This window comes from Pseudophryne corroboree, chromosome 6, assembly GCF_028390025.1.
Source record: "Pseudophryne corroboree isolate aPseCor3 chromosome 6, aPseCor3.hap2, whole genome shotgun sequence".
NCBI classification, from domain to species: domain Eukaryota; kingdom Metazoa; phylum Chordata; class Amphibia; order Anura; family Myobatrachidae; genus Pseudophryne; species Pseudophryne corroboree.
In genome coordinates, this window is record NC_086449.1 from 135298220 (window position 1) to 135442398 (window position 144179).

The 144179-nt window shown below is 47.1% G+C and overlaps 1 protein-coding gene and 1 long non-coding RNA gene across 2 annotated transcripts; one reads left to right on the forward strand and one right to left on the reverse strand.

The window, feature by feature from the left end:
- Positions 1-27543: 27543 nt before the first annotated feature.
- On the forward strand, positions 27544-44204 carry LOC134936692 (uncharacterized). Its single transcript, XR_010180537.1, has 3 exons — positions 27544-27634; positions 30213-30320; positions 43874-44204. It is a non-coding gene; the product is annotated as an uncharacterized LOC134936692 (long non-coding RNA).
- A 12888-nt stretch (positions 44205-57092) lies between these two features.
- On the reverse strand, positions 57093-112542 carry LOC134936693 (mitoferrin-1-like). The gene is made up of 4 exons (XM_063931870.1): positions 112148-112542; positions 68809-69037; positions 65902-65958; positions 57093-59185 (listed from the first exon to the last, which is right to left on the reverse strand). Exons 1-4 carry the CDS (start codon positions 112325-112327, stop codon positions 58683-58685), a joined length of 969 nt encoding a protein of 322 aa, XP_063787940.1. The 5' UTR covers positions 112328-112542; the 3' UTR covers positions 57093-58682.
- Between the last annotated feature and the right edge of the window lie 31637 nt (positions 112543-144179).

A 144179-nucleotide genomic window follows, 5' to 3' on the forward strand; every position in this document is an offset into this window, starting at 1 on the left:
TGCTCTTGGAAGACTTGTATAAATAAAGCCTGCTGCAGGCCGGCCAGCCACAAGACTCACAGCGTTATCTATTTGATTACGGAGGACTAGACCAGGAAGCGCACGCGAATATTCTCACGTATGTACATTGACTGTAGCCATTATTCTGTTATATATATATTGTCTTGTATTGTAGTGTATAATTTGTATTGTAAACCCCCTGAGAGTACTTTGTACCATAAGCGCGGCGTGTGTACGCAAAGTCCGTACACTACGGAACCCTTTTACGCTAATAGCGTAAAAGGTGCGTCGTGTGAATTAAGTATAGCGGCCACAGCGGCTAAAGGTTTAAAGTGTATTTAAGGTGTGTTTAAGGTATAGCTTTTATTCCTGTAAAGATAATCAGCTTTATCAATATATATATATATATATATATATATATATATATATACATAGAGGGTAGGTGCGGCACTCCAATAAAACAATCGTATAGCTTAATAAAACTTAAGCTATACGATTGTTTTATTGGAGTGCCGCACCTACCCTCTATGCATACGTTTTTCTGTGAGAGCACCCAGACATACATGTATTTCAAGTGGCTGTGCCGGACCTTCCTGTTGTCTGTCTATATATATATATATATATATATACACACACATCCGCTGCTGCAGTCCGGCACTCCTACACAGAAACCACTGCGCCTGGTGCCCGAACAGTATAAACAGGTACAGTCAATCACAAAATAAATGACACTCATTGGAGACAAACAAAAGTACAACCAGGCAAATATTGCTGAGATATTAACGTTTCAGAGGTTTATTTCTCCTTCGTTATATCCTGAGAAAGGAGGAATAAACCGGTGGTGCAGCGGGTGGGGAGGGGCGGGTGCAGGGGTGCTGGTGCAGAGGGGCGGGTGCAGGGGGGTCAGTGACACTGCACACCACTGTCACCTTTTACATTGATTCAGCGTCCCGACATTACCCTCCGCGATATCACCCACTCTATCCGTTACATTAGCCATCTTGGGGCTTTCAGGCCAGCAGCCCAGGTGCTGTGTTGCAGAGTCAGGGCCTCTGGGGATCTGGGCGCGGCTGTGGCGGGGAGGCACTTCTGTGACATCACGTGCAGAGGAGGCTCCGGGGCTCAGAGAGTATGCAGCGCAGGGAGGGCTATTAAAGGCTTCCGCTGCGTCGCTTTCATACACATCTATGCCGGTGGCCGCAGCAGCTTTTGTTGCACCTGCGCCATGGCTAGGGAGTGGGGATTGTTGATGCCGGAGGGGGCAGGCGGACTGGCAGCATGACATAGGACGGAGCAGTAAAAGCATACCTCCCAACTTTTCATATCTATAAAGAGGGACACACGCGCGGCGCGCTCCCGAATAAGGGGCGTGACCTAAGAAAAGGGGGCATGGCTTGGTGGGACGACCCGCGATCGCGAGCCATGCCCCCGCTTTCGTCACTGAGGGGGCATGCCCAGCGCTCTGTGAGCCGCTGGCATGCCCCCTCTCCCTCTGACTCCAGTGAATAGATGCTGCTAAGCAGGGCAGCGAGTGCATGAGCCTCCCAACTGCCCACCCCCCACCGCGGGACACTGCGGCCCACGGGTGGGACAGTCCCCAAAAAACGGGACAGTTGGGAGGTATGGTAAAAGGATTCCCCCCCCCCCCCCCCCTATTTACAACGCAGAAACTTACTGCAGATGTAGTGGCATACCCTCCAACTGTACCTTTTGGCAGGTACAGTACCTCTTTTTTATGGTCTGTGCCGATTTTTGGCTATCCAAACTTCCATTGAAAGTATAGGAAAAGGGGCAGGGCCACGATCCTTTACCCGTGGCCAAGCCCCTTTTCGAATTTGTAGCGATTTTTATGTGTAAATTGTTAGAGGGTATGTTGCTGCAGATGCAGTGGGCCTATTTTGGGGTGTGGACCTGGAGCTGCAGCTCCATCAGCCCCATTGTTAATCCTGCTCTGGGAACACACAGCAGCCAAAGGGCAGAGCCTCCCATTGGATGTAACCTGTGTGGGAGGGCGTTTCTCGCCCAATCAGCTGTGGACTAGGTGTGATAGACCTGCTGTTAACCCAATGAGAGCTCCTAGCCACGCCCAGCATTAGATACACAGGCACAGAGTCACAGATCTGGGCTATTATATAGGAGATATATATACATACCTCCCAACTGTCCCGATTTCAGCGGGTTGGACACTGTCCCGCTGTCCCTCCGGTGGGTCGCAGTGTCCCGCGAGCGGAGGAAGGGGCAGTTGGGGGAGGTAGTGATCACCGCTGCTCTGCTTTGCAAAGCAGCTGGTGATCACACTGAATAGATGCCATGCGCATCTATCAGCAGAAGGAGGGGAGCTGGGGGCTGCTAGGGTATGTAAACTTATGAGCACAACTGTGTGTGTATATATATATATATATATATCAAAACAATACTCTCCCTCTGCGCTGATAAGTGTAGTATACTTAATGCAAATTACTGCACTGGATGTAGGAATAGCAGCCTTATTCTTCTAAATTCCCTGTTAGAAGGAATTGAAAATAAGAATATATAACACAATAGAAGAATTGGCGCCCACAATACGTATCAATACTTAATTATGTAAATAAACCCTTTGAAAAAAACTTTACTCCTAAAACATAATGGTGACGTTACATCTAAAAACTTTTATTATTGTAAAAACATACAATCAATATTTGTACATAGAAAAAGTGGTAACTCGCTTCACCCTTTTTACAGATCAATGACCACAGTAGCAATTTACAGGTGATATTCTGTAATATCCACTTTTTCTTTTACATGAGCTTCATAAGAAGACAATCCATCTTTTCCCCAACACTTCATCAGGGGTGGATCTCAACTAAATGGTAAGTATGAATAGTATATAGAACCACAATCTCAACGGCTCATTCGTGAATGCTTGATGACAAGACCCTATAGGTCCCTAGGACTTCAAATTGGTCACTCAGTCAAGCCTTGTAGTGAGACAATTTGCACATGGAAAATCAGATGCTCAGGTTCAGAGACAAATCACTTAGTAGGCGAACCCTCAAAAGATCTGCAAAGGTGGCTCAGCATCTGTGTAATCAATGATTACACAGATGCTGAGCCACCTTTGCAGATCTATATTGATTGTATGTTTTTACAATAATGAAAGTTTTTAGATGGAACATGTCACCATTATGTTTTAGGAGTAAAGTTTTTTAAAAGGGTTTGTGTACATTATTAAGAGGTATATGCAATTAGCGGCGAATCGCGGCAATTTTTCGTCAGTTTTTCAATTCGACACAATTCGACAGTCTAATTTCGGCAAGTGGGTGCCGAAATTGACCATATGCAATAAAATACGGATTCGACAGTCCCGCTGACGAAAAATGGCCGATTTGACGGATTTTGTTCCGTTTTTTTAAAAACGGGAAAAAACACTGAAAAAAATGGCGTGGGGTCCCCCCTCCAAAGCATAACCAGCTTCGGGCTCTTCGAGCTGGTCCTGGTTCTAAAAATCCGGGGGGGAAATGGACAGGGGATCCCCCGTATTTTTAAAACCAGCACCGGGCTCTGCGTCTGGTGCTGGTGCAAAAAATACGGGGGACAAAAAGAGTAGGGGTCCCCCGTATTTTTTACACCAGCATCGGGCTCCACTAGCTGGACAGATAATGCCACGGCCGGGGGTCACTTTTATACAGTGCCCTGCGGCCGTGGCATTAAATATCCAACTAGTCACCCCTGGCCGGGGTACCCTGGAGGAGTGGGGACCCCTTCAATCAAGGGGTCCCCCCCCAGCCACCCAAGGGCCCGGGGTGAAGCCCGAGGCTGTCCCCCCCCATCCAAGGGCTGCGGATTGGAGGCTGATAGCTTTGAGAAAATGTAAAGAATATTGTTTTTTCCAGTAGTACCACAAGTCCCAGCAAGCCTCCCCCGCAAGCTGGTACTTGGAGAACCACAAGTACCAGCATGCGGGAGAAAAACGGGCCCGCTGGTACCTGTAGTACTACTGGAAAAAAAATACCCAAATAAAAACAGGAGACACACACCTTGAGAGTAAAACTTTATTGCACACCTGCCGACACACACATACTTACCTATGTTGACCCGCCGACTGCCACGTCTCCTGATCCGACGATCCGGGGTACCTGTGAATCAAATTATACTCACCTCAATCCAGTGTCCAGATATAAATCCTCGTACTTGGCAAAACAAATAAACGCACACCCGGACCTGCGGACTGAAAGGGGTCCCATGTTTTCACATGGGACCCCTTTCCCCGAATGCCGGGACACCACGTGACTCCTGTCACAGAGGTCCCTTCAGCCAATCAGGAAGCGCTACTTCGTTGCACTCACCTGATTGGCTGTATGCGCGTGTGACCTCAGACAGCGCATTGCAAAGCCTCTCCATTACTTTCAATGGTGGGAACTTTGCCGTCAGCGGTGGGGTTACCCGCGGTCAGCCGCTGACCGCGGGTGACCTCACCGCTGATGCAAAGTTCCCACCATTGAGTATAATGGAGAGGCTTTGCGAAGCGCTGTCTGACAGCTCAGACGTGCAGCCAATCAGCAGAGTGCCAGGACGTTGCGCTCGCTGATTGGCTGAAGGGACCTCTGTGACAGGAGTCACGTGGTGTCCCGGCATTCGGGGAAAGGGGTCCCATGTGAAAACATGGGACCCCTTTCAGTCCGCTGGTCCGGGTGTGCGTTTATTTGTTTTGCCAAGTACGAGGATTTATATCTGGACACTGGATTGAGGTGAGTATAATTTGATTCACAGGTACCCCGGATCGTCGGATCTGGAGACGTGGCAGTCGGCAGGTCAACATAGGTAAGTATGTGTGTGTCGGCAGGTGTGCAATAAAGTTTTACTCTCAAGGTGTGTGTCTCCTGTTTTTATTTGGGTATTTTTTTTCCAGTAGTACTACAGGTACCAGCGGGCCCGTTTTTCTCCCGCATGCTGGTACTTGTGGTTCTCCAAGTACCAGCTTGCGGGGGAGGCTTGCTGGGACTTGTAGTACTACTGGAAAAAACAATATTCTTTACATTTTCTCAAGGCTATCAGCCTCCCATCCGCAGCCCTTGGATGGGGGGGACAGCCTCGGGCTTCACCCCTGGCCCTTGGGTGGCTGGGGGGGGGACCCCTTGATTGAAGGGGTCCCCACTCCCCCAGGGTACCCCGGCCAGGGGTGACTAGTTGGATATTTAATGCCACGGCCGCAGGGCACTGTATAAAAGTGACCCCCGGCTGTGGCATTATCTGTCCAGCTAGTGGAGCCCGATGCTGGTGTAAAAAATACGGGGGACCCCTACTCTTTTTGTCCCCCGTATTTTTTGCACCAGCACCAGGCGCAGAGCCCGGTGCTGGTTTTAAAAATACGGGGGATGCCCTGTCCATTTTCCCCCCGGATTTTTAGAACCAGGACTGGCTCGAAGAGCCCGAGGCTGGTTATGCTTTGGAGGGGAGACCCCACGCCATTTTTTTTCGGCATTTTACCATTCCATTTAAAAAAAAATATATATATATATTTTTAAAAATATATAAATACTTGTGCCTCCCAAAAAGACAAACCAAGTACCTAATCCCTTCTAATATAAATAGATATGCTATTACCATTTAAAAAAACACACACAAAAACATGTTTTAAATTTTTTTTATTAGATCCACCCACCAAAGTGTGGCGGATTGAAAATGACGAATTTACTGTCTAAAAGCACTGTTGTCGAATTTCCAAACTTCAATTGAATATACTTTTGTCGAATTGCCGCATTTGTACCATTGCAGAAAAGTCGAATTTGACAAATGTCGAATTTCAAAAAGTCGAATTTTGAAAGTGCGTTTTTTTGACGGAAAGTACTGAATAGCATTGTCGATTTTTTTTTTTTGGCGAAAAAGTCCCGTTTTTCGACAATTTCGGGAATTAGACCGCAATTGCATATACCCCTAAGTATTGATACGTACTGTGGGCGCCAATTCTTCTATTGTGTTTTTTTTTTATATATATATATATATATATATATATATATATATATATATATATAAAAAAAAAAGAAAAACTGGAATTCGGTACTTCAATGATAATATACAATAACAGCGCCCGGTGCCCTCCACAGCATAAAGATGCTCAGCATAGAGGAGAAGTCTGGCGGCACTCTTAGGACTTTAATCCATTAATCACAGGCAGCAAAACCCCTGGAAAATGTGTAGCAGCAGCAACGTTTCTTTTTTTTAAGATCGTCGTCAGGCATTTAGCCCGTTTGAAGCTTTGCAAGGTCGGGGAGAGTCTAACGGAGCGGGGGAGTGCGTTACACTGAAGGGGTGCAGCACGGGCATAGGGATTCCAAGTGGTGTCGGGATTCTGGGATTGGTGTTTATTTAGCCCAATATCCATGTCTAAAGACCCCAGTCCGTTGCTAGGATAACTCCAGGCCGGTGCAGGGATAACTCCAGGCTGGTGCTGGGATAACTCTAGTCTGGTGCTGGGATAACTCCAGGCCGGTGCAGGGATAACTCCAGGCTGGTGCTGGGATAACTCTAGTCTGGTGCTGGGATAACTCCAGGCTGGTGCTGGGATAACTCCAGGCCGGTGCAGGGATAACTCCAGGCTGGTGCTGGGATAACTCTAGTTTGGTGCTGGGATAACTTCAGGCCGGTGCTGGGATAACTCTAGTCTGGTGCTGGGATAACTCCAGGCCGGTGCTGGGATAACTCCAGGCCGGTGCTGGGATAACTCCAGGCTGGTGCTGGGATAACTAGTCTGGTGCTGGGATAACTCCAGGCCAGTGCTGGGATAACTCCAGGCTGGTGCTGGGATAACTCCAGGCTGGTGCTGGGATAACTCTTGTCTGGTGCTGGGATAACTGCAGGCTGGTGCTGGGATAACTCTAGTCTGGTGCTGGGATAACTCCAGGCCAGTGCTGGGATAACTCCAGGCCGGTGCTGGGATAACTCTTGTCTGGTGCTGGGATAACTCCAGGCCGGTGCTGGGATAACTCCAGGCCGGTGATGGGAGAACTCCAGGCCGGTGCAGGGATAACTCCAGGCTGGTGCTGGGATAACTCTAGTCTGGTGCTGGGATAACTCCAGGCCGGTGCTGGGATAACTCCAGGCCGGTGCTGGGATAACTCCAGGCCGGTGCTGGGATAACTCTAGTCTGGTGCTGGGATAACTCCAGGCTGGTGCTGGGATAACTCCAGGCTGGTGCTGGGATAACTCTTGTCTGGTGCTGGGATAACTCCAGGCCGGTGCTGGGATAACTCCAGGCCGGTGCTGGGATAACTCCAGGCCGGTGCAGGGATAACTCCAGGCTGGTGCTGGGATAACTTCAGGCCGGTGCTGGGATAACTCCAGGCTGGTGCTGGGATAACTCTAGTCTGGTGCTGGGATAACTCCAGGCTGGGATAACTCTAGTCTGGTGCTGGGATAACTCTAGTCTGGTGCTGGGATAACTCCAGGCTGGTGCTGGGATAACTCTAGTCTGGTGCTGGGATAACTCCAGACAGGTGCTGGGATGTAAGCTTTGAGGTTTCTTAGTTGTACCCATCCCATGTGTGAGCTGTCAAAAGGAAATATTATGCGAACTTGAATTTCCCTCTTGGAATATAGCGAGCCAATATTTGCCTTTAGGTTAATATTCAAATCCTATTTAATGCACGGTTGTGCTTGGCAGCTTCAGCCAGCTGAGTAATTCAACCCAAGAAAATATGAATGTGCAATTAGCAGCCACATTTACCAGAGAATGACTTGCTAATCCTTGAGACAGGGGGGTCAATATTTATTCCTTGCAGGAGATGTGATGATATTTACACAGGATATGTACTTATACCCTCTAATTAGGCCCTTGTAAGGCTATTACTACAATAGGATGCCATTAAGCTAACAACACTGTATTATAATTGTTACACATGACATCTCCTGTTCTCTCTTTTCTGGGTACAGGACGCTGCACGGAGCTTACAGCCTGGTATCAGTGACATGTGGCACAGTGCTTGGATCTGCACACAGAAACAGCACTCTGGTGTCTGTTCCTGAATACAGTGTTCTACTACAGTACCCGAAAGCTGCGTTCTGCATCCAGTATTCATGTTAAAAGCTCAGATCTTGATGTATGGTAATTTGTACACAGACAAATGTTCTGGGCCTGGCATCTCAGCACGATACCATGTTTTCAATGTCCATGTAAAATTCTATGGGGTATATTCAATTAAAGTCGGATCCATTCCGACATGTATTTGTCGGAATGGATCCGACAACCCCTATTCAATCCCCATCTAAATTCGACTTTTTCAAGTCGAATTTAGATGGGACGCTCTGGATGAGAGGGGGGGTGAGCCACGGGTGGACATCCGGCGGGCACACAGGAGAGATCAGCGCTACAGTAGCGCTGCAGCAGGATGTCACTCAGCCGCCCGACCTCATGGCAGCTTCCACCCAGCTCCAGCAGCGTGCTGGAGCTGGGTGGAAGCTGCCGTGAGGTCGGGCGGCTGAGTGACATCCAGCTGCAGCGCTACTGTAGCGCTGATCTCTCCTGTGTGCCCGCCGGCTGTCCCCCCGTCTCCCTGCGCCCCCCCTCGCCTCCTCCGGGTCCGCATCTCAGTCCGACATCATTTTGATGTCGGACTGAGATGGTTGAAAAGGGGGCCAAAACCTGTCGGATTTGGCCCCGTTTTTGACTTAAACACATGGATCGGCAGCTATTCCGCCGATCCACGTGCTTTTCGACAAGTCGAACTTATCGACTTGTCGAAAAATGTAATAAAATATTGAATATGTCGAATCAGGATTCGACCGAAAAAAAGTCGAAAACTGACGTCTTTTCGACAGACGGCAGTTTTCGACTTCAATTGAATATACCCCTATGGGTACTGTGTGATGTATTCACCATCCGGTATGCAGCAGTCGGGATGCCGGCAGTCATGACACCAATCCCAGAATCCCGACACCACTTGGAATCCCGGCGCCAGAGAGGGGGGTTAGCCTTAGCCACCACCCCTCAAGTTGCAGGCATGGGTATGATTCTGGCAAGTTAACCCCTTATTTTTAAAGCAGCAATAATTTAAAAAGCAAAACCAGGTTGGTTTTGCATTTTAAATTATTGCCACTTTAAAAATATGAGCTAATGCGCAGGATTCGTGCTCCGCGCTTGCACCTTTCAGGTTATTAAATAAGGACCAATAACCCTCATTTAGTAATACGAAATGTAGGTGACGCATTTGCAGTGAACAAATACAACAAATATGTAATGAGCTTTCGTCTGTTTAGTGTAAATTAGAAAGCATCTGATTGGCTACCATGATTTAGTGCAAGTTTTGCACCAAAATGTAATGTTAGTAAATAAGTGATATTAAAGTAGTGGAACAGGTGCCTGCTGCTGTGGTGACAAGCCTATGTGTGCCGCATGGTATTCTAGGGTGTAGTAGTTATTACGTAACCATCAGTACTCAGCCCAAGAAGAGAGGCTGAGATGTCTCATAGCAGGTTATGCTGTTTCGTTCTGCTGTGAAAACTCTAATTCCAGCTAAGCTTTTGAAAGGTCTCAGAGTCTCTACTCTGGGCAGCAAATCATAGGGATGAAATGCTTTTTCTAATTGCAAGGCATTTGAACCTTTTTAAGGACAGGCACTTCTGTGACCTATGCCTGGCTTTACCCACACCCCAAAACTCAAGAGGATTATTTCCCGAAACCTGATGATGAGCTGGGCGGAGGACTACATCGCCTGGACCCGTAGCAAAAAATTGTGTTTGGGAGGTGGCGGTTACCAGCAATGCCTGTTTATTTTACCACAGCTCCCACTCTGCTCGACATCAGTCGGCCCCTGCCACAGTAAGAGTTCCACCACTCATGGGAAGAGATGTATTAAACCTTCAAGACAGATAAAGTGGAGAAGATGCCCATAGCAACCAACCAACTTCTGTCATTTCATAGACAGTGTCAGATAAATGATAGCTAGTAGCCAAATGATTGCTATGGGCAACCTCTCCGCTTTATCTCTGTCAAAGGCTTGAAACATCTCCCCCGGGATGAGGGGGATATGATGAATGGTTACTGCAGAAATAACATAAGAGAAATCTGAAAAATATAAATAGCCAAATGTACACTGCTCAAAAAAATAAAGGGAACACTTAAACAACACAATGTAACTCCAAGTCAATCACACTTCTGTGAAATCAAACTGTCCACTTAGGAAGCAACACTGATTGACAATCAATTTCACATGCTGTTGTGCAAATGGAATAGACAACAGGTGGGAATTATAGGCAATTAGCAAGACACCCCCAATAAAGGAGTTGTTCTGCTGGTGGTGACCACAGATCACTTCTCAGCTCCTATGATTTCTGGCTGATGTTTTGGTCACTTTTGAAAGCTGGCAGTGCTTTCACTCTAGTGGTAGCATGAGACGGAGTCTACAACCCACACAAGTGGCTCAGGTAGTGCAGCTCATCCAGGATGGCACATCAATGCGAGCTGTGGCAAAAAGGTTTGCTGTGTCTGTCAGCATAGTGTCCAGAGCATGGAGGCGCTACCAGGAGACAGGCCAGTATATCAGGAGACGTGGAGGAGGCCGTAGGAGGGCAACAACCCAGCAGCAGGACCGCTACCTCCGCCTTTGTGCAAGAAGGAACAGGAGAAGCACTGCCAGAGCCCTGCAAAATGACCTCCAGCAAGCCACAAATTTGCATGTGTCTACTCAAACGATCAGAAACAGACTCCATGAGGGTGGTATGAGGGCCCGACGTCCACAGGTGGGGGTTGTGCTTACAGCCCAACACCGTGCAGGACATTTGTCATTTGCCAGAGAAGACCAAGATTGGCAAATTCGCCACTGGCGCCCTGTGCTCTACACAGATGAAAGCAGGTTCTCACTGAGCACATGTGACAGACGTGACAGAGTCTGGAGACGCCAAGGAGAACGTTCTGCTGGATGCAACACCCTCCAGCATGACCGGTTTGGCAGTGGGTCAGTAATGGTGTGGGGTGGCATTTCTTTGGAGGGCCGCACAGCCCTCCATGTGCTCGCCAGAGGTAGCCTGACTGCCATTAGGTACCGAGATGAGATCCTCAGACCCCTTGTGAGACCATATGCTGGTGCGGTTGGCCCTGGGTTCCTCCTAATGCAAGACAATGCTAGACCTCATGTGGCTGGAGTGTGTCAGCAGTTCCTGCAAGATGAAGGCATTAATGCTATGGACTGACCCGCCCGTTCCCCAGACCTGAATCCTATTGAGCACATCTGGGACATCATGTCTCGCTCCATCCACCAACGCCACGTTGCACCACAGACTGTCCAGGAGTTGGCGGATGCTTTAGTCCAGGTCTGGGAGGAGATCCCTCAGGAGACCATCCGCCACCTCATCAGGAGCATGCCCAGGCATTGTAGGGAGGTCATACAGGCATGTGGAGGCCACACACACTACTGAGCCTCATTTTGACTTGTTTTAAGGACATTACATCAAAGTTGGATCAGCCTGTAGTGTGTTTTTCCACTTTAATTTTGAGTGTGACTCCAAATCCAGACCTCCATGGGTTAATAAATTTGATTTCCATTGATAATTTTTGTGTGATTTTGTTGTCAGCACATTAAACTATGTAAAGAACAAAGTATTTAATAAGAATATTTCATTCATTCAGGTCTAGGATGTGTTATTTTAGTGTTCCCTTTATTTTTTTTGAGCAGTGTATAGAACTTTTAGGGGTCTATTCATGAAGCAGTGAAAATAGTGGAGAAATGACCCAGTAGAGAAGTTGCCCATGGAAACCAATTAGCTGCTACTTATAATTTTATAGAATGCACTTGATAAATGTTACTTCAGTGCTGAGTGGTTGCCATGGGCAACTTCTTCACTCTTTTTACTGCTTCATGAATAGACCCCTGAATATTGTATCAGCATGGCAGCTGACAGCAAAGAAAATGATAAACCCTTATCGCCAGGGCTGCCATAAGAAATTGGGTCCCAACCTCTTGTTGACCCCAACACTGCTCCTTATTCCCCCACCTCAGTTGACCATTGGCAGCGTCGGGCTTGGGCATAAAGTGCCCACCGGGGGTATGCAGTGGTAGGGACCCATGCTTAGGGGTGTGGCCACCATCCTGTACCAGATTAATAACAGTAATGCACTACAGAAAACACACCATAATCCTGTGCAGTAAAATGTAACATTTTAAAATGTATAATTCAAGTGCACAGTTTGGAATCTGATCCCTAGAGAAAGAAGTGGGCCCTCCAGCAATGGGGCCCACCGGGGGTTTCAGCAGTGCCCCTCTGGGCCAGTCCGATCTTGACCATTGGGAACAAAGGTGTAGTGCAGAGCCCTTCCTACCAGAATGTTGTGATGCACCTCCCCATAGTACTGAAGTGTGACACACCCCTTAGACCTCCGCACATGCTATCAGTATTCCCACATGCCCAGTAACATTAAAAAAAATTGTAAAGATAACAAAAAAATGCTTTATTAAAATAATAATACATTCAAAGAATAATAATTTTTGTGAACTGTGGTGGAACCAGTACTGCCATTAATTAGACATTTCCACGTATAGGTAGTTTGATCACAAAGATAGAAATCTATAGCATGCTATCAATGATTAATTGATATTAATCCTTTGAATTGAGAAAAACAATAATGGATATTTGTACTTACCTGTACAATGTAAACATTGTACTTACCTGCAATTCTGAGGTTCACTATGTGGCATTGAACACAGTTGTGCTTTTGTTTATCTATGCTAATTCTGTTTGGCAGCCACCAGCCATGGATATACTGTATCTACAACATCTAAAGGATGTAAAGGGGAAGTGGAAGATGTGGGGGGGGGGGGAGATTAGATGGGTGGTATTCATGTGACCGGCGGTCGGGAGACCGACGGTCACATGACCTCCACCGACATCCCGCCCCCTCACTATCCCGATGGTCGGCATGCTGACCAACAGGGACTATTTCCACTCGTGGGTGTCCACGACACCCATAGAGTGCAAATAGAACCCGTGGCGACCACAGGTCGCCAACAAGCCAGCAGCGTGGCGAGCGCAGAGTGGCAAGCGCAGCGAGCCCGCAAGGGGCTTGCTGCACTCGCCCCTCCCCGCTGGGATCCCGGCGTCGGTATGCTGCCGGGATCCCGGCGTCGGTATGCTGACCGGCGGTCTCCTGAGCGCCGGTCAGACATACTACACCCAATTTGATGCATGGTGTGTAGAAAATGGCAGAAAAGGGAGGAGGAACAGATGGGATAAGGGGACAAAGAGGGAGAAAGAAAGTGTGCAGAGGTACATAAGGCGGATGGAGGGACGGAAGTATATACTTGGATGTAAAGGACAGCAACACACATGGGGAAGAGGAGACAGAAGCACATATGGGGGGTTGAGTATGGGAGACCAGCACTTAGAATGCCAGCAGTCACATGTCCGATAGCGTCATCTTGATGCTTAGGATCCTGACACCTGGTGGGTAAGTATGCTAACCCTCTCCCAACCCTAACCGTCTCCTCTTTCAGACAAACCATAACCTCCGTTTCCGCAGTCTAACTCTAACCCTCCCTTCCCGGAGCCTAACCCTCCCCCATCCTTCCCCCCCAGCAGCCTAACCCTACCCCTCTCTAGTACACTTACATTCGGGATGTCTTCTGTCGGGATTACAGTGTCAGTCTTCTGACCACTGACATTCTAAACTTTTGCATGCCCACAACATCCCCATACGGGGATGAAGGGACAGAAACACAATGGGGGGGGGCAGGGGTTAAAGTGGGCCGGAACGGGGCGGAACTGCGTTCCGTCACCTCTAATTGCAGGCGGAACCAGTTCCGCCTCCGTCCGGCCACAGCATCAGGTCACGGCTGCATTGTAAAGTTTGCAGCGTCCGCCAGCCAATCCCGGCTCGCGGACCAGCTGCAGATCCAATTAAAAGAAGGGGCGGCTATTTCAAAAGCTGGCGTGAGCCAATCACGGCTCGCGGACCGCCAGCCAATGAGAAGCTGCCTAGTGGCAGTTTCTCATTGGCTAACAGTCCGCGATACGTGATTGCTGCGCAATCGGCGCTAGATTCAAAAGCGCAGCCCCTTCCCCTATACGGATACTGGGACCGGCAAATCTGTCTCCCCGCAGCACAGCGTAATGGGACCGCCGGAGCCCGTGACAGTGGGTCCCCCCGCACACATGCATAGGATCATAGGTGTGCGCACCCCCCACACGTGCCCTACATTTATTGCTGCACATTCCTGTGCCCTTCTCCTGCTGCGCCCGCCGTCAGGTTATGTGAGTGAGTGTGCTTTCATTATTTAGGCATACATGTTTCTCCAGCGGCACACAATAAGGACAAGAGTTGGCTTTAGTCACTAAAGCCGACTCTTGTCCTTATTGAGTTCTGCTGGAGAAACATGAGATATATATATATGTTTACTTATTTAATGGTGAGCACTACTGGGGGCATTCTGTAAGCATGTGGGGCGGGCAATGTGAATAAGATTGTGCTACAGTGAGGCATTACTTTGAATTTGGGGTACTTTTGTGTGGCCACGCCCCTTCCTTATGAAACCACACCCTTTTTTGCGGCACGCGCGCCTACGGCGCGCGCTAAGGGGGAGGGGTTGTGGGGAAGATGAGTTCCCCCACCTCTCCAGGACCACTTTAAGCCCTGGGGGGGGAGAAACAAGACACATATGGGGAGTAGGTAACAGAGGCACATATGGGGAGTAGTGAAACCAACCCAGGCTCATTTTTTCAATCCTGGGATTCAGTATTGAAAAAAATCTCAATCTCAGGATTTCCAGGATACCCGGGATTGAATTACAAATAGGCGGTGTGTAGTTGAGGGAGCGGGCACCCAGGCAACTCCAGATGTCCTGGTCCCAGTGCTCCCCCTTCACCTGGTGGTGTGAGAAGAGGCAATGGGGGTTCTGGCAGGAGTGAGGAGATGACAAAGGCGGGTTTAAGAAGACGGCGACTCCCACTGCAGTGAGGTTGGATCTCTGGCTGAGTAGATTTGCATGTTCAACTTCCGGGGGCATCAGGTGAAAGGAGCGATGGTGTTCTGGTGGGAGTGAGGAGACGATGGAGGCCTCAGTATGTGTAAAATTATGCTGTGGTGAGGTTTTGCGCATGCGCACTTTAATCCTGAAAATCACGGGATTGAAGGCACCAGTCCCAACATTTAAATCCCTGCATTTTTAGTGCAAAATTCCAGAATCCTGCCAATCCCTATTGCCTAGAGAGGAGGGAACAGAGGTACACAATGAGAGGAGGGAACAGAGGCACACATGGGGATAGGAGGACAGAAACACACATGCTTATTGCTCTGGAACCCCCAATCTACTTCAATGAGCAAAAGTAGGTGCCCAGAGCATTCACAGGGCAACCAGCTCTCAATTTGGACATTACTGTCCCAATCTGCATTTCTATTTAAATTAGGGGAGAATGGTTGTGGGTTGTGATTATGTTTTATGACAGATTAAACTACAATAAAATATTTAATCCAATAATTTTATAAATAGTAGTAAATATTAGTAGTATGGACTAGTGCTGCTGCTGTAGTAGTCGTAGTTTGACTAGTTATAGCAGCAGTACTAGTATTATGGATGAGTGCTTCTGTAGTAGTAGTAGTAGTAGTAGTAGTAGTAGTAGAAGTACTAGTAGTAATATGCACCAGTGTAGTAGTAGTAGTAATTTCAGTATGGACCAGCACTGTTGTAGCAGTTTTCGTAGTAGTACTAATCGTGGTAGTATGGGCCACTGCTGTAGTAGTAGTAGTAGTAGTAGTAATAATAATAATAAGAAGAAGAATTTACTTACCGATAATTCTATTTCTCATAGTCCGTAGTGGATGCTGGGGACTCCGAAAGGACCATGGGGAATAGCGGCTCCGCAGGAGACTGGGCACAAAAGTAAAAAGCTTTAGGACTACCTGGTGTGCACTGGCTCCTCCCCCTATGACCCTCCTCCAAGCCTCAGTTAGGATACTGTGCCCGGACGAGCGTACACAATAAGGAAGGATCTTGAATCCCGGGTAAGACTCTTACCAGCCACACCAATCACACCGTACAACCTGTGATCTGAACCCAGTTAACAGCATGATAACAGAAGGAGCCTCTGAAAAGATGGCTCACAACAACAAAAAACCCGATTTTTGTAACAATAACTATGTACAAGTAATGCAGACAATCCGCACTTGGGATGGGCGCCCAGCATCCACTACGGACTATGAGAAATAGAATTATCGGTAAGTAAATTCTTATTTTCTCTAACGTCCTAGTGGATGCTGGGGACTCTGAAAGGACCATGGGGATTATACCAAAGCTCCCAAACGGGCGGGAGAGTGCGGATGACTCTGCAGCACCGAATGAGAGAACTCCAGGTCCTCCTCAGCCAGGGTATCAAATTTGTAGAATTTAGCAAACGTGTTTGCCCCTGACCAAGTAGCAGCTCGGCAAAGTTGTAAAGCCGAGACCCCTCGGGCAGCCGCCCAAGATGAGCCCACTTTCCGTGTGGAATGGGCTTTTACAGATTTTGGCTGTGGCAGGCCTGCCACAGAATGTGCAAGCTGAATTGTACTACAAATCCATCGAGCAATCGTCTGCTTAGAAGCAGGAGCACCCAGCTTGTTGGGTGCATACAGGATAAACAGCGAGTCAGATTTTCTGACTCCAGCCGTCCTGGAAACATATATTTTCAGGGCCCTGACTACGTCCAGCAACTTGGAATCCTCCAAGTCCCTAGTAGCCGCAGGCACCACAATAGGCTGGTTTAAGTGAAATGTTGAAACCACCTTAGGGAGAAATTGAGGACGAGTCCTCAATTCTACCCTGTCCGTATGAAAAATTAGGTAAGGGCTTTTATAGGATAAAGCCGCCAATTCTGAAACACGCCTGGCTGAAGCCAGGGCTAACAGCATTACCACTTTCCATGTGAGATATTTTAAGTCCACAGTGGTGAGTGGTTCAAACCAATGTGATTTTAGGAATCCCAAAACTACATTGAGATCCCAAGGTGCCACTGGAGGCACAAAAGGAGGCTGTATATGCAGTACTCCCTTGACAAACGTCTGAACTTCAGGAACAGAAGCTAGTTCTTTTTGGAAGAATATTGACAGGGCCGAAATTTGAACCTTAATGGACCCCAATTTTAGGCCCATAGACAGTCCTGTTTGCAGGAAATGCAGGAATCGACCCAGTTGAAATTCCTCTGTAGGGGCCTTCCTGGCCTCGCACCACGCAACATATTTTCGCCAAATACGGTGATAATGTTGTACGGTCACATCCTTCCTGGCTTTGATCAGGGTAGGGATGACTTCATCCGGAATGCCTTTTTCCTTCAGGATCCGGCGTTCAACCGCCATGCCGTCAAACGCAGCCGCGGTAAGTCTTGGAACAGACATGGTCCCTGCTGGAGCAGGTCCTTTCTTAGAGGTAGAGGCCACGGGTCTTCCGTGAGCATCTCTTGAATTTCCGGGTACCAAGTCCTTCTTGGCCAATCCGGAGCCACGAGTATAGTCTTTACTCCTCTCCTTCTTATGATTCTCAGTACTTTTGGTATGAGAGGAAGAGGAGGGAACACATACACTGACTGGTACACCCACGGTGTTACCAGAGCGTCCACAGCTATTGCCTGAGGGTCCCTTGACCTGGCGCAATATCTGTCCAGTTTTTTGTTGAGGCGGGACGCCATCATGTCCACCTTTGGTTTTTCCCAACGGTTCACAATCATGTGGAAGACTTCTGGGTGAAGTCCCCACTCCCCCGGGTGAAGATCGTGTCTGCTGAGGAAGTCTGCTTCCCAGTTGTCCACTCCCGGAATAAACACTGCTGACAGTGCTATCACATGATTTTCCGCCCAGCGAAGAATCCTTGCCACTTCCGACATTGCCCTCCTGCTTCTTGTGCCGCCCTGTCTGTTTACGTGGGCGACTGCCGTGATGTTGTCCGACTGGATCAACACCGGCTGACCCTGAAGCAGAGGTCTTGCCTGACTTAGGGCATTGTAAATGGCCCTGAGTTCCAGGATATTTATGTGAAGTGACGTTTCCATGCTTGACCACAAGCCCTGGAAATTTCTTCCCTGTGTGACTGCTCCTCAGCCCCTTAGGCTGGCATCCGTGGTCACCAGGACCCAATCCTGAATGCCGAATCTGCGGCCCTCTAGGAGATGAGCACTCTGTAACCACCACAGGAGAGACACCCTTGTCCTTGGAGACAGGGTTATCCGCTGATGCATTTGAAGATGCGATCCGGACCATTTGTCCAGCAGATCCCACTGAAAAGTTCTTGCGTGGAATCTGCCGAATGGAATCGCTTCGTAAGAAGCCACCATCTTTCCCAGGACCCTTGTGCATTGATGTACTGACACTTGGCCTGGTCTTAGGAGGTTCCTGACTAGGTCGGATAACTCCCTGGCTTTCTCTTCCGGGAGAAACACCTTTTTCTGTACTGTGTCCAGAATCATTCCTAGGAACAGCAGACGTGTCGTCGGAATCAGCTGCGATTTTGGAATATTTAGAATCCATCCGTGCTGTCGTAGTACTACTTGAGATAGTGCTACTCCGACCTCTAACTGTTCCCTGGACCTTGCCCTTATCAGGAGATCGTCCAAGTAAGGGATAATTAAGACGCCTTTTCTTCTAAGAAGAATCATCATTTCGGCCATTACCTTGGTAAAGACCCGGGGTGCCGTGGACAATCCAAACGGCAGCGTCTGAAACTGATAGTGACAGTTCTGTACCACAAACCTGAGGTACCCTTGGTGAGAAGGGCAAATTGGGACATGGAGGTAAGCATCCTTGATGTCCAGAGACACCATATAGTCCCCTTCTTCCAGGTTCGCTATCACTGCTCTGAGTGACTCCATCTTGAACTTGAACCTTTTTATGTAAGTGTTCAAGGATTTCAGATTTAAAATGGGTCTCACCGAGCCGTCCGGCTTCGGTACCACAAACAGCGTGGAATAATACCCCTTTCCCTGTTGTAGGAGGGGTACCTTGATTATCACTTGCTGGGAATACAGCTTGTGAATGGCTTCCAATACCGCCTCCCTGTCGGGGGGAGACGTTGGTAAAGCAGACTTCAGGAACCGGCGAGGGGGAGACATCTCGAATTCCAATTTGTACCCCTGAGATACTACCTGCAGGATCCAGGGGTCCACTTGCGAGTGAGCCCACTGCGCGCTGAAATTCTTGAGACGGGCCCCCACCGTGCCTGAGTCCGCTTGTAAGGCCCCAGCGTCATGCTGAGGACTTGGCAGAAGCGGGGCAGGGCTTCTGTTCGTTGGAAGAGGCTGTCTGCTGCAGTCTTTTTCCCCTTCCTCTGCCCCGGGGCAGATATGAGTGGCCTTTTGCCCGCTTGCCCTTATGGGGACGAAAGGACTGAGCCTGAAAAGACGGTATCTTTTTCTGCTGTGAGGTGACTTGGGGTAAAAAGGTGGATTTCCCAGCCGTTGCCGTGGCCACCAGGTCCGATAGACCGACCCCAAATAACTCCTCCCCTTTATACGGCAATACTTCCATATGCCGTTTGGAATCCGCATCACCTGACCACTGTCGCGTCCATAACCCTCTTCTGGCAGAAATGGACATCGCACTTACTCTTGATGCCATAGTGCAAATATCCCTCTGTGCATCACGCATATATAGAAATGCATCTTTTAAATGCTCTATAGTCAATAATATATTGTCCCTGTCCAGGGTATCAATATTTTCAGTCAGGGAATCCGACCAAGCCACCCCAGCACTGCACATCCAGGCTGAGGCGATTGCTGGTCGCAGTATAATACCAGTATGTGTGTATATACTTTTTAGGATATTTTCCAGCTTCCTATCAGCTGGTTCCTTGAGGGCGGCCGTATCAGGAGACGGTAACGCCACTTGTTTTGATAAGCGTGTGAGCGCCTTATCCACTCTAGGGGGTGTTTCCCAACGCGCCCTAACCTCTGGCGGGAAAGGGTATAATGCCAATAATTTTTTAGAAATTAGCAGTTTTTTATCGGGGGAAACCCACGCTTCATCACACACTTCATTTAATTCATCTGATTCAGGAAAAACTACGGGTAGTTTTTTCACACCCCACATAATACCCTTTTTTGTGGTACTTGTAGTATCAGAAATGTTCAAAACCTCCTTCATTGCCGTGATCATGTAACGTGTGGCCCTACTGGAAAATAAGTTTGTTTCCTCACCGTCGACATTGGAGTCAGTGTACGTGTCAGTGTCTGTATCGACCTGAGGTAACGGGCGTTTTATAGCCCCTGACGGTGTTTGAGACGCCTGTACAGGTATTAACTGATTTGCCGGCTGTCTCATGTCGTCAACAGTCTTTTGTAAAGTGCCGACACTATCACATAATTCTTTCCATAAGACCATCCAGTCAGGTGTCGACTCCCTAGGGGGTGACATCACTAACACAGGCAATTGCTCCGCCTCCACACCATTTTCCTCCTCATACATGTCGACACAGCGTACCGACACACAGCACACACACAGGGAATGCTCTGATAGAGGACAGGACCCCACTAGCCCTTTGGGGAGACAGAGGGAGAGTTTGCCAGCACACACCAGAGCGCTATATATATACAGGGATAACCTTATATAAGTGTTTTTCCCTAATATAGCTGCTGTATATATTAATATGCCAATTTAGTGCCCCCCCTCTCTTGTTTTACCCTGTTTCTGTAGTGCAGGACTGCAGGGGAGAGTCAGGGAGCCTTCCTCCAACGGAGCTGTGAGGAAAAAATGGCGCCAGTGTGCTGAGGAGATAGGCTCCGCCCCCTTCTCGGCGGCCTTTCTCCCGCTTTTTAATGGAAAAATTGGTAGGGGTTAAATGCATCCATATAGCCCAGGAGCTATATGTGATGTATTTTTTTGCCAAAACAAGGTTTTTTATTGCGTCTCAGGGCGCCCCCCCCCAGCGCCCTGCACCCTCAGTGACCGGAGTGTGAAGTGTGCTGAGAGCAATGGCGCACAGCTGCGGTGCTGTGCGCTACCTTATTGAAGACAGGACGTCTTCTGCCGCCGATTTTCCGGACCTCTTCACTCTTCTGGCTCTGTAAGGGGGCCGGCGGCGCGGCTCCGGGACCCATCCATGGCTGGGCCTGTGATCGTCCCTCTGGAGCTAATGTCCAGTAGCCTAAGAAGCCCAATCCACTCTGCACGCAGGTGAGTTCGCTTCTTCTCCCCTTAGTCCCTCGGTGCAGTGAGCCTGTTGCCAGCAGGTCTCACTGAAAATAAAAAACCTACTTTAAACTTTTACACTAAGCAGCTCAGGAGAGCCCCTTAGCCTGCACCCGTCTCGTTCGGGCACAAAAATCTAACTGAGGCTTGGAGGAGGGTCATAGGGGGAGGAGCCAGTGCACACCAGGTAGTCCTAAAGCTTTTTACTTTTGTGCCCAGTCTCCTGCGGAGCCGCTATTCCCCATGGTCCTTTCGGAGTCCCCAGCATCCACTAGGACGTTAGAGAAAATAATAGTAGTAGTTGTATGGACTAGTGCTATAAAATCAGTAGTAGCTATAGTAGTGGTAAGGATCAATTCAGCTAGTGTAGTAGTAGTAGTAATAATAGTAGTTGTAGTGGTAGTAGATGTAGGGACTCATGGCTGCTGTAGTCAGAGCCGGATTAAGGGGGGTGCCAAGGGGGTCAGTACCCTGGGCCCCCCTGGCATAAGGGGCCCCCCAGCCGAAGCTGCTCTGCACCGCTCTGGTGCTGCTGTCCCCTCTGCCCTGTATCTGACACTGACCCGTGAGGAGTGGGGAGCGCGAAATCCACACCTCCCTCTCCAGCAGCCGGGAGTCTTCTCCTCCCTGCTGCAGCGTGGAGCCTTTACACTGACTTCTCCTGTTGCCGTTGTCTCAGCCTGGCTTTGTGCTGTGCTGCGCTTGGGGGGGTGAGGAGAAAATAGGGGGGTGGCGGCGTGGCCCAAATGTTTTTGTTTTCAATGCCCGCTGTCCGGTCCTACGGCAGGCATTCGGAGCCCCGCCCCCTTGTAGCTGTATACGGCGATTCGGGGGTCGGATCAGAGGGGGTGGAGCTAATTAGAGATAATTGTTATAGCAACACAATATATTGGCTCCGCCCCCTCCCGGCGACCCGCAAATCGGCATTTTTTGCCGTGGGGGCGGGGCCTAATGGTGAACTGTGTCCCTGGCTCCCAGCAATATCTCCTGGCTGTGGCATCCATTCCTGACCCCTTTCCTCAGGTTTCAATGTAAGTGTGTGCACAGGTGGTGTTCTATCTGTGTATACTGTATGTATATGTTCTATTAGTGTATATGTATGTGTGTATATTTTCTATGTGTGTGTGTATGTGTTTTATGTGTATGTTATGTATTTGTGAGTATGTGGGTGTATGAGATCTATGTAATGTGTATGTATGTATGTATGTATATATATATATATATATATATATATATATATATATATATATATATATATATATATATACATACATACATACATACATACATACCAATCGATTGGCCCGGCACTCCCTCTCCTTAATCAGCAGCTGTGATGCTCTTTACACTGCTTTCACATAAACCTCCAAAAGTATGTCACTCAGCGGGCTTCTTAATCACAAACGCCAGCTAGTTCAGCAACGTTTCGGGTTTTATTTACCCTTTTGTCGTATATGTGCTGTTTGACAAAGGGTAAATAAAACCCGAAACGTTGCTGAACTAGCTGGCGTTTGTGATATGTGATTAAGAAGCCCGCTGAGTGATATACTTTTGAAGTGTGTAAATATATATATATATATATATATATATATATATATATATATATATACACAGTGGTCGAAGTGGGGCAGTATACGGCGGTATGGTATACCGCCACTTCTTCCACTGACCAGGAAATTAGGAAATTAAAGTGCAGCAGGAGGCGAGGGAAGTGGCCATCCTGCTGCACATGTTGCTCCCCGTCCCTGCGCGGCGGCCGGTGGCTGTGTAGAGCACTGTACTAGCTCACTGCCGCTCACCACCAACAGCCACCCACCGCACGCCGTTCACCGCAGCCAGCCACCAGCCGCTCACTGCCGCCAACCACCCGCCGCTCACCCACAACAAATGAGGTAATGTTCCCCTGCTGTCACCTATCTCCCTGTCGTTACCGTCCCTGTCCCTACTGTCACTCTCTCTCCCTGCTGTCACTGTCGTCACTCTCTCTCTCTGTCGTCACTCTCTCTCGCCCTGCTGTCACTGTCGTCACTCTCTCCCTGTCGTTACTCTCTCTCTCTCCCTATCACCACTCTCTCTCCGTCGTCACTCTCTCTCTCTCTCTCTCTCTCCCCCTGTCGTCACACTCTCTCTCTCTGTCGTCACTCTGGCTGTCCCTGCTGTCACAATTTCAGCTCATTCAGTGTGCTACAATGTGAATTTCGGCTCATTCAGTGTGCTATAATGTGAATTTCGACTCATTCAGTGTGCTAGAATGTGAATTTCAGCTCATTCAGTGTGCTATAATGTGAATTTCAGCTCGTTCAGTGTGCTACAAGGTGAATTTCGGCTCAGTGTGCTACAATGTGAATTTTGGCTCATTCAGTGTGCTATAATGTGAATTTCTGCTCATTCAGTGTGCTATAATGTGAATTTCTGCTCAGTGTGCTATAATGTGAATTTTGGCTCATTCAGTGTGCTACAAGGTGAATTTTGGCTCATTCAGTGTGCTACAAGGTGAATTTCGGCTCATTCAGTGTGCTACAAGGTGAATTTCGGCTCATTCAGTGTGCTACAATGTGAATGTCGGCTCATTCAGTGTGCTACAATGTGACTGTCGGCTAATTCAGTGTGCTACAATGTGAATGTCGGCTAATTCAGTGTGCTACAATGTGAATTTCGGCTCATTCAGTGTGCTACAATGTGAATTTCGGCTCATTCAGTGTGCTACAATGTGAATCTCGGCTCATTCAGTGTGCTACAATGTGAATCTCGGCTCATTCAGTGTGCTACAATGTGAATCTCGGCTCATTCAGTGTGCTACAATGTGAATCTCGGCTCATTCAGTGTGCTACAATGTGAATCTCGGCTCATTCAGTGTGCTATAATGTGAATCTCGGCTCATTCAGTGTGCTATAATGTGAATCTCGGCTCATTCAGTGTGCTACAATGTGAATCTCAGCTTGTACTGTGTGCTATAATGTGAAAGGGGCACCAGTACTAGATAGCATAAGGGGTTCTACTACACTGGACATGCCCCCTTTTGTGTGACCGCATAATTGTGTCCTTGACTTTTGCATACCCCCACTTCAAAATTTCCACTTCGACCACTGTGTGTGTGTGTGTGTGTGTGTGTGTGTGTGTGTGTGTGTATATATATATATATACATATACATATACACACACACACACTTACTTGTGTGTGCATCAAAGGAAACCCCCTTCCGAATCCTGCTTTTGCCCCTGCGGGGGGTTGTTGTTGCTGGTGGGGGGGCCCCCTGTCTTGGGTGCCCTGGGCCCCCCAAGGGCTTAATCCGGCCCTGGCTGTAGTAATACTACTAATAGCATGGATCAGTACTGCAGTTGTAGTATTAGTAATAGTATGTACCAATGCTGCTGTGGGACTAATAATGGAAGTATAGACTAATGGACCAGAGCTGTTGCAGCTGTAGAAGTAGAAAAAAAAAGTATGAACCAGTACCGCTGTAGAAGTAGTAGTAATTATAGCATGGACCAGTGCTGCTGCTGCTGCTGTAGTAGTAGTAGTAGTAGTAGTAGTAGTAGTAGTAGTAGTAATGGAAAAATGGACCTGTGCTATTGTACAGTAGTAGTAGTAGTAGTAGTAGTAGTAGTAGTAGTAGAAGCATGAACCAGTTCTGTTGTAATAGTGGTAGTATGAACCAATAAGGCTGTAGCAGTAATAATAACAATAACAACAATATAAGTATGGACCAATGCTGCTGTAGTATTATTTAAAATAATGGAAGTATGTACCAGTGTTCCTACTATAGTAGTAGTAATAATAATAATAATAATAATAAGAATAAGAATGGAAGAATAGGCCAGTGCTGGTGCAGTAGTAGTAGTAGTAGTGGTAGTAACAGCAGTAGTAGTAGTAGTAGTAGTAGTAGTAGTAGCAGCAGCTGAAGTAACAGCAGTAATAGTAGTAGACATCTAGGCAGGATTCTATTTCTAATAGTTACAACATAGTTGACAAATTTACAGAGCACCCTCTACCCAGATCACCACACTGTGGTGGGCGGGGCACGGTGACATGTCGTCATCATTATGCTGGTTTCTGCACACTGCTTCTTACCTCACCCACAAAATAGCCATCTATAACCTTTTCTAGCCAAAGGGTTCACTTATTTTGTTACAGCTGTTTGACAGGTCCCCCTCAGGTTAATAAGCACAAACATAACATTCTTTGTGCAAAATGACTTGTGACCCAACATTTATAAGACACAGAAATAAAATGTCAATAGACATAGCTCTTAGGGGAACATTTACTATGCAGTGATAAGAGCGGAGAAGTGAGCCAGTGGAGAAGTTGCCCATGGCAACCAATCAGCACTGAAGTAACATCTATCAATTGCATACTATAAAATTATACAGAGCTGCTGATTGGTTGATGGGGCAAATTCTCCACTGGCTCACTTCTCCGCTCTTATGACTGCTTAGTAAATGTCCCCCTTAGTCTTAATAAAACAGTGGAGAGCATTTATGAAACTTGGTGCAAAGAAGAAAAGATTTTGTAACTTAGAGCAACCAAGGAGGTTCTCCCATTTCTAGTGTAGATAAGAGGAGGATACATTTCAGGCAATGTGTAAACTTATGGTTAGCCCTAATTCTCATACCTTGGAGCACATTACCCTCTCGTCTGCTTCTACTAATTGTGATGTCAACTTTTCTTCACATGATAATTGCACTTTTAGCCTAGATACTAATGACAGAATTTCTTCTACCACATACCTCTGAGGGACTGTCATGACCTCATGCCACTGACATGTTAAATGGTTCACTTCAAGAAGCGAGAACTTGTTCCAAATGCTGTAAATTTGTGCAGTTTGGTTATTTCTTATGCTAAGCTGATTAATACTCCATAAACTGCTGTCATTCCATTCCTCCATGACTCGAGAGCAGCTTCATTCAGCAGCTCATTACGTGTCCCGTGAAAAAGGTTAAAAAAAAGTTTAAATTCCCAAAATTTCATATTGTCTCAGAGCAAATGAGGAGATTAGTGAAAACCTGCACACAGCTCAGAATAATAGCATGTAGATGGCAGGAGAGCAGGAGGTTTTAAGTACAGGTATCACAGAAGGGGCGGCCTATTCATTTTAAAGAAACTGCAATCAGAAGTTCGGTCCTGGCAGCTAATGCCATCTGAAGCCACTGTGGCCTATGGGCTAAACTAAGCCAACATCTACCACTTGGCCAGGAAGGCACTTGCCATGTGCGCCCGCTGTACCCCCTTCTCTTTAAATCTTTCATTACCTCTCACTGCTCTCTCTCTTTCTCTCCCCCTTTCCCCGTACTCTTAGAGCAATGCATGGGGGCAGCTAGCTGCGCCAGAGCACTGGAGACACTGGCTACACCGCCAACCAGAAGCACACTGAGAGGCCCCCAGTTGGGGAAGGGGCCACCACTACCATGGACAGAGAGAAACAACCCCTAGCCACAGACTTGGTGGGCAAGATACCCCCCGAGTGAGATAAAGGGGTAATAGTATTAGCCTCGGGGCAGGAGAGGAGGCAGAGGCACTGATCCAGCCGGAAGAGCATTACTCTGAAACTCAAGGTGTGAGCATCACTTTACCCCCAGTCAGAGGGGGTTATTATCCCTGTTCTGGGAGCAGAAGGAAGAGGGGACTAATACAGCCAAGCCCTGCCTAGGGCTGTACTGAAGGGCAAGTAAGTGGTGTGCCAGGCAAGGGGGCAGGCAGGACCAGTAATACTATCAGTATAGATCATTTTACTATGACAGGCAGTGGCACAGCTCTGACAGAAAGCCTGTACTGTAGTGTTTTACAGAGTGTAATTATTCCGAAATTATGTGGGGATGGGGGGCGCATTCCTTACTTTTCCAGGGGAGCTCAGACCCCTAGATACACCCCTGGCTAAACTTCCCAAAAGTTACCAGGTGAGGGTTCCTCCAGACCCCCCCCCCCCCCCAGCACATGCCATACCACATAAGCTGACCGCGCATGTGCTGTAGTGCACCGGGGGTCCAGATATATTAGTAAAGTGACTGCTAATGATGTTGCGTCACCACTAACACATCACAGGACAGGTTTCTGTCCCTGCTTGTGTTTATTTATACATTTAGGGGGTAATTAATGTCTTATTGCCACAAATAGCAGCGATAAGAAATAACAATTATCTGATCTAAAACTCAACAATTGATAAATATGCCCCTAAGAGCGACGTGATAACTATTGTTATCACTTCACTGTATTTCCTGCCAATGTGCATGCACAGAACCATCCTGCAGAAATGGCTGCATTAGTGAACGGATGCTGTTGGAGAGGTATCAGATGCCTCCATATGGACAAAGCAGCTAACACTGGGCCTGATTCACTCACCATGCTTCATGTGGATGGTAAAGTACAAAAAAAATTCTAAAAAAATTAAATAATTTTCTCAGCCAGACAGTATGTTGTTGTCCCACAGGTGCAGAGGGAGGAGGTGGCTTGTGGTACCGGGACTGGCGGTTACTTCATGAGTTGTGGACTGGGAGAACAGTGATTGGAACTCATCAGCGGCTATGGTAAGACATATCATGTGCGGACACACATCCTCACTGAGTTGTGAGTACCTGGAGCATGTGTAGAGTGCACACAGGTTTCTTGGTGCTGGGGGTATCTACATCTGATAAATAGGTGCAACTCAGGGGATAGGGTCTAAACTTCATTTGATTAAACAGATAAAAAGCAGTTACAGCAAGTACTCCTCCCAAAAAGAGATTAGCCTTGGAAAAGAAAACTGGCATGCCTAGTACTTCTGTAACAAGTTGTGGTGCTAAAATCAAAATGTACAGTAAAAGTAAGCTTACATTTAAAGTGAATTCTGTTTATGACCCTATATTCTGCATGAGCCTGATAAATAGCTGTAAGCCTCATTACCTTCTGCTGGACTACTTACATTAGATCACAACTTGCAGCCCTTCATCCTCTTCTGTTCGTAAGATCTTCCCCTGGTGATTCTGTTACTGATCCTTATTTTTTCTTAACTTTTTCTCCCTGCATTTCCCCCTTCACCTGTGGCAGAGTTCCCCTTATGGGCACTAACTATATCCTTCCTAGAGCCACAAGTTTGCCCACCACAAGTTCTATTCCCACTCAGTTGGTGGAGTGGACCCACCAACCGAGTGTGAATTCCAGATGGGTGTCGGGATTCCTGCCGCCGGTAAAATGGCGGCTGTCGGGATTCCAGCATCTGTATCCTGAACGCTGGGATCCCGACAGCCGGCATTTTAACTGCATCCTATCTCTATGTACAGTAGACTGTAGAAAAGGTTGTGAGTGTCAAAACGTCGACATGGAAATGATCAACACAATTAAGGTAGAAACACTAATAAGCCACATTAGTGTACCACTTTGCTTGCCATGCTTCGGGCAAGGTGCCTTGCTCAGCTATCACTGCACTCGGCACAGGTTACTATTCCCAATCGTAGCCCACATGGACGGTAAAGTATGAAAAGGTTGAAAATAAAAATAAAACATGTGTCGGCCATTGCTGTGTCGACCCTTTGATCCTGTCGACCATTAGTGGTTGATATTTTTAGTGTAGATCTAAAGCTTGTATAGCAAGGTCTAGATCATGTCCTAATTATACTGTGTTTCTCCAAACACAAATAAAAAGAAACAGTTTTGTAACATATCATCAAATAAATTCTCAACGCGGTGTGGTGGTAACAATTTCAAGAGGGATAGAATGTCTCAGTTGTTAAGGAAAGAAACCACAGGCTGTATTTATCCAGAGTCCTAATCAACAGGAACAGTTTTGCAACATAACATCAGCAGTTCAATCATATCAGAAGTTCAATCACAAAAAAGACATTGTGTCCCAAAGGGATAGACATACATTTAATTTCTCCAGAGCTCCATAGTATGATGTTCCAGAGCAATAATGGGGATATTGTAACCTGTTATGTTTATGCACACTTTTGGAAAAAGGATGCTGAACATACATTCATGGTTTATGCCACAACTAGCTGTTCTACCCGTTCTGTGCACTGGAGTTTCTGATTTTCACGGTTGTAAATATAAATGAGTGTTACAAATTTGGTAAATCTATAGAGCTGTACATTTGAGATGTCTTAATGTAAATATTAATCCATGGTTCTTGGCATTACCCAAGGAGCACCCGTAGCAGATACGGTAAAAAGTGAAAGGGACATTTCTGTAGTTTATTGCATTCTACACACCGTAGGTGCAATCCAAATTTTGATCTGATTGTCCGTTTGGGCGTTATAATTCATGCAACGCAAACCACGTATCGGTAATGACATCATTACAGTATGTCAACCCACTTTTCATCCCCTATGGGGAGGTTTATTAAAATTCTAATTACGTAGTTTTCCTATTTCCCACCTGAAGAATACCCATGTTAAATTTCAGCTTCCTAACATATCAGGAAGTAAGAGAATATATATGGATAAAAAAAATAATAATAATATCTATGAACAATTCTGTATTTTTTAAGCACAAATAACCAAATAAACTTGAAGAAGAAATTATCAGAAATAAAATTGAGCAAAACCACTACTGCTTTTGTTCATCTGCTAAACATCCAATGAGCAATGACAGTGTGGTATGATCAAATCTCTGATATAGAAGGTAGTATAGGTACACTTCTGCTTTCCAAAAGGGTGAGCTTTACATGAGCATTGCAGGGCATCCTCTATGATATGGATGAGCGTACATGGAAAAAGTGTTTGCCTTCAATGATCAAGCTCTACCACCTAGAAAAGCTGAATATATCAGGTGCACAACAGTTGCAATCATTGTCAAACTTGTACTCCATCCAGTCGCACAGGTCACACACAGTACTTATATGCACTAAAGAACATTTCTAGAGGTTATAATTATGGGAGGGGATATGTATGTTCTTATGTTCTTGGGGGGCAGCTGTAGAAAGCCTGGAGAAGTGATAAAGCAGTGATAAGTGGAAGGTGATAACGCACCAGCCAATCAGCTCCTAACTGTTCATTTACATATTGGATCTGATTGGCTGATGCCGTATCACCTTGCATTTATCACTGCTTTATCACTTCTTCAGGCTTAATACATCTGCCCCTCAGTGTGTTTAATAACTCCCCATAAACAATAAGTGTTTACTTGCAGTCTCTGAGGGCTGATTTCCGAGCAGCTGAGGAATAACCGTTACTTCTGTACTTTACCTGGAATGTGCCAAGATGTAGGTGGGGAAACTGGCGGAGATCAAGGCTTACGGTAACAGAAGTTTTATGTTTGTAGCAATGAGCATTGCAGCGTGAGGAGGTTTTAAATTTCAATACACAGCACTTGCAAATACGCACGTCTACAAGTACATAATCTGCCGTAAGAGGAGACCCAGTTATCGTCGTTTCAGAAACAGCAAAATATTTACCAAGCAAATGTTCTGATTATTTTATTGTGTGTGCCATGCTTCTCATTTGCACACAAGATGCAATCCATCAACCATAATATGGCAGTGGTTATGCTCATACCTAAATGGAATGTTCATTGAGAAGTACTCAGTCACAACAACGGTCATCTGACATCAGGAAACTGAGGGTACAACGCGCACAGGCCTACCCAACATGGAAAAACTTCACCTGGTCGCAATTACTGCATGGATACATCCTGCCTTTTGTCAACGTTTAGTGTTCATGGTATTATGGTGTGGGGAATGTTTTCTTGACACCATAATATTAATTGGTGCTGCTGATCATGTGGCCTAATTAAGTGGCCACCGAGTGCATATTTATTAAATAGAGGAAAGGCTTGAGAAGCATTGCATCTAGCCATATGTGGGTTGGATATGCATTAGGGTGCATCAAACGCCCCATGAATTTTTAAAAGTAAGAAAAATATTTTGTCCCCATGCTACATTTTTTTGAATTGTTAAGGCTATATTGCATACAATTTTGCATTGTTAAGGCTATATTGCATACCAATTTTGAAGAATCTGAGATATTTATGTGGCCCACCATGCCCCTGAAGATTAAAGATTTCTATTAATTTCTATTTTTCGAATTATTTTATTTTATTTCTATTTATTTCTATAAATTTCTATTTATATCATCTGAAAAAGAAATAATGATTTGATTAATGATTTGTGATTTGGATGGGAACAGCCACGATAGGCCCATGAGGCTTCATGCTGTTCCCTTTCTTTGTTATGTTCTTAAATCAATGTAAGACACGCATTCATGGCACACATACAAAAGTTGGCTTCGTTTTGCTAAAGTTACTTGTTTTGTATAATACAGTACCGTACAATACAATACAATACAGACAATTTTTGCGTGTGGAGGTGGACCACCTAAGTCAAATCGTACATCAAAAAAAATTTGCACAGTTGTTTCTATGTTAAAAAATAAGAATTTACTCACCGGTAATTCTATTTCTCGTAGTCCGTAGTGGATGCTGGGACTCCGTAAGGACCATGGGGAATAGCGGCTCCGCAGGAGACTGGGCACAACTAAAAGAAAGCTTTAGACTACTGGTGTGCACTGGCTCCTCCCACTATGACCCTCCTCCAGACTTCAGTTAGGATACTGTGCCCGGAAGAGCTGACACAATAAGGAAGGATTTTGAATCCCGGGTAAGACTCATACCAGCCACACCAATCACACCGTATAACTCGTGATACAATACCCAGTTAACAGTATGATAACAACTGAGCCTCTCAACAGATGGCTCAACAATAACCCTTTAGTTAAACAATAACTATATACAAGTATTGCAGACAATCCGCACTTGGGATGGGCGCCCAGCATCCACTACGGACTACGAGAAATAGAATTACCGGTGAGTAAATTCTTATTTTCTCTGACGTCCTAAGTGGATGCTGGGACTCCGTAAGGACCATGGGGATTATACCAAAGCTCTCAAACGGGCGGGAGAGCGCGGATGACTCTGCAGCACCGAATGGGCAAACTCTAGGTCCTCCTCAGCCAGGGTGTCAAACTTGTAGAATTTAGCAAATGTGTTTGACCCCGACCAAGTAGCTGCTCGGCAAAGTTGTAGAGCCGAGACCCCTCGGGCAGCCGCCCAAGAAGAGCCCCCCTTCCTCGTGGAATGGGCTTTCACTGATTTAGGATGCGGCAGTCCAGCCGCAGAATGTGCAAGCTGAATCGTACTACAGATCCAGCGAGCAATAGTCTGCTTTGAAGCAGGTACACCCAACTTGTTGGGCGCATACAGGATAAATAGCGAGTCAGTCTTTCTGACTCCAGCTGTCCTGGAAACATAAATTTTCAGGGCCCTGACTACATCCAACGACTTGGAAGCCTCCAAGTCTTTAGTAGCCGCAGGCACCACGATAGGTTGGTTCAGATGAAAGGCTGATACCACCTTAGGGAGAAATTGGGGACGAGTCCTCAATTCTGCCCTATCCATATGGAAAATCAGATAAGGGCTTTTACATGACAAAGCCGTCAAATCTGATACACGCCTGGCCGAAGCCAACAACATGACCACTTTCCACGTGAGATATTTCAATTCCACGGTTTTAAGTGGCTCAAACCAATGTGACTTTAGGAAATCCAACACCACGTTGAGATCCCAAGGTGCCACTGGAGGCACAAAAGGGGGCTGAATATGCAGCACTCCCTTAACAAAAGTTTGAACTTCAGGTAGTGAAGCCAGTTCTCTCTGGAAGAAAATCGATAGAGCCGAAATCTGGACCTTAATGGAACCCAATTTTAGGCCCATAGTCACCCCTGACTGTAGAAAGTGCAGGAAACGGCCCAGCTGAAATTCTTCCGTTGGGGCCTTCCTGGCCTCACACCACGCAACATATTTTCGCCATATGTGGTTTGCAGTTACTTCTTTCCTAGCTTTAATCAGCGTAGGAATGACTTCCTCCGGAATGCCCTTTTCCTTCAGGATCCGGTGTTCACCCGCCATGCCGTCAAACGCAGCCGCGGTAAGTCTTGGAACAGACAGGGCCCCTGCTGCAGCAGGTCCTGTCTGAGCGGCAGAGGCCATGGGTCCTCTGAGATCATTTCTTGAAGTTCCGGGTACCAAGCTCTTCTTGGCCAATCCGGAACAATGAGTATAGTTCTTACTCCTCTTCTCCTTATTATCCTCAGTACCTTTGGTATGAGAGGAAGAGGAGGGAACACATAAACCGACCGGTACACCCACGGTGTCACTAGAGCGTCCACAGCTATCGCCTGCGGGTCTCTTGACCTGGCGCAATACTTTTCTAGCTTTTTGTTTAGGCGGGACGCCATCATGTCCACCTGTGGCCTTTCCCAACGGTTTACAATCAGTTGGAAGACTTCTGGATGAAGTCCCCACTCTCCCGGGTGGAGGTCGTGCCTGCTGAGGAAGTCTGCTTCCCAGTTGTCCACTCCCGGAATGAACACTGCTGACAGTGCTAACACGTGATTTTCCGCGCATCGGAGAATCCTTGTGGCTTCTGCCATCGCCGTCCTGCTTCTCGTGCCGCCCTGTCGGTTTACATGGGTGACCTCCGTGATGTTGTCTGACTGGATCAGTACCGGCTGGTTTTGAAGCAGGGGTTTTGCCTGACTTAGGGCATTTTAAATGGCCCTCCGTTCCAGAATATTTATGTGCAGGGAAGTCTCCTGACTTGACCATAGTCCTTGGAAGTTTCTTCCCTGTGTGACTGCCCCCCAGCCTCGAAGGCTGGCATCCGTGGTCACCAGGACCCAGTCCTGTATGCCGAATCTGCGGCCCTCTTGAAGATGAGCACTCTGCAGCCACCACAGCAGAGACACCCTGGTCCTTGGAGACAGGGTTATCAGCCGATGCATCTGAAGATGCGATCCGGACCACTTGTCCAACAGGTCCCACTGAAAGGTTCTTGCATGGAACCTGCCGAATGGAATTGCTTCGTAGGAAGCTACCATCTTTCCCAGGATCCGCGTGCAGTGATGCACAGACACCTGTTTTGGTTTTAGGAGGCCTCTGACTAGAGATGACAGCTCCTTGGCCTTCTCCTCCGGGAGAAACACTTTTTTCTGTTCTGTGTCCAGAACCATCCCCAGGAACAGTAGACGTGTCGTAGGGATCAGCTGTGACTTTGGAATATTTAGAATCCAGCCGTGCTGTTGTAGCACCTTCCGAGATAGTGCTACCCCGACCAACAACTGCTCCCTGGACCTCGCCTTTATCAGGAGATCGTCCAAGTACGGGATAATTAAAACTCCCTTCTTTCAAAGGAGTATCATCATTTCGGCCATTACCTTGGTAAAGACCCTCGGAGCCGTGGATAGACCGAACTGCAACGTCTGGAATTGGTAATGACAATCCTGTACCACAAATCTGAGGTACTCCTGGTGAGGATGGTAAATGGGTACATGCAGGTAAGCATCATCCTTGATGTCCAGTGATACCATGTAATCCCCCTCGTCCAGGCTTGCAATAACTGCCCTGAGCGATTCCATCTTGAACTTGAATTTTTTTATATATGTGTTCAAGGATTTCAAATTTAAAATGGGTCTCACCGAACCGTCCGGTTTCGGTACCACAAACATTGTGGAATAGTTAACCCCGTCCTTGTTAAAGTAGGGGCACCTTTACTATCACCTGTTGTGAATACAGCTTGTGAATTGCCTGTAACACTGCCTCCCTGTCTGAGGGAGTTGTTGGTAAGGCAGATTTGAGGAAACGGCGGGGGGGGAGACGTCTCGAATTCCAGCTTGTACCCCTGAGATACTACTTGAAAGATCCAGGGATCCACCCGTGAGCGAGCCCACTGACTGCTGAAATTTTTGAGACGGGCCCCCACCGTACCTGGCTCCGCCTGTGGAGCCCCAGCGTCATGCTGTGGACTTAGAGGAAGCGGGGGAGGACTTTTGCTCCTGGGAACTGGCTGTATGCTGCAGCTTTTTCCCTCTACCTCTGGGCAGAAAGGACGCGCCCCTAACCCGCTTGCCCTTATTGGGCCGAAAGGACTGTACCTGATAATACGGTGCTTTCTTTGGCTGTGAGGGAACATGGGGTAAAAATTTAGATTTCCCAGCCGTTGCTGTGGAAACGAGGTCCGAGAGACCATCCCCGAACAACTCCTCACCCTTATAAGGCAAAACTTCCATGTGCCTTTTAGAATCTGCATCTCCTGTCCACTGCCGAGTCCATAACCCTCTCCTGGCAGAAATGGACATTGCACTTATTTTAGATGCCAGCCGGCAAATATCCCTCTGTGCATCCCTCATGTAGAAGAGTGCGTCTTTAATATGCTCTACGGTTAGCAATATAGTGTCCCTGTCTAGGGTATCAATATTTTCCGACAGGGAATCTGACCACGCAGCTGCAGCACTGCACATCCATGCTGAAGCAATAGCAGGTCTCAGTATAACACCTGTGTGTGTATATATATACTTCAGGATAGCCTCCTGCTTTCTATCAGCAGATTCCTTCAGGGCGGCCGTATCCGGAGACGGTAGTGCCACCTTTTTTGACAAGCGTGTGAGCGCTTTATCCACCCTAGGGGATGTTTCCCAACGTGACCTATCCTCTGGCAGGAAAGGGTACGCCATTAGTAACCTCTTAGAAATTACCAGTTTCTTATCAGGGGAAGCCCACGCTTCTTCACACACTTCATTTAATTCCTCAGATGGAGGAAAAACCACTGGTAGTTTTTTCTCTCCAAACATAATACCCTTTTTTGTGGTACCCGGTGATAGAGCTTATTATTTATCTTGAACTTAAGCTATATACTTATTAAAGACAACATACGCAATAGGCACACGAGGTGCCGTAATGGTACGCACTTAGCGTAACAGACGCTAGGCCGTGGTCGAGACGCATGAGCGGCACGTTCGCTCATGGCTTACGCTTGGTATCGAGCACGCTATAGGCGGTCCGAGTACCGTAATGCTACGCTACTAGCGTAGCGGACGCTGTGCCCACAAGAGGAACACGAGCGGCGCAGACTCTCACAGAATGACACACAGTAAACCTTTTATGCAACACAATGAAAGACTGAGCCTATACTGTAAACCTTGGTTTTGTAATGTGAACACAATGCAAGGCTAATTAACCTCTATTATATAAAAGCCGCTTGAGCGATTGAGACGCTCCGAATACCCTCAGTAATGTAATAAACACACAATACCTTGCTAAGGTTCCAAAACCTTTACTAACGAGATTTAGTTATGTAAAAAGGGAAAATACAGTTAACATCTTATACACTACAGACTAACATCAATATCTACACATGATAAACTACACATATACAATATACAACAGTTTAACAATAACAGAGAGAGAGAGAGTATGGCAAATACAAACAGAACAAGTTGGTTACAGAGAGACACATTGGGGAATTATCGCTGCGCAGTCCTGGTCACCAGCTCCATAGTTAGTCAGTGATGAAAACCTTTTGTGGAGAGTAGACTGAGCTGGCCCAAACTGGCTGCCTTATATACACTGCATACAGTACACTACAAAGGGGCCTGCAATCTCACTGTTCATTGGACACAGGAATCTGTCTTCACATTATAACAAAAGGTCATAGTTTTGTTTGAACAGGTGGGCTGTGACTATTCCAGACTGCTCAGGTGGGAGGGAATCTCAGGACTCACACCACATGTGTAATAAAACAGCAAATACTTTTAAAGTCCATAAACTTCTTTTAAACATAACTATAAGCATGAGCGATTAATCTCTTTCAAACCAACGCCGGAATGTTACTAATAAAATACTCTTCGGTTAGGTACTAAACACCACTGTTCAGACCCTGTCTGACCCTTCGTATCATGCAAAGAGGAATTCCTTTGTTCATGAACCAGTTACACTAAACATACTTACAGATATTATTAAGGAGACCATAACCTACAAAATACACTATTTGGATTAATTATGTGACAATCGAGTCGCCCGCCAGACGCACACAAACTCTACCGTAAATGCACATACCACGCGCTCGAGCGCATGACCGTGGAGGCGCCGTCACGCAACTTCGAATATGCGCACGCACGGGAGAGAATGTGCACGTGCAGCGGGCAAGCGCATGGGGTTAGTACAAGGCATCATAGGTCGCTATATTTTTCGACTTTGACACCGGGGTAACATCAGAAATGTGTAACACATTTTTCATTGCCTCAATCATGTAACGTGTGGCCCTATTGGAAGTTACATTAGTCTCATCGTCGTCGACACTGGAGTCAGTATCCGTGTCGACATCTGTGTCTGCCATCTGAGGTAGCGGGCGTTTTAGAGCCCCTGATGGCTTTTGAGACGCCTGGGCAGGCACAGGCTGAGAAGCCGGCTGTCCCACATTTGGTATGTCGTCAAACCTTTTATGCAAGGAGTCGACACTGTCGCGTAATTCCTTCCACAGCACCATCCACTCAGGTGTCGACTCCGCAGGGGGTGACATCACATTTATCGGCATCTGTTCCGCCTCCACATAAGCCTCCTCATCAAACATGTCGACACAGCCGTACCGACACACCGCATACACACAGGGAATGCTCTGACAGAGGACAGGACCCCACACAAAGCCCTTTGGGGAGACAGAGAGAGAGTATGCCAGCACACACCAGAGCGCTATATAACACAGGGATCCCACTATAAATTAGTGTTTTTCCCTTATAGCTGCTTATATTATATATACTGCGCCTAAATTTAGTGCCCCCCCCTCTCTTTTTTACCCTTATGTAGCTTGTACACTGCAGGGGAGAGCCAGGGAGCGTCCTTCCAGCGGAGCTGTGAGGGAAAAATGGCGCCAGTGTGCTGAGGGAGATGGCCCCGCCCCTTTTCCGGCGGACTTCTCCCGCTTTTTCTGGAATTCTGGCAGGGGTATTTTTACACCTATATAGCCTGACTATATACGGTGTAGATTTGCCAGCCAACGTGTCTTATATTGCCCTCAGGGCGCCCCCCCCCCCAGCGCCCTGCACCCATCAGTGACCGGAGTGTGAGGTGTGCATGAGGAGCAATGGCGCACAGCTGCAGTGCTGTGCGCTACCTTGTTGAAGACAGAAGTCTTCTGCCGCCGATTTTCAGGAACACTTCTTGCTTCTGGCTCTGTAAGGGGGCCGGCGGCGCGGCTCCAGGACCGAACAGCGAGGTTGGGTCCTGTGGTCGATCTCTCTGGATCTAATGGTGTCCAGTAGCCTAAGAAGCCCAAGCTATCACCAGTTAGGTAGGTTCGCTTCTTCTCCCCTTAGTCCCTCGCTGCAGTGAGTCTGTTGCCAGCAGATCTCACTGTAAAATAAAAAACCTAAAATAAAAAATATACTTTCTTTCTAGGAGCTCAGGAGAGCCCCTAGTGTGCATCCAGCTCAGCCGGGCACAAGATTCTAACTGAAGTCTGGAGGAGGGTCATAGTGGGAGGAGCCAGTGCACACCAGTAGTCTAAAGCTTTCTTTTAGTTGTGCACAGTCTCCTGCGGAGCCGCTATTCCCCATGGTCCTTACGGAGTCCCAGCATCCACTTAGGACGTCAGAGAAAGGTACATTTTAAGAATAGGGACAGCAAGCATTCCGAATGTCGGGGCGTTTGATGCACCCTAATATGCATAGAATAAAAGGTTCTCAAATGCGGACCTCAAAGCACCCAAACGGTCCAGGTTTTAAGTTGATCCATGCTTGGCCACAGGTAACAATTAGCACCTCAGTCATTTTGATTTAACCATCTGTGCTGAGCCATGGATATACCTAAAATCTGGACCAATGCCTTGAGGACCGCGTTTGAGAACCTCTGGCATAGACAACAACTGTCAGACTAAGAGGACACTTGGCCAAGTAAATGATGCAACTTCTCATAGGAAGAGGGCTAGGGAAAAGCTAAGTGCCGGTGCAAAGCAGCATTGCCCTGGTAGGAGATTCATGACTGCAATCTAATGTGCAATGTAAACACAGCTCAGTGGGCGATGAAAGAATCCTGTTCATTATCCTGCCAAGTAGAGAGCGAGAACAATGCACCAATCAGCAGTGTCACTCACCCAGATGGATTCGGAGAACCTGCCAAAGCACAGCCAGGGAAGATCAGTTCTCAGACCGAGAACTCCTAGAAACATTGTGGATGGGACGCTTCAAAACTCAATTATTAATAAGACATGAAAGGAAATGGAAAAGATTTTACGTACAGGCATCCACACACATTGGGAGGCAGAAAGGTTGTGTGCTGGTTAATAATAAAATTGCTGCATGCAGAGCCCGTCGCCTCCACTGTGTAACTTCATGGTTCCAAGTCTAATCTTTTTTTTTGTTCATGGGAGCAGGGGTAGAGAATGAGGAGAATGAGGACATATCAAATCCATCTTAATCTGAAGCATTAATGGATTACCGTAATGAAATGTTCTGATACAATTTAAATCTATTTAGTAATATCTATAGCTGAACCTGAACAATATAGATTTGAGAGGTTATGGGATAATTAAGACAAACAAATGGATTATATTTGAGAAGGGGCAGAAAAGAGTCATCCTGTAATATAAACCATTAGGGAAAAACAAGAAACTGCTCTATAGCCATCCAACCCAAGACTAAAAGCTAGGTACACACTGCCCAATTTTTTGGTTGTCACGACAATTAATTTATCGGCAAATCGAAGGCAACAATATCTGAACTGTACACTAAGCGATTTATTTATATATATATATATATATATATATTTTTTTTTATTTTTTTTTAAATGTATGTTTTTTGTTACAACACTTAATTTGCATAAGCCCACCCACAAGGCGGATGATTTAATCATGGCAAAACATGGGAATGAGATTTTCTGTCTTGGCCGACCGATCCATTAATCCAGGCCTAGCCAATCTGTGGCTCTCCAGCTGCTGTGAAAGTACACATTCCCAGCATGCACTGCCAGCTTTGCTATTCGAAAAAACTAATACTAATACTGGCCAGGCTTGTATTAATTGAAGGAGCGCATCTGTACCCATGATTTCGAAGGTTTATCGGAGAAATACTAAACAATTGTCCATACATACTATACTCTAGGGCGCCATGATTCAAGTTTGGGAACCTGTGGTATAGGGTGTTCCTAGCTTAAAAAGGATAAAGTGCACCAAAGCAAGCAAGCCACGGCATCCCCGTCACTGCAAGCTTACCTGGAGAGATGACCAGGATACCAGGATACATGTCAGTCAGAATAGGATTAGGTTTTTTTTTCCCAAGCAGAACAGTATCTAGAAATTTTTGTGGATAATGGCAGTAGATAAGTGTGGATTTGAGACTCAAGGGCTGTGCATCTTCCATCTCTGCATTTTTTTTATAGAGGCCAAATAAAAGATTGATTGCTAAATATTTTGGTCAGCGTTGTGCTAGGGACGGACATTAACAAGAGACGGCAGATGTTCATTCCTAACAGCACTGGCATGGCCAAAAATTTGGAAGGAGATTTATCAAACCTTGGAGATAAAGTACCCTCCAATCAGTTTCTGTCATTTTAGAGGCTGTGTTTACAATATTACAGGTGCTGATTGGTTGGTACTTTGTCTCTCCAAGCTTTGACAAATCTCCCCCTTGGTGTCCATTCCTGGAGTTGAGATCAGATTTCTTTGTTTAATTAGGACTGCATAATTAGCATTATACAATTGGCTGTGGCATCTGATCCATAGCTAATTAAACACCAGGAAAGGTTTAAAGTTAGAAGTCTGAGATGATGATGATGATGATGATGATGATGATGATGGATTATTAGGTGATTTAGAGCATCTATATTACCTGCATTTACAACCTGGAGACACCACTTCTTTGAGAAAATATGGGAGGAACAATTCTAGAGATCCAGGCATTATTCCAGATCCTAGTTGCAAATGGCCCAGCATCACAGCAACAGGGCAGATCACCCTGGCTAGTGGTATGGATAGCACAGAGGATAACAGACAGCACCAAGACAGAGGGACTGTCATATAAAGTCCATCCTGCACTGATGCCTTAGATTTCTCATGTTCTTTAATTACTTGACAGGAACCTTCTGTCATGTGGTTTTTATTAAGTGTTAAATCACAGACTCCACAATCTAAAGTAAGTGCATAGGCACAGTTCAGTTTTGGAGAAGGCATAGTGCATGTCCATTGTCACAAACCCAGAAGAGCCAAGAACTACTTTTGTGCATGGGCCCTCCTAGTGCCAACCACCCATGACCCCAGCATCCTCATTCATATTGAATTACTACCCTGTATTCACAGTAATTCCATATCCAGTCAACATAAACCAGCTGCAATGGAACTACATGTCCCAGCAAGCCAGAGCGGTAGATGTTCTGGTACAGAAGGGTTGTTTTTTTGTTTTTTTAAATCAATTGTATACATTGTACATAGAAATGATGAAAACCATCACTAGCAGTGGCAAACGCAGGATTTGCATGGTGGGGTTTCCAGAACTGGGTGGAGCCAATCACGGGGGTGGGGACTGAGGTGACCCAGCATATGCTGGGTCTGTAAAACTAGTGTGTGTGTATATTATATATATATATATATATATATATATATATATATATATATATACATACATACATAGCATATTAAACATGTATATATATATATATATATATACATACATACATACACACACATACAGTACACGTATATATACACATGTATATATATATATATCATATATGTGTGTTTATATGTATGTATATACATGTGTATATATGTATGCACATGGATATATATGTACTATAATTAAAATAAAGTAAACTTTTATTAAGCACTTACAAGTGCCACCAGGAAGACAGCAGGTTGCAGAGGACGCTAGACAGCCAGTAATAATTCTCATGCAGCATAAAAAATAAAAATAAAAACATTTTTTTTTTTTAGGTCAAGGGGGATTTCTGGGTGCTCGGAACCCCCCCCCCCCCCCCCCCCTGGGTGCGCCACTGACTAGCCATGTATAACGCCACCCACTACGCTAAGCAGGGAGTGGTATAACGCAGGACGCCCAAACTTCCCCTAAACCGCTATTATGTGGCCAGGGAGAAAAGGTTTCCCCTGTAAGCCCTTTATGCCCCAGTCTGACAGTGGATGTGCATATAGGCTCTGGCCATAAAATGACTGAACAAGCGACACATACTACATAACATACAGTATGTCAAATTTTACACGCCCTGGCCTACTAAATTCTGTGGCTCAGCCTCCCAGCACAAACACTCAGCACAGTGGTTTGGCCAAGTGCTGTGCAGCTGGCAGGGAGTAGGCAGCCTGCTCACTGCTCATCCAGCCTGACACAGAGGTGTGAAATGTGCTGTACCACACACACAGGTCACATGCAGAGAACCTCACTGTACAGAAATACAGCACTGCATTTAAATGCAATCTTAGGAGCAATTGCTCACTATGAATATGGAATGCAGGTACTATGAACAATGATCAAGAATAGATTGGGCTTTGCAGGTTTATACCAGAACTATAATTGGCAACAAAGATTTAATTGTACAAACACTGGGTGTAATTACATGGAGATGCAAATTTACACTTATACCTTTTCTCGACCAAAATTAGCGGGTCGCAGCTGGGAACCTCACACGGGTGCTCCCAGGCTGCGACCCGAATCAGCCCCCTTTCCCACCGCATTCAGCAGCCAGGCATGTTGCCGGGTTGGTGACGTTGCCTGTGACGCTGCGGGGGCGGCGCTGGGAGATCACATGATCTCCAAGCGACCTGGCTATCGTTTACACAGCACAGTTTGCCGGGTTGAACATGTGTTCAACCCTGCAAACTACCAGAGTTGGAATACCGGGTCCCTCGACCCGGATTATTCCAACTGGGCCCTTTTACACCGAGCAGCAACACGGGTTATGCACGTTCATGTGCAATAACCAGTGTTATATGCTGGCGGTGTAAAAGGGGTATAAGCCACAGCAACCAAGAAGAAGAATGCTTTTAGGACTCTAGTGCAAATTAGACCGTGAAAGTGTGTTATTAGTTTTTTTTTTGTTTTTTTTTTGAAGTGTTGGACCTATACGCATTATCAACGACTACAAGGAGCACCACAGAAAGATCACCATATGGCAGTGGTTCCCAAACTGAATTGCTGTGGAACCTGTAAACATGCAGTGGTGCCATGGGTTGGTGGTCCAGGACCGAATAAAAATTATTGATGGTGAATGGGATAGGCAAAAATTGTGCTTCCAATGAATGTAAGGCATGAAAGTGCAGGGGTTGGCTGAACATATAGAGGCCAAGGTCTATTTTATTACCCATTAATTCATAAAATGTTAACAAAAGAAAAAAAGCCCATTCTATCAAGAACACAAATTATAAAGTAATGCCCATATTTATGAAGCCTTGGAGAGTGATAAATTGCACGGTGATAAAGTACCAACCAATCAGCGCCTGTCATTTTTCAAACACAGTCTGTAATATGGCAGTTAGGAGTGGATTGGTTGGTACTTTATCACCGTGCAATGTATCACTCTCCGAGGCTTCATAAATCTGGGCCTAAAAGGGACATGTACTAAGCAGTCATAAAAGTGGAGAAGTGAGCCAGTGGAGATGTTGCCCATGGCAACCAGTCAGCTACTCTGTATACTTTTATAGTATGCAAATTATAAATGTTACGCAAGTGCTGATTGGTTGCCATGGGCAACTTCTCCACTGGCTCCCTTCTCCACTTTTATCACTGCTTAGTACATCTCCCCCTAAATCTGTTAAGCATTGTCACAGCGTTGAAACGGTTGTGTGAAAAAGTACATTCTATGTGTATTTTCTCTTACAGTCACATTGTGATATTTCAGAAAAGCACTACAGTACTGTCAAGTTGTACAAAAAGGTGGTTTTTAGATTTTATTTGAAAAATGCTAAATTGAGCTTTATGCTGTGTAAATATGAGATAAAATATGTTTTTCTCTATTCCTTACAGGCACTCTGACAATTACAAAGTATAAAAGAGAACCTTAATGAATGAAAACAATGTATTAAAAAAGGTAACAAAAACCTAAGTAGAAAAACATATGGCGTGGGAATAATGCTAACAGTACACAAGTCATCTGCATGCAAACGGACAGGCTACATAACCATGCACAAAAAAAATCACCTTACATTCTTACAGCGCCATCTTGTGGCCAGCACTAACATGTAACTACAGCAAGACAAACACACATGGTAATGTTAACAAAAGCATCATTACACTCCCAACAAATGGTGAAAGCAAAGAATAAATCAATTTAGTGAAAGGAAAATAAACTCCCAAGACATGCGTAAAATTTCAGAATTGGGTTTTTATTATAGTGCTTCAGTGTTCCCAAAATTAGCAGCATGTTCCTTAATTCACTTTTTATACATATATCATTTAGACATTTGTATAGAATACATATATTGATCAGAAATCTCAGGCACCAGCTACATGAATGACTTAACTGTACCAATTGCGATTTTATGATAGTAGTGTAGCCTAATGGACATACTGTAGGCTGAAGATTGGTTCAATAAACAAGATGGATGCCTCAGCTCTGAGAAGGAAACTGGCACAATTAATAATATGAGGGCCGTGAAAGGAAATAAAATCTAGAAACACAAGGCATATTACATATGTACAGTTATATACATATCGTACCTCACAACACAGCAATGTAATGTACTGCTATCTGTTACACAGTGATGAAGACAAAACGTGCAGACATTTTGCCTAAACAAAGTAATTTTCACATATTAAAATAATTATAAAAATAGTAAAAATGCAAAACAGCATAAAACGTCTTAAGGCACTATTTAATCTTAATGAAAACGCCATTCCAGCTACACAGAACAGCGCTAGTCACTTGTATAGCATAGAGCACGTTAAATGAATCGTCCTGTGGGACTGCCATGGAGAGCATATGGGGAGGGGATCTGCAGAAGCATAACGAAAGCTAGTATTAGTGGAAAATGTAGTCCAGAGAACTGAGCAGCCCTTGGGTGTACATATCCCCTAATTTAAAATGACCATTTAGGGTGATTCTCCAGAAAGTGAACATAAAGTCCCGTGCATCACAAAAAAATGTTTTCCTTTTAAACTGGTCTGTTAAGAAACTGTTATATGAAAACTTAATTGCTTAGTAGCAATGCCTTACCCTATAACTTAAGACCCACTAAAATCTTGGTATTTTGGAGTATGTTGTTTTAATTTGTGCAGCTGTCCCGTGCATCACAGAGAATCGCCCCTTTAGTTGTCTATCACCGCACAGAGGTAAACTGAGGGGAGGGTAGGTTTATTCTGTGGGGGAGGGTTAGGCTGCGGGTAAGGACGGTTAGGGAGGTTGGGGATTAGGTGTGGCGTTGTTACCTTCTAGGTCAGGATCCTGAGTGTCGGAATGCCACTATCGGTATTTTGACTGCTGGCATCAAAAGCGCCAGGATCCCGTCACCATCCCATCCAGCCGTTCAATACACATATTGCAAACGGGTGCTAATATCACATTGCATATGCAATTCTTGAAAAATGGGTCCCTGGAGAGCAATAAAAGGAACACCAATCTAGAAATATAGTTTACCTAACAAAAGATATAAATTGGATCTTATATGAACTTTCACATACAGTACGTCTTTCTAAATGTTATTCTTATCCCAACATGCATTTCTGGTGATTGTTACTGTTCTCTAGACAAAAATGGACCAAAGAAGAACTGGGAGCCCAACTACATGAAATAAGGCACCCTGACAATACTTGCCTATTTGACAGAATAAGGCCTCTACTATAGAGTATGTATGAACATACGTACTGTATGTGTGCACACTTTATCTCGCGCGGGGGGGGGGAATCTAGAGGGTGAAATATGGGACGGCCCATAAAAAAATAAGATTTTACTTACCGATAAATCTATTTCTCGTAGTCCGTAGTGGATGCTGGGGACTCCGTCAGGACCATGGGGATATAGCGGCTCCGCAGGAGACAGGGCACAATAATAAAAGCTTTAGGATCAGGTGGTGTGCACTGGCTCCTCCCCCTATGACCCTCCTCCAAGCCTCAGTTAGGATACTGTGCCCGGACGAGCGTGCATAATAAGGAAGGATATTGAATCCCGGGTAAGACTCATACCAGCCACACCAATCACACCGTACAACCTGTGATCTGAACCCAGTTAACAGTATGATAACAACGAAGGAGCCTCTGAAAAGATGGCTCACAACAAGAATAACCCGATTTTTGTAACAATAACTATGTACAAGTATTGCAGACAATCCGCACTTGGGATGGGCGCCCAGCATCCACTACGGACTACGAGAAATAGATTTATCGGTAAGTAAAATCTTATCTTCTCTGACGTCCTAGTGGATGCTGGGGACTCCGTCAGGACCATGGGGATTATACCAAAGCTCCCAAACGGGCGGGAGAGTGCGGATGACCCTGCAGCACCGAATGAGAGAACTCCATGTCCTCCTCAGCCAGGGTATCAAATTTGTAGAATTTAGCAAACGTGTTTTCCCCTGACCAAGTAACTGCTCGGCAAAGTTGTAAAGCCGAGACCCCTCGGGCAGTCGCCCAAGATGAGCCCCCTTCCTTTTGGAATGGGCTTTTACCGATTTTGGCTGTGGCAGGCCTGCCACAGAATGTGTAAACTGAATTGTATTACAAATCCAGCGAGCAATCGTCTGCTTAGAAGCAGGAGCACCCATCTTGTTGGGTGCATACAGGCTAAACAGCGAGTCAGATTTTCTGACTCCAGCCTTCCTGGAAACATATTTTTCAGGGCCCTGACAACGTCAAGTAACTTGGAGTCCTCCAAGTCCCTAGTACCCGCAGGTACCACAATAGGTTGGTTCATGTGAAAAACAGAAAACACCTTAAGGAGAAATTGAGGACGAGTCCTCAATTCTGCCCTGTCAGAATGAAAAATTAAGTAAGGGCTTTATATATGATAAAGCCGCCAATTCTGACACACGCCTGGCTGAAGCCAGGGCTAATAGCATCGTCACCTTCCATGTGAGATATTTTAAGTCCACAGTGGTGAGTGGTTCAAACCAATGTGACTTTAGGAAACTCAAAACAACATTGAGATCCCAAGGTGCCACTGGGGCACAAAAGGAGGCTGTATATGCAGTACCCCTTTTACAAACATCTGAACGTCAGGCACTAAAGCCAGTTCTTTCTGGAAGAAATTCGACAGGGCCGAAATTTGAACCTTAATGGACCCTAATTTTAGGCCCATAGACAGTCCTGTTTTCAGGAAATGTAGGAAACGACCCAGTTGGAATTCCTCTGTAGGGGCCTTCTTGGTCCCACACCACGCAACATATCTTCGCCAAATGCGGTGAAAATGTTTTGCGGTTACATCCTTCCTGTCTTCGACCAGGGTAGGGATGACTTCATCTGGAATGCCCTTTCAGGATCCGGCGTTCAACCGCCATGCCGTCAAACGCGGCCGCGGTAAGTCTTGGAACAGACAAGGCCCCTGCTGGAGCAGGTCCTTTCTTAAAGGTAGAGGCCACGGGTCTTCCGTGAACATCTCTTGAAGTTTCGGGTACCAAGTCCTTCTTGGCCAATCCGGAACCACGAGTATCATTCTTACTCATCTCCCTCTTATGATTCTCAGTACTTTTTGTATGAGAGGCATAGGAGGGAACACATACTCTGACTGGTACATCCACAGTGTTACCAGAGCGTCCACCGCTATTGCCTGAGGGTCCCTTGACCTGGCGCAATATCTATTTTTTTGTTCAGGCGGGACGCCATCATGTCCACCTTTGGTTTTTCACAACGGTTTACAATCATGTGGAAGACTTCCCGATGAAGTCCCCACTCTCCCGGGTGGAGGTCATGCCTGCTGAGGAAGTCTGCTTCCCAGTTTTCCACTCCCGGAATGAACACTGCTGAGAGTGTTATCACATGATTTTTCGCCCAGCGAAGAATCCTTGCAGTTTCTGCCATTTCCCTCCTGCTTCTTGTGCCGCCCTGTCTGTTTACGTGGGCGACTGCCGTGATGTTGTCCCACTGGATCAATACCGGCTGACCTTGAAGCAGAGGTCTTGCTAAGCTTAGAGCATTGTAAATTGCCCTTAGCTCCAGTATATTTATGTGGAGAGAAGTCTCCAGACTCTATCACACTCTCTGGAAATTTTTTCCTTGTGTGACTGCTCCCCAGCCACTCAGGCTGGCATCCGTGGTCACCAGGACCCAGTCCTGAATGCCGAATCTGCGGCCCTTTCATAGATGAGCACTCTGCAGCCACCGCAGAAGAAACACCCTTGTCCTTGGAGACAGGGTTATCCGCTGATGCATCTGAAGATGCGATCCGGACCATTTTTCCAGCAGATCCCACGTAAAGGTTCTTGCGTGAAATCTACCGAATGGGATCGCTTTGTAAGAAACCACCATTTTTCACAGGATCCTTGTGCAATGATGCACTGATACTTTTCCTGGTTTTAGGAGGTTCCTGACTAGCTCGGATAACTCCCTGGCTTTCTTCTCCGGGAGAAAACATCCTTTTCTGGACTGTGTCCAGAATCATCCCTAGGAACAGTAGACGTGTCGTCGGAAAAAACTGCGATTTTGGAATATTTAGAATCCACTCGTGCTGTCGTAGAACTACTTAAGATAGTGCTACTCCGACCTCCAACTGTTCTCTGGACCTTGCCCTTATCAGGAAAGCGTCCATATTTCTTTTAAGAAGAATCATCATTTCGGCCATTACCTTGGTAAAGACCCGGGGTGCCGTGGACAATCCAAACGGCAGCGTCTGAACTGATAGTGACAGTTCTGTACCACGAACCTGAGGTACCCTTGGTGAGAAGGGCAAATTTGGACATGTAGGTAAGCGTCCCTGATATCCAGTGACACCATATCGTCCCCTTCTTCCTGGTTCGCTATCACTGCTCTGAGTGACTCCATCTTGATTTGAACGCTTGTATGTAAGTGTTCAAATATTTCAGATCTCACCTAGCCGTCTGGCTTCATTACCACAATATAGTGTGGAATAATACCCCTTCCCTTGTTGTAGAAGGGGTACTTTGATTATCACCTGCTGGGAATACAGCCTGTGAATTGTTCCCAATACTGCCTCCCTGTCGGAGGGAGACGTTGGTAAAGCAGACTTCAGGAACTTGTGAGGGGGAGACGTCTCGAATTTCCAATGTACACCTGGGATACTACGTGTAGGATCCAGGAGTCCACTTGTGAGTGAGCCCACTGCGTGCTGAAACTCTTGAGATGACCCCCTACCGCACCTGAGTCCGCTTGTACGGCCCCAGCGTCATGCTGCGGACTTGGCAGAAGCTGTGGAGGGCTTCTGTTCCTGGGAATGGGCTGCCTGCTGCAGTCTTCTTCCCTTTCCTCTACCCCTGGGCAGATATGACTGGCCCTTTTGCCCGCCTGCCCTTATGGGGACGAAAGGACTGAGACTGAAAAGACTGTGTCCTTTTCTGCTGAGATGTGACTTGGGGTAACAAAAGGTGGATTTTTCAGCTGTTGCCATGGCCACCAGGTCCGATGGACCGCCCCTTTATACGGCACTACTTCCATGTGCCGTCTGGAATCTGCATCACCTGACCACTGTCGTCTGGCAGATATGGACATCACATTTACTCTTGATGCCAGAATGCAAATATCCCTCTGCGCATCTCGCATATATAGAAATGCATCCTTAAAATGCTCTATAGTCAATAAAATCTTGTCCCTGTCAAGGGTATCAATATTTTCAGTCAGGAAATCCGACCAAGCCCCCTCAGCGCTGCACATCCAGGCTGAGGCGATTGCTGGTCGTAGTATAACACCAGTATATGTGTATATACTTTTAGGATATTTTTCAGCTTCCTATCAGCTGGCTCCTTGAGGGCTGCCGTATCTGGAGACGGTAACGCCACTTGTTTTTATAAGCGTGTGAGCGCCTTATTCACCCTAAGGTGTGTTTCCCAACTCGCCCTAACTTCTGGCGGGAAAGGGTATAACGCCAATAATTTTCTATCGGAGGAAACCCACGTATCATCACACACTTCATTTAATTTATCTGATTCAGGAAAAACTACAAGTAGTTTATTCACACCCTACATAATACCCTTATTTGTGGTACTTGTAGTATCAGAAATATGTAACACCTCCTTCATTGCCCTTAACATGAAACGTGTGGCCCTAAAGGAAAATACGTTTGTTTCTTCACCGTCGACACTGGAGTCAGTGTCCGTGTCTGTGTCGACCGACTGAGGTAAATGGGCGTTTTTACAAGCCCCTGACGGTGTCTGAGACGCCTGGACAGGTACTAATTTGTTTGCCGGCCGTCTCATGTCGTCAACCGACCTTGCAGCGTGTTGACATTATCACGTAATTCCTAAATAAGCCATCCATTCCAGTGTCGACTCCCTAGAGAGTGACATCACCAATACAGGCAATTTGCTCCGCCTCCTCACCAACATCGTCCTCCTACATGTCGACACACACGTACCGACACACAGCACACACACAGGGAATGCTCTGACAGAGGACAGGACCCCACTAGCCCTTTGGGGAGACAGAGGGAGAGTTTGCCAGCACACACCAAAAACGCTATAATTATACAGGGACAACCCCTTATACAAGTGTTTTCCCTTATAGCATTTTTATATATGTAATCATATCGCCAAATAAGTGCCCCCCCTCTCTGTTTTAACCCTGTTTCTGTAGTGCAGTGCAGGGGAGAGCCTGGGAGCCTTCCTCACAGCAGAGCTGAGCAGGAAAATGGCGCCGTGTGCCGAGGAGAATAGACCCCGCCCCCTTTTCGGCGGGCTCTTCTCCCGGAGTTTGTGAGATCTGGCAGGGGTTAAATACATCCATATAGCCTCAAGGGCTATACGTGATGTATTTTAGCCATAAAAAGGTATTATACATTGCTGCCCAGGGCGCCCCCCCCAGCGCCCTGCACCCTCAGTGACAGTTGGTGACTGTTGGTGAAGTGTGCTGACAACAATGGCGCACAGCTGCAGTGCTGTGCGCTACCTTATGAAGACTGAAAGTCTTCTGCCGCCTGTTTCTGTACCTCTGGACCTCTTCAACTTCGGCATCTGTAAGGGGGGTCGGCGGCACGGCTCCGGGACGAACCCCAGGGTGAGACCTGTGTTCCGACTCCCTCTGGAGCTAATGGTGTCCAGTAGCCTAAGAAGCAAATCCATCCTGCACGCAGGTGAGTTTTCTTCTCTCCCCTAAGTCCCTCGTAGCAGTGAGCCTGTTGCCAGCAGGACTCACTGAAAATAAAAAACCTAACTTAAACTTTTATTCTAAGCAGCTCAGGAGAGCCACCTAGATTGCACCCTTCTCGTCGGGCACAAAAATCTAACTGAGGCTTGGAGGAGGGTCATAGGGGGAGGAGCCAGTGTACACCACCTGATCCTAAAGCTTTTATTATTGTGCCCTGTCTCCTGCGGAGCCGCTATATCCCCATGGTCCTGACGGAGTCCCCAGCATCCACTAGGACGTCAGAGAAATAAAAATAAAAAAGACACAAATCACTGTTCATTACAAGACAGGGGGTGCATTACCCTAGTTACACAGACACTGGCCCCGCATTATTCCTACTATGGGTAGTCTTCTCATTTAATGCTATAATGCAAGACACCGCCAGCAATCTCATGAACATTTGTAGAAAATTAAAAGATTGCCTAAAAGTTTAACGGAAATCAAAACTTCTTTGCTCAGCTGTGATCAGCACAGGGTACTATATATTATCAAATCTAAAAGTTAAGTAAGGGAGAATTAAGATCAAGTATACACACCCCGGCAGCGGGGTGAGTGCAAATGAGCCCCTTGCGGGCGCGCTACACTATTTATTCTCCCTCCAGGGGGGTCATGGACCCCCAAAAGGGAGAATAGTTGTCAGTATGCCGGGTGTCGGGATTCCGGCGCCAGTATACTTAGCGCTGGAATCCCAACAGCCGGCATACCGAATACCACCCCCCGGTGAGATACTGACTCTCAGATTATGACTATGCTATTTCCCTTGAACTCCCCCAGAGCCCAGAAGCACCGCTTTTGATTATACTTTGTACTAGATTGTACACAATATAGTCAAGATTGACTTGCCTGCACAATCTATCTTTCCTTGCGATACCGACCCCATCGGAGTGCGCATCAGTATAGCAAGCTGCCTAAGAGTGCGATTTGCACTAACTTTCCTTTCCGATTTTGACTATATAGTTAAAATCGCAAGGATGAATCTCGCCGTGTGTATACACCATTACATAATTTTTTTTAAAAAGGAGGGGGGAATTGTGCACAGATGTCAATCAAAGACCCTTTAATGCCTTACATGTAAAGCTGGGTGCACCCTGGACGACATATGAAACGAATCTGCCTACAACGACACATTGTTATGAAAATTTGTTTTATTGTCCAGTGTGTACGCACCGTCACTAGTCATGCGCACTGCCACAGGTCACTAGCGAGGACCTCTGTACATGCAGCTCAGTTTAGAAAACATCACTAACCGCTAGAAGCAAAGTGTCCAGGGTGTACACTACCAACAACAATGCTAAATTAGGCTGAACCACCACAATTTGGTAGTATCAAACAACTCGCATATATCGTTTGGTCGTTTGTAAACTTGCTCAGTGTGTACACATGATATCGTTTGTCCGGAAGTTCCAGGGAAATAGTGAGCGATATCGCATTGTTTGCATGTTGTCTAGTGGCTTCCAAAATTAGACAACCTACACAACAATATATACAGAAAGTAAAACCGAAGGTGCTAAATTGTCTCCGCCAATCTCTTTAAGACCATATCCAATACATATAGTTATAATAAATCATTTTACAAATGTTAAACTACAAAGACAGTATATTCATGGTGGGAGGGTATCAATACCCGCAATTTTGGGACTACAGACGTCTATAAGTTATACTCCTTAGGCAGCTTTGTTACTACAGCCATATGGGTGGTTTCTTATGAATCAATTTGCATGAGGCCGTTTATAGCAATAATTAAAAAAAAGACTACTAATCTCAGCGCCGCCTGGCTACACAACATTAAAATTTAAATCCTCATGATCGAGTGTGATTCCATCTGCCAGAGCAACATGGACTGCCCTCTTATTTGTACAGAGGAAAGGTAGCTGTTTAGAGAGCACTCCTCTAGAAAACACTGGACTCTATGTACTAAGCGTTGGAGAGAGATAAAGCCAATAAGCTCCTAACTGAAGTGATAATGACCAATCAGCTTCCTAACCGCAATGTTTGAAAAAGGATAGTTAGGAAACTGATTGGTTGGTCATTTATCTCTCTCTCTGTCTCCACTTTATCACTTGTTAAGGCTTATACATTTTGGCCACATGTTTGAAAAATTAGGAGCTGACTGGTTGGTACTAACCTTCAGGATATTATATCTTGATTATTTATAATATACTTATATGTATTATTTTTTATCTTATACTGGGCATACACTGTCAAATGAACTGTGTCAGGCCAACAGGCCCAGCAAATATCGTGGCCATATCTATATCAGTGTATGGCTCCACAACAGCTGCTTTCCTCAGGAGCAGGGGAAACGTCGTTCAGACGGCTGCAGCAGCACATACACTGCCAGATGCGGCTAACCAAAGACTGGAATCCAGCACGTCCAAAAACCAATGAACTGGTGGAAATCACTTGGCGTGCATGTATATATATTAATGAGTCTGTAGGTGGTGCTGCTGCCTGCACGTGGACGTAAACCGGATCCCGTATTGGGTGTGGTATGTGAGATAGACCAGACTTAGGTCGACTGTGTCTAGGTCGACCACTATTACTCGACAGTAAGTAGGTCAACATGTTTTCTAGGTCAACAGGGATTCTAGGTCGACATTGGTTTTTCAAATGTTTTGAACTTACACACTTTACGATCCACGTGGACTACAAGTGGGAATGGTAACCTGTGCCGAGCGCAGCAAAGCACCTTGCCTGAAGCATGGCGAGCGAAGCGACACGGTGCACTAATTGGGGTTCCCGGTTACTCCACGAAGAAAACACCAATTTTTTGTTTTAAAAAAAAACTCATGTCGACCTACTTACTGTCGACCCAAGTCTTGTCGACCTAGAGACCGTATCCCGTATCTAACAGCTAGAGGAATTGTTCATTTCATATTTCTACCAAGAGACAGATCGTACACAGACTGTTTATTGCTGCCAGTAAACCAAGGTTATCTTATTTTAAGGGCAAAATATACTAGTGAAAAGTATCAAAGGGACACTTTCAGAAAAAAGGCCATCTTATACTGGATACACACTTAAACAACAGATCTGGTGGCCGGTCAGTAAGCCACAGTATAAACTCTTACCAATTGGGCACTCCATATGGGTGTAGTATGGCTGACCGGCGGTCAGCATACCGAAGCCAGGATCCCAGCGGGGAGGGGCGAGTGCAGCAAGCCCCTTGCACGCTCACCACGCTGCGGGCTCGGTGGCGACCTGAGGTCGCCACGGGTTCTATTCCCACTCTATGGGTGTCGTGGACACCCATGAGTGGAAATGGTACCTGTTGGTCGGCATGCCGACCATCGGGATAGTGAGGGGTCGGGATGCTGGAGGTCATGTGACTGTGTCTTCCGACCGCCGGTCACATGAATACCACCCCTCCATATGTCTGGCCTGTCATTACAACTGGATTTGCATTTAAATTTTCCCACCTAATTGCGAGGTCTGTGTTGTTGGTTCCTGCGGCCAGCATAATGAAAGGGCCGGTTGTACACAAAGCCATACATACAGATATAGGGGGGAATCCAATTAGTTGTGATGTTTCAGATTATTTTATAGGTACCCTTTTCCCCCTCCCCCTTACATATAAGCCACGGCCATGCAATTACCCGCTGTCAATGACCGTGGGTAATTGGATACCGCCCATATTGGCATCAGCTGTACTGCAGGCCAACACAAAATGGGGTATTCAATTGTTTGAAAAGTCAGTTGGGTATCTGTTGTCTATCTGACAGGAGAAAAAAAAAAAAACAGACACCCAACCGACTTTTCAAACAATTGAATATCCCCCAATATGTCTGACCGATGTCATTCGCAGACATATTGAGTGTACACCCCACCAATATACTTGCGATACTGTATCATTCGTCGACTACACAGGATATTATAAAAAGTTGCTTAAACAGCACTCACTTTAAACACTTACTTCAATGGTACAGAAAGTAATCACTATGGGGTATATCCAATAAATGCCGGATCCTTTCAAACAGAAAGGATCCGACAGGTCAATATTCAATGAGCAGCCAAATCAGACTGTCGGATTTGGCCATTACCGACAACGGCCACAGCTGCTCATACCCAGTCCGTGCTGCTGTTTGCCGATGCTTGGCTCATCCGTCCACGCTGCTCAGCTCACATGGTCCCGCCCCCTCCTACCGTCCCCGCCTCATCTCCCCAGTTCCGACAATATCAATCTGACTTCAAAAAAAGTTGGATTGACATTGTCGGAACCGGGGCCCAAAACATGTTGGATTTGGCCGCGGAACACGTGGATCCGCAGCTAATCCGACAATCCATGTGTTTTCCGACAAGCCGAGAATTCCGACTTGCCGGAAAAAAACACCCGGCATTGACTATGTCGGAACCCCTTCTGACCTAAACCTGTCTGAAACTGCAGTCTTTCCGACAAGACGGCAGCTTCTGACATTTATTGAATACACCCCTAAGGGTGACCAATTGTTGGCCCTTATTTTTACAGCACAGTAAAAACAGGCTTTTTAGTCCGAAAGTATTATTGGGCTATCCCATTTTAGGATTTTTTACTGTGCAGTAAAGGACCAGCGTTCGGGTGATAACACATGGGATCCAGAATAAGTTCCTGGGTCCACGTGTTATCGCTGGAAAGAGTCTGAGGGCTGCTTATCAGGGATTATGATTCACATACACATCTACATCACACACCCTGTCGAATGACACCTGAACAATCAAAATCGGTATTGTCATTGCGGAATAGTTGCTCTCAAAATAAAATAAATTGCTTAGCCAATTAAATATACATAAAACAAGTGGCTAATTAATCATGTTGCCATTCTGTTTATTGTGCATTCACCAGCAGGTGGCAGCAGCACTACAATAAATTAAGTTTCTGACGCTATTATGCTAAAATACTATAGGCTGCATACACACATACACTGTGTGGACAAAACTTACTGGACTCGGACATCAAATAGAACAACCAAAGTTTACAGACGTAAGTACTATGTAGGCCCACCACATGCAGCGATTACTGCAGACACTTTTCTTGGCAAACTGTCCACAAGTTCCTGGACAACAGCATGTGGTTTTGCCATTCCGCCTTAAGTACAGTGACCAACTGCCACACTGAAGAAGGTTGAGTCAGTCTAAAAAGACACCCTGGGCTCTAACTCGTCCCAAATGTTCTCAGTGGGGTTAAACTCTGGACTCTGAGCTGGCCAATCAAATTTTCTGTATACCAGTCCAGTGTCACCCTGGAAACGGACATTGCGCAGCCTATGATGATCCCCTTTTCAAACTCTGGAAGCTCCTTCCAGCAAGGCACTTCATTAGCAAATTATCTAATCAGTGCTCCCCTACCCGTTTTATACCTTTGCGAACACACAATTTCGGTTTTCTACATAGTGTATGTATATCCTTCAGCCTGATGACAGTGCACTAATAAAAGCACTGAAACTTTGCTGTTTAAATTGCCGTTTGATGTGAATATTATATTTTTTGATTCTTGTAATAAAGTCCTGGTGACTTCCTGGATACCCTAAGCATGGGGATATACATACTGTTTCTGCAGTGCCACTCTGAGAAATAAAAAGCAGACAAGACCAACATTTCAAAGCTCTTTATTGCCTCCTCATCAGGATGACCTGACGAGGCAATAAAGAGCTTCGAAAACCTTGATACATTAAAGCATTGGCCTTGCCTGCTTTTTATTTCTCTGAGTGCCGCCGCAGAAACCGTATTTATACATAGTGTGTGTGTGTGTGTGTGTGTGTGTGTGTGTGTATGTATATATATATATATATATATATATATATATATATATATATATATATATACACACACACACACACACACACACACACACATACATACACAATAAATGTGAAACAAAATAAAACAATTGGATTATGTCAATACAGTTGCACATATATACTTCTCACATACTACAATTTATGAAAATGTTGAATTGACTGACCGTTCAACTAAAGTCCACACACACTTTAATTAGGTATAGATGGTTTTATTTTGTTACCAGGCTGGTACTCTGATGCATGGGGTACAGAACCTTAGGATAGAGCTTGCTTGTTTACTAATCACCTGGCTGGTTTGCCCTGCTGCTACAGAATACTCCTGAACGTTACAGCAAGTACTCCCTCTGGATACTAATACCCCAGTTAATTACCACTTGACTTTAGAATGCACATGACATTTCCCTGGAGGAATGGAAACCATTACAAGTCTACTTGTTGCATAAATACAAGTATTTGCAGCAGACAGCAAGCCTCACTGTACATAGCATAGCTGGTCCACACTCACACTTGAAGTAAAACTAATGATCTTTGGTCCCCTATGCGGCTTGTACATAATGTTTTCTATGAAATGCACCACATACAATAAGTCACCTCCTCTGTAGCAGTCAACTACATACGGCTTCTCAAATGCAATCATTAAGGCAAAAAGCAGAGGCCAAAATGGGTTACCCGGCACCTTGCCCACCCTACAGATCCACATTTTTGGTTAATTACTACATAAAAAGTGGGGCATATTAAATACAGCAGGGGGAAGGCAAATGTAATCAAAAGTCTTAAAGGGGAGATGTGTCAAACTTTATAAAGAGAACAGATGGAGAAATTGCCCAAGTAGCAACTAGATGCTAGTTATCTTACAGAGCAGGGGTTCTCAACACTAGTCCTCCAGTACTACCAGCAGGTCATGTTTTGCAGATGTCATGCACAGGAGAGTTAATCCATTTTGCTGGGCCCATAATTATCCCACCTGCTTCCACCTACAGAAATCCAGAAAATATGACCTGTTGGGGGTACTTGATGACCACCATGCTAGATAAATGACAGCTAGAATGTGGCTGGTTGCTACTGCGACATCTCCATTTGTTCTCTTTAGGAGCCCCATAGCATGGGACAACATTGCGGCACTATAAAAAGAACTATCCGGTCTTTTACAACATACAAATAAAACTGTATGATCTCTTATTAGGTTTCACATCCCTAAAACACAGAAAAAAAATTACAGAAGCATTATAATATTAATATATTCTCTAAAAATAACATTTGTCACTTGTGCGTAGACTTGGATTTATATATATTTTTAATTTGTTAAAATATCATAAAAAAATAAATATATATGACCACGTGTGGGCAGCGAATTCTATAAATCTCTCCATACAATATATATATATATAATAGCTATATGCTGTTACAGCAAAACTACACGCCAGCATTGCTGGTCACGAGTAAATAGGACATCACCCTCTCTCCGAGCTATTAATCACACAAAGATAAGGTGAAGACACCCTGGATTGTAGACGTGTTTGGGAGAGGCAGCTATGCGGCAACGGGTTTTGGAAAAAGGAATGATTAGAGCTTAATAGATTTAAAAAAAATTATTTTTTGCTGCAGATTAAAAATAAAATTTATGATTGTAAAAGCCAAGTTATAGGTCTTTGGCGCAACTCCAGCCTTAAAGAACTGCTCTGTTCAATGGTTTCAAAAATGTTCCCTGTATATAGTGGACAAATCCAAGCATAAAGACTTAGGACCATACTCCAGAACGTTGGTCAAGTTGATAGATACTAATCATTGTGTTTGGTAAGAAAGTACTTGAAGAATTCATACACAGACCAGGCAATGGCTGTGGAAGGCATCTGATATATGACCCGTGCCTGCATCCCCTTGAAATAGCCCGCCATGCCTCCCAGTTGGTAGACCGTCCTGATGGCATTGGCCATGCCTGAAAGGTGTCCGCTGATGTTTACAGAGCTGAGGGCCATGTTCTCTTGAGTGTTCAGTAGTGTTTTGCAGACGTCCAATGGCGTTGTGGCTGCTGCCGCCACAGCTCCCGCGATGGCCCCTGACACTATGTGGGAACCTGGATTGTACTGCCGCCTTGGGTTCAGCTGCTCCTGAGTGAACTCATAGGTCATGAAATGAATGGCCTGGAAAGGGATGTTCATCAGCAGCTGTGTGGTGTAACTGCGATAGAAAGCCCCCACTCCTTCTGTCCGACTTATAACCTGGATGCAGTGCAGCATGCTCTTGTAGGGCGAGTTATACATCTGCATTCGTTGCTTGACCACTGGTGAGGACAGATAGTCAGTGTTCAGATCAATGGAGGAAAGAGGACAGGGAGGAGAAAACGGAACAACTCCATAAAACAATGGACATGCTATACGTTCACTTTACAGATGTGAACAAAATACATAGATGCATAGCATTTAACTGCAGATAAGAACCAAATGGCCCATCTAGTCCACCCTTCAGGGTTAGTGTATTAGGGATAGGGACATACTTTAACTAGAGAAGGAACACTATAAATGCATTGTCATGGACGACTCTACAAGGCAAGGTTGGTTTGCACTTATGACTACTTTCCCCTGGTGCTCAATTAAAAAATTAAGTAAGATGGATAATTTTTTTCTCTCTCCATAACAAATGGACAAAGTTACTTCACAAAGCTATTTGATAGTGCTTAAAATAAGAATTTACTTACCGATAATTCTATTTCTCGTAGTCCGTAGTGGATGCTGGGGACTCCGTCAGGACCACGGGGAATAGCGGCTCCGCAGGAGACAGGGCACAAAAAGTAAGCTTTTAGGATCACATGGTGTGTACTGGCTCCTCCCCCTATGACCCTCCTCCAAGCCTCAGTTAGGTACTGTGCCCGGACGAGCGTACACAATAAGGAAGGATCTTGAATCCCGGGTAAGACTCATACCAGCCACACCAATCACACCGTATAACTTGTGATCTGAACCCAGTTAACAGTATGACAAACGTAGGAGCCTCTGAACAGACGGCTCACAACAAATAACAACCCGATTTTTTTGTAACAATAACTATGTACAAGTATTGCAGACAATCCGCACTTGGGATGGGCGCCCAGCATCCACTACGGACTCCGAGAAATAGAATTATCGGTAAGTAAATTCTTATTTTCTCTAACGTCCCAAGTGGATGCTGGGGACTCCGTCAGGACCATGGGGATTATACCAAAGCTCCCAAACGGGCGGGAGAGTGCGGATGACTCTGCAGCACCGAATGAGAGAACTCAAGGTCCTCCTCAGCCAGGGTATCAAATTTGTAGAATTTTGCAAACGTGTTTGCCCCTGACCAAGTAGCAGCTCGGCAGAGTTGTAATGCCGAGACTCCCCGGGCAGCCGCCCAGGATGAGCCCACTTTCCTTGTGGAATGGGCCTTGACAGATTTAGGTTGTGGCAAGCCTGCCACAGAATGTGCAAGTTGAATTGTGCTACAACTCCAACGAGCAATCGTCTGCTTAGAAGCAGGAGCACCCATCTTGTTGGGTGCATACAATATAAGCAGTGAGTCAGACTTTCTGACTCCAGCCGTTCTTGAAATATATATTTTCAATGCCCGGACCACGTCCAACAACTTGGAATCCTCCAACTCGTTAGTAGCCGCAGGCACCACAATAGGCTGGTTCAGGTGAAACGCTGACACCACCTTAGGCAGAAAATGAGGACGCTTCCGCAGTTCTGCCCTGTCCGTATGGAAAATCAGATATGGGCTCTTATATGATAAAGCCGCCAATTCTGATACTCTCCTGGCTGAAGCCAGGGCCAGTAGCATGGTTACTTTCCATGTAAGATACTTCATCTCCACCGATTTGAGCGGCTCAAACCAATGGGATTTTAGAAAATCCAAGACTACATTAAGATCCCACGGTGCCACTGGGGGCACAACCGGGGGTTGTATATGTAGTACTCCTTTTACAAAAGTCTGGACTTCAGGAACTGAAGCCAATTCTTTCTGGAAGAAAATCGACAGGGCCGAAATTTGAACCTTAATGGACCCCAATTTGAGGCCCATAGACAATCCTGTTTGCAGGAAATGTAGGAATCGACCCAGTTGAAATTCCTCCGTGGGGGCCTTCCTGGCCTCACACCACGCAACATATTTCCTCCAAATGCGGTGATAATGTTGTGCAGTCACCTCCTTCCTGGCCTTTACCAGTGTAGGAATGACCTCTTCCGGAATGCCTTTTTCCTTTAGAATTCGGCGTTCAACCGCCATGCCGTCAAACGCAGCCGCGGTAAGTCTTGGAATAGACACGGTCCCTGCTGAAGCAGGTCCCGTCTTAGAGGTAGAGGCCACGGATCCTCCGTGAGCATCTCTTGAAGTTCCGGGTACCAAGTTCTTCTTGGCCAATCCGGAGCCACTAGTATCGTTCTTACTCCCTTTTGCCGTATAATTCTCAGTACTTTTGGTATGAGAGGCAGAGGAGGGAACACATACACTGACTGGAACACCCACGGTGTTACCAGAGCGTCCACAGCTATTGCCTGAGGATCTCTTGACCTGGCGCACTACCTGTCCAGTTTTTTGTTGAGGCGGGACGCCATCATATCCACCATTGGTTTTTCCCAACGGTTCACAATCATGTGGAAGACTTCTGGATGAAGTCCCCACTCTCCCGGGTGTAGATCGTGTCTGCTGAGGAAGTCTGCTTCCCAGTTGTCCACTCCCGGAATGAATACTGCTGACAGTGCTATCACATGATCTTCCGCCCAGCGAAGAATCCTTGCAGCTTCTGCCATTGCTGTCCTGCTTCTTGTGCCGCCCTGTCTGTTTACGTGGGCGACTGCCGTGATGTTGTCCGACTGGATCAACACCGGCTGACCCTGAAGCAGGGGTTTTGCCAGACTTAGAGCATTGTAAATCGCTCTTAGCTCCAGTATATTTATGTGAAGAGACATCTCCAGGCTTGACCATACTCCCTGGAAGTTTCTTCCTTGTGTGACCGCTCCCCATCCTCTCAGACTGGCATCCGTGGTCACCAGGACCCAGTCCTGTATGCCGAATCTGCGGCCCTCTAACAGATGAGAACTCTGCAACCACCACAGAAGAGACACCCTTGTCCGTGGCGATAAGGTTATCCGCTGATGCATCTGCAGATGCGATCCGGACCATTTGTCCAGCAGATCCCACTGAAAAGTTCGTGCGTGGAATCTGCCGAATGGAATCGCTTCGTAAGAAGCCACCATCTTTCCCAGGACTCTTGTGCATTGATGCACAGACACTGTCCCTGGTTTTAGGAGGTTCCTGACAAGTTCGGATAACTCCCTGGCTTTCTCCTCCGGAAGAAACACCTTTTTCTGAACCGTGTCCAGAATCATTCCCAGGAACAGCAGACGTGTCGTCGGGGTCAACTGAGATTTTGGAAAATTCAGAATCCACCCGTGTTGTTGCAGCACTAGTTGGGTTAGTGCTACTCCGTCTTCCAGCTGTTCTCTGGATCTTGCCCTTATCAGGAGATCGTCCAAGTAAGGGATAATTAATACGCCTCTTCTTCGTAGAAGGATCATCATTTCGGCCATTACCTTGGTAAAGACCCGAGGTGCCGTGGACAATCCAAACGGCAGCGTCTGAAACTGATAATGACAGTTTTGCACCACGAACCTGAGGTACCCTTGATGTGAAGGGCAAATTGGGACATGCAGGTAAGCGTCCTTTATGTCCAGGGACACCATAAAGTCCCCTTCTTCCAGATTCGCTATCACTGCTCTGAGTGACTCCATCTTGAACTTGAATTTTTGTATGTACAGGTTCAAAGATTTGAGATTTAGAATAGGTCTTACCGAGCCGTCCGGCTTCGGTACCACAAATAGCGTGGAGTAATACCCCTTTCCCTGTTGTAGGAGGGGTACCTTGACTATCACCTGCTGAGCAAACAGCTTGTGAATGGCTTCCAATACCGTCGCCCTGTCCGAGGGAGACGTTGGCAAAGCAGACTTTAGGAACCGGCGAGGGGGAGACTTCTCGAATTCCAACCTGTAACCCTGAGATACTACCTGTAGAATCCAGGGGTCCACCTGTGAGCAAGCCCACTGTGCGCTGAAATTCTTGAGTCGACCCCCCACCGTTCCTGAGTCCGCTTGTAAGGCCCCAGCGTCATGCTGAGGGCTTTGCAGAACCCTGGGAGGGCTTCTGTTCCTGGGCAGGGGCTGCTTGCTGCCCTCTTACCCCTTCCTCTGCCCCGAGGCAGATATGACTGTCCTTTTGTCCGCTTGTTCTTATAGGAACGAAAGGACTGCGGCTGAAAAGACGGTGTCTTTTTCTGTTGGGAGGGGGTCTGAGGTAAAAAAGTGGATTTTCCGGCAGTTGCCGTGGCCACCAGATCCGATAGACCGACGCCAAATAATTCCTCCCCTTTATACGGCAATACTTCCATATGTCGTTTGGAATCCGCATCACCTGACCACTGTCGCGTCCATAAACTCCTTCTGGCAGATATGGACATCGCATTTACTCTCGATGCCAGAGTGCAAATATCTCTCTGCGCATCTCGCATATAAAAGGAAAGCATCCTTTAATTGCTCTATAGTCAATAAAATACTGTCCCTATCCAGGGTATCAATATTTTCAGTCAGGGAATCCAACCAGACGACCCCAGCACTGCACATCCAGGCTGAGGCGATGGCTGGTCGCAGTATAACACCAGTATGAGTGTATATACTTTTCAGGGTAGTTTCCAGCCTCCTATCAGCTGGATCCTTGAGGGCGGCCGTATCAGGAGACGGTAACGCCACTTGTTTCGATAAGCGTGTGAGCGCCTTATCCACCCTAGGGGGTGTTTCCCAGCGTGCCCTAACCTCTGGCGGGAAAGGGTATAATGCTAATAACTTTTTTGAAATTAGCATTTTTCTATCTGGGTTAACCCACGCTTCATCAAATACATCATTTAATTCCTCTGATTCAGGAAAAACTACAGGTAGTTTTTTCACCCCCCACATAATACCCCTTTTTGTGGTACTTGTAGTATCAGAGATATGCAAAGCCTCCTTCATTGCCGTGATCATATAACGTGTGGCCCTACTTGAAAATACGTTTGTTTCATCACCGTCGACACTAGATTCAGTGTCTGTGTCTGTGTCGACCGACTGAGGTAAAGGGCGCTTTACAGCCCCTGACGGTGTCTGAGACGCCTGGGCAGGTACTAACTGGTTTGCCGGCCGTCTCATGTCGTCAACTGATTTTTGTAATGTGCTGACATTATCACGTAATTCCATAAACAAAGCCATCCATTCCGGTGTCGACTCCCTGGGGGGTGACATCACCATTATCGGCAATTGCTCTGCCTCCACGCCAACATCGTCCTCATACATGTCGACACACACGTACCGACACACAGCAGACACACAGGGAATGCTCTTATCGAAGACAGGACCCCACTAGCCCTTTGGGGAGACAGAGGGAGAGTTTGCCAGCACACACCCAAGCGCTATAATATATATGGGAACAACCCTATATAAGTGTTGTTCCTTATAGCCGCTTAAATATATAAAAATATCGCCAAAATATGCCCCCCCTCTCTGTTTTACCCTGTTTCTGTAGTGCAGTGCAGGGGAGAGTCCTGGGAGCCTTCCTCACAGCGGAGCTGAGCAGGAAAATGGCGCTGTGTGCTGAGAATAAGCCCCGCCCCCTATTCCGGCGGGCTTTTCTCCCGGAGTTTTAGACATTTGGCATGGGTTAAATACATACATATAGCCTTAATGGCTATATGTGATGTATTCTTTTGCCATAAAAGGTATTATATATTGCTGCCCAGGGCGCCCCCAGCAGCGCCCTGCACCCTCCGTGACCGTCTGGTGTGAAGTGTGTGACAACAATGGCGCACAGCTGCAGTGCTGTGCGCTACCTTCATGAAGACTGAAGAGCCTTCTGCCGCCTGTTTCCGGACCTTCAATCTTCAGCATCTGTAAGGGGGGTCGGCGGCGCGGCTCCGGGACGAACCCCAGGGTGAGACCTGTGTTCCGACTCCCTCTGGAGCTAATGGTGTCCAGTAGCCTAAGAATCCAATCCATCCTGCACGCAGGTGAGTTGAAATTCTCTCCCCTAAGTCCCTCGATGCAGTGAGCCTGTTGCCAGCAGGACTCACTGAAAATAAAAAACCTAAAAAACTTTTTCTAAGCAGCTCTTTAGGAGAGCCACCTAGATTGCACCCTGCTCGGACGGGCACAAAAACCTAACTGAGGCTTGGAGGAGGGTCATAGGGGGAGGAGCCAGTACACACCATGTGATCCTAAAAGCTTACTTTTTGTGCCCTGTCTCCTGCGGAGCCGCTATTCCCCATGGTCCTGACGGAGTCCCCAGCATCCACTTAGGACGTTAGAGAAAAAGGGGGATCTTGATAAAGTTAATCATTAAAAAGTATAGAATGCCAGTTATACTGGCCATGTACCCACCAATCAGCAGTCTGAATACTGCATTATTACCTAGGAGACTGCAAACCAATCACTCTTAATTGCTGCATATTACCAGAATTATGCCCTCCTAAAATCATAACCAGATTGCACTAAAAGAATGTCCAGTATCTTTATTTAGCTTAGTGATAGAGGCTTTATAAACACAGGTATGAGGTCTGACATCCAGATTTAGGAGAATAGTTTTCCTATAATTTCTAGTACAGAAGCTAAAATATAATAAAAACGACATGTCCGTCTCTAGGATTACCCCTGGCATTCTCCGCATCACAAAATGGTTAAGTAATGCTCCTCAAGTAAGGGGAGAATGTTCTAATATATTTAATACCCATATTAAATTCTATAGTGACATTTTGTAATTAAAAGTTATAAAAACAAAAGGGGCAGATGTATTAACCTGGAGAAGGCATAAGGAAGTGATAAACCAGTGCTAAGTGCAAGGTGATAAACGCACCAGCCAATCTGCTCCTAACTGTCAATTCGCATATTGGAGCTGATTAATACATCTGCCCCTATATTCATTAAATTGTAACCAAATCAGGGTAAACTCTTGAAAAATCTTAAGTACCTTCTGCCGGGTTCATAACAGCGTCATGCAGCACAGTTGCCAGACTTCCCGCAACCCCTAAAGACAAATAAAAGTTAGCCACAGGCAAATAACCTAGATGGGAACTGCTGAACATTAGGAGCACAAGGAAACGTACTACTGAGGCAAAGTATGTAATGGTACCAAACAGTACAGTGCACAAGGAATACAGACATGGCACATCAACGTCTTATATAGCGGTGCAGCACAATTCCGGGCAGATTTAATTAAGAACTAGCTCCCACTGGCACCTCACGGGATGCAGTAGGTAAGAAATTCTGCATCCCATAGACACACAGCAAAAATAAGTAATGCTTTATTAATCGTAATACCCAGGAGCATATGCAGCCAAACATTGGAGGAGATTGTGGCCCACTCAACCTGCCCCTCATATCACAACTGTCAAATAGAAAAGCTAGCACTATTTCTATTTATACACAAAGGGGGGTAATTCCAAGTTGATCGCAGCAGGAAATTTTTAGCAGTTGGGCAAAACCATGTGCACTGCAGGGGAGGCAGATATAACATGTGCAGAGAGAGATAGATTTGGGTGTGGTGAGTTCAATCTGCAATCTAAATTGCAGTGTAAAAATAAAGCAGCCAGTATTTACCCTGCACAGAAACAAAATAACCCACCCAAATCTAACTCTCTGCAAATGTTATATCTGCCCCCCCTGCAGTGCACATGGTTTTGCCCAACTGCTAAAAAATTTCCTGCTGCGATCAACTTGGAATTACCCCCAAAATACAGATCATTTAATATAAAACACTATTGAATAACAAAACAAAAAAACCACACACAACAAAACTTTTACTCGTTTTCTGTGAAACACTGCATGAGCCAGAAGAGGTGCAACACTCAGTTATCATGTTAGCTCATGCTTTTATAATATGGTGTGTACACACGGTGAGATCCCTACTATGCCCGATTTTCACTTTGCGATTTCCCTTGAACTCCCCGGAGCCCAGCACCACCGATTTTGACTAACTTTTCTTGAGTTATGGACTATGTGTGCTTACGATTTTGGCTTATGTGAGATTTAATGGACATGTGAGATGAACTAGATAGTACACCGATCTAGCAAGGACTGACTTGCCTGCACAGTCTATCTTTTCTTGCAATACCGACCTGGCGGGACCGCGCATCGGGATCGCAAGTGGCATAACACCTTGCGATCTGCACTAACTTTTCTTACGATTTTGACTATATAGTCAAAAGCGTTAGAAAAAATCTCAACGTGTGTACACACCATTAGAGTTTTTTTTCCTTCTTTTTATCTACCCAATTTCTCATAGTAACTTCAATGTTTGGTCTTATTATAATGAACTGGATTTTGGGGTTCTATTAAAAACTTCAAATTATTGTGTGGTTGGTATGGGTATCCGTTCAGATGGTCGACAGTCATTAGGTCGACCACTATTGGTCGACATTGACATGGTCGACATGAGTTTAACTTTTTTTCCTTTTGGGAAACTTTTCTATACTTAACGATCCACGTGGACTACGACTGGAACGGTAATCTGTGCCGAGCGAAGCGGTAGCGGAGCGACGGCACCATGTCCGAAGCATGGCGAGCGAACGCGGTGCACTAATTGGGGTTCCTGGTCACTTTACGCAAAAAACGACACCAAAAAAAAAGTTAAGAAACTCATGTCGACCTTTTCACGTGTCGACCTTTCATGCGCCGACTATTTTCATGTGTCGACCATGTCAATGTCGACCAATAGTGGTCGACCTAATGACTGTCGACCATAACATGGTCGACCATTCATACCGGAACCGTTAGTATGCTGTTTTGTGCAGATTTAAGAAGATTCTGTTATAATGGGGTAGATGTATTAAGCCTGGAGAAGCGATATGGCAGTGATAAGTGGAAGGTGGTAACGCACCAGCCAATCATTACGGGTTTGAAAAATAACAGTAGCTGATTGGCTGGTGCATTATCACTATGCATTTATCACTGCTTTATCATTTCTCCAGGCTTTGTACATCTGCCCGTTTGTTCATTAGAACTTCTTTTGGACCATGCAGTGATTTCCTATTAAAAAAATAAATAAATAAATAAAATATTGCACTTTTGATATATTATTATTATTACTATTATTTTATTGGAATGTGCATTCATCAGTGTTGGCGAGACTGGCATAGCTACGTCTACAGTTCGTTTAGCAGCTGGCTTCATATATTTATAATGTGGTACATATATGTCACAACACACTGGGAAAAGCACTGGTATGACATGATACCTGTGCCTACATTAAAGGATACTGTGGTACTTCTGATTGGAGGAGCAGACGACATGCAGCGGAGCCAGTGCAGCACACAAGACTGTCACCACGGGAAGCCTGCCTATTTCTCATATAGCAAAACAATATTACACAGGTGATTTACCACGGGCTATGCCAGCATAAAGATAGGAGATATAGAATTACATGCTCACCAGGCACCTCAGGGTGAATGCAGAGTCCTCCAATCAGCAAACAGATGCCAAACTTTGTGATACATTTAAAATATTTCCCAGTGAAGAGTTTGGGACCCGCTCGGTGGTCTATACCCCTTTCACACAGAAAGTCAAATTACCAGGTTAAGAAGTTCTACCCGATAAACACGGGTCCTAATTATGTGTGAACCAAGGAATTTACCAGGGTTGGACACCTGGGAATTTATACCTTGGTTGACCCTTTCCCACAGCAGAAATACTTGTGTTGATCTGCAAATTACTGGGTAGAACTGAGTCACCAGGTAATCTGCTTTCATGTGTGAAAGGAGGGTTAGGCAGGGGCCGGCAAAACTACCCGGCACTCAAATGCCAGGTAAGAGTTGGAATTTTCAGACAGAAAAGGGTATTATAGAAACTACTAAATTAGAAGCGATGAGGATATTATTACCATTTGCCACATGACTGTTCCCAGCGTGGTGAATCATGCCCCCTATAGTGGTCTTCATTTTCTCGTAGCAGGCAAAGTACAGAGCATGTGCTGGGCCAGCACCGAGCATCGTCACGTTGATCCCTCGCAGCGGAGTGAACAACCCCTCGGTCCGGACCATCTTCCTCAGAGCTTCCATGACGCCACGGTACTGGGCATTGGGGTCTGGCTGCAAGCTCTGCATTCTGGTCTAAAAGAAAGACAGGTTAAGAAGTCTCATTCTGAAGCAATATATCCATATGCACGGCCTCTCCCATGTTAGATACTGCAGCTCACTGCACCAGGGATGGAATTACAGCCACTCTTAGGTAAGGCATCTCTGAATAATGCTTTTCTCAGAAACAGGGCATACTAATAGATTCCAGAGACAGACTACATAGCATAATATATATACTTCAGGCATGCAAGATAAAGTCACCAGCGGATAAGTTTGTAATATTTATTACACACATGGCAGCTGAAGTGTGATATGTAACTACACATCCTACTACTCTCCATTTCCTAGCCATATTATATCTATCGCTCTTCATTAGTATGGTGATGTTTAAGCAAGTACAGCATTTGGCAATGCAGAGCACTGAAGCTGGCTATTTCGCATGCAACACTTTACAAATAATGGCGACCTGACTAGTTGGTCTCTACCCGATTCCTGGGAATAACGTGCACCTAAAATGCAATGGTGCATGCATAACATGGATACTAACAAAATGAAGAACAGAAAATTTGGGGGAGAACCTTGCCCTCATCAGGGTCATATTTGCCCTGCAATCAGTGGAAACACGATCATGGAGAAGTTTCGATGCGAGCAGGGGCACTAGAAGCGGAACTGTCAGGCACATTTTTGGCCCTTCCATGACCTAGTTACACCCTCAATGACACTGACAGGAGAGCTATGGGAGTGGAGTAAGGGAGTGGGCCCTGCAAGCAGGCGTAGCAGCACGGTTGGTTCTATATCGGAGTGGCTGAAGGGACCTTGTGACGTATCTAGGGGAGGAGCTACGTCACCAGGGGGAGGAGCTACGGGCGAACAGGGTACCCGAAAAGTACTCTCGCGGGCTCGCTTCGCTCGCCACGCTTCGGGCACGGTGGCTCGCTCCGCTCACCACCTAATTACTAAAGGTAATAGTTGGTGGCGTGGATAGAGGAACTATCCCGCTGGCCCAGCTCCTCCCCCTTGCATCGTAACTCCTCCCCCTTACGGAAAAGGTTCCTTAGCCCACTTGATTCTAGCATCTACCGTAGCAGCACCATCACAGGAGCCAGGCAAAGTGTCAGGACTTCTCTCTAGTCCTATACACTGATCGCTTGGCATTTGCATCACAAAAATGCAAAGGGAACATGAAATATAAAAGGTACTGTAACAGCATCCAAAGATGGTTCACTATTAACACTCTTACCATTGTCCCTTGCACTGCTGACAATATTCTTCACTTCTACTTTATACCCTCCTTCCCTATACCCACACCTGGCAGTGAATGCAGAAGACGGATTACTCCGGCATCACTGCCCTCTCTCCCCAGGATACCATGCTATGCAAGAGACTAGTACAGCTGCAAGCACAGATGTGAGAACCTTGGCAGCACATCGGTCACCTTCGGGCCATACATGCAGGCCTCTGCCCGTAATCAGCATACACACCCACCACTAGGTTGTGGTTAGGGAAGCCAATCCCGGGCCATTTTTCAATCCTGGGATTCCCAGGATACCCAGGATTGGCTTTTAACTATGTGGTCGCCCCCTCGCCCTGCACACATAACTCACCATATACCGGTGGAGGGCGGGTGGGAAACATCCTCCGCTCTCTCCTGGCGGTGTGACGCGGTAGCGTGACCTCTCGCGCTGCGCTGGGGAGCCGGAACAAGTAAGCCGGGCAGCGTCTGAGCATCCTGTGGATGCTCAACGCTGATCCCTCAATCCCCGGGATTGGAGCTTCAAATCCCAGGATTGAATCCCGGATGTTTTTGGCCCTAAATTCCGGGATCACGTGATTGGCCACCATAGTTGTGGTAATGTAGGAGGGCATTAAAACCCCGGTGACAGCACAGCGCTGGAAAGACAGAATAACCAAAATGATGGCAGTCCACTGACCAGAGAGCTCTGCCAGCTGATTCTGTCAAACATTACCAGGCATTTCCTTACACTTTGTACTGCAAATATTCCCTCCACATACAGTCAAAGGTGAACTAAGTTTATTATAGAATCTGCTTATTCCATAGAGAGAAGGATATTACGTGGACTTATTCCTCACTGCACTGTAATGCACAGAGTGTAGTTGATAAATAAGATTTTACTCACCGGTAAATCTATTTCTCGTAGTCCGTAGTGGATGCTGGGACTCCGTAAGGACCATGGGGAATAGCGGCTCCGCAGGAGACTGGGCACAACTAAAGAAAGCTTTAGGACTACCTGGTGTGCACTGGCTCCTCCCACTATGACCCTCCTCCAGACCTCAGTTAGGATACTGTGCCCGGAAGAGCTGACACAATAAGGAAGGATTTTGAATCCCGGGTAAGACTCATACCAGCCACACCAATCACACCGTATAACTCGTGATACTATACCCAGTTAACAGTATGAAAAATAACTGAGCCTCTCAACAGATGGCTCAACAATAACCCTTTAGTTAGGCAATAACTATAAACAAGTATTGCAGACAATCCGCACTTGGGATGGGCGCCCAGCATCCACTACGGACTACGAGAAATAGATTTACCGGTGAGTAAAATCTTAATTTTCTCTGACGTCCTAAGTGGATGCTGGGACTCCGTAAGGACCATGGGGATTATACCAAAGCTCCCAAACGGGTGGGAGAGTGCGGATGACTCTGCAGCACCGAATGAGCAAACTCTAGGTCCTCCTCAGCCAGGGTATCAAACTTGTAGACTCTTACAAAATGTTTTAACCCGACCAAGTAACAGCTCGGCAAAGTTGTAAAGCCGAGACCCCTCGGGCAGCCGCCCAAGAAGAGCCCACTTTCCTCGTGGAATGGGCTTTTACAGATTTAGGGTGCGGCAGTCCAGCCGCAGAATGTGCAAGTTGAATCGTGCTACAGATCCAGCGAGCAATCGTCTGCTTAGAAGCAGGAGCACCCAGCTTGTTGGGTGCATACAGGATAAATAGCGAGTCAGTTTTCCTGACTCCAGCTGTCCTGGAAACATATACTTTTCAGGGCCCTGACTACGTCCAGTAACTTGGAATCCTCCAAGTCCCAAGTAGCCGCAGGCACCACAATAGGTTGGTTCACATGAAAAACTGATACCACCTTAGGAAGGAATTGGGAACGAGTCCTCAATTCCGCCTTATCCATATAAAATACAGATAAGGGCTTTTGTATGACAAAGCCGCCAATTCTGATACACGCCTGGCCGACGCCAAGGCCCACAGCATGACCACTTTCCACGTGAGGTATTATAGCTCCACGGACTTAAGTGGCTCAACCCAATGCGACTTCAGGAAATCCAACACCACGTTGAGATCCCACGGTGCCACTGGAGGCACAAACGGGGGCTGACTATGCAGCACTCCCTTAACAAAAGTCTGAACTTCAGGCAGTGAAGCCAGTTCTATTTTGGAAGAAAATCGATAGAGCCGAAATCTGGACCTTAATGGAACCCAATTTTAGGCCCATAGTCACCTCTGACTGTAAGAAGTGCAGAAATCGACCTAGCTGAAATTTCTCCTTTGGGGCTTTCCTGGCCTCACAGCACGCAACATATTTCCGCCATATGCGGTGATAATGGTTTGCGTTCACTTCTTTCCTAGCTTTAAATAGCGTAGGGATAACTTCCTCCGTTATGCCCTTTTCCTTCAGGATCCGGCGTTCAACCGCCATGCCGTCAAACGCAGCCGCGGTACGTCTTGGAACAGACAGGCCCCCTGCTGCAGCAGGTCCTGTCTGAGCGGCAGAGGCCATGGGTCCTCTGAGATCATTTCTTGGAGTTCTGGTTACCAAGCTCTTCTTGGCCAACCCGGAACAATGAGTATAGTTCTTACTCCTCTCCTTATTATTATTCTCATTACCCTGGGTAAGAGAGGCAGAGAAGGGAACACATACACCGACTGGTACACCCACGGTGTTACCAGAGCGTCCACTGTCTTCTGAGAAAGTCTGCTTCTCAGTTGTCCACTCCGGGAATGAACACTGCTGACAGTGCCAACACATGATTTTCCGCCCATCGGAGAATCCTTGTGGCTTCTGCCATCGCATCCTGCTTCTTGTGCCGCCCTGTCGGTTTAAATGAGCGACCGCCGTGATGTTGTCTGACTGGATCAGCACCGGTCGGTGTTGAAGCAGGGGTCTAGCCTGACTTAGGGCATTGTAAATGGCCCTTAGTTCCAGAATATTTATGTGTAGGGAAGTCTCCTGACTTTTCCATAGTCCTTGGAAGTTTCTTCCCTGTGTGACTGCCCCCCAGCCTCGAAGGCTGGCATCCGTGGTCACCAGACCCAGTCCTGTATGCCGAATCTGCGGCCCCCTAGAAGACGAGCACTCTGCAGCCACCACAACAGCGACACCCTGGCCCTTGGAGACAGGGTTATCCGCCGATGCATCTGAAGATGCGACCCGGACCACTTGTCCAACAGATCCCACTGGAAAATCCTTGCATGGGACCTGGTGAATGGAATTTCTTCGTAAGCAGCTACCATCTTTCCCAGGGCTCGCGTGCATTGATGCACCGACACCTGTATTTGTATTAGGAGGTCTCTGTCTAGAGACGACAACTCCTTGGACTTCTCCTCCGGGAGAAACCCTTTTATCCTGTTCTGTGTCCAGAACCATACCCAGGAACAGTAGACGCGTCGTAGGAACCAGCTGCGACTTTGGAATGTTCAGAATCCAGCCGTGCTGTTGTAGCACTTCCCGAGATAGTGCTACTCCGACGAACAACTGCTCCCTGGACCTCGCCTTTATAAGGAGATCGTCCAAGTACGGGATAATTATTTCGGCCATTACCTTGGTAAATACCTCAGTGCCGGGGACAGACCAACGGCAACGACTGGAATTGGTAATGACAATCATGTACCACAATTTTGAGGTACTCCTGGTGAAGAGGGTAAATAGGGACATGCAGGTAAGCATCCTTGATGTCCAGTGATACCATGAAATTCTCCAGGCTTGCAATAATTGCCCTGAGCGATTCCATTTTGAACTTGAACCTTCGTATATAAGTGTTCAAGGCTTTCAATTTTAGAATGGGTCTCACCGAACCGTCTGGTTCCGGTACCACAACATTTTGGAATAGTAACCCCGGCCTTGTTGAAGGAGGGGTACCTTGATTTCACCTGCTGGAAGTACAGCTTGTGAATTGCCGCCAGTACTACCTTTCTCCGAGGGCAGCAGGCAAGGCTGATGTGAGGTAACGGCGAGGGGGAGTCGCCTCGAACTCCAGCCTGTATCCCTGTGATACTATTTGCAGAACCTAGGGATCCACCTGTGGGCAAGCCCACTGGTCCCTGAAGTTCCCGAGACGCGCCCCTACCGCACCTGTCTCCACCTGTGGAGCGCCAGCGTCATGTGGTGGACTCAGAGGAAGCGGGGGAAGATTTTTGATCCTGGGAACTGGCTGCTGGTGCAGCTTTTTCCTTCTTCTCTTGTCTCTGTGCAGAAAGGAAGCGCCTTTGACCCGCTTGCTTTTCTGAAGCCGAAAGGACTGTACCTGAAAATACGGTGCTTTCTTAGGCTGTGAGGAAACCAGAGGTAAAAAAATTTTCTTCCCAGCTGTTGCTGTGGATACGAGGTCCCAGAGACCATCCCCAAACAATTCCTCACCCTTATAAGGCAGAATCTCCATGTGCCTTTTACAGGCAGCATCACCTGTCCACTGCCGGGTTTCTAATACCCTCCTGGCAGAATGGACATTGCATTAATTCTGGATGCCAGCCGGCAAATATTCCTCTGTGCATCCTTCATATATAAGACGACGTCTTTAATATGCTCTATGTTAGCAAAATATTATCCCTGTCTAGGGTATTAATATTATCTGACAGGGTATCAGACCACGCTGCAGCAGCACTATTTATGCTGAGGCAATTGCAGGTCTCAGCATAGAACCTGAGTGTGTATATACAGACTTCAGGATAGCCTCCTGCTTTTTATCAGCAGGCTCCTTCAAGGTGGCCGTATCCTAAGACGGCAGTGCCACCTTTTTTGACAAACGTGTGAGCGCCTTATCCACCCTAGGGGATATCTCCCAACGTGACCTATCCTCTGGCGGGAAAGGGTACGCCATCAGTAACTTTTTAGAAAATACCAGTTTCTTATCGTGGGAACCCACGCTTCTTTACACACTTCATTCACTCATCTGATGGGGGAACAAAACACTGGCTGCTTTTTCTCCCCAAAAATAAAACCCCTTTTATGTGGTACTTGGGTTCATGTCAGAAATGTGTAACACATTTTTCATTGCCGAGATCATGTAACGGATGTTCCTAGTGGATTGTGTATATATCTCAACCTCGTCGACACTGGAGTCAGACTCCGTGTCGACATCTGTGTCTGCCATCTGAGGTAACGGGCGCTTTTTTGAGCCCCTGATGGCCTTTGAGACGCCTGGGCAGGCGCGGGCTGAGAAGCCGGCTGTCCCACAGCTGTTACGTCATTCAGCCTTTTATGTAAGGAGTTGACATTGTCGGTTAATACCTTCCACCTATCCATCCACTCTGGTGTCGGCCCCACAGGGGGCGACATCCCATTTATCGGCCTCTGCTCCGCCTCCACGTAACCTTCCTCATCCAACATGTCGACACAGCCGTACCGACACACCGCACACACACAGGGAATGCTCTGACTGAGGACAGGACCCCACAAAGTCCTTTGGGGAGACAGAGAGAGAGTATGCCAGCACACACCAGAGCGCTATATAATGCAGGGATTAACACTATAACTGAGTGATTTTTCCCCCAATAGCTGCTTGTATACATATATTGCGCCTAAATTTAGTGCCCCCCCTCTCTTTTTAACCCTTTGAGCCTGAAAACTACAGGGGAGAGCCTGGGGAGCTGTCTTCCAGCTGCACTGTGAAGAAAAAATGGCGCTAGTGTGCTGAGGGAGATAGCCCCGCCCCTTTTTCGGCTGACTTTTCTCCCGCTTTTTTATGGATTCTGGCAGGGGTAATTTATCACATATATAGCCCTGGGACTATATATTGTGATGATTTGCCAGCCAAGGTGTCTTATATTGCCCTCAGGGCGCCCCCCCTCCAGCGCCCTGCACCCATCAGTGACTGGAGTGTGAGGTGTGCATGAGGAGCAATGGCGCACAGCTGCAGTGCTGTGCGCTACCTTGTTGAAGACAGAAGTCTTCTGCCGCCGATTTTCCGGAACACTTCTTGCTTCTGGCTCTGTAAGGGGGGCGGCGGCGCGGCTCCGGGAACGAACACCAAGGTCGGGTCCTGCGGTCGATCCCTCTGGAGCTAATGGTGTCCAGTAGCCTAAGAAGCCCAAACTACCACCTGTTAAGTAGGTTCGCTTCTTCTCCCCTTAGTCCCTCGCTGCAGTGAGTCTGTTGCCAGCAGATCTCACTGTAAAATAAAAAACCTAAATATACTTTCTTTCTAGGAGCTCAGGAGAGCCCCTAGTGTGCATCCAGCTCAGCCGGGCACAAGAATCTAACTGAGGTCTGGAGGATGGTCATAGTGGGAGGAGCCAGTGCACACCAGGTAGTCCTAAAGCTTTCTTTAGTTGTGCCCAGTCTCCTGCGGAGCCGCTATTCCTCATGGTCCTTACGGAGTCCCAGCATCCACTTAGGACGTCAGAGAAAATAAGAATTTACTTACCGATAATTCTATTTCTCGGAGTCCGTAGTGGATGCTGGGGTTCCTGAAAGGACCATGGGGAATAGCGGCTCCGCAGGAGACAGGGCACAAAAGTAAAGCTTTTACAGGTCAGGTGGTGTGTACTGGCTCCTCCCCCTATGACCCTCCTCCAGACTCCAGTTAGGTACTGTGCCCGGACGAGCGTACACAATAAGGGAGGATTTTGAATCCCGGGTAAGACTCATACCAGCCACACCAATCACACCGTACAACTTGTGATCTAAACCCAGTTAACAGTATGATAACAGAGGAGCCTCTGAAAGATGGCTTCCTAAACAATAACCCGAATTAGTTAACAATAACTATGTACAAGTATTGCAGATAATCCGCACTTGGGATGGGCGCCCAGCATCCACTACGGACTCCGAGAAATAGAATTATCGGTAAGTAAATTCTTATTTTCTCTATCGTCCTAAGTGGATGCTGGGGTTCCTGAAAGGACCATGGGGATTATACCAAAGCTCCCAAACGGGCGGGAGAGTGCGGATGACTCTGCAGCACCGAATGAGAGAACTCCAGGTCCTCCTTTGCCAGGGTATCAAATTTGCAAAAATTTACAAACGTGTTCTCCCCTGACCACGTAGCTGCTCGGCAGAGTTGTAATGCCGAGACCCCTCGGGCAGCCGCCCAAGATGAGCCCACCTTCCTTGCGGAATGGGCCTTAACAGATTTAGGCTGTGGCAGGCCTGCCACAGAATGTACAAGTTGAATTTTGTTACAAATCCAACGAGCAATCGACTGCTTAGAAGCAGGTGCACCCAACTTGTTGGGTGCATACAGTATAAACAGCGAGTCAGATTTTCTGACTCCAGCCGTCCTTTAAATGTATATTTTTAAGGCTCTGACAACGTCCAACAACTTGGAGTCCTTCAAGTCGTCTGTAGCCGCAGGCACTACAATAGGCTGGTTCAGGTGAAACGCTGATACCACCTTAGGGAGAAAATGCGGACGCGTCCGCAGCTCTGCCCTATGTCGAATGGAAAATTAAATAAGTGCTTTTATAAAACAAAGCCGCCAGTTCAGATACTCTCCCGGCCGAAGCCAGGGCCAGTAACATAGTCACTTTCCATGTGAGATATTTCAAATCCACATTCTTTAGTGGTTCAAACCAATTGGATTTGAGGAAATCTAAAACTACATTTAGATCCCACGGTGCCACCTTAGGCACCACAGGAGGCTGTATATGCAGTACTCCTTTGATAAAAATCTGGACCTCAGGGACCGAGGCCAATTCTTTTTGGAAGAATATTGATAGGGCCGAAATTTGAACCTTAATAGATCCCAATTTGAGACCCAAAGACAATCCTGATTGCAGGAAATGTAGGAAAACGACCCAGTTGAAATTCCTCCATCGGAGCACTCCGCTGCTCGCACCACGCAACATATTTTCGCCCAATACGGCGATAAAGCTTCGCGGTGACTTCCTACCTTGCCTTTATCAAGGTAGGAATGACTTCTTCTGGAATGCCTTTTCCTTTTAGGATCTGGCATTCAAACGCCATGCCGTCAAACGCAGCCGCGGTAAGTCTTGAAAAAGACAAGGACCCTGCTGAAGCAGGTCCCTTCTCAGAAGTAGAGGCCACGGATCGTCCATGACCATCTCTTGAAGTTCCGGGTACCAAGTCCTTCTTGGCCAATCCGGAGCCACTAGTCTTACTCCTCTTTGCCGTATAATCCTCAATACCTTTGGTATGAGAGGCAGAGGAGGAAACGCATATACCGACTGGTACACCCAAGGTGTTACCAGCGCGTCCACAGCTATTGCCTGCGGATCTCTTGACCTGGCGCAATACCTGTCCAGTGTTTTGTTGAGGCGAGACGCCATCATGTCCACCATTGGTTTTACCCAACGGTTTAATAGCATGTGGAAAACTTCTGGATGAAGTCCCCACTCTCCCGGGTGAAGGTCGTGTCTGCTGAGGAAGTCTGCTTCCCAGTTGTCCACGCCCGGGATGAATACTGCTGACAGTGCTATCACGTGATTCTCCGCCCAGCGAAGGATCCTGGCAGCTTCTGCCATTGCCCTCCTGCTTCTTGTGCCGCCCTGTCTGTTTACATGGGCGACTGCCGTGATGTTGTCCGACTGGATCAACACCGGTCTTTCTTGAAGCAGAGGTTCCGCCTGGCTTAGAGCATTGTAGATTGCTCTTAGTTCCAGAATGCTTATGTGAAGAGACTTTTTCAGGCTCGACCACACTCCCTGGAAATTTTTTTTCCCTGTGTGACTGCTCCCCAGCCTCTCAGGCTGGCATCCGTGGTCACCAGGATCTAATCCTGCATGCCGAATCTGCGGCCCTCCAATAGATGAGCCTCCTGCAACCACCACAGAAGGGATACCCTTGTCCTCGGCGACAGGGTTATCCGCAGGTGCATCTGAAGATGCGACCCTGACCATTTGTCCAGCAGCTCCCTTTGCATGGAATCTGCCGAAAGGGATTGCTTCGTAAGAAGCTACCATTTTTTCCCAGGACTCTTGTGCATTGATGTACAGACACCTTTCCTGGTTTTAGGAAGTTCCTGACCAGGTCAGATAACTCCTTGGCTTTTTCTTCGGGAAGAAAAACCTTTTTCTGAACTGTGTCCAGAATCATCCCCAGGAACAGCAGACGAGTTGTCGGCATTAATTGGGATTTTGGAATATTCAGAATCCATCCGTGCTGCTTTAGCACCTCTTGAGATAGTGCTAAACCCATCTCTAGCTGTTCTCTGGACCTTGCCCTTATTAGGAGATCGTCCAAGTATGGGATAATTAATACGCCTTTTCTTCGAAGAAGAAATATTATCTCGGCCATTACCTTTGTAAAGACCCGAGGTGCCGTGGACAAACCAAACGGCAGCGTCTGAAACTGATAGTGACAGTTTTGTACAACGAACCTGAGGTACCCCTGGTGTGAGGGGTAATTGGAACGTGGAGATACGCATCCTTGATGTCCAAGGATACCATAAAGTCCCCTTCTTCCAGGTTCGCTATCACTGCTCTGAGTGACTCCATCTTGAACTTGAACTTCTTTATGTACAGGTTCAAGGACTTCAGATTTAGAATAGGCCTTACCGAGCCATCCGGCTTCGGTACCACAAAAAGAGTGGAATAATACCCCTTCCCTTGTTGTAGAAGAGGTACCTTGACTATCACCTGCTGAGAATACAGCTTGTGAATGGCTTCCAAAACCGTCTCCCTTTCTGAGGGGGACGTTGGTAAAGCAGACTTCAGGAAACGGCGAGGTGGCTCTGTCTCTAATTTCAACCTGTACCCCTGAGATATTATCTGCAGGATCCAGGGATTTACCTGCGAGTGAGCCCACTGCGCGCTGTAATTTTTGAGACGACCGCCTACCGCCCCCGAGTCCACTTGCGAAGCCCCAGCGTCATGCTGAGGCTTTTGTAGAAGCCGGGGAGGGCTTCTGTTCCTGGGAAGGAGCTGCCTGTTGCTGTCTCTTCCCTCGTCCTCTGCCTCGTGGCAGATATGAATAGCCCTTTGCTCTCTTATTTTTAAAGGAACGAAAGGGCTGCGGTTGAAAGGTCGGTGCCTTTTTCTGTTGGAGAGTGACTTGAGGTAGAAAGGTGGATTTCCCGGCCGTAGCCGTGGCCACCAAATCCGATAGACCGACCCCAAATAACTCCTCTACGCATCGCCTGTCCACTGTCGTGTCCATAAAGCTCTTCTGGCCGAAATGGACATAGCACTTACCCGTGATGCCAGTGTGCAGATATCTCTCTGTGCATCACGCATATAAAGAAATGCATCCTTTATTTGTTCTAACGACAGTAAAATATTGTCCCTGTCCAGGGTATCAATATTTTCGATCAGGGACTCTCACCAAACTACCCCAGCACTGCACATCCAGGCAGTCGCAATAGCTGGTCGTAGTATAACACCTGCATGTGTGTATATACCTTTTTGGATATTTTCCATCCTCCTATCTGATGGATCTTTAAGTGCGGCCGTCTCAGGAGAGGGTAACGCCACTTGTTTTGATAAGCGTGTTAGCGCTTTGTCCACCCTAGGAGGTGTTTCCCAGCGCTCCCTAACCTCTGGCGGGAAAGGGTATAAAGCCAATAACTTCTTTGAAATTAGCAGTTTTTTATCGGGGCACCCCACGCTTCATCACACACGTCATTTAATTCTTCTGATTCGGTAAAAACTACTGGTAGTTTTTTCACACCCCACATAATACCCTGTTTAGTGGTACCTGTAGTATCAGCTAAATGTAACATCTCCTTTATTGCCAAAATCATATAACGTGTGGCCCTACTGGAAAATACGGTTGATTCGTCACCTTCACCACCGGAATCAGTGCCTGTGTCTGGGTCTGTGTCGACCGACTGAGGCAAGGGGCGTTTTACAGCCCCTGACGGTGTTTGAGGCGCCTGGACAGGCACTAATTGAGTGTCCGGCCGCCTCATGTCGGCAAACGACTGCTTAAGCGAGTTGACGCTATCCCGTAATTCCACAAATAAAGGCATCCATTCTGGTGTCGACCCCCTAGGAGGTGACATCCTCATATTTGGCAATTGCTCCGCCTCCACACCAATAACGTCCTCATACATGTCGACACACACGTACCGACACACAGCAGACACACAGGGAATGCTCTATACGAAGACAGGACCCACTAGCCCTTTGGGGAGACAGAGGGAGAGTCTGCCAGCACACACCAAAAAGCGCTATATATGACAGGGATAGCCTTATGATTAAGTGCTCCCTTATAGCTGCTTTTATATTATATATAGCCATTTATTTTGCCCCCCCTCTCTGTTATACCCTGTTTCTGTAGTGCAGTGCAGGGGAGAGACCTGGGAGCCTTCCTGACCAGCGGAGCTGTGACAGAAAATGGCGCCGTGTGCTGAGGAGATAGGCCCCGCCCCTTTTCCGGCGGGCTCGTCTCCCGCTATTTAGTACATTTAGGCAGGGGTAAATATCTCCATATAGCCTCTGGGGCTATATGTGAGGTATTTTTAGCCTTTTTAAAGGTTTTCATTTGCCTCCCAGGGCGCTCCCCCCCCAGCGCCCTGCACCCTCAGTGACTGCCGTGTGAAGTGTGCTGAGAGGAAAATGGCGCACAGCTGCAGTGCTGTGCGCTACCTTAAGAAGACTGCAGGAGTCTTCAGCCGCCGATTCTGGACCTCTTCTTGCTTCAGCATCTGTGAGGGGGCCGGCGGCGTGGCTCCGGTGACCATCCAGGCTGTACCTGTGATCGTCCCTCTGGAGCTTCATGTCCAGTAGCCAAGAAGCCAATCCATCCTGCACGCAGGTGAGTTCACTTCTTCTCCCCTCTGTCCCTCGTTGCAGTGATCCTGTTGCCAGCAGGAATCACTGTAAAATAAAAAACCTAAGCTAAACTCTCTAAGCAGCTCTTTAAGAGAGCCACCTAGAATTGCACCCTTCTCGGCCGGGCACAAAAATCTAACTGGAGTCTGGAGGAGGGTCATAGGGGGAGGAGCCAGTACACACCACCTGACCTGTAAAAGCTTTACTTTTGTGCCCTGTCTCCTGCGGAGCCGCTATTTCCCCATGGTCCTTTCAGGAACCCCAGCATCCACTTAGGACGATAGAGAAATTTTATTTATATAGCGCTCTTTCTCCAATAGGACTCAAGGCGCTTAACAGATACATAGCATAATATAGTACAGAAAATAATGAAGTACAGAACAGCGTTTCATAAAATACAGAAGCATGGAGATACTAAAGGGACATTATGGAAATGCTTGAGTAAACAGGAAAGTCTTGAGTCTACTTTTGAAGGATTCTATAGGTGGGGCCTCTAGCACGGAGTTCCATAGAGTCGGAGCCGCATGACTAAAAGCTCGACCCCCAGATGAATTACGGGAGATTCTAGGTACTGCTAAAAGTCCTTCATCTACAGATCGCAGTAATCGAGTGGGGCAGTATGATAAATGCTACCTCAAAGCAGATTCATTGTTATGGCCAACATCTATACTTGTACACTACTTTTACTGCTTAATACATCAAACCCAAAGGCTTACACTATATAAACACCCAGCTTTCATGAAAGGGCTCCGATAATTCTGTGAGCACATTGCTGTACACTACCGATTTACATCAGGTTTAGGACATCAGAAGCAGCACAACTCGCTTTGTCTGGTAAACGACCCATATATGTCACTGTAAATCAGCAGACACTTGTGGAAACCCTTGGGCAAATGTACAGTATTAAGCCTGGAGAAGTGATAAAGTAGTGAGCTGATTGGCTGGTGCGTTATCACCTTGCACTTATCACTTCTCCAGACTTAATACATCTGCCCCTCTGTATTGAGCCAGTCTATCTCCTGTTTTTAGATCTGATGCTTTTCAATGAGACTGCAGAACCCAAGAATGAAGGCAACCAATACACATTCTGCCGGCAAGCCACACAATTAACGCCACTCTGAAACAAAGGCGACAGACTCAACCATCTGTCAAACACAACTGAGCCCAGAAAGCCATAAGCCTGCAGCCACCGGGCAGGGCTACGTTGGAGATGGTTTGTGGCAGGCTGGTACACCGCCTACCAAATTATGTAACACGTATCAGAATACATGAACGCACTCGGCTGGAAAAGGCTTAATCCGGGAGCCTTAAGTACGAAACCAGAGCGTAAAAGAGAACAGAATAGGTGTGTCAGCTGTGTTACCGTCCTGCATCTAAACATGCACTGGGCTAATGCAGTGCTGTAGTAATCTGGGAGTTCGCAATGTAGCCATGGAGAGTAGTCCCAACAATGGGATGCAGTCAGGATCCCGGCGGTCAAAATACCCGCGCCACGATCCTGACCAACAGAATGACGGCAGCACCGTCACAATTATTCCGACTCAATGGAGTGGGAATAGAACGGAGTGGGAACAGAACCTGTGGCGAGCGCAGTGAGCTACCGAGCCCGCAAGGGGCTTCGTTGCTCTCGCTCCCCTGTCGGCATTCTGGCGGTCGGGATCCCGCCATTGGTATTCTGACCGCCGGGATTCCTGTACCCAACAATATGAAAGAGGCCACACAACAACCTAACAAGGCTGGAACGTTTCCAAATGAGGTGCTTACAAAATCTACTACAAGTAAAACTAAGACTGCTGGAGAACTGAAAACATCCATAAACTGCACCAAGACCAACTCACAACTGAACTCTACATTAAAACCTTCATTTTATCGGAAGGTACGTTTCTGTATCTTGGGTCATGTGTGTGTGTGTATGTTGTGGCTTAGACATAGGGGTATATTCAATTGAAGTCGGATCCATTCCGACATTCATTTGTCGGAATGGATCAGACAAGGGATATTCAATGCATTATCAATTCGACTTTAAAAAAAAAATAAGATTTTAAACCTACCGGTAAATCTATTTCTCCTAGTCCGTAGAGGATGCTGGGGACTCCGTAAGGACTATGGGGTATAGACGGGCTCCGCAGGAGACATGGGCACCTAAAAGAACTTTTCCTACGGGTGTGCACTGGCTCCTCCCTCTATGCCCCTCCTCCAGACCTCAGTTACCAGACCTCAGACCTGGCACAATACCTCCGAAGCTTCTTGTTGAGGCGTGACGCCATCATGTCTATTTGAGGAACTCCCCAAAAACCCGTTATCACTGCAAAGACTTCTTGATGAAGTCCCCACTCTCCTGGATGGAGATCGTGTCTGCTGAGGAAGTCTGCTTCCCAGTTGTCCACTCCCGGAATGAAGACAGCTGACAGAGCGCTTACGTGATTTTCCGCCCAGCGAAGAATCCTGGTTGCTTCCGCCATCGCGGCTCTGCTTCTTGTCCCGCCTTGGCGGTTCACATGAGCCACTGCTGTGACATTGTCTGATTGAATCAGAACCGGTAGGCTGCGAAGAAGACTCTCCGCTTGTCGAAGGCCGTTGTATATGGCTCTTAGCTCCAACACGCTGATGTGTAGACAGGACTCCTGGTCTGACCACAGTCCCTGAAAATTTCTTCCTTGGGTGACTGCTCCCCATCCTCGGAGGCTCACGTCCGTGGTTACCAGGATTCAGACCTGAATTCCGAACCTGCGACCCTCCAGAAGGTGAGCACTTTGCAGCCACCATAGAAGAGACCCCCTGGCCCTGGGGGACAGTGTTATATTCCGATGTAAATGTAGATGGGACCCGGACCATTTGTCCAGAAGGTCCCATTGAAACGTCCTTGCATGGAACCTGCCGAAGGGGATGGCCTTGTAGGCTGCCACCATTTTCCCCAGAACACGAGTGCATTGATGAACTGACACTCTTTTTGGCTTTAGCAGGTCTCTGACCATGTTCTGGATGTCCTGGGCTTTTTCCAACGGGAGAAAAACCTTCTTTTGTTCCGTATCCAGTATCATACCTAGGAACGTTAGTCGAGTTGTCGGAATCAACTGCAACTTCGGTAGATTTAGAATCCAACCGTGTTGCTGGAGCACTCTCAGAGAGAGTGTCACATTGCTCAGCAATTGCTCTCTTGATCTCGCCTTTATCAGGAGATCGTCCAAGTATGGGATAATTGTGACTCCAACTTGCGCAGGACCACCATCATTATCTTGGTGAAAATCCTTGGGGCCGTGGAAAGCCCAAACGGCAACGTCTGAAATTGGTAATGACAATCCTGTACAGCGAATCTCAGGTACTCCTGATGGGAAGGATATATGGGGACATGAAGGTAAGCATCCTTTATGTCCAGTGACACCATAATCTCCCCCTCCTCCATGCTGGCTATTATCGTCCTGAGCGATTCCATCTTGAATTTGAATCTTTTCATGTACAGGTTTAGTGATTTTAGATTCAAAATAGGTCTGACCGAACCATCCGGTTTCGGGACCACAAAGAGGGTTGAATAGTACCCTCTTCCCTGTTGGTTCAAGGGAACCCTGATAATTACTTGCTGTTGACACAGCGTTTGAATTGCAGCTAACACTACATCCCTGTCTGGGGTAGAAGCTGGTAAGGCCGACTTGAAAAATCGGCGTGGGGGCACCTCTCCGAATTCCAGTTTGTAACCTTGGGAAACTATTTCCAACGCCCAAGGATTCAGGTCTGAGCTGACCCAGACCTGGCTGAAGAGTCGAAGACGAGCCCCCACCGGTGCGGACTCCCGCAGGGGAGCCCCAGCGTCATGCAGTGGGTTTTGTAGAAGCCGGGGAGGACTTCTGTTCCTGGGCACCAGTAGAAGCAGGTGTTCTTTTCCCTCTACCCTTACCTCTGGCAAGGAAGGAGGATCCCCGACCTCTTCTGGACTTTTGCGACCGAAAGGACTGCATCTGATATGTTGGAGTTTTTCTTCTGCTGTTGGGGAATAAACGGTAAAAAGTTAGATTTACCTGCGGTAGCTGTGGAAACCAGGTCCGCCAGCCCATCCCCAAACAACACGTCTCCCCTATAGGGTAGAACCTCCATATGCTTTTTCGAATCCGCATCACCCGTCCACTGGCTGGTCCATAAGGATCTTCTCGCTGAAATAACCATGGCATTGGCTCTGGAAGCCAGTAATCCAATGTCCCTTTGAGCGTCTCTCATATACAAGACTGCGTCTTTGATATGGGCTAGAATTAACAAAACAGTATCTCTATCCATGGTATCAAAGTCAGCCGACAGGTTATCTGTCCAGGCTGAAATTGCGCTACATACCCATGCCGACGCAATTGTCGGTCTTAGCAAAGCTCCAGTATGTGAATAAATAGACTTTAAAGTAGTCTCTTGCCTGCCATACGCAGGATCCTTGAGGGCCGCTGTGTCTGGAGACGGTAGCGCCACTTTCTTTGACAGGCGCGTTAAAGCCTTGTCCACAGTGGGAGGGGATTCCCAACGTACCCTGTCCTGTGTAGGGAAGGGGTATGCCATATTAATTCTTTTGGGAATCTGCGGTCTCTTATCCGGAGTCTCCCAAGCTTTTTAAAAAAACTCATTAAGTTCATGAGATGGGTGAAAGTTTATTATTGTTTCTTTCCCTTAAACATGTGTACCCTCGTGTCAGGAACAGAGGATTCATCAGCAATATGCAACACATCTCTTATTGCTATAATCATACACTGAATGCTCTTTGTCACCTTAGGGTGCAATTTAGCTTCATCATAGTCGACACTGGAATCAGAGTCCGTGTCAGTAGTTGTGTCCACAATTTTTGCCAAGGGACGCTTTTGAGACCCCACGACGGGCCCTGTGAGTCGGTCCAATCCGAGGATTGACCCCCTGACGCCTCCCCGAATTCAGCCTTATCTAGCCTCTTATGTAAAGAAGTCACACTTGCATTCAACATATGCCACATGTCCATCCATTCCTGAGTCGGCACTACCGACGGGGACACACCACTCATCTGCTCTACCTCCTCCTTGGAGAAGCCTTTCCGCTTCAGACATGTCGACACGCACGTACCAACCCCCACACACAGGGATATACCTATAAGGGGACAAAACCCCAACCAGGCCCTTAGGAGAAACAGAGAGAGAGTTGCCAGCACACACCCAGCGCCCAAATGACACTGGAAAAACCATATAGCGCATATATATATATATATATATATATATATATATATATATATATATATATATATATATATATATATATATATATATATATATATACACACACACACACAGGTTGAGTATCCCATATCCAAATATTCCGAAATACGGAATATTCCGTAATACGGACTTTTTTGAGTGAGATAATGAAACCTTTGTTTTTTGATGGCTCAATGTACACAAACTTTGTTTAATACACAAAGTTATTAAAAATATTGTATTAAATGACCTTCAGGCTTTGTGTATAAGGTGTATATGAAACAAATGAATTGTGTGAATGTACACACACTTTGTTTAATGCACAAAGCTATAAAAAATATTGGCTAAAATGACCTTCAGGCTGTGTGTATAAGGTGTATATGTAACATAAATGCATCCTGTGCTTAGCTTTAGGTCCCATCACCATGATATCTCATTGTGGTACGCAATTATTCCAAAATACGGAAAAATCCGATATCCAAAATACCTCTGGTCCCAAGCATTTTGGATAAGGGAGACTCAACCTGTGTGTGTGTGTGTATATATATATATATATATATATATATATATATATATATATATATATATATATATATATATATATATATATATATATATATATATATATAATATAAGAATTTACTTACCGATAATTCTATTTCTCGGAGTCCGTAGTGGATGCTGGGGTTCCTGAAAGGACCATGGGGAATAGCGGCTCCGCAGGAGACAGGGCACAAAAGTAAAGCTTTTACAGGTCAGGTGGTGTGTACTGGCTCCTCCCCCTATGACCCTCCTCCAGACTCCAGTTAGGTACTGTGCCCGGACGAGCGTACACAATAAGGGAGGATTTTGACTCCCGGGTAAGACTCATACCAGCCACACCAATCACACCGTACAACTTGTGATCTAAACCCAGTTAACAGTATGATAACAGAGGAGCCTCTGAAAGATGGCTTCCTAAACAATAACCCGAATTAGTTAACAATAACTATGTACAAGTATTGCAGATAATCCGCACTTGGGATGGGCGCCCAGCATCCACTACGGACTCCGAGAAATAGAATTATCGGTAAGTAAATTCTTATTTTCTCTATCGTCCTAAGTGGATGCTGGGGTTCCTGAAAGGACCATGGGGATTATACCAAAGCTCCCAAACGGGCGGGAGAGTGCGGATGACTCTGCAGCACCGAATGAGAGAACTCCAGGTCCTCCTTTGCCAGGGTATCAATTTTGTAAAAATTTACAAACGTGTTCTCCCCTGACCACGTAGCTGCTCGGCAGAGTTGTAATGCCGAGACCCCTCGGGCAGCCGCCCAAGATGAGCCCACCTTCCTTGCGGAATGGGCCTTAACAGATTTAGGCTGTGGCAGGCCTGCCACAGAATGTGCAAGTTGAATTTTGTTACAAATCCAACGAGCAATCGACTGCTTAGAAGCAGGTGCACCCAACTTGTTGGGTGCATACAGTATAAACAGCGAGTCAGATTTTCTGACTCCAGCCGTCCTTTAAATGTATATTTTTAAGGCTCTGACAACGTCCAACAACTTGGAGTCCTTCAAGTCGTCTGTAGCCGCAGGCACTACAATAGGCTGGTTCAGGTGAAACGCTGATACCACCTTAGGGAGAAAATGCGGACGCGTCCGCAGCTCTGCCCTATGTCGAATGGAAAATTAAATAAGTGCTTTTATAAAACAAAGCCGCCAGTTCAGATACTCTCCCGGCCGAAGCCAGGGCCAGTAACATAGTCACTTTCCATGTGAGATATTTCAAATCCACATTCTTTAGTGGTTCAAACCAATTGGATTTGAGGAAATCTAAAACTACATTTAGATCCCACGGTGCCACCTTAGGCACCACAGGAGGCTGTATATGCAGTACTCCTTTGATAAAATCTGGACCTCAGGGACTGAGGCCAATTCTTTTTGGAAGAATATTGATAGGGCCGAAATTTGAACCTTAATAGATCCCAATTTGAGACCCATAGACAATCCTGATTTCAGGAAATGTAGGAAAACGACCCAGTTGAAATTCCTCCATCGGAGCACTCCGCTGCTCGCACCACTCAACATATTTTCGCCAAATACGGCGATAATGCTTCGCGGTGACTTCCTTCCTTGCCTTTATCAAGGTAGGAATGACTTCTTCTGGAATGCCTTTTCCTTTTAGGATCTGGCATTCAAACGCCATGCCGTCAAACGCAGCCGCGGTAAGTCTTAAAAAAGACAAGGACCCTGCTGAAGCAGGTCCCTTCTCAGAAGTAGAGGCCACGGATCGTCCGTGACCATCTCTTGAAGTTCCGGGTACCAAGTCCTTCTTGGCCAATCCGGAGCCACTAGTCTTACTCCTCTTTGCCGTATAATCCTCAATACCTTTGGTATGAGAGGCAGAGGAGGAAACACATATACCGACTGGTACACCCAAGGTGTTACCAGCGCGTCCACAGCTATTGCCTGCGGATCTCTTGACCTGGCGCAATACCTGTCCAGTGTTTTGTTGAGGCGAGACGCCATCATGTCCACCATTGGTTTTACCCAACGGTTTAATAGCATGTGGAAAACTTCTGGATGAAGTCCCCACTCTCCCGGGTGAAAGTCGTGTCTGCTGAGGAAGTCTGCTTCCCAGTTGTCCACGCCCGGGATGAATACTGCTGACAGTGCTATCACGTGATTCTCCGCCCAGCGAAGGATCCTGGCAGCTTCTGCCATTGCCCTCCTGCTTCTTGTGCCGCCCTGTCTGTTTACATGGGCGACTGCCGTGATGTTGTCCGACTGGATCAACACCGGTCTTCCTTGAAGCAGAGGTTCCGCCTGGCTTAGAGCATTGTAGATTGCTCTTAGTTCCAGAATGCTTATGTGAAGAGACTTTTTCAGGCTCGACCACACTCCCTGGAAATTTCTTCCCTGTGTGACTGCTCCCCAGCCTCTCAGGCTGGCATCCGTGGTCACCAGGATCCAATCCTGCATGCCGAATCTGCGGCCCTCCAATAGATGAGCCTCCTGCAACCACCACAGAAGGGATACCCTTGTCCTCGGCGACAGGGTTATCCGCAGGTGCATCTGAAGATGCGACCCTGACCATTTGTCCAACAGATCCCTTTGCATGGAATCTGCCGAAAGGGATTGCTTCGTAAGAAGCTACCATTTTTTCCCAGGACTCTTGTGCATTGATGTACAGACACCTTTCCTGGTTTTAGGAGGTTCCTGACCAGGTCAGATAACTCCTTGGCTTTTTCTTCGGGAAGAAAAACCTTTTTCTGAACTGTGTCCAGAATCATCCCCAGGAACAGCAGACGAGTTGTCGGCATTAATTGGGATTTTGGAATATTCAGAATCCATCCGTGCTGCTTTAGCACCTCTTGAGATAGTGCTAAACCCATCTCTAGCTGTTCTCTGGACCTTGCCCTTATTAGGAGATCGTCCAAGTATGGGATAATTAATACGCCTTTTCTTCGAAGAAGAAATATTATCTCGGCCATTACCTTTGTAAAGACCCGAGGTGCCGTGGACAAACCAAACGGCAGCGTCTGAAACTGATAGTGACAGTTTTGTACAACGAACCTGAGGTACCCCTGTGTGAGGGGTAATTGGAACGTGGAGATACGCATCCTTGATGTCCAAGGATACCATAAAGTCCCCTTCTTCCAGGTTCGCTATCACTGCTCTGAGTGACTCCATCTTGAACTTGAACTTCTTTATGTACAGGTTCAAGGACTTCAGATTTAGAATAGGCCTTACCGAGCCATCCGGCTTCGGTACCACAAAAAGAGTGGAATAATACCCCTTCCCTTGTTGTAGAAGAGGTACCTTGACTATCACCTGCTGAGAATACAGCTTGTGAATGGCTTCCAAAACCGTCTCCCTTCCTGAGGGGGACGTTGGTAAAGCAGACTTCAGGAAACGGCGAGGTGGCTCTGTCTCTAATTTCAACCTGTACCCCTGAGATATTATCTGCAGGATCCAGGGATTTACCTGCGAGTGAGCCCACTGCGCGCTGTAATTCTTGAGACGACCGCCTACCGCCCCCGAGTCCGCTTGCGAAGCCCCAGCGTCATGCTGAGGCTTTTGTAGAAGCCGGGGAGGGCTTCTGTTCCTGGGAAGGAGCTGCCTGTTGCTGTCTCTTCCCTCGTCCTCTGCCTCGTGGCAGATATGAATAGCCCTTTGCTCTCTTATTTTTAAAGGAACGAAAGGGCTGCGGTTGAAAAGTCGGTGCCTTTTTCTGTTGGGGAGTGACTTGAGGTAGAAAGGTGGATTTCCCGGCCGTAGCCGTGGCCACCAAATCCGATAGACCGACCCCAAATAACTCCTCTACGCATCGCCTGTCCACTGTCGTGTCCATACAGCTCTTCTGGCCGAAATGGACATAGCACTTACCCGTGATGCCAGTGTGCAGATATCTCTCTGTGCATCACGCATATAAAGAAATGCATCCTTTATTTGTTCTAACGACAGTAAAATATTGTCCCTGTCCAGGGTATCAATATTTTCGATCAGGGACTCTGACCAAACTACCCCAGCACTGCACATCCAGGCAGTCGCAATAGCTGGTCGTAGTATAACACCTGCATGTGTGTATATACCTTTTTGGATATTTTCCATCCTCCTATCTGATGGATCTTTAAGTGCGGCCGTCTCAGGAGAGGGTAACGCCACTTGTTTTGATAAGCGTGTTAGCGCTTTGTGCACCCTAGGAGGTGTTTCCCAGCGCTCCCTAACCTCTGGCGGGAAAGGGTATAAAGCCAATAACTTCTTTGAAATTAGCAGTTTTTTTATCGGGGCACCCCACGCTTCATCACACACGTCATTTAATTCTTCTGATTCGGTAAAAACTACTGGTAGTTTTTTCACACCCCACATAATACCCTGTTTAGTGGTACCTGTAGTATCAGCTAAATGTAACATCTCCTTTATTGCCAAAATCATATAACGTGTGGCCCTACTGGAAAATACGGTTGATTCGTCACCTTCACCACCGGAATCAGTGCCTGTGTCTGGGTCTGTGTCGACCGACTGAGGCAAGGGGCGTTTTACAGCCCCTGACGGTGTTTGAGGCGCCTGGACAGGCACTAATTGAGTGTCCGGCCGCCTCATGTCGGCAAACGACTGCTTAAGCGAGTTGACGCTATCCCGTAATTCCACAAATAAAGGCATCCATTCTGGTGTCGACCCCCTAGGAGGTGACATCCTCATATTTGGCAATTGCTCCGCCTCCACACCAATAACGTCCTCATACATGTCGACACACACGTACCGACACACAGGGAATGCTCTATACGAAGACAGGACCCACTAGCCCTTTGGGGAGACAGAGGGAGAGTCTGCCAGCACACACCAAAAAGCGCTATATATGACAGGGATAGCCTTATGATTAAGTGCTCCCTTATAGCTGCTTTTATATTAATATATTGCCATTTATTTTGCCCCCCCTCTCTGTTATACCCTGTTTCTGTAGTGCAGTGCAGGGGAGAGACCTGGGAGCCTTCCTGACCAGCGGAGCTGTGACAGAAAATGGCGCCGTGTGCTGAGGAGATAGGCCCCGCCCCTTTTTCGGCGGGCTCGTCTCCCGCTATTTAGTACATTTAGGCAGGGGTAATATCTCCATATAGCCTCTGGGGCTATATGTGAGGTATTTTTAGCCTTTTTAAAGGTTTTCATTTGCCTCCCAGGGCGCCCCCCCCCCAGCGCCCTGCACCCTCAGTGACTGCCGTGTGAAGTGTGCTGAGAGGAAAATGGCGCACAGCTGCAGTGCTGTGCGCTACCTTAAGAAGACTGCAGGAGTCTTCAGCCGCCGATTCTGGACCTCTTCTTGCTTCAGCATCTGTGAGGGGGCCGGCGGCGTGGCTCCGGTGACCATCCAGGCTGTACCTGTGATCGTCCCTCTGGAGCTTCATGTCCAGTAGCCAAGAAGCCAATCCATCCTGCACGCAGGTGAGTTCACTTCTTCTCCCCTCTGTCCCTCGTTGCAGTGATCCTGTTGCCAGCAGGAATCACTGTAAAATAAAAAACCTAAGCTAAACTCTCTAAGCAGCTCTTTATGAGAGCCACCTAGAATTGCACCCTTCTCGGCCGGGCACAAAAATCTAACTGGAGTCTGGAGGAGGGTCATAGGGGGAGGAGCCAGTACACACCACCTGACCTGTAAAAGCTTTACTTTTGTGCCCTGTCTCCTGCGGAGCCGCTATTCCCCATGGTCCTTTCAGGAACCCCAGCATCCACTTAGGACGATAGAGAAATATATATATATATATATATATATATATTAAAAAATGAAGTATAAAAAAGCGCCTGGTAGTGTTGGTGACTCACTCCTCGTGAAAAAGATTTGTGATAATAAAACAGATAAATTATAATAAACTTAGCTGCGGGTATTTCTGGTAGATGACTCTTATAGACAGCACATGTAAAGGAGAGATAAAATAAACATAGTGTGTACTGTTTTCAAATTTCCACAGATGTTTTTCAGAATAAACAATTTATAGGAACTGTGCAGGTTCCAATTTTAAAAGGAGAAACTATGTTTAGTTAAAAACAATAGTTTAATGAACACACTCCTGCCAGAACATGCAGGTCACATATATAAATAAAACAGTACACAAAATAAAAGGACATATATAGCAGCTGATTCAAAAATAGAAAGTGCAGGTATTAATCGTACAATATAAAAGAATATAATAGGCTTATCTGTCCACAGGTATGGGTATTGGATTAAAATTCATCCATGAATGCAGGTATCAAACGTACAGAAAGTAAGATAAAAACATGGCTTATCTGTCCACGGATAGGAAGTCAGAAAGGGGTGGGCATCCAGTCCCTGTCCCAACGCGTTTCGTCCTGAAATGAGGACTTCTTCAAGGGGATGACATGTTATGGGAGTCCTGGGGTTTTTATCCTAAGGAATGGGGTCACATGTGAGGAAGTGATCTCACTTCCTGTGAGTTCCTCCGGTTTTTTTAGTGGAGTAAAATGATTCAAAACTAATCTCTTTTATAGTCTGGAGATGGCGAGGATATCTTAGTTAGAGCATAATGAGTTTGTTATAGATATAACAAATGTTTTTAGACTGGAGTTTAACCGAGTGTGGAACGCAAATACGTCACTTCCGGTTCGCGCTGTGGAACGCATCGCGTCACTTCCGTTATCGGTGATGCTCAGTTCAGTTCATAGTATGCTGGGGAGACGGCGCAATGATTAGTAAAGATGCCAAACAAGTTCATTGTCAGTTCATTGTTCAGTAATCTGGTTTCAAATATCGTTGTAACGCGACGTCACTTCCGGCCTGATAAGCAGAAAACGGATATTTCATTTCCGCCGACGTCACATCCTGTTGTTGGAACGCACGGCCATCTTTGATGGATGGATTTCATCTGTAAATGTTGGAACGCAAATATTCATAGACGCTTAAATATATATATATAAAATATTTATGAAATATTCATTTGGTGAGGAATAATCCTTATTAATAGTTCATTTAAAAATAGTGATAATAAATTAATTAATATGGAATAATTGTTGATTTAAAATTAGTGGTAATAAAGTGCCATATAAGTGATAAAGAAAAATAGCCGGGGGGAGGGGGGGGGGGGGGTTGGGAAAATTGGGGGAGTGGCTAGAAGGTGAGGATGAATTTAAAGAAAAGGAGCAATTTCGAATCCCTCGTTAAATCCTTGGGGTGACATAGTATTCAGCTCGAAGATCCAAAACATCTCTCTTTGTGACAATTTATTCAAGATGTCTCCGCCCCTTTCACCCAAGGTCACATTTTCAATACCTTTAAAGGTGAGGTTATCGGGGTTGGAGTTGTGCATTTCTTCAAAATGTCTATAAATCACGTGCGTTGAAACTTTATTTTTTATGTTTCTTACATGTTCTTGGATGCGTATTTTCAAACATCTTTTAGTTTTTCCGACATATCTCTGACCGCACGTGCATTCCAATAAATAGATCACCATAGTGGAATTGCAATTGATGAACGATTTAATAGTATATTCTTTTGTGTTGTCACTGTTGAAGAAAGTTTTTCTGTTTCTGTGGACTAATTTGCAGATTATGCATTTGCCGCATTTGTAACTTCCATGGCATTTCAATGTCGACACTGGTTTTGTTGTTTTCAGAAGACTTGGTGCTAGAATTTCCTTCAAGTTAGTAGTTTTCCTATATACAATATGTGGTTGAGAGGGAAGAATGTCTTTGAGGATAGGATCCATCATAAGGATGTTCCAATGTTTGCTCAATGATTGTTTAATGGCTGTTTCATGACAACTGTATGTTGTGACAAAAGGGATGGATGGCCGTTGAAGCACCTGATTATTTTTAGTTTGAGAATTCTGTATTGAATTTTTCTTAGTTTTTTCCAGGGCTTTTGAGATGATTTCTTCTGGATATTCCCTTTCAGCAAATCTCTTGGCATACAGCTGTAGTTGGTGGTCCTCATCTTCCCTCTGGCTGCAGTTTCTTTTAATCCGATAAAATTGTGAATATGGAATGTTTTGTTTCCAATTTTTTTGGTGACAGCTTTTGAAGTGTAGGTAGCTATTCGTGTCAACCTTTTTTATGAAGTTACACGTGATGATTTTAGTTTCTTTTGATGATAATATTAGATCCAGGAATTCGATTTTCTCTTTGTTATGCTTTTCTGTAAATTTCAGATTAAATTGGTTAGCTGATATCTTCTGAAAAAAGTCCAGGAATGAGGAGTCTGTTCCTTCCCAGATGATCAGTATATCATCGATATACCTTTTGTAGATCACCAACTGGTCGACAAATGCATTTTTCGTGAAGATGTTCTCTTCTTCCCAGCTGCCCATTAAAAGGTTGGCAAAGCTGGGGGCAAAAATAGTCCCCATGGCTGTTCCACGTGTTTGTAGGTAAAAGGACTCTTTGAATTTAAAATAATTGTGACTCAGAATAAATCTGATAAAATCACAAATAGCTTTTTTGTGTGTCGTACTTAAACTAGTATCCCTGTCCAGGAATTTTTTGCAAGCAGTAATTCCAGTTTCGTGTACAATACATGTGTACAGACTTTCTACGTCAATCGTCACCCACAAGTAAGTATCTTTCCAGATGATATTTTTTGTAGTTTCCAGTACACTGTTGGTGTCCTTTAGATAGGAAGGTAATTCAATTACATATTTTTTCAAGAAGAGGTCAATGTATTCCGATAAATGTGAGGTTAGGGAGTCAATGCCCGCGATAATTGGTCTGCCCGGGGGATTTGTCATGTTTTTATGTATCTTGGGAAGATAATAAAAAATTGGAATAATTGGGGATGTTATCATCAAAAACTGGTACTCTTCTTTTTCCAGGACAGAGCAATGTAGATAATGTATCAACAAGATTCTCAAATCCTCAGTGTACTGTTGTGTGGGGTCTTGAAGTAATTGTTTATAGGAGTTGATGTCACTTAGAAGACGAATAGCTTCTTTCTCATACGCTGATCTGTCTAAAATGACCACTCCTCCTCCTTTATCGGCCTGCTTGATCACAATTTCAGGATTTGTCTTCAGGTTTTTCAGGGCTTGCTTCTCATGATTCTTCAAATTGTTCTGTTTTATAGGTGGAAGGTCTTGCTCACATAAGTCTTTCTTCACTAGATCTTGGAATATGGCAATATGGTGTCCTTTGGATTCTAGCGGATAATATTTTGATTTTCTTTTTAAGCCTAATTTTGATTCAGGGATAGGATTTTTGTCGTTTTCCTTTTTGGCAAAGTGTCTTTTCAGTGTGAGGTTTCTAGTAAATTTATTAAGGTCTATAAAAGTATTGAACTTGTTCATCTGGCTTGATGGTGCGAATTTCAGTCCTTTACTCAATAATGATTTTTCAGATTCATTAAGTTTGTGTTGCGAGAGGTTAAAAATTCCATTGGACGTATTATATATATATATCTCCAATTTCCCACTCACTGAGCGCCAATGTGCCCCCCCTTTCTTATTTCCAACCTCTGAAGCGTTCAGCAGGGGAGAGTTCGGGGAGCCAGCGTTTCTCATGCAGCTCTGTGGAGAAAATAGCGCTGGTTAGTGCTGAGGGATCAAGCTCCGCCCCCCCAGCGGCGGGCTTCGGTCCCTCTTCAATTTTCACAAAAATGGCGGGGGATCATCTATTTGCTGCCTCCGCAGCCTAATAGCACCTTACTGCCCAAAAACGAGGTTTATTGCTGCCCAGGGCGCGCCCCCCCCCCCACCCCCCTGCGCCCATCAGTGCTGTCTGTGTGTTGTGTATGGGAGCAATGGCGCGCAGCTTACCGCTGCGCGCCTTACCTCATGAACATCTGAAGTCTTCTGCCGCCTGAGATGTCTTCTTGTTTCTCATACTCACCCGGCTTCTATCTTCCGGCATATGTGAGGACGGCGGCGCGGCTCCGGGACGAACCCCAGGGTGAGACCTGTGTTCCGACTCCCTCTGGAGCTAATGGCGTCCAGTAGCCTACGAAGCAGAGCCTATCAGTTAAGTAGGTCTGCTTCTCTCCCCTCAGTCCCACGATGCAGGGAACCTGTTGCCAACAGGACTCCCTGAAAATAAAAAACCTAACAAAATTCTTTTTCCACAGAAAACTCAGGAGAGCTCTCTGCAGTGTACCCTTCTCCTCTGGGCACAGAATCTAACTGAGGTCTGGAGGAGGGGCATAGAGGGAGGAGCCAGTGCACACCCATAGGAAAAGTTCTTTTAGGTGCCCATGTCTCCTGCGGAGCCCGTCTATACCCCATGGTCCTTATGGAGTCCCCAGCATCCTCTAGGACATAAGAGAAAAGTAGAATGGAGATGCAGGGGGTGGGAGAGCCGCGGGCAGACGGGGGAGAGCAGCGCTACAGCAGTAGCTATATAGCCGCTGCTGTAGCGCTGCTCTCCCCAGTCTATCCCGCGGCTCTTCCCCCTCCCGTATGTCTGTCTCTCCCTATCCCTACTCTCCATGGCCCCGCATCACAGCCGCCGCTCACAGCAGCGTCCTCCCGGCTCCAGGTGGACGCTGCTGTGAGCTGCGGCTGTGACATCCTCCTGCTCTCCCCGCGGCTCTCCCAGTCACTGCTCCCGCATCCCACTCATTTCGACTTTTTTTAAAGTCGAAGTGAGATGATCGAAAAGGGGGCCAAAACCTGTCAGTTTTGGCCCTGTTTTCGACACAAGCACGTGGATCGGCAGCTATTCCGCCAATCCACGTGCTTTTCCACAAGTCGAATTCCTCGACTTGTCGAATATATTGAATAGGTTGAAACCCCTTCCGACATAAAATAAAAAGTTGAAAACTGCCATCTTTTCGACAGATTGCAGCTTTCGACGTCAGTTGAATGTACCCCTTAATTGTCATTGGTGCAGATAGGGTAAGCTTGCCAGCACTGTGACAGCCAAATGCAGGGAATCTCTAATTGCCCACCACTGGGATCGGTTTAGGGCGGCTTGCTTGGCATCACAATATGGAAGTGCAAGGATTGAAGGTCTTGGGCACTCTGCTTTAGCCATGTCTTCTTTGGCGCACAACGCGCTATTTGCCATCCATCCGGGCGTGTCATTTAGGCACGGGTATGGGATTCTTTTAGGCTCAATTCTGCAGACATGTCCGAACCACTTTAAATGCTGTCTTTTCCTGCACCTTTACATGTACTCTTTATTTTATGGTTAATGGTTTGCCAGGGGACAAAACGAAACGTTATGGCAGTGGTGCTCGGCATTACACAAACACCTAGGGCTGTACAGTAGTAAGGACATCTTGTTGAGTAAGTCATCCTGTTCTAGTGGTCACATCTAGTTATGCAAACTCCCATCACCCCATTCTATTAACTGCAGCAGCTCCTTCCTCATACTCTGACTAACCTTACATAATCATCTAGTACGGAGATACCAGATAAGATCTCCAGTCCTGTATAGACAACATACTACATGCTGTTACATATGCTCTTAGAAAAAGAAAAACCCTGCCCACGACTGTGAAAGCAATTCTGTGGGCTAAACGCACACCGGTGAGAATGCACTTCACTACAAACCAGTTAACGTCCCCGGCCTTAATGGCTGCATCCACTGTAAGAAGTAATCTATTAGATCATCATACCTCCGCTATACTGAATGCGGGTCATGTGCTGGCACGTAGCAAGCAGCTCTCACCGACACCACAACAGGCTCCTTACTGTTCTAGGATGTGGCGGAGGGAGAAAATGGATTTGGCTGTTTTTGTTGTTGTTTTTTTAACTTAAGCACCGACGGGGGAATAATGCGCATTATAAGCTGCTCATTTGCTTTTAAACTACTTCTAACTGAACATTTTCTTTAAAAAGGTTACATAGAATTACTATCCCCCTGGGTGTCAAATAATAAGGATCTTCAAAGCCTCTTGGATTGCAGCAGCATGTTATACTGTATGCTCATGGACCATCTTCCAAATGATGTTTAGTATCCTTATATTTTACACTGTTACTCTCATCATATATGGTTACGCGTGTCCCAGAAAATCAAACTCATGGCTGTTCTGTGACACGGAATAGCTGCAGAGTTAAAGGAGCAGGCCTGCACTCCTGTCCCACGCAGATATTTCATAACACACATCAGCACAGACCAGGAATGACACGGCACTTTCAGCTCAATCATTCAGCCAAATAGTTTGGGTGGGGAATTAAACAGGCATTTACGCAAGATCACAATGATATGTAGGTACTTCTGAAAAACAAAATGCAGCTTTGAGAAGCAGATAAGCCCTTTAGCTAGTGCACAAACTGTTTTATGAACTGGCTGCAAAGAGTTCTAACCAAAGGGAGAGGCACTTGCCAAGACTCATTAATTTCAAACATGTTTCATCTGTTTCCTCACTCTGTAAACTAATCCAAACTGCAATCCTGGAAATCCTCTACATTGCAGGGTGGTGAGAGTTTACTGCGCGTCTGCTGCTGGGAATTGGGGGATTCTGTAAGACCTGGCATTCTGTATTGCTGCCTATTGGAGACTACAGGGCACCTCTGAACATAGGAGCAAATGCAGAAACCTTAGACTATTCTACAATGACGTTTCTGACTAATGTATCTTCATTGTGTCCTGTATTTTATCACCAAGTACACAAAGGGTGGCATCTGATAACCAGCAATAGTGCCGCGGTCGCGAAAAATGGTCGTTTTCAGAATTATTTTTTTTCAATTCATCAACCCTATCCAATTAGGTCCCACGAAAAACACACGTTTTTCATGCTAAAATACATAAGTCCTGCAAAAAGCCACGGACCTGTGTATTTTCACGGCACTTATCGCGATTATGCTTTGCGTGTCTGAGACACGTGAAGCATAATCACAGCTAAGTGCCAGATTCAGGGATAAGCACAGGCTTTTCAGGGCTAATTGGATAGCCCCCGGCAAACCAATTAGCCGCGGCTAATTGGATACCCCCCAAAGAGCTTGGGACCTCCGCAAAGTCAGAACTTGCTGCGTGCACAAACCTATTATATTGTACCACTTTTGTGATCGTCACTTTATAGCAGATACACACTAGTAGCATCTGACAATGCAGCATATACGGCCCGATTCAGACCTGACCGCTGTTCTGCAAAATCGCACAGCAGCCGATCGAATGACTGCGCATGCACCGCAATGGTGCAAAAACGTCGATCGCATGGGCGTTTGCAAGGTGATTGACAGGAAGAGGGCGTTTGTGGGTGTTAACTGGCCGTTTTCTGGGAGTGTCAGGAAAAATACAGGTGATCCCAAGCGTTTCAAGGCAGGTGTGTGACGCCAGCTCCAGACCCGAACAGCCTGTTTGTATCACACTGTAGGAGTAAGTCCTGGGCTGCGCACAGACTGCACAGTATGGAGAAATCATTTGATGGTGAGTAAGTTGCGAATGGATTTGCAGCTGTCCTCTGTCTGGTGGAATTTTCGCACGCCGTACACATGCAATCGCACACTTGCACAGGGCGGGTTTTCACTATCCCTGGGTGGCGACTATCTGACCTCTGCAAATATGCAGCACAGTGATCAGGTCCGATTTAGGCCCATAGTTGCTGACTTCTTGCCTTAACATTTAAAGCAATATAACCCCTCAAACTGAAGGGGGACACTAGGTAACCTATATTTTACCAAAATACACAGTTTACTGGCACTGAGGTTTGCCAATTCTATGGATGTACTGTGTCAGCAGTGTCATTTTACCTCTTACTGCATTGTTGCAGCATTTTAATTATAGCACATGCTATAGATGTGTCCTCATACACTTTCGCCACAGTTGCACCAAACAGTCCTTCTTGGAGCGCATATATGTATATATATATATATATATATATATATATATATATATATATATATATATATATATATATATATATATATATATATATATATATATATATATATATACACACACATATATATACACACACACATATATATACATATATACACACACACACACACAAACAGATATAAAACAGATAAATAGGTCTTTGCACTTAATAGCCAGGGGGGGGGGGAATCAACTTGGCGCTTACCGGAAATGCAGGACTTACAGCACCAAACCAGTAAGAAACAAAAAAAACACAGTTCTATAATAAAAGGCAAGCAGGGAAATCCACTTCAGCTAATGGGTTTTCAGAGAAATCAATCCAAAAGAATATTCTATTTTGCCTTTTGGGTGAAATAAATCAGACTGTGTAACATACTAGCTCCTCTGCAGAGGACGCCAGCTGAATGTTACCATACTGGTAAAGGTGTAAGTCTGGAACTTCACGTCACTCTACACTCACAATAGAGTACAATTAATTGCATGCTACAGATGACTGCTGGAGTAAGCAGAAGTTGACTACAGTAGCTGGAGGGAACTTGTACTGCATCAATAGGGTTGCACCCACTAACGCAAGAGAATACAGTCAGTCACAAATGTAATAAAACAACGACCCAAGCCACTTTTCAGGCTGACCCACTGTTTCTTCTCAATACATATAAGAAGTATAGCAAGCCAGCTAGTATTGACCTATCTAGTTGTTCATTCTAGCACCCAGCATCTGTCACAACCCATGCAGTTCCTCTCTCCTGTTTGGGGAGTCGTTTGCTGCTCTAGAGCTTCTAGCACACTCTGGTCGGGTGTAGTACTGGTGACCGGCGGTCTCCTGACCGCCGGTCACCTTACCGACGCCGGGATCCCGGCAGCATACCGACGCCGGGATCCCGGCGGGGAGGGGCGAGTGCAGCAAGCCCCTTGCGGGCTCGCTGCGCTCGCCACGCTGCGGGCTCAGTGGCGACCTGCGGTCGCCACGGGTTCTATTCCCACTCTATGGGTGTCGTGGACACCCACGAGTGGAAATAGTCCCTGTTGGTCGGCACGCCAACCATCGGGATAGTGAGCAGTCGGGCTCAAGGAGGAGGTCATGTGACTGTCGGTCAGCTGACCGGCGGTCACATGACTACCACCCCTCTGGTCTGTATCTCAGTGCTGAGATACAGAACAGAGTGTGCTATAAGAACCAGAGCAGGAAAAAGGAACTGCATAGGTTGTGACAGATGCAGGGCGCTAGAATGAAGACTACCTATCTCCTTCAGCACTTAATGAAAACTGGGGAAGTCAGCTCATTAAAAAAAGTTAGCTCATTAAATGATGCCTTCTCAATCCTAGACCACTGGGTTAATGAGAAGTGCCAGATGGATGAAAGAATGCATTAAAGGTGTCGTTACTACATAGGACGTACATTTCCAAGGTGGTCCCACTCACTGCTAGAGACCCTGGGGGTCACTGCATGTAACCGTTTTCCTGGGGTTCTTAAAAGATCTGTAAATGGGTGAGGGCGGCCAATCACAAGCTGCACTTTTTAATGAAAGTGACTGTAACTTAAGACATGGCAGTAATTCACAATATAGCCACAACACTAGACAATAAATGACCCTAGTTTATCAAGATCACTCTGTATATCTACGTTGTGCAAGTGCAGCAATGAGATGTTACATAATTAGAAATGGGAGAAAACGAGGAGTAAAGAGAATGATAAGGACAAAGATCAGCAGGAAAATTGGAGGGAGTACACACAGCTTTCAGGTAGGAGTGTGACCCATTACCTACAAACCAAGCTTCAAACACAGGCTACTGTGCCAACAGTACTGGACTGCAGGACGATACACCAAAGCAGGTCGTTACAGGGCTCAGATGTAGTCACATTATAGAAAGTCCACTGCAAATGGTTAAGAGGACAAAAAAAAAAACAGAATAATTGTAACACCAATAGGCGATGCCAGGTATACCCAATGCATAATGGGAGACCAGTACAAGGCAAAGGCATCGGTAAACTGGTGCACTGTGCCATATTAATTACAGACTGTGATGTAAGCAGCCACAACGGAGACAATTTGATATATTTTACTCAAGAACACAAGTCAATGTGTTGGTACAATTTCTCCTGCACTACTTACACCCAGTTTACCAATGACTCCTACCCACATCCCTGTGCCATGGTCCTGAAGATGACATGTTCAGTCAGGACCTACACAGCAACAACAAAACGTCTCCAATGAGATAACCAAGTTACTATAGTAGCAGACCTATACAATTAGATCTGTTAAAATGATGTACACAACTGGAGCAGAGTTGAGAATTCTAAAATTGTAACAATGCAATACTTACATTCCCTCTTCTTACTCCAGTTCTTCCTCCTATGATTTAAAAACACCCTCCTTGGGGTCGATTCAATTCGGCAACTTATAAATAGTGCCAGGAATTAGCTCCCGACGCTATTCAATTCAGCTAAAGTTAAGTCGGCGAAAGCCCGTTCTCGCCGACTTAACAGTTAGTTTAGTCGGGAGAACGGGCATTCTCCGACTTAACTTCCCGCAGCGATGCCGATTCCCGGCAGAATCAGCCTCGCGGCAGCACTTTTGTCGGTTTTCTGCTCTCACCCCCCGGGGATGAGAGAAGAATTCCCGACAATTGCGGGTAACTAGCAGCTGAATTGAATAGCGTCAGGAGCTAATCCCCGGCACTATTCATAAATTGCCGAATTGAATCGACCCCTTTGTGTATATATATGGAATGGTGTGCAAAAAAAAAATAGAAAGGCTGAGAGACTGGCATCTCCATGCCCACAAACCAATACTGGCCCATCTGACAACCAAATCAGTTTGGGATGATTATTTTCTAAAACTTTTGAGATTGAATTAAAAGAAAAAACGGTGACAATGAAAATGTTCAATATGCTGAAATCATTTCAAGACATTACAAGTCACGTAAACTCAGAGCTTATATCACGTGTTTCACGTTATAAATCACCAATATGTATTGCTTTTCAAAATCCTGCTTTGACAAAGTTTTATGCCAGTGAAAGTACATTATAAATTACATGGATTGAGCCCATTTGCCCTAATAACCCCATACCCACTTCTGTTTGCGAGCGCTGCCACTTGCGTTCCCTTTGCTTTCCACTTAGCACTTTCAAGCACAGGCTTTTTGCTTGCGGGACAAGTGCTAAAAGTCCTATTCAATTCTGTCACGTTGTAAGTCTTGTTGCTACTTGCTAGCATGCAGTAAGGCACAGATACTGGCTTAAGTGCCCAGTTATGCAATTACAGCACGCACCAATGATGAGTTTAAAGGCCCATACACACTGGGCGATTTTGAGATGAAAGCAGCTCACTTTTGGGGTTTTGAGCTGCTTTCAGCTCAAAACCGCCCAGTGTGTATGCCCCGGCGATGAGCGCTGATGCGTGCTCCAGTTTCATCGCCGGCGGACGCCGTTCATCTGCTGGTATTACCAGTAGATGAACGGCTTTCCATAGCGTCCTGCTATGGAAAGCCGTTCACCCCCGCTGACATCTCTGGCCAGGGGGGAAAAAGCACCCAGTGTGTATGCACCTTTACACAGATTTATGTTGACACCCTCCTGTTGTGTGAAAAGAAATGCGTTAGTTACACCATCTGGATTTACTGCTGGCAGTACTTTAATAGCTACAGGGTCTTAACCCAGGAGCTAAAAGCCCACTGTAAAGGGGGGTACTCACGGAGCGATATTCTAAGCAATCTGACTAGATTGCTTAGAATATCAGCATGATCGCTCCGTGTGTAGCCCCCTCAGCGATAGCGATGCGCGGCCCCGCACATCGCTATCGCTGCTGCTAGATTGGCCTGCATGCAGGCCAATCTAGCGGGTCGCTCACTTCACCCGCTGGGTAAAGTGAGTGGCCCCCCCGTCTCCCCCCGCACGCTCAGCACAGATCGCGCTGTGCTGAGCGGCAGGAGAGATGTGTGCTGAGCGGTTCGCTCAGCACACATCTCTCCTTAATCGGCCCGTGGGTACTGGGCTTAAGCCCCAATGCTGCCTGAATAACCCCAACTATGTCAAATATAACTGCAATAGACAGTCATTGGGGTCAATTCTATTCGGCAACTAAAGAATAGCGCCGGGAATTAGCTCCCGACGCTATTCAATTCTGCTACTAGTTGCCCGCAATTGTCGGGAATTCTTCTCTCATCCCCGGGGGATGAGAGAATAAACCCGACAAAAGTGCTGCCTCACGGCCGGCGCGAGGCTGATTCTGTCGGGAATCAGCCTCGCGCCGGGTAGTTAAGTCGGAGAATGCCCGTTCTCCCGACAAAACTACCTGTTAAGTCGGCGAGACCGGGACATCGCCGACTTAACTTTAGCTGAATTGAATAGCGTCGGGAGCTAATTCCCGGCGCTATTCTTTAGTTGCCGAATAGAATTGACCCCATTGCAATTTTGTTATCCCCAGCGTGTAACCACCATAGAGTTGGTACCAAATAACGGATATTCTGGTGGAGTAAAGCAACAGTAATTTAGAAGAATTAAACTATTTGGGCAACAGCAGCGGGCGATCCCCTATCCTTAACTAAATGGTCTATCCATACACAAATGGATACTATGCATAAATATGCATTCAAAAAAATAAGAATTTACTTACCGATAATTCTATTTCTCGGAGTCCGTAGTGGATGCTGGGGTTCCTGAAAGGACCATGGGGAATAGCGGCTCCGCAGGAGACAGGGCACAAAAAAAGTAAAGCTTTACTAGGTCAGGTGGTGTGCACTGGCTCCTCCCCCTATGACCCTCCTCCAGACTCCAGTTAGGTACTGTGCCCGGACGAGCATACACAATAAGGGAGGCATTTTGAATCCCGGGTAAGACTCATACCAGCCACACCAATCACACCGTACAACTTGTGATCTAAACCCAGTTAACAGTATGATAACAGAAAGGGCCTCTTAAAGATGGCTCCTTAACAATAACCCGAATTAGTTAACAATAACTATGTACAAGTATTGCAGATAATCCGCACTTGGGATGGGCGCCCAGCATCCACTACGGACTCCGAGAAATAGAATTATCGGTAAGTAAATTCTTATTTTCTCTATCGTCCTAAGTGGATGCTGGGGTTCCTGAAAGGACCATGGGGATTATACCAAAGCTCCCAAACGGGCGGGAGAGTGCGGATGACTCTGCAGCACCGAATGAGAGAACTCCAGGTCCTCCTTTGCCAGGGTATCAAATTTGTAAAATTTTACAAACGTGTTCTCCCCCGACCACGTAGCTGCTCGGCAGAGTTGTAATGCCGAGACCCCTCGGGCAGCCGCCCAAGATGAGCCCACCTTCCTTGTGGAGTGGGCTTTTACAGTTTTAGGCTGTGGCAGGCCTGCCACAGAATGTGCAAGTTGAATTGTGTTACAAATCCAACGAGCAATCGACTGCTTAGAAGCAGGTGCGCCCAACTTGTTGGGTGCATACAGTATAAACAGCGAGTCAGATTTTCTGACTCCAGCCGTCCTTGAAATGTATATTTTTAAAGCTCTGACAACGTCCAACAACTTGGAGTCCTCCAAGTCGCTAGTGGCCGCAGGCACCACAATAGGTTGGTTCAGATGAAATGCTGATACCACTTTAGGGAGAAAATGCGGACGAGTCCGCAGTTCTGCCCTATCCGAATGGAAGATTAGATAAGGGCTTTTATAAGATAAAGCCGCCAATTCAGATACTCTCCTGGCAGAAGCCAGGGCCAGTAACATAGTCACTTTCCATGTGAGATATTTCAAATCCACCTTTTTCAATGGTTCAAACCAATGGGATTTGAGGAAATCTAAAACTACATTTAGATCCCACGGTGCCACCGGAGGCACCACAGGAGGCTGTATATGCAGTACTCCTTTGACAAAAGTCTGGACCTCAGGGACAGAGGCCAATTCTTTTTGGAAGAATATTGACAGGGCCGAAATTTGAACCTTAATGGATCCCAATTTGAGACCCATAGACAATCCTGATTGTAGGAAATGTAGGAAACGACCCAGTTGAAATTCCTCCGTCGGAACACTCCGATCCTCGCACCACGCAACATATTTTCGCCAAATGCGGTGATAATGTTTCACGGTGACTTCCTTCCGTGCCTTAATCAAGGTAGGAATGACTTCTTCTGGAATGCCTTTCCCTTTTAGGATCTGGCGTTCAACCGCCATGCCGTCAAACGCAGCCGCGGTAAGTCTTGAAAGAGACAGGGACCCTGCTGTAGCAGGTCCCTTCTCAGAGGTAGAGGCCACGGTTCGTCCGTGAGCATCTCTTGAAGTTCCGGGTACCAAGTTCTTCTCGGCCAATCCGGAACCACTAGTATTGTTCTTACTCTTCTTTGCCGTATGATCTTCAATACCTTTGGTATGAGCGGCAGAGGAGGAAACACATACACTGACTGGTACACCCAAGGAGTTACCAGTGCGTCCACAGCTATTGCCTGTGGATCTCTTGACCTGGCGCAATATTTGTCCAGTTTCTTGTTGAGGCGAGACGCCATCATGTCTACAATTGGTCTTTCCCAACGGTCTATTAACATGTTGAAGACCTCTGGATGTAGACCCCACTCTCCCGGATGAAGATCGTGTCTGCTGAGGAAGTCTGCTTCCCAGTTGTCCACGCCCGGGATGAACACTGCTGACAGTGCTATCACGTGATTCTCCGCCCAGCGAAGAATCTTGGCAGCTTCTGCCATTGCACTCCTGCTTCTTGTGCCGCCCTGCCTGTTTACATGGGCGACCGCCGTGATGTTGTCCGACTGAATCAACACCGGCTTCCCTTGCAGGAGAAGTTCCGCCTGGCTTAGAGCATTGTAGATTGCTCTTAGTTCCAGAATGTTTATGTGAAGAGACTTTTCCAGGCTCGTCCATACTCCCTGGAAGTTTCTTCCTTGTGTGACTGCTCCCCAGCCTCTCAGGCTGGCGTCCGTGGTCACCAGGATCCAATCCTGAATGCCGAATCTGCGGCCTTCTAATAGGTGAGCCTTCTGCAACCACCACAGAAGTGACACCCTTGTCTTTGGTGACAGGGTTATTCGCAGGTGCATCTGCAGATGCGACCCTGACCATTTGTCCAACAGATCCCTTTGGAATATTCTTGCATGGAATCTGCCGAATGGAATTGCTTCGTAAGAAGCCACCATTTTTCCCAGGACTCTTGTGCATTGATGTACTGACACCTTTCCTGGTTTTAGGAGGTTCCTGACCAGGTCGGATAACTCCTTGGCTTTTTCCTCGGGAAGGAAAACCTTTTTCTGGACCGTGTCCAGAATCATTCCTAGGAACAGCAGACGAGTTGTCGGGATTAATTGGGATTTTGGAATATTCAGAATCCACCCGTGTTGTCTTAGCACCTCTTGAGATAGTGCTAATCCTGTCTCCAGCTGTTCTCTGGACCTTGCCCTTATCAGGAGATCGTCCAAGTATGGGATAACTAATACGCCTTTTCTTCGAAGAAGAATCATCATCTCGGCCATTACCTTGGTAAAGACCCGAGGCGCCGTGGACAATCCGAACGGCAGCGTCTGAAACTGATAGTGACAGTTTTGAACAACGAATCTGAGGTACCCCTGGTGTGCGGGGTAAATCGGAACGTGGAGATACGCATCCTTGATGTCCAAGGATACCATAAAGTCCCCTTCTTCCAGGTTCGCTATCACTGCTCTGAGTGACTCCATCTTGAACTTGAACTTTTTTATGTAGATGTTCAAGAACTTTAGATTTAGAATAGGCCTTACCGAGCCATCCGGCTTCGGTACCACAAATAGAGTGGAATAATACCCCTTTCCTTGTTGTAAGAGGGGTACTTTGACTATCACCTGCTGAGAGTACAGCTTGTGAATGGCGTCCAAAACCATCTCCCTTTCGGACGAGACGGTTGGTAACGCAGACTTCAGGAAACGATGAGGAGGATCTGTCTCTAATTCCAACCTGTACCCCTGAGATATTATCTGCAGGATCCAGGGGTCTACCTGCGAGTGAGCCCACTGCGCGCTGTAATTTTTGAGACGGCCGCCCACTGTCCCCGAGTCCGCTTGAGAGGCCCCAGCGTCATGCTGAGGTTTTTGCAGGAGCCGGGGAGGGCTTCTGTTCCTGGGAAGGAGCTGCCTGTTGGTGTCTCTTCCCTCTGCCTCTGCCTCGTGGCAGGTACGACAAGCCCTTTGCTCTCTTATTTTTGTAGGAGCGAAAGGGCTGCGGTTGAAAGGTCGGTGCCTTTTTCTGTTGGGGAGTGACTTGAGGTAAAAAGGTGGATTTCCCGGCAGTAGCCGTGGCCACCAAGTCTGATAGACCGACTCCAAATAACTCCTCCCCTTTATACGGCAAAACTTCCATATGACGTTTTGAATCCGCATCACCTGTCCACTGTCGTGTCCATAAGGCTCTTCTGGCTGAAATGGACATAGCACTCACCCGAGATGCCAGTGTGCAGATATCTCTCTGTGCATCACGCATATAGATAAATGCATCCTTTATTTGTTCTAACGACAGCAAAACCTTGTCCCTATCTAGGGTATCAATATTTTCAATCAGGGATTCTGACCAAACTACTCCAGCACTGCACATCCAGGCAGTTGCTATAGCTGGTCGTAGTATAACACCTGCATGTGTGTATATACTCTTTTGAATAACTTCCATCCTCCTATCTGATGGATCCTTAAGTGCGGCCGTCTCAGGAGAGGGTAACGCCACTTGTTTAGATAAGCGTGTGAGCGCCTTGTCCACCTTAGGGGGTGTTTCCCAGCGCGCCCTAACCTCTGGCGGGAAAGGGTATAATGCCAATAATTTTTTTTTTTTTTTTTTTTTTTTGAAATTATCAACTTTCTATCAGGAGCAACCCACGCTTCATCACACACGTCATTTAACTCTTCTGATTCAGGAAAAACTGTTGGTAGTTTTTTCACACCATACATAATACCCTGTTTTACGGTATCTGTAGTATCAGCTAAATGTAACGTCTCCTTCATTGCCAAAATCATATAACGTGTGGCCCTACTGGAAAATACGTTTGAATTTCCACCGTCGTCACTAGAATCAGTGCCTGTGTCTGGGTCTGTGTCGACCGACTGAGGCAAAGGGCGTTTTACAGCCCCTGACGGTGTTTGAGGCGCCTGGACAGGCATTAATTGATTGTCCGGCCGCCTCATGTCCTCAACCGACTGTTTAAGTGAAGATAAACTATCACGTAATTCCACAAATAAAGGCATCCATTCTGGTGTCGACCCCCTGGGGGGTGACATCTGCATATTTGGCAATTGCTCCGCCTCCACACCAATATCGTCCTCATACATGTCGACACCACGTACCGACACACACAGCAGACACACAGGGAATGCTCTAATGAAGACAGGACCCACTAGCCCTTTTGGGGAGACAGAGGGAGAGTCTGCCAGCACACACCAAAAAGCGCTATATATAACAGGGATAGCCTTATAATTAAGTGCTCCCTTATAGCTGCTTTAATATATACAATATATAGCCATTAATGTGCCCCCCCTCTCTGTTTTACCCTGTTTCTGTAGTGCAGTGCAGGGGAGAGACCTGGGAGCCGTCCTGACCAGCGGAGCTGTGACAGAAAATGGCGCCGTGTGCTGAGGAGATAGGCCCCGCCCCTTTCACGGCGGGCTCTTCTCCCGCTATTATTTTAGTCAGGCAGGGGTTAAATATCTCCATATAGCCCCTGTGGGCTATATGTGAGGTATTTTTAGCCTTTTATAAGGTTTTTATTTGCCTCTCAGAGCGCCCCCCCCCAGCGCTCTGCACCCTCAGTGACTGCCGTGTGAAGTGTGCTGAGAGGAAAATGGCGCACAGCTGCAGTGCTGTGCGCTACCTTATGAAGACTGAGGAGTCTTCAGCCGCCGGTTTCTGGACCTCTTCACGCTTCAGCATCTGCAAGGGGGTCGGCGGCGCGGCTCCGGGACCGGACTCCATGGCTGGGCCTGTGTTCGATCCCTCTGGAGCTAATGGTGTCCAGTAGCCAAGCAGCAAATCCACTCTGCACGCAGGTGAGTTTACTACTTCTCCCCTAAGTCCCTCGTTGCAGTGATCCTGTTGCCAGCAGGACTCACTGTAAAGTAAAAAAACCTAAACTAAACTTTCTCTAAGCAGCTCTTTAGGAGAGCCACCTAGATTGCACCCTTCTCGTTCGGGCACAAAATCTAACTGGAGTCTGGAGGAGGGTCATAGGGGGAGGAGCCAGTGCACACCACCTGACCTAGTAAAGCTTTACTTTTTTTGTGCCCTGTCTCCTGCGGAGCCGCTATTCCCCATGGTCCTTTCAGGAACCCCAGCATCCACTTAGGACGATAGAGAAATAAGAATTCCCTCCTCCCCCCCCGTCTTTAGATAGCAGAGCAGGGGTCTCAGGTGGATGCAGTACCATCCCATCATTGCCCAACACCCCTGCCTCACCTCTGGGCTCTGTCATCGGTGCATGAGACAGGTTATTAATGCTTCCTCCCATATACACCTCAGCATTCCCCTATGCGACCTGTATACATCCCATATCTGCTCACTTACTACTAATAGTGGGGAACTGTATTATCCCTTATATACCAGCAATGGGCAGCTACAGGTCAGTACACACACTCCATACACTAAGTAGTAGAGCATAAAAAAAAAAACCCACAAGTGTGCACCTGTGCTATATATCTGTATTATGATGCGTGTCCTGTGTATACTACACTACATATAACATGCAGAGTGCCACAGTGCCCTGCTGCAGCCACGCTGCTCCCCATGCCGAGCGCCATCACACCTGTCACCGCACGACCCCGCCCCCTCCATGCCTCTTACCTTGACAGAGTCCACCGGATACATGACCGAGTGCTCCAGGATCCCTGCCACGGCTCCGGCTACCATGTGCGTCAGCGGGGACACCCCGTCCGGCAGACTCTCGTAGTCGTCCCCGTCTCCCGGCAGTGAGGGCGCCTCCTCTCTCGCCTCCATCGGTATGCCGGCACTTCGCAGCTCCATGAGGCTGCCGTGGACAGGGGCGGCGCAGAACCCTCCCACGGGTGCAACGAGCGGGCCGTGCTCTGCCCGCTGTCTGCAGCCAGGACGCCGCGCACCGACCGACAGGGTCCAGGGTGACGTCACGACACGGGGCGGGGACGAGAGGTTACTGCTTGGGGCGGGGCCAGCGGACCATGTGTCCGAGAGCGCAGCCGCGGCGTCCCTCTCTACCTTGGAGACTGGCGGTGGCCACGCCCTATCACTGGCAAGAGGGTTCGCTGCTCGTGTCACATGGTGCGGGCCGGGGACGCGGGAAACTACTGGGACTGGATGCGGGCGAGGCCAGAACTCTGCAAATAGCAAACGTGGTGACTGGGGATCCAGGGGTCTGCAAACTGCAGTACAGGCACTGGGTGGGCGGCAGCTGCATATTTCCCAACATGACCCTCTCCAGGAGGGACACAAATGCTCTGCTTTTGCACTTTTTTTTTTTAATGTATGACTGCCGGCACTTGTGTTGAACAGGTTAGTGTATAAGCAAGGTGTTTCTCCACAGGTGATGGCAATCATAAATTAAGAGGGAAGTCAAGGAGCAGAGCATTGTGTCCCTCCTGGAGAGGGTCTTGTTGGGAGGCATGCAGCTGCAGGTGGTCACATTGCCCCGGTGGCTAGCACTACATAAAGCAGCACCTGCTCTAACGGTAGCATCTAGTTTACCTTTGTGGAAAGGACCTTTCTCTTACGTCCTAGAGGATGCTGGGGTCCATTTTAGTACCATGGGGTATAGATGGTTCCGCAGGAGCTTTCGGCACTTTAAGACTTTTCAACAGCGTGAACTGGCTCCTCCCTCTATACCCCTCCTCCAGACCTCAGTTTAGAAAATGTGCCCAGGAGACTGGATGCACACTAGGGGAGCTCTACATAGCTTTGCTGGAAAAAGACTTTCTTAGGTTTTTTATTTTACAAGGAGCTGCTGGCAACAGCTTCCCTGCTTCATGGGACTTAGGGGGGGAAGTAGGAACCAACTTCTCGATTAGTTAATGGTTCTGCTTGCGCTGACAGGACACCATTAGCTCCTGAAGGGTACTGAACACAGCCCAAGCCTGGCCAGCGTTCACTCCCACAACATTGCCGCCACCCCCTAACAGAGCCAGAAGGCTGGTGAGTATATTACTGGAGTCCTGCAGAGAGGGGATCCTCCGGTCATTGTTTGCGGCAAACAGGTACACGCGCAGCGGCGGGAAGCTGCGCACCATGTCTCTCAGCACAAGGGTGCAGGGCGCGCTCTGAGGGCATGTTTTAAAACCTTACTCTCACTGGCAAAAAGGGTACATCCATGTACAGCTGCTGATGTGCCATCCCCAGCCAGTATAAATAATAAGATTTTACTTACCGATAAATCTATTTCTCATAGTCCGTAGTGGATGCTGGGGACTCCGTCAGGACCATGGGGATTAGCGGCTCCGCAGGAGACAGGGCACAAAAGCAAGCTTTTAGGATCACATGGTGTGTACTGGCTCCTCCCCCTATGACCCTCCTCCAAGCCTCAGTTAGGTACTGTGCCCGGACGAGCGTACACAATAAGGAAGGATCTTGAATCCCGGGTAAGACTCATACCAGCCACACCAATCACACCGTACAACTTGTGATTTGAACCCAGTTAACAGTATGATAACAATGAAGTAGCCTCTAAAAAAGATGGCTCACAACAATAATAACCCGATTTTTTTGTAACAATAACTATGTACAAGTAATGCAGACAATCCGCACTTGGGATGGGCGCCCAGCATCCACTACGGACTATGAGAAATAGATTTATCGGTAAGTAAAATCTTATTTTCTCTAACGTCCTAGTGGATGCTGGGGACTCCGTCAGGACCATGGGGATTATACCAAAGCTCCCAAACGGGCGGGAGAGTGCGGATGACTCTGCAGCACCGAATGAGAGAACTCCAGGTCCTCCTCAGCCAGGGTATCAAATTTGTAGAATTTTGCAAACGTGTTTGCCCCTGACCAAGTAGCTGCTCGGCAAAGTTGTAAAGCCGAGACCCCTCGGGCAGCCGCCCAAGATGAGCCCACCTTCCTTGTGGAATGGGCATTTACAGATTTTGGCTGTGGCAGGCCTGCCACAGAATGTGCAAGCTGAATTGTACTACAAATCCAACGAGCAATAGTCTGCTTAGAAGCAGGAGCACCCAGCTTTTTGGGTGCCTACAATATAAACAGCAAGTCAGACTTTCTGACTCCAGCCGTCCTGGAATTATATATATATATATATATATATATATATATTTTCAGGGCCCTGACAACGTCTAGCAACTTGGAGTCCTCCAAGTCCCTAGTAGCCGCAGGCACCCCAATAGGTTGTTTCAGGTGAAACGCTGACACCACCTTAGGAAGAAACTGGTGACGAGTCCGCAGTTCTGCCCTGTCCGAATGGAAAATCAAATATGGGCTTTTGTAAGACAAAGCCGCCAATTTTGACAATCGCCTGGCCGAGGCCAGGGCCAACAGCATGGTCACTTTCCATGTGAGATATTTCAAATCCACAGATTTGAGTGGTTCAAACCAATATGATTTGAGGAATCCCAACACTACGTTGAGATCCACGGTGTCACTGGAGGCACACAAGGGCTGTATATGCAATACTCCCTTGACAAACGTCTGGACTTCAGGAACTGAAGCCAATTCTTTCTGGAAGAAAATCTATAGGGCCGAAACTTGAACCTTAATGGACCCCAATTTGAGGCTCATAGACACTCCTGTTTGCAGGAAGTGCAGAAATCGACCTAGTTGAAATTTTTTCGTGGGGCCTTCCTGGCCTCACCCACGCAACATATTTTTACCACATGTGGTGATAACGTTGTGCGGTCACCTCCTTCCTGGCTTTGACCAGGGTAGGTATGACCTCTTCCGGAATGCCTTTTCCCTTAGGATCCGGCGTTCAAACCGCCATGCCGTCAAACGCAGTCGCGGTAAGTCTTGGAACAGACAAGGTCCCTGCTGGAGCAGGTCCTTTCTTAAAGGCCGATGCCACGGTTCCTCTTGGAACAGACATGGTACTTGCTGAAAGCAAATCCCTTCTTAGCTCCCGAGGCCATTAGTCCTCTGTGAGCATCTCTTGAAGTTCCGGTTACCAAGTCCCTCTTGGCCAATCCGGAGCCACGAGTATAGTTCTTACTCCTCTATGTCTTATAATTCTCAATACCTTGGTTATGAGAAGCAGAGGAGGGAACACATACACCGACTGTTACACCCACGGTGTTACCAGGACGTCCACAGCTATCGCCTGAAGGTCTCGTGACCTGGCGCAATACCTGTCCCATTTTTTGTTCGGGCGGGACGCCATCATGTCCACCTTTGGTCTTTCCCAACGGTTCACAATCATGCGGAAAACTTCCCGATGAAGTTCCCACTCTCCCGGGTGGAGGTCGTGCCTGCTGAGGAAGTCTGCTTCCCAGTCGTCCACTCCCGGAATGAACACTGCTGACAGTGCTATCACATGATTTTCCGCCTAGCGAAAAATCCTTGCAGTTTTGCCACTGCCCTCCTGCTTCTTGTGCCGCCCTTTCTGTTTACGTGGGCGACTGCCGTGATGTTATCCCACTGGATCAATACCGGCTGACCTTGAAGCAGAGGTCTTGCTAAGCTTAGAGCATTATAAATTTGCTCTTAGCTCCAGTATATTTATGTGGAGAGAATTCTCCAGACTTGATCACACTCCTTGTGTGACTGCTCCCCAGCCTCTCAGGCTGGCCTCCGTGGTCACCAGCATCCAATCCTGAATGCCGAATCTGCGGCCCTCTAGAAGATGAGCACTCTGTAATCACCACAGGAGAGACACCCTTGTCCTTGGATATAGGGTTATCCGCTGATGCATCTGAAGATGCGATCCGGACCATTTGTCCAGCAGATCCCACTGAAGAGTTCTTGCGTGAAATCTGCCGAATGGAAGCGCTTCGTAATAAGCCACCATTTTTACCAGGACTCTTGTGCAATGATGCACTGACACTTTTCCTGGTTTTAGGAGGATCCCGATTAGCTCGGATAACTCCCTGGCTTTCTCCTCTGGGAGAAACACCTTTTCCTGGACTGTGTCCAGAATCATCCCTAGGACCAGCAGACGTGTCGTCGGAACAACTGCGGTTTTGGAATATTTAGAATCCACCCGTGCTGTCGTAGAACTACTTGAGATAGTGCTACTCCGACCTCCAACTGTTCTCTGGACCTTGTTCTTATCAGGAGGTCGTCCATTTTCTTTGAAGACGAATCCTCCTTTCGGTCATTACCTTGGTAAGGACCCGGGGTGCCTTGGACAATCCAACGGCATCGTCTTGAAACTGATAGTGACAGTTCTGTACCACGAACCTGAGGTACCCTTGGTGAGAAAAGGCAAATTTTGGGACATGAAGGTAAGCATCCCTGATGTCCCGGGACACCATATAGTCCCCTTGTTCTTTGCTATCACTGCTCTGAGTGACTCCATCTGGATTTGAACCCTTGCAAGTGTTCAAATTTTTCAGATTTAGAATAGGTCTCACCTAGCCTTCAGTACCACCATATAGTGTGGAGTAATACCCCTTTCCTTGTTGTCGGAGGGGTAATTTTATTATCACCTGCTGGGAATACAGCTTGTGAATTGTTTTCAATACTGCCTCCCTGTCGGAGGGAGACATTGGTACAGCAGACTACAGGAACCTGCGAGGGGGGAAACCTCTCGACATTCCAATCTGTACCCCTTGGATACTACTTGTAGGATCCAGGGGTCCTGTACGGTCCCAGCGTCATGCTGAGAACTTGGTAGAAGCGGTGGAGGGCTTCTGTTCCTGGGAATGGGCTGCCTGCTGCAGTCTTCTTCCCTTTCCTCTATCCCTGGGCAGATATGACTCTTATAGGGACGAAAGGACTGAGGCTGAAAAGACGGTGTCTTTTTCTGCAGAGATGTGACTTAGGGTAAAAAACGGTGGATTTTCCAGCAGTTGCCCTGGCCACCAGGTCCCATGGACCGACCCCAAATAACTCCTCCCCTTTATACGGCAATACATCTTTGTGCCGTTTGGAATCTGCATCACCTGACCACTGTCGTGTCCATAAACATCTTCTTGCAGATATGGACATCGCATTTACTCTTGATGCCAGAGTGCAAATATCCCTCTGCGCATCTCGCATATATAGAAATGCATCCTTTAAATGCTCTATAGTCAATAAAATACTGTCCCTGTCAAAGGTATCAATATTTTTAGTCAGGGAATCCGACCAAGCCACCTCAGCTCTGCACATCCAGGCTGAGGCGATCGCTGGTCGCAGTATAACACCAGCATGTGTGTGTATACTTTTTAGGATATTTTTCAGCCTCCTATCAGCTGGCTCCTTAAGTACGGCCCTATCCGTAGATGGTACCGCCACTTGTTCTGATAAGCGTGTGAGCGCCTTATCCACCCTGAGGGGTGTTTCCCACCGCGCCTTAACTTCTGGCGGGAAAGGGTATACCGCCAATAATTTTCTATCGGGGGAAACCCACGCATCATCACACACTTCATTTAATTTATCTGATTCAGGAAAAACTACAGGTAGTTTTTTCACCTCACACATAATACCCTTTTTTGTGGTACTTGGAGTATCAGAAATATGTAACACCTCCTTCATTGCCCTTAACGTGTGGCCCTAAAAGAAAATACGTTTGTTTCTTCACCGTCGACACTGAAATCAGTGTCCGTGTCTGGGTCTGTGTCGACCGACTGAGGTAAATGGGCATTTTACAGCCCCTGACGGTGTTTGAGACGCCTGGACAGATACTAATTTGTTCGCCGGCCCTCTCATGTCGTCAACCGGCTTGCAGCGTGTTGACATTGTCACGTAATTTCCATAAATAAGCCATCCATTCCGGTGTCGACTCCCTAGAGAGTGACATCACCATTACAGGCAATTTGCTCCGCCTCCTCACCAATATTTTCCTCATACATGTCGACACACACGTACCGACATACAGCACACACATAGGGAATGCTCTGATAGAGGACAGGACCCACTAGCCCTTTGGGGAGACAGAGGGAGAGTTTGCCAGCACACACCAAAACGCTATAATTATCCAGGGACAACCTTTATATAAGTGTTCCTTTTATAGCATTTTAATATATATACATATCGCCAAATCAGTGCCCCCCCTCTCTGTTTTAACCCTGTTTCTGTAGTGCAGTGCAGGGGAGATCATGGGAGCCTTCCCACCAGCCTTTCTGTGAGGGAAAATGGCGCTGTGTGCTGAGGAGAATAGGCCCCGCCCCCTTTTCGGCGGGCTTCTTCTCCGGAGTTTTAGATATCTGGCAGGGGTTAAATACATCCATATAGCCTCAAGGGCTATATGTGATGTATTTTTTGCCATACAGGTATTATACATTGCTGCCCAGGGCGCCCCCCCCCAGCGCCCTGCACCCTCCGTGACCGCTGTGTGAAGTGTGCTGACAACAATGGCGCACAGCTGCAGTGCTGTGCGCTACCTGATGAAGACTGAGAGTCTTCTGCCGCCTGGTTCCGGACCTCTTCATCTTCAGCATCTGCAAGGGGGGTCGGCGGCGCGGCTCCGGGACGAACCCCAGGGCGAGCCCTGTGTTCCGACTCCCTCTGGAGCTATGTCCAGTAGCCTAAGAATCCAATCCATCCTGCACGCAGGTGAGTTGAAAATCTCTCCCCTAAGTCCCTCGATGCAGTGAGCCTGTTGCCAGCAGGACTCACTGAAAATAAAGAACCTAAAAACTTTTTCTAAGCAACTCTTTAAGAGAGCCACCTAGATTGCACCCTTCTCGGCCGGGCACAAAAACCTAACTGAGGCTTGGAGGAGGGTCATAGGGGGAGGAGCCAGTACACACCATGTGATCCTAAAAGCTTGCTTTTGTGCCCTGTCTCCTGCGGAGCCGCTAATCCCCATGGTCCTGACGGAGTCCCCAGCATCCACTAGGACGTTAGAGAAATTACATTGCTGAGGCTGAAGGGCGGGGCTTCTCAGACTTGCCAGAACACTCACTGGGTGCCATTTTTTCCTGCAGAAACTCCAGTGTGAAGCTCCTGAACGCTGTTTCTCCTCATGACAACGCTGATACAAGTACGGGGTGTTATAGAAGGGGCAGAGAGTGTTCATTATAATTAGGTCTGTGGGCCTATTATTGGTATGGGTGGTATTCATGTGACCGGCAAGCTCGAGCAACGTTTTTTCATCGATCGAGTGAACGTAGAGTGGTTGACAGGAAGTGGGTGTTTCTGGGCGGAAACTGGCCATTTTCAGGGAGTGTGCTAAAAAACACAGGCGTGCCAGGTAAAACCGCAGGAGTGGCTGGCGAAATGGGGGAGTGGCTGGCCGAATGCAGGGCGTGTTTGTGACGTCAAACCAGGAACTAAACGGACTGAGGTGATCGCAGTCTAGGAGTAGGTCTGGAGCTACTCAGAAACGTCAGCAAATTATTTAGTAGCAGTTCTGCTAATCTTTCATTCGCTATTCTGCTAAACTAAGATACACTCCCAGAGGGCGGCGGCCTAGCATTTGCAATGCTGCTAAAAGCAGCTAGCGAGCGAACAACTCGGAATGAGGGCCAATATTTCCACAATCCACAATAAGGCGCAGTGTGTGGACTGGCAAATCCCTCTGTGTCTCTCTGACAGACTTTAGTGTGGGTCTGTCCCCAATAGCTCCTGTGTGTGTGTGTGTGTGTGTGTGTGTGTGTGTGTGTGTGTGTGTGTGTGTGTGTGTGTACAAGTGTGTAACATGTCAGACATTGGGGAGGGTTCTTCCCAGGAAGAACCCATTTTAGATGCACAAGAGGGTAATGTGGTGGCCCTTCCCTCTCAGAAGGAGCCGGAGTAGGTGAGAATGTTGCAAAAGAATGTCAATGCTTGCAAAGAAATTCTCTGAGTCTGAACAACAGACTAAATATTGGAGGATGCACTGTTTACTGACCCCTCCATATCATCCACTCGGGTCCCATCCAGTTCCCAGAGAAGGTCTCTGGCCCAGATAATACAAGGGGACACAGATTCTGACGTCGACACCGGGGATTTGAGACGGGTAGACCCCAAATTAGCCAAAAGTATACAATGTATGATAGTTGCTGTAAAGGAAGTGTTGGAGTTTCCTGAAACAACACTGGTCCCAGAGGAAAAGGATTATTTTAAATGAAATAAAAAGCAGGTTGTGACGTTTCCTCCTTCAAAGGATTTGAATGCATTCTTTGAAGAATCCTGGGCTAACCCTGAGAAGAAATGTACCCTTCCCAGAAGGATACGTGTAGCGTACCCTTTCCTTGAGGAAGACAGGCACAAATGGGAGACACCCCCAATGATAGACACCTCAGTTTCTCGACTGTCTAAGAAAATAGTTTTGCCTGCCCCTGGTTCAGCCTCTTTAAAAGATCCAGCTGACCGTAAATTAGAAACAACCCTAAAATCCATATATACGGCTAACGGAACAGTGCTCAGGCCCACCATTGCTTGTGCGTGGGTAGGTAACGCTATGGAAAAATAGTCTGACAACTTGCTTGTTAACATAGACACAGTTGACAGGGATGAAATAGTCCTAACTCTCGGCCATATCAAAGATGCTGCAGGTTACTTAGTTGAAGCTATGAAGGATATTGGGTTGCTGAGTTTAAGATCCTCCGCTATGGCGATTTCAGCCCGCAGGGCGCTGTGGATCCGCCAATGGAATGCTGTTGCGGAATCAAAAAAGAATATTGAGGCGCTTCCTTACAATGGAGAAGCCCTCTTTGGAGACAAGCTGGATGCCATGATTTCAACAACTGCATCAGGCAAGTCAGCATTTCTGCCTTCCGCAACTGCTCCACCTAGGAAAGGATTTCATTCTCATACGATGCAATCCTTTCGGCCCAACAAGTCCAAAAAGGCAAAGGATACCCCCTTCTTTGCAGGAAGAGGTCGAGGAAGAGGTGAAAAATCTACAACACCATCATGCTCGCAGGAGCAGAAGTCAACAGCTACTTCTGCTAAAACCTCAGCATGACGCTGGGGCTCCCCCTGCGGGAGTACAATTGGGTGGGGGCACGTCTACTGTCTTTCAGCCAGGTCTGGGTTCACTCAGATCTGGATCCTTGGGTATTGCAGATAGTATCCCAAGGGTAAAAATTGGAATTTCAGGACCTTCCCCCATGCCGATTTTTCAAATCGGCCATACCAGCTTCTGTTCAGGACAGAGCAAAAGTGCTGAACGCAATACAGAAATTATGTCAAGACAACGTAATTTCCTTAGTTCCTGTGTCACAACAGGAAAAAGGGTTTTATTCAAGACTGTTTGTAAACCGGATGGCTCGGTCAGACTGATTTTAAACCTAAAGACTCTGAACCTTTATTTGAAAAGGTTCAAATTCAAGATGGAATCCCTGAGAGCGGTGATCTCCAGCTTGGAGGAAAAGGAATTTCTGGTATCGATGGACATCAAAGATGCTTATTTACATGTTCCCATCTACCTTCCGCATCGGGCATACCTGAGGTTTGCGGTGCAAGACTGCCACTACCAGTTCCAAACATTGCCTTTCGGGCTCTCCTCGGCTCCGAGAATATTCACCAAGGTGATGGCGGAGATGATGGTTCTTCTTCGCAAGAAAGGAGTCAAAGTCATCCCATACTTGGACGATCTCATAAAAGCTAGATCCAGGGAGAAACTAGTGCAGAACATTGCACTTTCCCTGACGGTGCTTCAACAGCACGGTTGGATCATAAACCTTCCAAAATCACAATTGGAACCCACAAGGAGGTTATCATTTCTGGGAATGATATTGGACACGGAAGCACAGAAAGTATTCTTACAGGTGGAAAAGGCTCTGGAGATCCAGAGGATGGTCAAACAAGTTTTAAAACCAGCACGCGTATCGATTCATCAGTGCATCCGCCTGCTGGGGAAGATGGTAGCGGCCTACGAGGCTCTACAATTTGGCCGATTCCACGGCAGGGTGTTCCAATGGGACCTACTGGACAAGTGGTCCGGATCGCACCTACACATGCACCGGAGGATAATCCTGTCAACAAAAGCCAGAATTTCACTCTTGTGGTGGCTTCAAAGTTCTCACCTCCTGGAGGGACGCAGGTTCGGGATTCAGACTTGGATCCTGGTGACCACAGATGCAAACCTCCGAGGTTGGGCAGCAGTCACGCAAGGGGAAAGCTTCCAAGGACGATGGTCAAGTCAAGAAGTACTCCTTCACGTAAACATTCTGGAATTGAGAGCTGTGTACAACAGCCTTCATCAAGCGGCACACCTGCTTCAAGGTCGTCCCATACAGATCCAGTCAATGTAAAGGCAGTAGCTTACATAAACCGCCAGGGCAGAACAAAAAGCAGAGCGGCAATGGCAGAAGTGACAAAGATACTCCTCTCGGCAGAAAGACATGCAAAAGCTCTGTCGGCAATTTTCATTCCGGGAGTGGACAACTGGGAAGCAGACTTCCTCAGCAGACACGATCTCCATCCAGGAAAATGGGGCCTTCACCCAGAAGTCTTTGCAGAGGTAGCAGATCATTGGGGCATTCCTCAAGTAGATATGATGGCATCACGTCTCAACAAGAAGCTTCAGAAATATTGTTCCAGGTCAAGGGACCCACAAGCAATAGCAGTGGATGCACTGGTGACCCAGTGGGTGTTTTAGTCGGTGTATCTGTTCCCTCCACTTCCACAAATAACCAAAAGTTCTCAAGATCATCAGAAGAACAAGGGTTCCAGCAATTCTCATTGCTCCAGACTGGCCAAGGAGGGCTTGGTAGCCAGATCTTCAGGAGTTATTACTGGAAGATTCTCAGCCTCTTCCTCTTCGCAAGGAACTGCTTCAGCAGGGACCGTTTGTTTATCAAGACTTACCGCGGCTGCGTTTGACGGCATGGCTGTTGAGCGCCAGATCCTAGCCCGTAAGGGTATTCCCAATGAAGTCATTCCCACACTTATTCTGGCCAGGAAAGGGGTAACGTCCAAACATTACCATCGTATTTGTAGAAAATATGTATCTTGGTGTGAATCCAAGAAGTCTCCTGCGGTGGAGTTTAAATTAGGATGTCTTCTCCTATTTCTACAGGCGGGTGTGGATGCTGGCTTGAGATTAGGGTCTACCAAGGTCCAAATTTCGGCCTTGTCCATTTTCTTTCAGAAACAGTTGGCTTCCCTTCCTGAGGTCCAGACGTTTGTGAAGGGGGTTCTGAGCATCCAACCTCCCTTTGTGCCTCCTGCGGCGCCATGGGATCTTAATGTGGTGTTGCAGTTCCTTAAATCGGACTGGTTTGAGCCTCTACAAGAGGTAGAGTTGAAGTTTCTCACTTGGAAAGTGGTCATGCTGTTGGCCTTGGCCTCAGGCAGACGAGTGTCTGAATTAGGGGCTCTGTCACACGAGTCCTTATTTGATTTTTCATGAAGATAGAGCTGAACTGCGGACGCGCAAGCATTTTCTTCTAGTTTAATGTGTCTTATTTCCATATCAACCAACCTGTGGTGGTGCCAGTGTCTTCTGACACCTCAGCCGTTTCAAAAGTACTTGGATGTCGTCAGAGCGTTGAGGACTTATGTTGCAAGAATGGCTTGGATAAGAAAAACAGAATCTTTGTTTGTCCTCTATGACCCCAACAAGATTGGGGGTCCTGCTTCTAGGCAGACTATTGCGAGCTGGATCGGAGGTACCATTCAACACGCTTATTCCACGGCAGGATTGCCGTTACCGAGTTCGGTAAAGGCCCACTCTACAACGAAAGTGGGTTCTTCCTGTGCGGCTGCCCGGGTTGTCTCGGAGTTGCAAATTTGCCGAGCAGCTACTTGGTCAGGGGCAAACACGTTTGCTAAGTTTTACAGGTTTGACACCTTGGCTGCTGACGACCTTCAGTTTGGTCAGTCAGTTCTACATGAACATTATCACTTTCCCGCCCGTACTGGGAGCTTTGGTACATCCCCATGGTACTAAAATGGACCCCAGCATCCTCTAGGACGTAAGAAAAAATAGGATTTTAATTACCTACCGGTAAATCCTTTTCTCGTAGTCCGTAGAGGATGCTGGGCGCCCGCCCAGTGCTAATTTTTCCTGCAGAATTACGTTTTATCTTTTTACACAGGTTCTCGTGTGTTAAGATGTTCACAGCTGTTGCTGTTGCGTTATGCATGCACGTTAGCATGGGTTATGTTGAAAGCCATGTTAGGCGGCATGTTTTGTATGGTGTGAGCTGGTGTGAATCTCGCCACTAGTTTAATGTAAATTCTTCTCTCGAAGTTGTCTGTCTCCTCGGGCACAGTTCCTATACTGATGTCTGGAGGAGGGGAATAGAGAGAGGAGCCAGTTCACACTGTTGAAAAGTTTTTAAGTGCCGAAGGCTCCTGCGGAACCGTCTATACCCCATGGTACTAAAATGGACCCCAGCATCCTCTATGGACTACGAGAAAAGGATTTACCGGTAGGTAATTAAAATCCTATTTCCCCATAATCCCCTGGGTCCATGTCACAATCTATTTGGAATAGTAAAGTGTGGCGAGCGGAGCAAGACACTGAGCCCGAAGTGTGGCGAGCCCGAAGCGTGCCCGCAAGGGTCCAATGCTGTATAGAAACAAAAATTACCCCACACAAACAGAGAACAAAGAAAACATTTAGGTGCTGTAAGGTTGGAAGTTCTCTCCTGCCCTCTCATATTGTCACTTCCAGGTCTTGAGCACGAAGGTAACATAGACACAACCCTGCTCTAACACCCCCATTCCATTTGTTTGAATGGACTTGTGAGAAGAAAGAAAAAAGTCCAACTTTACAGCAGGCTGATAGTTACTGCAGCATACTCTCCAACTTTTCTCTTCTAAAACCAGTACAGATGAGGTGAGGGGCATGGCCACTGGTAATGGGGGCGTGGTCTCATCCAAAAAGGGCGGTAGGGTACGTCTGGGTGGCCACACACGGTGCATACCTCCCAACATGACCCTCTCCAGGAGGGACACAATGCTCTGCTTCTGGACTTTTCTCTTAATTTATGATTGCTGGCACCTGTGTTGAACAGGTTAATGGATAAGAAAGGTGTTTCAGCACAGGTGATGGCAATCATACAGTAAGAGGGAAGTCCAGGAGCAGAGCATTCTGTCCCTCTTTGATAGGGTCATGTTGGGAGGTATGCACGGTGTAATATGCGAGGGCCTACATATAAGCTGGTCCCCATATACGGGGCGATGCGGTGCTTGACCATCCGTTATGCCAGCCCTCCTCCGCATAGCACTGCATGGGATTGTCCGCCTGCATCGCTGATTATTTGAACATGCAGAAAGGTCAGCAATGCGGACGGACGATCCCACGGGTGCATGCAATGGACGACATCATCCCCACACATGGAACGATATACTGTAGCTGCTATATTCCAATTCATCACATCTGCAGCTATATCGTACTGTGTGTGGGGGCTGTAAGTCCATATCGTGTGTGGGGGCTGTAAGTCCATATCGTTCCCATGGTGCATCTGGCCGCAGAGAGGAAAAAGCTGGTTCGGGACAGTGTCCCTTATTGAGAGAGGACAGCAAGCAGAGCAGGCAGTGGGAAACTGACCGCTTGTGACCGAGGACATTTAAGGGGGACTCGCAGATCTTTGGGGAGTGCTCCGCCCGCTCTTGTCACTCTGTCCTTGGCTGCGCCTCCAAGCCCCACCTTACTGTTCTGCAACAAGGGGATAGGTATCCGCCCCCTCCCCTCATGTGTCACCTCCTGCTTCCCTCACTCCCTGCCCTCTCTCATTGCTGTGCCGCCCCTGGCTCCCTCCCCTATCTGTGCTCCCTCCCGTTTTCGTTACGTGTGCTCTGCAGAGCAGACAGACATGGAGTGACGGGGAGTTGAGCCTCAAGTCACTGAGCAGCACTGCGGGAGTCGGTGTTCCTGCAGCACTGCTAAGAAATCCAGTACAAACTGGTACACTGTTTTAGCCATTATAGACCACAAAAAAATCGGTACTGTACCAGCTAAAACGGTAACGTTGGAGGGTATGCTAATCTTTGACACTGAGGAAGCCGCTGACACGAGTCCGGAGGCGGAGAAACGTGTTTGTTGGACAGGATATCACTCCTAACTACTTCAGCATTCATCTGTGTGTTTCTGCATTATTTTGAACCGCCCGGTTTACTGCTTACTTGCTATGCCCCAGTGCTAAGGGGAGAGAAACAGGAGCCCAGCTACCTATGTGTGATCCTGATAAAAAGCTGTTTGCCTACAGCAACAAGGAAAGGTATATATTTGGGTACATTGCATGGTGTACTCTAAAGGCCCATACACACTGGGCGATTTTGAGCTGAAAGCAGCTCACTTTTGGTGTGTTGAGCTGCCTTCAGCTGAAAGCCGCTCAGTGTGTATGCACAAGCGATGAGTGGTGAGCGCTGATGCCCGCTCCCGCTTCATCGTTGGCGGCCGCCGTTCATCTACTGGTATTACCAGTAGATGAACGGCGGGGTGAGCGGCTTTACATAGCATCCTGCTATGGAAAGCCGTTCACCCCCGCTGACATCGCTGGGTAGGGGGGGGAGCGCTCAGTGTGTATGCACTGAGCGCTTTTCAGCCCAGCGATGTCAGCGATCATCGCTATGCATACACGTTGGGCAAAAACTCCCAGTGTGTATGCACCTTAAGTGTTTGCTGGATCCTATTCTAATTGCTGCATTGCATGTGGACACACTATTTACTAACTGCTTTGAAAGTGCTTATAAGTTGGAAACGCTGCATGCCTAACAATGCTATATTAACCCATTACTAACGTGGATGCAAAGACAGAGTCATTCTAAGTGGAAGCCTCACTTAGGGGTATATGCAATTGCGGTCGAATTGACGCGAAAGTCGAAAAACGGGACGTTTTCGACAAAAAAAACACGTTGAATTGGATTCGTCAATGCAATACAGTACTTTTCGGCAAAATACCTCCCGTTTCAGATTCGACTTTTTGCAAATCGACATTTTCAAAATTCAACATGTCTGCAATGGTCAAAATGCGGCTTTTCGACAAAAGTATATTCAATTGAAGAATGTCGATTCGACAACAGTGATTTTCGACAGCAATTTCGTCAATTTCATTCCGCCTCACTTTGCTGGCGGAATCTAATAAAAAAATTAAAAAAAATGTATTTATTTCTCTGACGTCCTAGTGGATGCTGGGAACTCCGTAAGGACCATGGGGAATAGCGGCTCCGCAGGAGACTGGGCACAAAAAGTAAAAGCTTTAGACTAGCTGGTGTGCACTGGCTCCTCCCCCTATGACCCTCCTCCAAGCCTCAGTTAGATTTTTGTGCCCGAACGAGAAGGGTGCAAGCTAGGTGGCTCTCCTGAGCTGCTTAGAAGTAAAAGTTTAAATAGGTTTTTTATTTTCAGTGAGTCCTGCTGGCAACAGGCTCACTGCATCGTGGGACTAAGGGGAGAAGAAGCGAACTCACCTGACTGCAGAGTGGATTGGGCTTCTTGGCTACTGGACATTAGCTCCAGAGGGACGATCACAGGTTCAGCCTGGATGGGTCCCGGAGCCGCGCCGCCGGCCCCCTTACAGAGCCAGAAGAGCGAAGAGGTCCGGAGAAAGCGACGGCAGAAGACGTTCCTGTCTTCAAATAAGGTAGCGCACAGCACTGCAGCTGTGCGCTATTGCTCTCAGCACACTTCACACTCCGGTCACTGAGGGTGCAGGGCGCTGGGGGGGAGCGCCCTGAGACGCAATAAAAACGATATAAAAACCTTATATGGCTAAAATAAAATGCATCACATATAGCTCCTGGGCTATATGGATGCATTTATCCCCTGCCAGTTTCCTGAAAAAAGCGGGAGAAAAGGCCGCCGTGAAGGGGGCGGAGCCTTTCTCCTCAGCACACAAGCGCCATTTTCTTTCACAGCTCCGCTGGAAGGACGGCTCCCTGACTCTCCCCTGCAGTCCTGCACTACAGAAACAGGGTAAAACAGAGAGGGGGGCACTATTGGCAGCTAATATATAAATACAGCAGCTATAACAGGGAGTAACACTTATATAAGTTTATCCCTGTATATATATATAGCGCTCTGGTGTGTGCTGGCAAACTCTCCCTCTGTCTCCCCAAAGGGCTAGTGGGGTCCTGTCCTCTATCAGAGCATTCCCTGTGTGTGTGCTGGGTGTCGGTACGATTGTGTCGACATGTATGAGGAGGAAAATGATGTGGAAGCAGAGCAATTGCCTGTGTTAGTGATGTCACCCCCTAGGGAGTCGACACCTGACTGGATGGTAGTAATTAAAGAATTACGTGACAATGTCAGCACTTTGCAAAAAACTGTTGACGACATGAGACAGCCGACAAATCAATTAGTGCCTGTTCAGGCGTCTCAGACACCGTCAGGGGCGCTAAAACGCCCGTTACCTCAGATGGTCGACACAGACCCTGACACGGATACTGAATCCAGTGTCGACGGTGACGAGACAAACGTAATGTCCAGTAGGGCCACACGTTACATGATTACGGCAATGAAGGAGGCATTGAACATTTCTGACACTACAAGTACCACAAAAAAGGGTATTATGTGGGGTGTGAAAAAACTACCAGTGGTTTTTCCTGAGTCAGATGAATTAAATGAGGTGTGTGATAAAGCGTGGGTTTCCCCCGATAAAAAACTGCTGATTTCTAATAAATTATTGGCACTATACCCTTTCCCGACAGAGGTTAGGGCACGTTGGGAAACACCCCCTAGGGTAGATAAGGCGCTCACACGCTTATCAAAACAAGTGGCGTTACCGTCTCCTGATACGGCCGCTCTCAAGGAACCAGCTGATAGAAGGCTGGAAAATATCTTAAAAGGTATATACACACATACCAGTGTTATACTGCGACCAGCGATCGCCTCAGCCTGGATGTGCAGCGCTGGAGTGGCTTGGTCGGATTCCCTGACTGAAAATATTGATACCCTGGATAGGGACAGTATATTATTAACTATAGAGCATTTAAAGGATGCATTACTATATATGCGAGATGCACAGAGGGATATTTGCACCCTGGCATCTAGAGTAAGTGCGATGTCCATTTCTGCCAGAAGAACGTTATGGACGCGACAGTGGTCAGGTGATGCGGATTCCAAACGACATATGGAAGTATTGCCGTATAAAGGGGAGGAGTTATTTGGGGTCGGTCTATCGGACCTGGTGGCCACGGCAACGGCTGGAAAATCCACCTTTTTACCCCAGGTCACCTCTCAGCAGAAAAAGACACCGTCTTTTCAAACCCAGTCCTTTCGTCCCTATAAGGGCAAGAGGGAAAAAGGCCACTCGTTCCTGCCCCGGGGCAGAGGAAGGGGAAAAAGACTGCACCATGCAGCCTCTTCCCAGGAGCAGAAGCCCTCCCCCGCTTCTGCCAAGTCCTCAGCATGACGCTGGGGCTCTGCAAGCAGACTCGGGCACGGTGGGGGGCCGTCTCAAGAATTTCAGCGCGCAGTGGGCTCACTCGCAAGTGGACCCCTGGATCCTGCAGGTAGTATCACAGGGGTACAAATTGGAATTCGAGACGTCTCCCCCTCGCCGGTTCCTGAAGTCTGCTCTACCAACGTCTCCCTCCGACAGGGAGGCAGTATTGGAAGCTATTCACAAGCTGTATTCCCAGCAGGTGATAATCAAGGTACCCCTCCTACAACAGGGAAAGGGGTATTATTCCACGCTGTTTGTGGTACCGAAGCCGGACGGCTCGGTGAGACCAATTTTAAATCTAAAATCTTTGAACACTTACATAAAAAGGTTCAAATTCAAGAGGGAGTCACTCAGAGCAGTGATAGCGAACCTGGAAGAAGGGGACTATATGGTATCTCTAGACATCAAGGATGCTTATCTCCATGTCCCAATCTACCCTTCTCACCAAGGGTACCTCAGGTTTGTGATACAAAACTGTCATTATCAGTTTCAGACGCTGCCGTTTGGATTGTCCACGGCACCACGGGTCTTTACCAAGGTAATGGCCGAAATGATGATTCTTCTTCGAAGAAAAGGCGTATTAATTATCTTTTACTTGGACGATCTCCTGATAAGGGCAAGGTCCAGGGAACAGTTAGAGGTCGGAGTAGCACTATCTCAGGTAGTGCTACGTCAGCACGGGTGGATTCTAAATATCCCAAAATCACAGCTGATTCCAACAACACGTCTACTGTTCCTAGGGATGATTCTGGACACAGTCCAGAAAAAGGTGTTTCTCCCGGAGGAGAAGGCCAGGGAGTTATCCGAGCTAGTCAGGAACCTCCTGAAACCAGGACAAGTGTCAGTGCATCAGTGCACGAGAGTCCTGGGAAAAATGGTGGCTTCTTACGAAGCGATTCCATACGGAAGATTCCATGCAAGAACTTTTCAGTGGGATCTGCTGGACAAATGGTCCGGATCGCATCTTCAGATGCATCAGCGGATAACCCTATCTCCAAGGACAAGGGTATCTCTCCTGTGGTGGTTACAGAAGGCTCATCTTCTAGAGGGCCGCAGATTCGGCATTCAGGATTGGATGCTGGTAACCACGGATGCCAGCCTGCGAGGCTGGGGAGCAGTCACACAGGGAAGAAATTTCCAGGGCTTGTGGTCAAGCATGGAAACGTCTCTTCACATAAATATCCTAGAGCTAAGGGCCATTTACAATGCCCTAAGTCAAGCAAGGCCTCTGCTTCAGGGTCAACCGGTATTGATCCAGTCGGACAACATCACGGCTGTCGCCCACGTAAACAGACAGGGCGGCACAAGAAGCAGGAGGGCAATGGCAGAAGCTGCAAGGATTCTCCGCTGGGCGGAAAATCATGTGATAGCACTGTCAGCAGTGTTCATTCCGGGAGTGGACAACTGGGAAGCAGACTTCCTCAGCAGACACGACCTCCACCCGGGGGAGTGGGGACTTCATCCAGAAGTCTTCCAAGTGATTGTAAACCGTTGGGAAAAACCAAAGGTGGACATGATGGCGTCCCGTCTCAACAAGAAACTGGACAGATATTGCGCCAGGTCAAGGGACCCTCAGGCAATAGCGGTGGACGCTCTGGTAACTCCGTGGGTGTTCCAGTCGGTATATGTGTTCCCTCCTCTTCCTCTCATACCAAAAGTACTGAGAATCATAAGAAGGAAAGGAGTAAGAACGATACTCGTGGCTCCGGATTGGCCAAGAAGAACTTGGTACCCGGAGCTGCAAGAGATGCTCACGGAGGACCCGTGGCCTCTACCTCTAAGGAAGGACCTGCTCCAGCAGGGACCTTGTCTGTTCCAAGACTTACCGCGGCTGCGTTTGACGGCATGGCGGTTGAACGCCGGATCCTGAAGGAAAAAGGCATTCCAGATGAAGTCATCCCTACCCTGATCAAGGCCAGGAAGGATGTAACTGCAAAACATTATCATCGCATTTGGCGAAAATATGTTGCGTGGTGTGAGGCCAAGAAGGCCCCTACGGAGGAATTTCAACTGGGTCGTTTCCTACATTTCCTGCAAGCAGGATTGTCTATGGGCCTAAAATTAGGATCCATTAAGGTTCAAATTTCGGCCCTGTCGATCTTCTTCCAGAAAGAACTGGCTTCAGTGCCTGAAGTTCAGACGTTTGTCAAAGGGGTACTGCATATACAGCCTCCTTTTGTGCCTCCAGTGGCACCTTGGGATCTCAATGTAGTTTTAGGGTTCCTAAAATCACATTGGTTTGAACCACTTGCCACAGTGGATTTGAAATATCTCACATGGAAAGTGGTAATGCTGTTGGCCCTGGCTTCAGCCAGGCGCGTATCAGAATTGGCGGCTTTATCCTATAAAAGCCCTTACCTGATATTTCATTCGGATAGGGCGGAATTGAGGACTCGTCCTCAATTTCTCCCTAAGGTGGTTTCAGCGTTTCACATGAATCAACCTATTGTGGTACCTGTGGCTACTAGGGACTTGGAGGACTCCAAGTTGCTGGACGTAGTCAGGGCCCTGAAAATATATGTTTCCAGGACGGCTGGAGTCAGAAAATCTGACTCGCTGTTTATACTGTATGCACCCAACAAGCTGGGTGCTCCTGCTTCTAAGCAGACGATTGCTCGTTGGATTTGTAGTACAATTCAACTTGCACATTCTGTGGCAGGCCTGCCACAGCCAAAATCTGTAAAAGCCCATTCCACAAGGAAGGTGGGCTCATCTTGGGCGGCTGCCCGAGGGGTCTCGGCTTTACAACTTTGCCGAGCAGCTACTTGGTCAGGGGCAAACACGTTTGCTAAATTCTACAAATTTGATACCCTGGCTGAGGAGGACCTGGAGTTCTCTCATTCGGTGCTGCAGAGTCATCCGCACTCTCCCGCCCGTTTGGGAGCTTTGGTATAATCCCCATGGTCCTTACGGAGTTCCCAGCATCCACTAGGACGTCAGAGAAAATAAGAATTTACTTACCGATAATTCTATTTCTCATAGTCCGTAGTGGATGCTGGGCGCCCATCCCAAGTGCGGATTGTCTGCAATACTTGTATATAGTTATTGTTACAAACAAATCGGGTTGTTTATTGTTGGAAGCCATCTTTTCAGAGGCTCCTACGGTTATCATACTGTTAACTGGGTTCAGATCACGAGTTGTACGGTGTGATTGGTGTGGCTGGTATGAGTCTTACCCGGGATTCAAGATCCTTCCTTATTATGTACGCTCGTCCGGGCACAGTATCTTAACTGAGGCTTGGAGGAGGGTCATAGGGGGAGGAGCCAGTGCACACCAGCTAGTCTAAAGCTTTTACTTTTTGTGCCCAGTCTCCTGCGGAGCCGCTATTCCCCATGGTCCTTACGGAGTTCCCAGCATCCACTACGGACTATGAGAAATAGAATTATCGGTAAGTAAATTCTTATTTTTTTGCTTTTTGGATTGCTAATAGCATATTTATTTATATTTGAAGGGATTATCTACTTGGTTTGTCTTTTTTTGACTCACAAGTATTATTTAATTGATTTTTTTTTAAAGAATATTTTTTTCTTCACTCTGCTGAGGGAAATGTACCCATGATTCCACAGTTTTACCCAGGATACACTTCTGCAAAGCCCCTCCTCTTTCCTCACTCCCGGGTTTTAGACTTCAGGGAGACGAGCAGCCATTACAGTCAGCTCTCTTGTGGAATCGTTTTTTTAGGACAATACCCCTGCATTTTAACACATTTATATCCTATTTTTGTACTGACTACAATAATGGAGCCTTTTTCTGACCAGATTGTGATGTTCATGCTGGCTGCAAGCATGGAGGAAGAAAGGGCTGCTGAACATCAGGATCAAGGTCAGCAAATGTCTGCATTGGGTGAGTCAGTATTGCGTGTTTCATTTCCACGTCCACGCCAGTATCGCACTAGGCGTGAACTGGAGGATCTCAGCGAGTTCGAGGTGATTAAAAATTATCGCTTATTGACTCGCGACATATATTCGCTGTACGCTCTCTTGGAGGCCGACCTGGAACCTCGGGCACGGACCAATCGCGCAGTCAGCGGTTTCCAGAAACTGCTGGCTACGTTACATTTTTTGGCGTCAGGCACATTCCAGTCTACTTTGTCTCAAACATGCGGTTTTTCACAGTCGACACTGTCGCGCTGTATAACCCAGGTCATTAGGGCTTTCCGCAAATTGACGATCCAGTTCATCACATTTCCAGATACGGACAGCGGATGTCGTGAGATCAAATTAGGCTTTTTTACCAAATACAATTTTTCCAATGTTCTGGGCGCGATTGACTGTACCCATGTGCAGATCAGACCGCCACGGAATTCGGAAGAATGTTTTCGGAACCGAAAACATTTCCATTCCATGAATATACAGGCGGTCTGTGATGTCAACATTAAATTTTTGAATATTTTTGTGGGATTTCCTGGATCGTCTCACGACTCCTTCATCCTAAGTCAGTCATCTCTGTTTGACAATTTCGAAACAGGAAACATGCCGGGTGGCTGGCTGTTAGGTATTTATTTTAATAGTTTTTATTTTATTTTAATTTTAATTTTTTATTTCTCTAACGTCCTAAGTGGATGCTGGGGACTCCGTAAGGACCATGGGGAATAGCGGCTCCGCAGGAGACTGGGCACATCTAAAGAAAGCTTTAGGACTATCTGGTGTGCACTGGCTCCTCCCCCTATGACCCTCCTCCAAGCCTCAGTTAGATCTTTGTGCCCGAACGAGAAGGGTGCACACTAGGGGCTCTCCTGAGCTTCTTAGTGAAAGTTTTAGTTTAGGTTTTTTATTTTCAGTGAGACCTGCTGGCAACAGGCTCACTGCATCGAGGGACTAAGGGGAGAAGAAGCGAACTCACCTGCGTGCAGAGTGGATTGGGCTTCTTAGGCTACTGGACATTAGCTCCAGAGGGACGATCACAGGCCCAGCCATGGATGGGTCCCAGAGCCGCGCCGCCGGCCCCCTTACAGAGCCAGAAGCAAGAAGAGGTCCGGAAAATCGGCGGCAGAAGACGTCCTGTCTTCAACAAGGTAGCGCACAGCACTGCAGCTGTGCGCCATTGCTCCTCAGCACACTTCACACTTCGGTCACTGAGGGTGCAGGGCGCTGGGGGGGGGCGCCCTGAGCAGCAATAAAAACACCTTGGCTGGCGAAAATACATCACATATAGCCCCCAGGGCTATATGGATGAATTTTAACCCCTGCCAGAATCCATAAAAAAGCAGGAGAAAAGTCCGCGAAAAAGGGGCGGAGCCTATCTCCTCAGCACACTGGCGCCATTTTCCCTCACAGCTCCGTTGGAGGGAAGCTCCCCTGGCTCTCCCCTGCAGTCACTACACTACAGAAAGGGTTAAAAAAGAGAGGGGGGGCACTAATTGCGCGCAGTATTAAAGATACAGCAGCTATAAGGGGAAAAACACTTATATAAGGTTATCCCTGTATATATATATATATATATATAGCGCTCTGGTGTGTGCTGGCAAACTCTCCCTCTGTCTCCCCAAAGGGCTAGTGGGGTCCTGTCCTCTATCAGAGCATTCCCTGTGTGTGTGCTGTATGTCGGTACGTTTGTGTCGACATGTATGAGGAGAAAAATGATGTGGAGACGGAGCAGATTGCCTGTAATAGTGATGTCACCCCCTAGGGGGTCGACACCTGAGTGGATGAACTGTTGGAAGGAATTACGTGACAGTGTCAGCTCTGTATAAAAGACAGTGGTTGACATGAGACAGCCGGCTACTCAGCTTGTGCCTGTCCAGACGTCTCATAGGCCGTCAGGGGCTCTAAAGCGCCCGTTACCTCAGATGGCAGATATAGACGCCGACACGGATACTGACTCCAGTGTCGACGGTGAAGAGACAAATGTGACTTCCAGTAGGGCCACACGTTACATGATTGAGGCAATGAAAAATGTTTTACACATTTCTGATAATACGAGTACCACCAAAAAGGGGTATTATGTTCGGTGAGGAAAAACTACCTGTAGTTTTCCTGAATCTGAGAAATTAAATGAGGTGTGTGATGATGCGTGGTTTTCCCCCGATAACAACTGATAATTTCTAAAATGTTATTGGCATTATATCCTTTCCCGCCAGAGGTTAGGGTGCGTTGGGAAACACCCCCTAGGGTGGATAAAGCGCTCACACGCTTGTAAGGGCTCTACCCTCTCCTGAGATGGCCGCCCTTAAGGATCCTGCTGATAGAAAGCAGGAGGGTATCCTAAAATGTATTTACACACATACTGGTGTTATACTGCGACCAGCAATCGCCTCAGCCTGGATGTGCAGTGCTGGGTTGGCGTGGTCGGATTCCCTGACTGAAAATATTGATACCCTAGATAGGGACAGTATATTTTTGCCTATAGAGCATTTAAAAGATGCATTTATATATATGCGTGATGCACAGCGGAATATTTGCCGACTGGCATCAAGTCTAAGTGCGTTGTCCATTTCTACCAGTAGAGGGTTATGGACACGTCAGTGGTCAGGTGATGCGTATTCCAAACGGCATTTGGAAGTATTGCCTTAGTAAGGGGAGGAGTTATTTGGGGTCGGTCTTTCAGACCTGGTTGCCACGGCAACAGCTGGGAAATCCACGTTTGTACCCCAGGTCGCCTCTCAACATGAGAAGACGCCGTATTATCAGGCGCAGTCTTTTCGTGGACAAGCGGGCAAAAGGTTCCTCATTTCTGCCCCGTGACAGAGGGAGAGGAAAAAGGCTGCAGAAATCAGCCAGTTCCCAGGAACAGAAACCCTCTCCCGCCTCTGCCAAGCCCTCAGTATGACGCTGGGGCTTTACAAGCAGAATCAGGCACGGTGGGGGGCTCGTCTCAATGAATTTCAGCGCGCAGTGGGCTCACTCGCAAGTAGACCCCTGGATCCTTCAGGTGATATCTCAGGGGTACAAATTAGAATTCGAGACGTCTCCCCCTCGCCGTTTCCTAAAGTCGGCTTTACCGATGTCTCCTTCTGACAGGGAGACAGTTTTGGAAGCCATTCACAAGCTGTATTCCCAGCAGGTGATAATCAAGGTACCCCTCCTGCAACAGGGAACGGGGTATTATTCCACACTGTTGTGGTACCGAAGCCGGACGGCTCGGTGAGACCGATTCTAAATCTAAAATCTTTGAACACTTACATACAGAGGTTCAAATTCAAGATTGAGTCACTCAGAGCAGTGATTGCGAACCTGGAAGAAGGGGACTACATGATGTCTCGGGACATCAAGGATGCTTACCTTCATGTCAAAATTTACCCTTCTCACCAAGGGTACCTCAGGTTTATGGTACAGAACTGTCACTATCAGTTCAGACGCTGCCGTATGGATGGTCCACGGCACCCCGGGTCTTTACCAAGGTAATGGCCGAAATGATGATATTCCTTCGAAGGAAGGGAATTTCAGTTATCCCTTACTTGGACGATTCCCTGATAAGGGTAAGATCCAGGGAACAGTTGGAGGTCGGTGTAGCACTATCTCAGGTAGTGTTGCGGCAGCACGATTGGATTCTCAATATTCCAAAATCGCAGCTGGTTCCGACGACTTGTCTTCTGTTCCTAGGGATGATCCTGGACACAGTCCAGAAAAAGGTGTTTCTCTCGGAGGAGAAAGCCAGGGAGTTATCCGAGCTAGTCAGGAACCTCCTAAAACCGAGCCAAGTCTCAGTGCATCAATGCACAAGGGTTCTGGGTAAAATGGTGGCTTCCTACGAAGCAATCCCATTCGGCAGATTCCACGCAAGAACTTTCCAGTGGGACCTGCTGGACAAATGTTCCGTGTCGCATCTTCAGATGCATCCGCGGATAACCCTGTCACCAAGGACAAGGGTGTCCCTCCTGTGGTGGTTGCAGAGTGCTCATCTTCTAGAGGGCCGCTGATTCGGCATTCAGGACTGGGTCCTGGTGACCACGGATGCCAGCCTGCGAGGCTGGGGAGCAGTCACACAGGGAAGAAATATCCAGGGCTTATGGTCAAGCCTGGAGACATCACTTCACATAAATATCCTGAAGCTAAGGGCCATTTACAATGCTCTAAGCTTAGCAAGACCTCTGCTTCAAGGTCAGCCGGTGTTGATCCAGTCGGACAACATCACGGCAGTCACCCACGTAAACAGACAGGGTGGCACAAGAAGCAGGAGGGCAATGGCAGAAGCTGCAAGGATTCTTCGCTGGGCGGAAAATCATGTGATAGCACTGTCAGCAGTATTCATTCCGGGAGTGGACAACTGGGAAGCAGACTTCCTCAGCACGACCTCCACCCGGGAGAGTGGGGACTTCACCCAGAAGTCTTCCACATGATTATAAACCGTTGGGAAAAACTCGACAGGTATTGCACCAGGTCAAGGGACCCTCAGGCAATAGCTGTAGACGCTCTGGTAACACCGTGGGTGTACCAGTCAGTGTATGTGTTCCCTCCTCTGCCTCTCATACCCAAGGTACTGAGATAGATAAGATGGAGAGGAGTAAGCACTATATTCGTGGCTCCGGATTGGCCAAGAAGGACTTGGTAACCGGAACTTCAAGAGATGCTCACTGAGGATCCGTGGCCTCTACCTCTAAGAAGGGACCTGCTCCAGCAAGGACCCTGTCTGTTCCAAGACTTACCGCGGCTGCGTTTGACGGCATGGCGGTTGAACGCCGGATCCTGAAGGAAAAAAGGCATTCCGGATGAAGTCATCCCTATCCTGATCAAAGCCAGGAAGGATGTAACCGCAAAACATTATCACCGCATTTGGCGAAAATATGTTGCGTGGTGCGAGGCCAGTAAGGCCCGACGGAGGAAATTCAACTGGGTCGATTCCTACATTTCCTGCAAACAGGAGTGTCTATGGGCCTGAAATTGGGGTCCATTAAGGTTCAAATTTCGGCCCTGTCAATTTTCTTCCAAAAAGAACTAGCTTCAGTCCCTGAAGTTCAGACGTTTGTAAAAGGGGTACTGCATATACAGCCTCCTTTTGTGCCTCCAGTGGCACTTTGGGATCTCAATGTAGTTTTTGGGTTCCAAAAGTCACATTGGTTTGAACCACTTAAATCTGTGGAGTTAAAATATCTCACATGGAAAGTGGTCATGCTGTTGGCCCTGGCCTGGGTCAGGCGCGTGTCAGAATTGGCGGCTTTATCCTGTAAAAGCCCTTATCTGATTTTCCATTCGGACAGGGCGGAATTGAGGACTCGTCCTCAGTTTCTCCCTAAGGTGGTTTCAGCGTTTCACCTGAACCAACCTATTGTGGTGCCTGCGGCTACTAGGGACTTGGAGGACTCCAAGTTGCTAGACGTTGTCAGGGCCCTGAAAATATATGTTTCCAGGACGGCTGGAGTCAGGAAATCTGACTCGCTGTTTATCCTGTATGCACCCAACAAGCTGGGTGCTCCTGCTTCTAAGCAGACTATTGCTCGTTGGATTTGTAGTACAATTCAGCTTGCACATTCTGTGGCAGGCCTGCCACAGCCAAAAATCTGTAAATGCCCACTCCACAAGGAAGGTGGGCTCATCTTGGGCGGCTGCCCGAGGGGTCTCGGCTTTACAACTTTGCCGAGCAGCTACTTGGTCAGGAGCAAATACGTTTGTAAAATTCTACAAAATTGATACCCTGGCTGAGGAGGACCTGGAGTTCTCTCATTTGGTGCTGCAGAGTCATCCGCACTCTCCCGCCCGTTTGGGAGCTTTGGTATAATCCCCATGGTCCTTACGGAGTCCCCAGCATCCACTTAGGACGTTAGAGAAAATAAGAATTTACTTACCGATAATTCTATTTCTCGTAGTCCGTAGTGGATGCTGGGCGCCCATCCCAAGTGCGGATTGTCTGCAATACTGGTACATAGTTATTGTTACCAAAAAAATCGGGTTATTGCTGTAGTGAGCCATCTTTTCTAGAGGCTCCTCTGTTATCATGCTGTTAACTGGGTTCAGATCACAAGTTGTACGGTGTGATTGGTGTGGCTGGTATGAGTCTTACCCGGGATTCAAAATCCTTCCTTATTGTGTACGCTCGTCCGGGCACAGTATCCTAACTGAGGCTTGGAGGAGGGTCATAGGGGGAGGAGCCAGTGCACACCAGATAGTCCTAAAGCTTTCTTTAGATGTGCCCAGTCTCCTGCGGAGCCGCTATTCCCCATGGTCCTTACAGAGTCCCCAGCATCCACTACGGACTACGAGAAATAGAATTATCGGTAAGTAAATTCTTATTATTACCCACCATTTTTTTCATTTCCATAGGCGATGCGGGTTATCCCAACAAATCGTGGCTCTTGACCCCATTGTCTAATCCTGTTGGTAGAGCAGAAAAACGTTACCAAGAGACACACAAAGCATCGAGGCAAGTAATTGAGCGTGCCTTCGGTGTACTTAAAAGCCGGTTTAGATGTTTAGACACTTCCGGTGGTGCTCTTTTGTACTCACCGGCGAAGGTTTGCGGCATGGTAAATGCATGTTGTATTTTACACAACATATGTGTCGCAAACCGTTTGCCGGTGACTCTTCGTCGCAGTGCTTTCCGACGCGGGAACCGTTCTTCTGCTCTACCGGTGGGTATGGACGAAGGAGATGATTCCCGACGGACATTGATCCAAAGCTTTTTTCCACTGCCTGTGAGTATACTTGTAACATTTGTATTATCGTGTAAACTGAGATTGTAATATTCTAAAAAAAAATCTTTATTTATGTATTTCAGAGTTTTACGTCCTGTTGACGCACCTTCCCAGGCCTGTTTTCAAAGTTTCGTCCTCTTGACGACCTGTTACCCCCTGTTTTTTCCTGTTGTTGGGTTGCCGCAAATATTGGACCCGTTTATCCAACTCTACCATGGGCAACCTACTTGTGATGTGGACCTGAACCTCCGCCATGTAGCAGACAACCCCCCTCAGGTGAGATGTATTGGCCAAAACTCCCTCCTGTCCAAGTAACCCTGGCATGTCCAAAGTGCAGCCCTCCGGCATTTGCAAAACTGCACATCCAATCATGCCCTGATACACCAATGCTTACGCTGTGTCAGGGCATGCTTGGATGTGTAGTTTCTCAAGTGCCGGAGGGCTGCATTTGGGACAAAGGCCGCTGTAACCTGCTTGTGTCAAAGTGTTGCTTGTACCTTGTCTTTTCCATACCAGGGTGACACTATTACCAATAGCTGGAACCTCATACTATTCTCTTCCACAGGTCTTGCGGCGTATCCTTCCCAAGTGGTGTGGATGTGAAGAGACACGACAGTTCCACTGATGTACCATGGCATGGGCGACCTACTTGTGATGTGGACCTGAACCTCCGACATATAGCAGACAACCCCCCTCAGGTGAGATGTATTGGCCAAAACTCCCTCCTGTCCAAGTAACCCTGGCATGTCCAAAGTGCAGCCCTCCGGCATTTGCAAAACTGCACATCCAATCATGCCCTGATACACCAATGCTTACGCTGTGTCAGGGAATGTTTGGATGTGTAGTTACTCAAGTGCCGGAGGGCTGCATTTGGGACAAAGGCCGCTGTAACCTGCTTGTGTCAAAGTGTTGCTTGTACCTTTTCTTTTCCATAGAAGGGTGACACTATTACCAATAGCTGGAACCTCATACTATTCTCTTCCACAGGTCTTGCGGAGTATCCTTCCCAAGTTACTTGAATCATCATGGATGAAAAGGGACACGACAGTTCCCCTGCTGTACCATGGGCGACCTAACACAATACCACTGCATCTCATATATTACATTTTATTTACTAATAATTTAAAGAAAAACCACACAAAACTTCTCATTTTAAAAATTTATTGAAGAAATATAATTGTATTTCTCTAACGTCCTAAGTGGATGCTGGGACTCCGTAAGGACCATGGGGAATAGCGGCTCCGCAGGAGACTGGGCACAAAAGTAAAAGCTTGAACTAGCTGGTGTGCACTGGCTCCTCCCCCTATGACCCTCCTCCAAGCCTCAGTTAGATTTTTGTGCCCGAACGAGAAGGGTGCATGCTAGGTGGCTCTCCTGAGCTGCTTAGAGTAAAAGTTTATTTTAGGTTTTTTATTTTCAGTGAGTCCTGCTGGCAACAGGCTCACTGCATCGTGGGACTAAGGGGAGAAGAAACGAACTCACCTGCGTGCAGAGTGGATTGGGTTTCTTAGGCTACTGGACATTAGCTCCAGAGGGACGATCACAGGTTCAGCCTGGATGGGTCCCGGAGCCGCGCCGCCGGCCCCCTTACAGAGCCAGAAGAACGAAGAGGTCCGGTGAAATCGGCGGCAGAAGACGTTCCTGTCTTCAACTAAGGTAGCGCACAGCACTGCAGCTGTGCGCCATTGCTCTCAGCACACTTCACACTCCGGTCACTGAGGGTGCAGGGCGCTGGGGGGGAGCGCCCTGAGACGCAATAAGAACAGAAATACCTTAGGATGGCAAAAGAAATACATCACATATAGCTCCTGGGCTATATGGATGTATTTAACCCCTGCCAGTTTTCCAGAAAAAAGCGGGAGATAAGGCCGTCGTGAAGGGGCGGAGCCTATCTCCTCAGCACACAAGCGCCATTTTCCCTCACAGTTCCGCTGGAAGGACGGCTCCCTGACTCTCCCCTGCAGTCCCTACAGAATCAGGGTAAAAACGAGAGAGGGGGGGCACTATTGGCAGCTAAATTATAAACAGCAGCTATAAAAGGGAGTAACACTTATATAAGGTTATCCCTATAGATATATATAGCGCTCTGGTGTGTGCTGGCAAACTCTCCCTCTGTCTCCCCAAAGGGCTAGTGGGGTCCTGTCCTCTATCAGAGCATTCCCTGTGTGTGTGCTGGGTGTCGGTACGATTGTGTCGACATGTATGAGGAGGAAAATGATGTGGAAGCAGAGCAATTGCCTGTATTAGTGATGTCACCCCCTAGGGAGTCGACACCTGACTGGATGGTTGTATTTAAAGAACTACGTGACAATGTCAGCACTTTACAAAAAACTGTTGACGACATGAGACAGCCGACAAATCAATTAGTGCCTGTCCAGGCGTCTCAGACACCGTCAGGGGCGATAAAACGCCCGTTACCTCAGTGGGTCGACACAGACCCAGACACGGATACTGAGTCCAGTGTCGACGGTGAGGAGACAAACGTAATGTCCAGTAGTGCCACACGTTACATGATCACGGCAATGAAGGAGGCATTGAACATTTCTGACACTACAAGTACCACAAAGAAGGGTATTATGTGGGGAGTGAAAAAACTACCAGTAGCTTTTCCTGAGTCAGATGAATTAAATGAGGTGTGTGATAAAGCGTGGGTTTCCCCCGATAAAAAAGTGCTAATTTCTAATAAATTATTGGCACTATACCCTTTCCCGCCAGAGGTTAGGGCGCGTTGGGAAACACCCCCATGAGTAGATAAAGCGCTCACACGTTTATCTAAACAAGTAGCGTTACCGTCTCCTGATACGGCCGCCCTCAAAGAACCAGCGGATAGAAGGCTGGAAAATATCCTGAAGGGTGTATATACACACATACTGGTGTTATACTGCGACCAGCAATCGCATCAGCCTGGATGTGCAGTGCTGGAGTTGCGTGGTCGGATTCCCTGACTGAAAATATTGATACCCTGGATAGGGACAGTATATTACTAACTATAGAGCATTTGAAGGATGCATTACTATATATGCGTGATGCACAGAGGGATATTTGCACCCTGGCATCAAGAGTGAGTGCTATGTCCATTTCTGCCAGAAGAGCGTTATGGACGCGACAGTGGTCAGGGGATGCGGATTCCAAACGACATATGGAAGTATTGCCGTTTAAAGGGGAGGAGTTATTTGGGGCCGGTCTATCGGACCTGGTGGCCACGGCAACGGCCGAAAAGTCCACCTTTTTACCCCAGGTCACCTCTCAGCAGAAAAAGACACCGTCTTTTCAAACTCAGTCCTTTCGTTCCCATAAGTACAGGCGGGCAAAAGGCCACTCATTTCTGCCCCGGGGCAGAGGAAGAGGAAAAAGACTGCACCAGGCAGCCTCTTCCCAGGAGCAGAAGCCCTCCTCTGCTTCTGCCAAGTCTTCAGCATGACGCTGGGGCTTTACAAGCGGACTCGGACACGGTGGGGGCCCGTCTCAAAAATTTCAACGCGCAGTGGGCTCACTCGCAAGTGGACCCCTGGATTCTGCAGGTAGTATCACAGGGGTACAAACTGGAATTCGAGACGTCTCCCCCTCGCCGGTTCCTGAAGTCTGCTCTACCAAAGTTTCCCTCCGACAGGGAGGCAGTTTTGGAAGCCATTCACAAGCTGTATTCCCAGCAGGTGATAATCAAGGTATCTCTCCTACAACAGGGAAAGGGGTATTATTCCACGCTGTTTGTGGTACCGAAGCCGGACGGCTCGGTGAGACCAATTTTAAATCTAAAATCCTTGAACACTTACATAAAGAGGTTCAAATTCAAGATGGAGTCACTCAGAGCAGTGATAGCAAACCTGGAAGAAGGGGACTATATGGTGTCTCTGGACATCAAAGATGCTTATCTCCACGTCCCAATCTACCCTTCTCACCAAGGGTACCTCAGGTTTGTAGTAC

Excerpts from the sequence above, each read along its gene's own strand:
- LOC134936693 (XM_063931870.1), bottom strand. The coding sequence starts at position 112,327 with ATGGAGCTGCGAAGTGCCGGCATACCGATGGAGGCGAGAGAGGAGGCG. Across the intron at positions 69,038-112,147 it reads ATCCGGTGGACTCTGTCAAG|ACCAGAATGCAGAGCTTGCA; the intron begins GTAAGAGGCATG and ends TCTTTCTTTTAG. Across the intron at positions 65,959-68,808 it reads GAACAGTCATGTGGCAAATG|GGGTTGCGGGAAGTCTGGCA; the intron begins GTAATAATATCC and ends ATTTGTCTTTAG.